This window comes from Papio anubis, chromosome 12, assembly GCF_008728515.1.
Source record: "Papio anubis isolate 15944 chromosome 12, Panubis1.0, whole genome shotgun sequence".
In the NCBI taxonomy this organism is placed as follows: Eukaryota; Metazoa; Chordata; class Mammalia; order Primates; family Cercopithecidae; genus Papio; species Papio anubis.
Genome location: NC_044987.1, coordinates 121712809 through 121851238, shown reverse-complemented (window position 1 = coordinate 121851238; position 138430 = coordinate 121712809). Strand labels below are relative to the sequence as shown.

At 58.7% G+C, this 138430-nt stretch overlaps 4 protein-coding genes and 1 long non-coding RNA gene across 37 annotated transcripts; 4 read left to right on the top strand and 1 right to left on the bottom strand.

The window, feature by feature from the left end:
* The first annotated feature begins 756 nt into the window (after positions 1-756).
* Positions 757-19507, top strand: TNNT3 (troponin T3, fast skeletal type). Of its 27 annotated transcripts, none has more exons than XM_009185297.3 (17): positions 803-879; positions 3969-4003; positions 4158-4171; positions 4670-4687; positions 6246-6263; positions 6426-6440; positions 7583-7603; positions 7820-7834; positions 10851-10869; positions 13502-13547; positions 14590-14706; positions 14800-14877; positions 15204-15317; positions 15418-15527; positions 15671-15761; positions 17763-17803; positions 19239-19507. In XM_009185297.3, exons 2-17 carry the CDS (start codon positions 3987-3989, stop codon positions 19291-19293), a joined length of 789 nt encoding a protein of 262 aa, XP_009183561.1. In that variant the 5' UTR covers positions 803-879; positions 3969-3986; the 3' UTR covers positions 19294-19507. The 27 variants fall into 27 exon arrangements, with proteins under 27 accessions (XP_009183565.1, XP_009183578.1, XP_009183580.1 ...); XM_009185296.1 differs by lacking the exon at positions 17763-17803 and adding an exon at positions 17032-17072 and having other exon boundaries at positions 6420-6440; XM_009185295.2 differs by having other exon boundaries at positions 804-879; positions 6420-6440.
* A 30697-nt stretch (positions 19508-50204) lies between these two features.
* Positions 50205-88055, top strand: MRPL23 (mitochondrial ribosomal protein L23). Of its 7 annotated transcripts, none has more exons than XM_031652738.1 (6): positions 50205-50307; positions 53740-53862; positions 54953-55035; positions 55570-55643; positions 74718-74916; positions 86241-88055. In XM_031652738.1, exons 2-6 carry the CDS (start codon positions 53858-53860, stop codon positions 86423-86425), a joined length of 546 nt encoding a protein of 181 aa, XP_031508598.1. In that variant the 5' UTR covers positions 50205-50307; positions 53740-53857; the 3' UTR covers positions 86426-88055. The 7 variants fall into 7 exon arrangements, with proteins under 7 accessions (XP_031508598.1, XP_009183598.2, XP_031508596.1 ...); XM_031652736.1 differs by lacking the exon at positions 50205-50307 and adding an exon at positions 50622-51009 and having other exon boundaries at positions 86241-88054; XM_021925311.2 differs by lacking the exon at positions 50205-50307 and adding an exon at positions 50625-51009 and having other exon boundaries at positions 87814-88042.
* Positions 88056-96905: 8850 nt separating this feature from the next.
* Positions 96906-97910, top strand: LOC108581861 (H19 opposite tumor suppressor). The gene is given in 3 exon segments (XM_017948137.3): positions 96906-97039; positions 97042-97287; positions 97290-97910. Coding segments are annotated over 3 exon segments (447 nt in total). The 5' UTR covers positions 96906-96948; the 3' UTR covers positions 97400-97910.
* LOC103877374 (uncharacterized PE-PGRS family protein PE_PGRS54) lies at positions 97619-102869 on the bottom strand. Its single transcript, XM_009185368.3, is given in 8 exon segments — positions 97619-97743; positions 97824-97936; positions 98032-98166; positions 98248-98401; positions 98404-98638; positions 98640-98895; positions 98898-99069; positions 102753-102869. Coding segments are annotated over 7 exon segments (1179 nt in total). The 3' UTR covers positions 97619-97743; positions 97824-97826.
* A 2805-nt stretch (positions 102870-105674) lies between these two features.
* On the top strand, positions 105675-116625 carry LOC116269789. Its single transcript, XR_004177607.1, has 3 exons — positions 105675-109318; positions 109602-111597; positions 113351-116625. It is a non-coding gene; the product is annotated as an uncharacterized LOC116269789 (long non-coding RNA).
* Positions 116626-138430: the final 21805 nt, after the last annotated feature.

Here is a 138430-nt window from a genome sequence, read left to right as displayed (position 1 = left end):
GTAACAGCCACTGCGAGTGCCCAGGGTCCCGGGGCCCCGGGGTGAGAGAGGGCCTAGAGGGAGGACCCAGACCCTCACCCAGCAAACTCCAGATATAGCTCCCTCCGATGGCACCAGCCCCAGGCGAGGTATGGCAGACTCGGACTGCAGCCAGCCTGGCCATGTCCCTCGCCCGCTTATTGTGTGGGCCCCAGTGGCGTCCACCTGGGGAAGCACAGCTGACCTCTAAGGGGGTCTCAGATGGGATGGGGGCCTGGCCTCAGTTTCATGGGGGGTCTCCCAGGCCTCAGGCTGCTTCCTCCCCTAGGCGAGACAGCAAAGGGCCTGGGGCATTGGGCTGGGTAGCGGGAGGGAACCCTGGCTGTGCAGACCATTTTCCTGGACAAAGGTTTACTCCCACAGAACATCTTAGAAAGAAGGGGCAAGGAGATGGGAAACTTGGCAGCCCGGCTCTGGTGACCCCCAAATCAATTTGGCCCAAAGAGAGCCTCGGCTTTGTGCCCCAGGGCCACCCAACACCTTCCTCCTCCCCTCCTCGGCCCATCCAGAATGTACCCGCTGCTGGAAGTAAAAATAGCAGCTGACACCTCCTGGAGGCGGAGGGAGGACCTTGCCTCCTTCTCCAAGCACGTCCTCTGCATCCTGGCCTCCTTCATCCTCCTCCTCTGGCTATTCCTATACTTGGTAAGGGGCCTGCACGGGCACAGCCCCCCCCCCCCCCCCGCTGACTCCACACACACCCCGGCCACCCAGCCACTGGCCAATGGGCTGCTGGGAAGATCAAATGTCACTATAACACGAGGGTGTGAGCCGGGCGCCAGTGCCTGCAGCCAGTCCTGTCCACAGGGAGCTCCAGCCCTTCTCACCCTCGACCCGCAGGTGGGTATGGGCAGGAACGGCCACCCAGGGCTGGGGCCGATGGGGCCTCCTACGTGCGGGTGGACAGCCCCTTGTTCCAGGGACACTCTGGGGTCCTGGGGCACCGAGGTCCCAGGCCCGTGTGGTGCCGAGCATCTCAACTTGAAGCATGGTGGCTCCAAGCCCCAGGTGGCTGCTCCAGGGTCCGGAGAGTGTGGGATGCGGACACAGTGGTGCGATGGTCTCTGCACCGGGAGGACACAGGAGAAGGCAGAGTGTGGGAGGCCGGGAGGGGAGAAGTCGGGGCTTAGGGACGCCCAGTGCTAGGGAGTGGCCTGAAGGCAGGAGGCAGAGAGGCGCGGGGTGTGAGTGGCAGGGAAGAGGCCATGCAGGGGCGCTGCCAGGGCTTAGGTTGCCGGCTTGCAGCCGCCATGCAGACATTTGCCCGGGCCCATCCTGGCCTTGCCATGCTGCCCTCGCACCTGGGCCTCCAACACCGCCATTTTGTAGAGACGAAAACAAGGACAGGAGGGCAGGGGCTCATGTATGGCCAGCCCAGGATTGCATTGGGGCAGGGGCATCTAAAGCCCTTGCAGTCTTGGGGGCCAGTGTCTGGAGGTGCAGGACAGAAGTGAACAGGGGCTGGACTGGGGCAGGACAGGGCATGAATGAGGGGCTGGGCTTCACAGCGTCCCCCTGGCTGGAGGCTGGAGGAGCTGGTGCTCTTAAGAGCCCCCACCCACTCTCCCTGCCCTGGACATGGTCCCCCTGACTTGTGCCGTCTGATCAGGCCTTGGGCACCCTTCCTGAAGTCCATGGGGAACATGGGGCAAGGCATAGGTTGGTTGGCTGGACAGCAGGTCTGGGGGCATGGTCAGGACCACAGCAAGCAAGGGGCAGTGGTTCCCACCTCCCTACCCCACCCTGGCCCCGTCACCTCCGAAGGAGGGAAGGGTGACGTGTGTGCCTAAGGAACCTGACCGCATAGGTTATTTTCACGCAGCCCCTCTGAGGCAGGCACTAACTGGACACCTGCTTTGCTTCTCAGCTGTTGAAATGCCGTCCCTTGCCCCCAGCACACCCCTGCCACCAGCCCCTTCCCCAAAGAGGGGCGATGACACAGGCCATACTGTGGGGAACAGAACAGCCTTGTGTTGCTTCCAGGCGCTCAGCAGAAAACCAGACGCCTCAGTCTCCCCACTTCAAGAGTGGGCCTTTCCCACCTCACGTCGGTGGGCCTCGAGGTCACCCTGCCTGGGGGTGTCGGGGCACCCATGTGACTCTGGCCTGGGGGCACAGGAGGGAAATATGAGGAGCTGGGGAGGGCCTGGGTGCCCGAGGGTGAGGGGGCCACTGCGGGCCAAGGAGGGCTGGGCTGTCACACCTGCCTCACCCACGTCTTGGGTTTCTGGGCAGAAATGTCTTGCCTATTTCTGGACACCTCAGCTGCCACTGGCTCCTTATAAATAACCCACTCCAGGCGAGGGCCACGCCGCCCCCATCTTGCGGCAGTCGACAGGTGTCAGCCCGGCCAGGGTCAGGGGTGGGCACAGCAGGGTGGGGCCGGGCTCCGCTCCCTCCTTTCACTGACCCTCCTCCATACAGAGGGTGGCCCTAGAGGAGGCTGTGGGGTTTGGGGCCTGAAGCAGCGAGGAGGACAGCACGAGGGGTCGGTGGGCAGCCCAGGACTGGGTCATGCCGGGGGCCTGGGCAACACTGGCTGGTGGGGTTGAGGACGGAGGAGAGCCTGGCCCAGCCGTGGCAGTTACAAGAGGCTTAACTTGAGGGGCAGCAGAGTTCAGGAAGAGGTTCTGGGATAGGGAAAAGCGGCCCCCGTTTTCTGGAAGACAGCTATCTGCTGGATAATTTTGCATGGAGCTTAAGTTGCTCTGGGAAAATTAACATTCTTGACAAAGGGTTTGGAAAACGGTTCCCACCTCAGCAATGCAACGTAGATGCATTTTTAGCTGATGAACGTGTGTTTTTCTTATACAACACTCCCAGTGGGGACCATAACTATTGTCTTCCAGTGATCTGTACTGTGTTGTAATGAACTTTGTTTTCTAAAACCCTAGCCAGCATGCCGGTGCAGCTGCTTGGAGCCTCCCCAGGCCTGGCCGCCCGGTGTGCATCGTGGCCAGCTCACAGAGAGATGGTCCCCAGCATGCTGGCCTGGAGCCACCACCGCACATGGACAGGGCAGCCAGTCCCGGGCATGGAGGGACAGATCGAGAGCATCCCCGGGGCTGGGGAAAGCGGCCACTGGGAGGGAAATGGGGGGGCTTCTCAGTGGGCTCCTGCAGTCCAAGTATGCCTTGCACAGAGCCCGGCTCGGGGGGGTGCACGGGAAGCAGCCCAGACCCAACCCAATGTGCTCCGGAGCTCAGCCTCAGTGTCTTCAGGAGACAGGGGTGACAAGACGGAGCAGCTTCCCTACTCTGTGATCTTGGAGGAGGGGTCCTCAGAGGGATGTGGTGGGCACACCAGGGACTCCAAGCACCCCATAGGAAAACGGGCACAGAAGGGAGCTTTGGGCTCAAACAGGGAGGAGGGGTTCTCATGGGGAACGGTAGGCTGAGCAGATTACCCATCTTGGGGAGCCAGCCTCGGTCATCCAGGGGCTCGCAGGGAGACCCCGCCTACACCCACTGGGCAGAGAATACCCAGAGACAGGTTTCAGCTCCATCAGCAGGACTTTTCCAGTGTCCAGAGCGGGCTGGACGGCACACGCCCTGCATTCTGGATGACCCTCCTCAGGGGACGCTGCGGAGAGGATGTCTGCCCTGGGTGGGGGTGGATGCCACGACCTTCCAACATCCCGTCCAACTCCAAGATTCCAAGCTCCAGGCTGCAGCCAAGGCAGGAAGAGGGGACAGAGTCCGGGGCGCCAAGGGCTGGGAGGGGCCAGGAGCCCTGGAGGAAGGGGGGGCCCAAAGAGGTGGACTCGTCCAAGGCCAGAGCTGGCCCCCAAACCCTGCACGCAGTCTCCCCACAGCACTGCTCCAAGAGTCCATCCCCCACCCTACGCTCAGGCAGCTCCGGACTCTCTTTCCATCCTCTCTCTTTCTCTCTCTCTCTCTCTCTCTCTGTCTCTCAATCTCTCTCTGCAGAAACCACCCACCTTCACCATGTCTGACGAGGAAGTGTGAGTACCTAGCTGGTGGCTACCCCCCGCCCGGCTCGGGACCCCGGCCCCTTGGCTTCTGTGGGCCTGGAGCACACCCTAACTTGCACAAGTCCAAGCAGAGCCCAGCCTCACCACCTCTCTCTTTCTTTCTCTCTCTTTCCCTGCCCCACAGTGAACAGGTGGAGGGTAAGTATAACCCATTTTCCTTCTACTTCCTGCTCTAGAACGAAGGGTCACACCTGGGCAGGGGGCTGGACTGTGCATACCACGTGTCCCCTTAGCAGCCCTACATCGGCTACATGCCATGGGTGCCTTCTGAGTGACCCCCAGAAAACAGCTGTCCAACTGGGGGCCTCGAGGGTCTTTTCCCCGACGGGTGGCCACACAGTCCTGAGGGGCCTGCGGGTCAGGCTCTGGGTCCTGTCTCTCTGCCTCTCTCATGCCCACTGTGGGACGTGGGCATCCAGGACCCCCGAGCCCACCAAAAGCCACCATCATCACCAGAGCCTCTGCCTTCCTCAACACCTCCTCTGGGCTCGAGGACACCCAATTCCACACCCTTGGCCAGGGGGAGTCACTGGCCTGTCTAGGGCCGGGACACACCAGCCTCTCCTCCTCTTCCTCCTCCCTTCACGGGCGGCCCCTTCTAACGTGGTTCCCCTCTTTTGTTCTGTCCCAATGCAGAGCAGTACGAAGAAGAAGGTAATTCCGGCAACCGCTGGAAGCCCCCCAGCCCCTCCTTAGAACTTAACCCCCTCCCCGTGTGGCACTCACAGAACCCCTCCCCCGGCTGCTCCAGGCCGCCTTGAGCTTATCAATCAACCATCCATCTCTCTTATCATTAGTCATTAACAATCACCATTCATCATTAATTAATGATGAATGAGGCTGTCACTTAATGAATGATGAATGAGCCAGTAAATCATCACTAACCCCTGTCTCTTTAATTGATTAATATGCACTCATGATCCTTCATTTATCCTTCATCCTCCGTGTGCCGTGGTGTGTGGGGTTCACTGGGGCTGGTCATGAGGGCCTCACTCTCGTTAACACCAGGTGCCCCACCGTGCCCAGTGCTGCTGTCTTTCAGCCTCTCTCTCTCTGTCTGCCCTCCCGGCATCTCAGTCTCTCCATCTCTCTCTCCAGTTCCTTTCCACATCTCTCTTGGCACCCTGGGCTCTCTGTGTGCCTGTTTCTCTCTCAGCTTCTCTCTGTCTCTGTATCTTTCAGCCTCTTGGTCTCTGTCTCTCCCTGCCTCTCTCTCTCAGTCTCTGTCTCTCTTGGCCTCTCTGTCCCCATTTCTCCACCTCCATCTCCATCTCTGTCTCCCTGTGTCTCCATCCCTCCGTACCACCCATTACCCTGTGCTGTAACCCTGGGTGGAGCCTGGAGCCCCCTCCCTGTGCTGGCCAGGTGTGGTCTGTGGGCGTCTCCATCGTGCCCGGGCAGGCGTGGGCGGGCGTGGGCGCACCTGGGAACCGTGCGGGGCGGCAGTTCTCAGGCCGACGACGCTGCCCTGGAATCCCTGGCACCCACTCAACTGGGGAGCGCGTTCACGAAACCTTAACAGACAGGGCTGTCCTGTGAGGAGTCCTAAGTGCTATGTTTTGAAAATATTTTGAAAACACTTGGCTACCCTAACAACGTCAGCAAAACATTTCTTTTTCTCCCGAAAAGGTGGAAAGACTCATTTCTGGGAGGGAACTGTGGCCCTGGGGAGCCACCTTTTCTCTTGGGGCAGCCACGGGGTAGGCTGGGAGGCCACAGAAGGCCAGGGAAGGCCACGGAAGGCCACGGAAGGGTCTTCATGCGACATGTCTCCGAAGACCCCTCGGTGCCAGCCTTGTTTCCGGGCGCACTCAGAGTCGGGGCTTCCCACAGGCCCTGTGGGTTTTGTCCCCATCCCCACTTGTGTCACCTGCAAAGCGGGACTTAGCAAGGGCCTCTGTGCACAAATGCCTCCAGGCATGGGAATACCCGGCCCCCGGGAGGGTAGGAGGGACCTCAGAACCCCTCTCAGGGACTGGGCCCAGCCCAACTGACAGTGACCAGCTCTGCTGGTGGGAGTCTGTGCTCCCCAGGCTGGCCAGAGATGCAGGACTGACCCCCATCTTTTACCCCAGCCAAGCGAGCCCCAGGCCCTCTTCTCCCGGCCAGCTGGCCTCCTGTCCTTGCGGCCTGAGTACACTCTAATCACTGTCTCTGTTCCCTCTCTCCCCCAACCCCGCCTTCTTCTGCTCCTGGCTTCTCCGGCTCTCAGAGGAAGCCCAGGAGGAAGGTAAGTAGGGTCCAAGGCCCCGGCCCCCATGCCCACTCCCCAGCCTTCCTGCCCCACCCGACATTGACCTCCACCCTGCCTCTAAGGATTGCCGTGTGCCCCTGTCTAACCCTCTCCTCTCTCCCCCTGCCACCTGCAACCCCTGGCTCTCCTCAGCTACAGAAGTCCATGAGGAAGGTATGAGGACACAGGACTTCTGGTCCCCATGTGGGGCCCGGGGCCTGGCTGGAGCCCACGTGGGGGTGGGGGAGAGGGTGGGGAAGCCACGAGGTACCAGCCAGCCAAGGGGCCTCCACATGTGGCCCTAATGTAACCGACTAACCATGGCCAATGCTTGACCAGAGAGGGCGTGGGGTTTCGAGGGTGGGCCCCCTTCCCCATAGCCTCCCAGGCAGCAGGGCCAGGGACTCCCCAGGCTGGGCTGCTGGTCAGCAGGGCGCCCCCAAGCATGGGGCAGAGGGGACACATAGGCCCACCCTAGTCCTCCACCCCAGGGTGAGCAGCCAAGAGCCCATGGTAGCGTTGAGCCCTGGGCCTGGCCAGGACCCCCCGCCACATCTTGGGACACCACAGAGTGAGGGGAGAGAAAGCAGCTGCGGGCAGAACCCTGCAGCCTGGCACAGTCAGCTCCCTCGTGCGCGTGCCCTCGCCAGCCCCCCAAGCCTTCTGCCTGTGAGACCCTTGAGGTGCACCCAGGCTGGGGGCGGATGGGAGGGCTGGGGTTCTATGCCCAGATCAGCAGGCAGAGCCATCATTGGTGCCTAGGGCTGCCAGCACCCTAGGAGGGTGGAAAGAATCCCATCAGGGAAAGAAAGAGTGGGCCTCCAGCTGTTGGGATGGCAGGAATGGGGGTCCTGGGGATGCCTTCCATGGCCCATCTGTGGCTCTGCCTCCCAGGGCTACCAGCACTGCCTTTTGGGCCCCTGGGGCCGCCTGGCCAGGCTACAACCTTGCCCATGGGCCTTGGTGCCCCGGCCAGAGGCACAGACACCCTTCCAGGGGCACCCCAGGACAGACGGGATGGGGACAAACAAAGGAAGGCCCAGCCCCAGTACCGAGTCTTCTCTACCAAGGGCTAGAGCCACAGCTCACCTCAGTTTCCCCACCTGGGGTGCTCCCAGATGCTGACAGCAGGGTTTGGGGACATGGGACTGCGGTGGTGGCCGTGCCTGGGCTAACTCTGACCGTGTCTTGCTCGATCCCCGCACGCGCCCCACCCTCGGCCTCGAGTGGCGACGGGCCGCTTTTCCATTAACCTCGGACCCTTCTCCTTTGACCTCTGACCCGCGGTTTTGCCTCTTGTTCCGTGGCCTCCTTAGCCCATGAAGTTCATGAACCAGGTACGTGCATGACTTCAATGCCACATGGGCACATGTGGCCATGTGGGGGGTGCAGGAACCAAGAAGGAACAAGAGGGGCCGCGTAACCCTGCACAGCCTGGCCTGCTCGCCCCACTGCCTCAGCCCTGCCAACCCCCCTTTCTCTGCGCTGCCATCGCTCACACTGGTTCTCTCTCCCTCCCGCCCTCTCTGCCCACCACGATGCTGCTTCTGCAGAGGAAGTTCAAGAAGGTACGCTGGTGCTCCCCAGCCTCCAGGCCAGAGCCCCGTCCTCCCTTCTGTCCTCTCTCACTTCCTCCCTCTTGCCCACCGCTTGTGACATTTGCCACCAACAACGTAACCGGTTCTGGCCTCTGGGCTGGGGACAGAGTGAGGACCCCGGCTTAGGAAGGGCTGGTGTCAGTGGGGTGCAGGTTTTCCTGGGTCTCCCAGGCAGAGAGCATTGATTCCATAGCCTGGGGACAACGAGGCTCTTCCCGGGCTGCCAACAGGAAGGTGGGAGGTGGGGGTGGCCAGCCTTGAGGCCGAGGCAGAGCAGGCCTTGGGAGGACTGTGCTGGGGTCCACTAGGACCCTCTGGATCCACCAGGGTGGGGTGGGAAGAGCGCGGGAGAGGCCTCCACCCTGCTCCAGTTAGCAAGCCAGAAGTGGGAAGGTAGGGAGGGGTGAGGTGGAAGGGAGGGTGGAGGGGCAAGTGGAGTGAAGCAGAAAGGCAGGCTGAGGCCCAAGGTGGGGACGCTGGGGACCCGGAACAGCCGGGGGCCATGCGTGCAAAGGCGCAGCCAGGTCACAGCATCCCACCCATTGCCTGGGCCCGAGCCAGACACACCCGGAGTGAGGAGGCCCCCTGGGTGGGCCTGGCCTTCCTGGCAGTGGGGCTGGCCGTACCCCTGGGCGGAGGTCAGAGAGCTGCACGTTCAAGTCAGGGGGCCCAGCTGGGGAGCGTTCCTCAGCTCCCCCCACTCACGGGCCGTGGAGCTGAGGGGCTCCTCCCTGCTGGGCCTGAGCTCTTGCATGACTCGAGCCTCAGAGAGGCCCCTGGACAAGAAGGGACACGCTAGGAGGGGGATGGGACTCCAGCCGTGCAGGGAGGGGTCCAGGAGATGGCCTATGGGGGTGACAGGGTCGCTGGGTCCCTCTGGAACCAGCACTGAGGCCAGTGGACGGACAGACAGACAGCAGGGGAGGGTGGAGCAGGAGCAGAGGAGGCAGGGCCGCGGGACAGCTTTGCTGCTTGTGGGTCGCTTGTGGGTCGCTCCCCACAAGCACTCAGCCTCCCACCCAACCTCACCCTCGCCCCTGGCTGGCCTTCCCACCCGGGGGGGCTCCTCAGCCACGCACTGCGTCCAGCAAAATCCCTAAGTCAGGGAGGCCGGGGCCAGCAGCCCATTCATCATCCTCACCACGCCGTTCCTTCAGGGCCCTTGGCCAGGCTGTGGCACTCAGGATGCTCCACCGCTCACTCCCGGTGCACACGTCCCCCAAGGCATCTGGAACGGGTGACCTCAGGCCCACTTGCAAAATCAAGAGCGCTGGCGGGCTCTCTGGTGGGGGCTCCCAGGCAACCGAAGTATCTGCCAGCAAGGAGGACTCAAGGACCAGTGCACCCCGGGCCAGGCACTGGCAAGGCAGGACCCCCACCCCTGGGCCCAGGACTGCTGGCCTTAGCCAAGTGCAGGGGACAGCTCTGGGCCAGACTCGGAGGGCCGAGGGCATTGCGTGTCAATGGCCTTGCTGCTACCTAAGGCCCAGAGCAGGGACTGAAGGAACAGGACAGGCAGGTGCCACTACGCCAGCAGCAGACCCCCCTCCTGGGCCCCAGCCAGGCCAGGCCAGCCAGGTCCACCCCAGGTCCAGGAGCCGAGTGTATCCTAAAAGAAGCCGCCCATTACTAGGGTGGCCAGGTCAGGCCAGGCAGGCCCCAGAGAAGCCAGGGAGAGATAGCAGGGGGGTCCCAAAGGGGCCCAGTCTCAGGACAGCAGCCATGTGGCAGTCAGACGGCAGGTCCCAGGGAGGTCAGGGGTGAGCACGCCTGGGCTCCTGGCCTGTGGATGGGGGCTGCGGTGGACATTCTGGGCTCAGGCGGGGGCTCCTGGGGCTGAGACCAGCAAGGAGTTAGACATCACGTTGCCGGCGGAGGCTCCTGAGGCCTGAGGGCTGTAGTCATTCCATGGCCTGATGGGTTCCACCCAGCAACACTGCCTTTACAGGCAGGGGTCAGGCTCCAGGAAGCACCAAGCGAAGGGGCTGCACCCACCCCGGCTGCAATTCCCTCTTGGTGGGGAGGGTCTCAGATTCCAAGGTTGGCCCTGCCAGACCCAAGAGGACAGACCAGGGGGACAGATGAGACCCAGTGCTCTTAGCCCCCCACGTTGCCCCTTGACACTTGTAGGGCCCCACAGGCGCACCCTGGGGAAGAGAGGGTCTGAGTGAGAGGGGTGGGCCCCTTGCCCGCCACAGGCCCCTTGCCCGCCGCTCCCGCAGCTGCGCTGGCTTTTCTCTTGCATGTGTGCTTGTGCCTTTTGCCACCTGGAAGACACCACAGAGGAGGACGCGGAAGGTAAGGGCCCGTCCCCGCCGCTGGAGGTGCAGGAGGACCCTGGCTGTAGCCGACGCGAGGGAAAGAGGACAGGCTGGGGGTCTCTCGCTGCCCTGCCTCCCTCTCCCTCTGTCCTCTTTCTCTTCCCCCGGCACGGGGGCCTCAGAGGGCCAGGCCTTGCTGCTCTGCACCGTGCTGCTGGGGTCGGGCTGCCAGGGCCTTGCAGGTGCCACCACTCCAAGCTTCTGCCACACAGTGGAGGGGGAGTAAGCGGGACCAGCCAGCAGTGCCAGAGCCCAGGCAGAGCGCCCCCCTCCCCTTTCTCCTGAGCCCCTTTCCTCCCCATCTTCTTTCTGGGCCCCTGTCCTCTTTCCTCCGTCTCCTCCCTTCCCAGCCTTCAAGGATGCTGCCTGTCTCACTCCTATTTCCTCCCTACCTCTTCCTCACCCTTCCTCCCGGCCCCAGGCCCTGAGTTCTTCCCCTCTGACCCTGCCAGGGACTTCTGCAGGCCTAGAGCAGAAACAGGACCCTCTTGTTTCTGGGGGTTGGGGGTACACCCAGCTGAAAAGGACGGCGGCTTTCAGCGAGGGGGACCCCAGGGCCCCAGGCGACCCAGTCTCACCCAGGCTGTCTCTCTCCCTCTCCCCATGCTGGTGTCCCTCTCCCCACACTGGTGTCCCTCTTCCCACGCTGGTGCTGTGCGGACCAGAGGAGAAACCAAGACCCAAGTGAGTGTGGGGTGGGGGCGGCCAAGTGAGTGTGGGGTCCCGGCAGGCCCAGGCGCCCGGCGTGTTCACAGGGAGGGGCGGCCAAGTGAAGTGAATATGAGGTCAACAGGCCAGCATGCAGCGTGTTCACAGAAAGGAGGCGGCCAAGTGAGTGTGGCCCAGTGAGTGTGTTCCATGGTGGGGTGGGAGGAAGCGAAGACCCAGGGCCAGATGCCTGGAGCCACCAAAGTTGGGAGAGTGCTCAGAGCACAAGTGGGAGGGATGAGAATCACTACAGGAGATGGGCTTGGAGGCCCAGCAGGTGTAGGTTGTGGGGGTCGGTGCAGGCGAGGGGGGCTTCCTGCAGGGGGAGGCTCCTGACGCAGAAGAAGGGAGGAGAGGTGGGAGGGAGAGAGTCTAAGAAGGAAGGCAGGGTGACAGGTGCAGGGAGTCGGGCCACCGCGACACCTCATGGCCTTCGGGGGGCCACATCATGCCCCGCCATACTTCGAGGACTCCCAGAGCCCTAGATGTGAAAATCGACAAGAAAGTGAGTCCAGAAGTGGAGAAAGGTGGGGGACTCACCCCAGAAACCCACTTCAGAATGACACCTTGACCGTGTCCGAAATAGCTCACCGTGCAGGGGCCCCTGTCCCTCTTTGGGGCAGAATTCGGAGCATCTTGTCCTCATGGCACCTGCTTGTGAGCACTTCATGGGTTTTTTTACTGCAGCTCTTCTGACTTTTCTGCTTTTGATCAGTGCTCACAAGCTGCAGCACTCGCTACGTGATTCACCCTTTTATCTCTCGAGTGCTCTTGCCTGCGTTCTGCTCTGTGCGAGGTGGAATCTCATAGTGTCTTAACATATACTCACTTTTGGTTCCCACTTGGGGAGCATTGCAGATCCTCAGAAGAGTGAGAACATCTGAAGGGTACAGCCGGCATATTCCCATCCTTTGCACTGTATTTTTCAGTGATTTTAAGTACAGTAATGCCAGATCACGAGATATTTTCTCATTTTAGAAAAATTGTTTGTGTTTTCATTATGAAAATAAAACACCTCATGAAAGAAAATTTGGAAAATATATAAAAGTCAAATGAAGAAAAAACGTCATCTATAACTCTCCCACCCAGCCAGCCAGACTGTGGAAAAGAGCAGAAAGAACTAAAAAGCCTTATTTCTTCCTTTTTTCCATGCATAGCGCTTGGAAAAAAAGATTTAAAGTCGGCCCTGTTTTTCAAACATCATACCGTCTCTGCAGCCTTGAATTCTGCTTTTTTAAAATTTAGCACTATTCATAAGTATTTTTCCATGTTTTTACACAGTCTTCTTAAATATTTTGAATGGCCACATAATATTCCATCAATTGGACAAACCGTAATTTTCCTAACCATTCCCCTATTGCAGGCTTTCCCCAATATTTTACTATCATAAATAACGCCGGTTGGAAAGCGTTTTCTGTCTTTAGGGTTATTTCCGTAGGCCACATTCCCAGAACTGGAATTACTGGGTCAAAGAGTATGAATGTTCTTAAGGCTTTGACATCCACTGCCAAATTGCTTTCCACAAGGGCCTGGCCAACGCCGTCTCCTACGTGGGATGTGAGCGGGTCTGTGTCCCACACCCTCCTCACCCAGGGACAGGAACGTGCTTTTACATTGCAGCCTCTGATGGATGAGAAACGGCACCTCATGGCTGCTTGGCTTTGCGCCCTAACAGTCACTCGGGGCCAACATTTCCCTGACTTTGGGATGGGTCGTCTTTTCTCTGAGAACTCATAGCCATGACCATTGCTCATTTGTCTCCTGGTGGAAGAATCTCTGTGTTTTCTTAGTCATCAGTTTGCATAAGGATATAAGTCTTCTCTGTATTTGCTGAAAATATTTTTTTAGTCTTTTTTTTTTTTTTTTTTTTTTCACATACATAAGTTTTTCATTTGCGTGGCGTCATCTGGCCTTCTTTCCCTTAGAGGCACCTTCTGGTGCTTCTGAGCTTAGGAAACCTTTTCCTGCTCCAGTTTTTGATTGATATTTAGCTCCACTTTCTTCTATGGTTTGTTGGGAAAAAAATGGTTGTTGTTTTAACTCTTTGCTGCATCTGGAATGTATTGGTGAGAGGAGGGGACTGCACACCCAGCCAGAGAGGGGCCTCGCTTCCCCTTCAGATTGCTTTCTTCCCAGCCCCCTCTCCTCCTTCCTTTGGGCCGCCAGAGAGAAAGATGAAAGGGGGCTGGGGAAAGGCACAGGCTCGCAGTGGCCATTCCTGCCCAGGGAGGCCACCGCCACCCACAGTGGCTGTAGCTTCTCACCCGAACCTGGCTGCGTCTGTTTATCTGTTTGAGAAGGAAACGGAGGTGCCCTCCTGGTAGCTGGGGTGCAGTGACACTGGCAACGGCCGGAAGCCGAAAGGCAGATGGCAGCGCTGAAAGCTAAAGCATTCTTGAGGGTCTCAAGCCACTCTCGGGACGGTGGGCTACAAACCCCATAAGAATAAAGCTGGGGCAAACGTGCCGCTGGGCGGGGCATCCTCAGCTAGGGGCCAGAGCAGGAGGGCACCAGGGTCAGCAGGGGCCAGTGGGGAAAGCGCCAGGCTGACCCTCTGGGGGGGGTTCCCGGGGGTCTCTGCTCATGGGCCTCTCTGTCTCCTCTTCAGACTCACTGCTCCTAAGATCCCAGAAGGGGAGAAAGTGGACTTCGATGTAAGTTTACAGGACTCCGGTCAACACAGCCACGATTTCCCCACACCCCAGCTTTTGGGCTCCAGGCCAGGCCTCAGATGGTCACTTCCTCCCAAGCAGCCAGAGCTGGGGCCTCCTGGGTCTGGACAATTCTACCATAACTTATTCCTGGACCAGAGGAAATCCCTCTAAAACTAAACTTCTCTCTTCCCTTCTCCTCTATCTATCCTTCTATCCATCCATCCACCCACCCACATAAGCTCTACCCATTCACCTATCCATCCATCCACTCACCCACACACCCACTCATCCACCCAACCATTTATCCATCCATCCACCCACTCACCCACCCACCCACCCATCCACCCAACCATCCATCCATCCATCCATTCATACCACTCATTCATCTACTCATCCATCCATTGATCCATGTATCATCCACTCACTCATGCAACCATCCACTCATCCACCCTCCCACCCACCCACCCATTCACCCATTCATCCTCCCATCCACCCGCCCATCTATCCACCCACCCAGCCACTCACCCACCATCCACACATCCTCTACCATTAATCCACATATCCATCCCTCTGCCCATCTACCTATCCATCCATTCATCCATCCACCCAATCATGTATCTCCATCCTCTCTCACTCATCCACCCATCCATCAGTTCATCTGTTCACATGCCTCTCTATTTATCCAATAATTTCTCTCACTCAGAAGTCTTCTCTCTGCCAGGTCCATGCAGGGCATCTCTGAGGATGATGACAGAGCCAAGTCAGGGCCAGTTCATCCTAAGGATGCTGAGGACCTTATGGCTGGGCACCATCCCTGCTCTGTGGCTCAGAAATCAGGCCACCCTTGGCCTCTATGAGGATAGCAGCCGTGGCAATGTGGAGAAGGCAAAACATTCCTTGCCACTCGCCATTTTCATGGTGGCCAAGGGATTCAGGGCTTATCTGCTGGGGCAAGGGAAGGGACCTCTTGCTGCAAGGCAGGCCAGGCAGGGCAGCGGTTGGAGAGAGGGGTGGGGCTGACGCCCACTGCCCCTGCCCACAGGACATCCAGAAGAAGCGTCAGAACAAAGACCTAATGGAGCTCCAGGCCCTCATCGACAGCCACTTTGAAGCCCGGAAGAAGGAGGAGGAGGAGCTGGTCGCCCTCAAGGAGAGAATTGTGAGTGGGGCAGTTCAGGTTGCAGCAGGGGCTGGTGGACACCCTCGGAGGACCTAGGGACAGGGCTAAGCAGATGCACTTCTCTGGCCGCAGGAGAAGCGCCGTGCGGAGAGAGCGGAGCAGCAGAGGATTCGTGCAGAGAAGGAGAGGGAGCGCCAGAACAGACTGGCGGTGAGGAGGGCATCATCCCTACCGCTGTCTCATCAGCGAATGAACCCCAGGCCCAGAGAAATGCAGGGGACTGAGGCCTTCCTCCTCCTGGGGTTCCCATTGTCATTGGCCAATGATCAGAGCCACTGGCTAAGTCCCCCACGCCCTGCAGAACCCCTTGCAAGACAACAAATCCTGGCCAAGACCTGGAGCTTCCTTCCAGATAGTTCTAAGCCCAGGGTGGGTCCTTCCAGAGAGTTCTAAGCCCAGGGTGGGTCCCTAAAGCCTGCCCAGAAAGCACAGCCCTCTCTCCATCCTTGAGCATGTTGGGGATGGGGTCTCCACAGGAGGAAAAGGCCAGAAGAGAGGAGGAGGATGCCAAGAGGAGGGCAGAGGACGACCTGAAGAAGAAGAAAGCTCTGTCTTCCATGGGAGCCAACTACAGCAGCTACCTGGCCAAGGTGAGTGCCGCTGCTGGGAGCATGGTGGCAGCCTTCAGTGTGGGCTGCGCCCTGCGCCCTCCTGAAACCAGGCCCCTCTCTTTGGACTTGTCCCCTCCAGGCTGACCAGAAGAGAGGCAAAAAGCAGACGGCCCGCGAAATGAAGAAGAAGATTCTTGCTGAGAGACGCAAGCCGCTCAACATCGACCACCTCAGTGAAGACAAACTGAGGTGAGGGGTGGCTGCTGCGGGGCTGCCGACTGCTCCCCAAGCCGCCAATAACTGTGCTCCTCAGTGGCTGGAGGAGGACTCCAGGGCCCCGGCCCTGCCTTTGGGGCTTATTCAACAAAGCCTCACCCCTTCCTCTGCCCCAGGGACAAAGCTAAGGAGCTCTGGGAGACCCTGCACCAGCTAGAGACCGACAAGTTCGAGTTTGGGGAGAAGTTGAAACGCCAGAAATATGATGTGAGTCCTGGCACCTCCGGCCCTGGGGCCCTAGCAGCTTTCACCCACCAGCCAGAGCAGCCACTCCCTGTGTCCCGAGCAAACTCTGGACCTGCCTATCGCAGGGCCCTGGGCCCTGAGAGGCCCACACAGCCTGTCGCCACTGACCCCTGGCTGAGGCTGCTCTCCTGATGGGGACTGTGGCCAGAGCCCGTCCTCCTGGCTGGCCACGCAGCACCCTGAGCGATGAACCTGACCCCTGTGGGCGGCCTTGGTCACCCCTGCCATGAGGACTGTCATGGCAGAGCAGCCATGGCCGAGTGGACTCAGGGTTCATTTTCTAAACCTCTTTAAGCTTAAAGAAAGTCCCCATCATCACCGAGCTCAGCCCTGGGGCACTGAGGCCGTCCGGTGTGGGGCGTCCTTTCCACAGAGCCTCCTCCGCAAACCCAGGCTCTGGCTTCCACCAGGGCCCCCGACATCTGCTTCCTCAGGGCAGGCAGAGAGGGGTGACACGCTGCACCCTGCGGCTGGAAAAGGGGGCCTGAGACTGTGCCGCTCTGGGACGGAGCAGAGCCTCCATCCCTTGCAGGCGTTATCGCTGCAGGCAAAGCTGGGGCTGGGGAAGGCAGCCTGCCTGGGTGGCCTCAGGGACTGGGGTGCAGTGTGGGAGCTAGGATGGAGGCCGAGCTGCTTCCCACCCTCCCAAACACCCATGTGGGCTCCAGGGGCGAGGGGCGCAGCCGTGGATGACCTGTGTGCTTGGGGCAAATGCAGACACTCCAGCATCACCATCAAGGACACGATGCCCACCCTCCAGCACCGCCAGAGGCCCCAGGGGAGAGCAGCTTGCCCACGGGGCCTGTGCTCCACTCGGGTGCAGGGGTGCAGGACGACCCATCCAAGCCAGCCAGGCAAATCCGAGCACCTTCTCAGGGGCTCTGCGCACGCCACCTGTTCCACCCGAGCTTCCGTGAGCTCCCCTCCCACAGAAGCAGGATGATTACACTCCCTCCCAGAGCTGTCCCCAGGGGTCTAGGCATGGGGGACAGCCCTGACTTCACCCTCGGGGCTCTCCCAGAGGGGCTGGCCCTGAGATGGGCTTCACTGCACAGGACCCAGGCTGTGTTCCCAGAGCTGAGTCAGGGACCCACACTGGCTCTGGATAGATGCGGCCACAGCGGGTCCCTAGGGACTGCAGAGCCTGGAGGGCCATCACCAGGCCAAGCTAGCCCACAGCTTTGATGCTTCAGCTGCCCATCCAGTCTTGTAACCATCTTGGTCTTTCTAGATCATGAATGTTCGGGCCAGAGTGCAGATGCTGGCCAAGTTGTAAGTAGCCGGGTCCGCCCTGGGCCAGGCCCGTGGGTGTGCGCTGCACGGTGAGGTGAACCTCTCGCATGGCAAAAACCTGGGTCGCTCAGGATGTCGGTGGCAGGGGGCCTGGAGCCTTCCTCCTGCCCTCGCTCTCCCCTTGTGCCTGCAGCTGGGGGCTTCCCGGTGGCCGCTGCCCTGTTGGCAAGCGAGGAAGGGCCCCCACCTTCCCAGGAGCTCCGCCTCAAGCCAGCAGCGGCCACGGAGTGCCCCCGGGTGCAGGCAGGAGGGCAGGAGCGGCTGGCCCAGGAGCTCAGAGCTCAGCAGTTGAAGGGAGCTGGAGCTGGGAAGGAGGGGTCTGCAGGCCTCACCTGCACCCTCCCCACCCCCTCATCCATGCTCCGTGCCCCCTGCCCCACATCCTGCCGCAGGCTGAAGGTAAGTGGCCAGCTACGGGCTGCTGTGTGTGGCAGTCCAGGCCAGTACAGGTTGGCGAGAGTAAGTCCAGGCACGAGCCCGAGGGCCCAGGGACAGTGTCCCCCTGCACAAGGAGCCAGGAGACAGTAAGGGAGCCGAGGAGCCCTCGTGGGGGCCCAGCAGCCCTGGGTCGCTCAGCCCAGCCCACCCTGCGGTGGAGACGGGCCTTCACCCAGTACACGCAGGCCTGGCTCTTGGGTCGTCGCAGTGAGTCACTCATGTTGTTCACAGATCACCACGCTCAGAAGCCGCATCGACCAGGCCCAGAAGCAGTGAGTAGCCCTGTTGTCCTCACTCCGCGCTGGGCACAGGGGCCCTCCCGGTCGGCCGCTGTCGCCAGTCCCTAACAAGGGCCGGTGGTGGCTGGCCTGGGCGGGCAGTAACGAGACTAACCCGGTCAGGCCACCCAGGCCAGCATGCACAGGCCTGTGGCCAGGGACCCGGAGCCTCCTCCCTCTCCTGCATGCAGGGGAGCCCTGGGGGATGGCAGAGTCAGGAGGAAGGAACCCAATGGGGCTTGCTTGTCACGCCCTCGCCCCGAGTCTGGCACTGGCTGCAGGGAGAGGGCAGCCAGGGGACCCCTAGAAGGGGCTGCTTTGGTGGCCTTTGGTGTAGCCAACCCGGGCCCTGGGGTATCTGCCAGTGTCCCACCCTCCAAGAGGACCTAGGACAGGAAGTTAAGCAGCCAGGGCTTCGTCACCAGCCCCTCTGTGACGCTGGGCAAAATCATGGACTCCTCAGGATGGTGACGCCTCGTCCATAAAATCGTGTCCCGGAGGGCTGTGGGATCCCTTGGCACAGCCACTTGACCACCCGCACAGGGCTGCACCCAGGGTGCCCCCGGCAACGCCACACCGGGGATCCTGTCACCGAGCCCAGCTGCGCAGCCAGTTCCATTTCTCCAAGGATCGCGGTGTTTGGGGGCTACTTGGAGTTTCAATGTTTTCTGGGATTCTTCTCCCTCCTCCTGTAGCCCTGGCTTCCCTGCGGCGCCCAGGGCAGGCTCCTCCCTGGTGCACGCGACCTCACCGTCTCCCTGTTGTGCCATCAGGGGTCGTTGCAGGCCCCTCTGAGGGCGGGCAGTCGGCGTGGTGTGCATGTGCCTGCGTGTGTGCACGTGTGCATGTGCTGAGGATGCTCAGGAACGTGTGTGAGGGCACGGCCTTTGCCAGCCAGGCGTCCTGCTGAGCAGCCGCGTCTGAAAGGGGCTGGCCTCGCGGGCCGGAGCACTCCTGTCCTCCTCCTGCCTCCATCCCTCACCTGAACCCAGCTCCTCCTGGCTCTCGGCCACGTGAAGGCCTCAGACAAACGGGGCAGGTTCCTGGGACCGCCACCCCTCAGAGGCCACCGTCTGGAGGGCCAAGGGCTCTTTCGAGGCCAAGTGAAAGGATTATCATTATCTGCCAAGACAGTCTTCCCAAGCTCGGGGTCTGTCTGCAGTGGTACCTCAGACAAGGAAGGAAGGACAAAGGGAGGGTGCCCTGGGCTCACGTGCCAGCCCCCTAACCACACTAATGACCTAGGCCCGCCAGGCACAGGTGAGTGGGCACTGCCTGGACTGAAGCTGGGTGTGCACCGAGAGCTTGGGCCGGGCCTGTGCCCGGAGAGCAGCGTGGGGTCAGGCTGAGCGTCCACCCAGAGTGGAGGACCAGGAGGGGCACGGCCAGAGGTCCTGACCCTCAAGGATCGCTTGCTTCCCATTTGCAGCAGCAAGAAGGCTGGGACCCCAGCCAAGGGCAAAGTCGGCGGGCGCTGGAAGTAGAGAGGACAGAAAGGCCCCTCGAGGCAGAGACCCTCCGCCCTCGTGCCCACCAGGGCCGCCCGTGGGACTCCACATCCTCCAGCCCCCACAGTCCTGTCAGGGGCTCCCTGACAATCCTGGGGGTGAAGAGGCCATCCCAGGGCATCCCCCACATCTCTGTCCTTGCTGCCTCTATCCCCTGGGGCCTGTGAATAAAGCCGCAGACCCCCTTCCACAATGTGTACTTGCTTCTGCATGGGGGGCCCTGGGGGACACGGGGGGGATGTGGGTAGGGGCTAGCCAAGGGCACAGCGTCCTGGCCATCCGCGGGGCCAGCTCAGGAGCGCACTGGCCAGCATGTACCACCTGTTACTATGGCCAGGGTGGTGCCTGGATGCCCATCAGATGCTGCCCACGGCTTTTCCCTCTAAAACGCGGGCCCCATCCCCGCCCGAGCCTGTAGGACCCTCCGCTCTCCACTTCCCTGGGGTCTTTGTGCAGCAGGGATCTGCAGGCCACACCCCCAGCCCCAGATCCCGTCCCTCTGTGCCAGCTGTCAATCCACTGGGGACACAGGAACTTTGCCTCAGGAGGGGATGAGGGAGGAGGGCAGAGCTGCAAGGAAGACTTTGCCACCCCCCAGAAAGGTGGAGGCAGGCAGGAGCGGCTCCCGTGTGAGGGGCACCCCAGGCCCTGGTGGGGGCAGTGCAGGAGAGCACACTTCCAGCTCACAGCAGGCGGGGAAGACACACACGGCCTTCTCCAGAATGCAGGACGGCAGAGCGCATGCGGGTCGTAAATCTGAAAATCCTGACCAGAGAGAATTATGGAAAATATAAATCACAGAAATTGGATCAAGACGCAGAGACTTGTACAGCAAAATATTCACAGAGGAAGGTTTGGAGTCCAGAACGGGCCCCAGAAAGACTCGGGGGCGGGCGGCCACATCTGGGAGTTCTGCTGCTGGGGAAGGGGCCAAGAGGGAAGGGGGAGCAGCACAGCACGGCCTCCTCAGCCTGCGATGGGGATGGGGACGAGGCCAGGACCTGGAGGACAAAACAGAACCTCCAGATACCATTACACGTGTGCAGACCCCGCAAGCAACACACACACATCACCCCCCAACACACACACATCACCCCCACAACACACACACACACACATCACCCCCAACACACACACACACATCACCCCTCCACAACACACACACACACATCACCCCACAACACACACACACACACAGAAATATCAATCTCCACAACACACATACATACATCAATTTCTACAACACACACACACACACACCCACTTCTAACATTAATACACATAGAAGACAATTCTCCACAATACACACATCAATTTCACAACACACACATCACTTCTAACACACACACATACATAAGACAATTTAAACATATTACACATATCAATTTCTTTACAATACATATTATATTACCTCTACAATATATATATTTTCATTTTACATATTACTTTTATAATATATATATTACATTACTTTTAATACATATATATTATATTTACTTTTAATATTATTATTACTTTTATAATATATATTACATTACTTTTATATATATATTACTTTTACATATATATTCATTTTAATATATATATTTTAATATATATAAGACATTTTATATATTTTTATTTTTATATATATATATACATTTTTACATACATTACTTTAACATATTACATTACTTCTAATACATATACATATATTACATTTCACTTTCATAACATAATATATACTACTTTTACACATACACATTACATTACTTTTACAACATACATATTATTAATACTTTAATATTATATTACATACATTACCTTTATAATATATTATTATTATTTCTCATTTCCTTTAACATACATATATACATACTTTCATAATATACATTACTTTTAATATTACATATACATTAATTTTATATATATATATTTATATATAAATATTACTTTTATAACATACATATTATTAGAAATATTCTAGGTGGACTCTACACATTAACATGACATAGACATATTACACAGTAACAATCATCTCCCAGGTGTGTGACCCCACAACACCCACCAATGTGCACCGTCAGCCTGCACCCGCACAGCAGGCCTGCACGCGGGAGTCTCAGCCACACCGTGCCTGACGAGGCGTGTTCACTGGGTAATGCAAAGGTGGGAACCGGGGTACCCCCAGGCGAAATCTGCTGGTTGGATGTCGCCAGTCTTGCTGTGCTGCCTGGTTCTGAAAGGCTCCCAAGGAGCACCAAATGAACAGGAGGCAAAGCAGCTATGCGGGGGACAGAGGTGGTCGCCACCCATGGGCAGTGGCTCCGTCCCCAACGTGTTCCACAATTGGGACTGGGAGTGCAGTGGGAGCCCGTGGCAGCATCACAAGGGAAAAGGAGTCCGCGATCCCAGTGCGCAACGCAGCTCATGCTCACCACAGAGCACAGGGTGAGGCGTCTGGGACTGGAACAAAATGACTTGGCTTGGTGGAACAGACAGGGACAGAAGCAGAGCCTCTAAACCAGAGGACGCGTGGGAGACAGTGACCAAAGCTGGCCACGGACACAAGCCAACTGTCTGCCCTCTGCAGCCAAGTCAGAACCCAACTAAGCGGAAGGCGGCCCTTTCAGCAAGGGTGAGGAAGTAAAAACACACCTGAATGGCGCAGGGATCAGGGAGGACGTGGTCAGGGAGAGTGGGCGAGGCTGGAATTGAAGGAGAATGGGAGAACTCTCTGGGTGCAGCTAAAACAAGACAGAGGGACACGGGGGGCCTGGATGCTTACATCAGAAAGGGGGAAGACTAAAAAACAAAGAAAACAAAGTATGGATTACCCTCGAACAAAAAAATAGAGAGGGGAAAGTATTAATAAGTATGCATCTAATTTATGAAATTAGGAGATGAACAAAACACTAAAACCAAGGGAAAGAGAAGAATGGAAATAATTAAGAAATGTAAGAGGTTAACAGAATGAAAAATAAAAATTGATGAAGATCAACCAAATTAAACATCGCTGCTGTGTGGGCCGGGTGCAGTGGCTCACGCCTGCAATCCCAGCACTTTGGGAGGCCGAGGAGGGCAGATCACTTGAGCCCAGGAGTTCCAGATCAGCCTGGGCAACATGGCGAAAACCTGTCTCTACAAAAAATAAAAACAAATTAGCCAGGTGCGGTGGTGGGTGCCTGTAATCCCAGCTCCTTGGGAAGCTGAGGTGAGAGCATCGCTTGAACCCAGGAGGCGGAGGTTGCGGTGAGCCGTGATCTCGCCGCTGCACTCCAGCCTGGGCGACAGAGTGAGACTCTGGCTCGAAAATAAATAAATAATTTTAAAATTGTTTCTGTGAAAAAACTAATAAATAGTCTAACATCTGGCAACAAAATTAGCAGAAAGAGGAAGAGACACAAATAAGCAACGTCGACGAAAAGAGGAACGCCATGACAAAGGCTGCAGAGATGACATTGTGGTGAAAGAATTCCATAAACAACTTTATGACAATTTAAAAACTGAGCAAAACAGCCCACTCCCAGGAGAAATATAACATGGAATGGACTCCAAGTGAAGTTCAAACCCTGCATAGACTAATTCATTTTAAAGACATTGGATCTTGCATTCCGAATCAGGGATGCAAAGACAAAAAAAGACACTGAACCCGTAGTTAAATCTCCTACCAAGCAAAAAACAGTATGAATTTTTTAAATTACATTATGACCAAGGGGGTCCTTTATTATTATTTTTTTAGTTTTACCTTTTTAAAGAGATGAAGTCTCACTTCGTCACCCAGGCCAGAGTGCAGTGGTGAGATCCTGGCTCACTGCAGCCTCAAACTCCTGGGCTCAAGCGATTTCCCACACCTCACCCTCTCACATAGCTGGGACCACAGCTACGTACCAGCACACCTGGTTTTTTTTTTTTTTTAGAGATGGGGTCTCACTATGTTGCCCAGGCTGGTCTCAAACTCCTGGCCTCAAGTGATCCTCCCAGCTCAGCCTCCCAAAGTGCTGGGATTATAGGTGAGAACCACCATTCCCGGCCTTGAGAGTTCTTTTAATGTGATAATAGTTTTACATCAGAAAACTGAATGACGTAGTGATTCATGTTTACAACACATAAAGAATGTAAAGACTAAAAAATAATTTGGATGAAATATACCATCACTCATAGACATTCTTGTCAACTAAGAACAGAAGAGAGGTCCGGGCACAGTGGCTCACGCCTGTAATCCCAGCATGTTGGGAGGCCGAGGCAGGCGAATCACTTGAGGTCAGGAGTTCGTGACCAGCCTGGCCAACGTGGTGAAATCCCATCTCTACCAAAAAATACAAAAAAATTAGCCAGGCATGGTGGCGGGTGCCTGTGATCCCAGCTACTCGGGAAGCTGAAGTAGGAGAATCAACTGAACCTGGGAGGCGGAGGCTACAGTGAGCTGAGATCGCGCCACTTATTATTTTATTTTATTTTATTTTTTGATACAGAGTCTCACTCTGTCACCCAGACTGGGGTGAAGTGGCACAATCTCGGCTCACTGCAACCTCTGTCCCCCAGGTTCAAGCGATTCTCCTGCCTCAGCCTCCTTAGTAGCTGGGATTACAAGCTCCTGCCAGCACACCTGGCTAATCTTTGTATTTTCTGTAGAGACAGGGTTTCACCACATCAGCCAGGTTGGTCTTGAACTCCTGACCTCAGGTGATCCACCCTCTTCAGCCTCCCAAAGTGCTGGGATTACAGGCGTGAGCCACCACACCCAGCTAGTAGCAAGGAACATATGTTCGACAAGATATAAAAACCACAAACCAAAGAATAAAGAGATTGGTAAATTCAACAAGAAAAAACTAAGGTCTTTAATAAGTGAACGTCTCTTCATCAAAAGACACCATAAACCAAGCCAAAAACAAACCAAGCCATCTCTTGGGAGGTGTTTGTAACACGTATCACTGATCAAGGATTAGTTTTCACTATCTAAAAAGAAAGTAGGACACCATTAGAAAAAAGGCAAGCAATTGAATAGAAAAATGGGCGAGAGGTGGTAACAGGTAGCTGGCAGAGAAGCGAAGCTGAATCATCAGCACACGCATGAAAGGGGAAACTAAATTAAAACTGCAAAGTGGATGAACAAAATATAAACATCAGTCTGGAGAAGGAAAAGTTCATTTTTGCAGAACACCAGCTCAACGGAGGTGAAACGACAGCATTAAGAATGCACTGTTTTTCAACCACTGATGGGATCACTGATTGAGACAAGGATTATCACTGGATGCCCACGTCAAACGTGAAAGTTAACGGGGGCCAGTATGTTCAGTTTCAAAGAACCACCTGACTGATTACTTTTTTTTTTTTTTTTTTTTTTGAGACAGAGTCTCGCTCTGTAGCCCAGGCTGGAGTGCAGTGGCCGGATCTCAGCTCACTGCAAGCTCCGCCTCCCGGGTTCATGCCATTCTCCGGCCTCAGCCTCCCGAGTAGCTGGGACTACAGGCGCCCGCCATCTCGCCCGGCTATTTTTTGTATTTCTTAGTAGAGATGGGGTTTCACTGTGTTCGCCAGGATGGTCTCGATCTCCTGACCTCGTGATCCGCCCATCTCGGCCTCCCAAAGTGCTGGGATTACAGGCTTGAGCCACCGCGCCCGGCCCTGACTGATTACTTATAAAGTTAAAAGGGTGTCTTGAAAATAGAGAACAACAGCCAGGCATGGTGGCTCACTCCTGTAATCCCAACACTTTGGAAGGCCAAGGTGGGTGGATCATGTGGTCAGGAATTTGAGACCAGCCTGGCCAACATGGTGAAACCCTGTCTCTACTAAAACTACAAAACTTAGCTGGACGTGGTGGTGGGCGCCTATAATCCCAGCTACTTGGGAAGCTGTGGCAGGAGAATCCCTTGAACCTGGGAGGCAGAGGTTGCAGTGAGCCAAAATCGCACCACTGCACTCCAGCCCGGGCAACAGAGCGAGACTCCGTCTCAAAACAAAAAACACCACAATGGCACCCAATGACATCTCGGCCAGCGCACAGGGTGCATCCCTCAGTCCGGCATTTGCATTGCTGGGTACAGATCGCTGTTGGTCACTGCAAAGAATCAGAAAACCTCCACACATTCACCAAGAAGAGAATAGACAGGTACACTGTGGTGTATTCATAGACGGGTTCTACACGATTAAAACTGACCTGCAGCTGTGAGCCACCAATGGCGAAGTCCTGGACACAGCAACCACACTGGGGTGGCGGTGAAACAGTTGCAAAAGGAAAACTCACGCTACTTACATGACATTTAAACAATATTTTTATATTTTAAAATATCACATGCACCTGGATATAGAGAATACACACTTATGATGAAAGGTCCCGGCCAGCAGAGGGGATTCCACCACAAAGGAGCTGCACAGAGCACTCATCTCAGATGAAGTCATCATGTTGTATTTCTCCTTCTCCTTCTCCTTCTCCTTCTTCTTCTCCTTCTCCTCCTTCTTTTTTTAGATAGGGTCTCACTGTGTTGCCCAGGCTGGAGTGCAGTCACTCACACCCTCACGGCTGACTGCAGCCTCAACCTCCCAGGCTCAGGTGATCCTCCCATTTCAGCCTCCTGACTAGCTGGAACTACAGGTACACACCACCATGCCTGGCTAACTTTTTTGTTTTCGTTTTTGTTTTTGAGATGGAGTCTCATTCTGTTGCCAGGCTGGAGTGCAGCGGCGATCTTGGCTCACTGCAACCTCTGACTCCTGGGTTCAAGCGATTCTCCTGCCTCAGTCTCCCGAGTAGCTGGGATTACAGGCGCCCGCCACCACACCCGGCTAATTTTTGTATTTTTAGTAGAGACGGGGTTTCACCGTGTTGGCCAGGATGGTCTCGATCTCCTGACCTCGTGATCCACCCGCCTCGGCCTCCCAAAGTGCTGGGATTACAGGCGTGAGCCACCGTGCCCGGTCCCAACTTCTGTAGTTTTTGTAGAGACTCCCTGTGTTGCCCAGGCTAGTATCAAACTCCTGGACTCAAGCCTCCCAAAGTGCTGGGATTACAGGCTTGAGCTACCATGCCCGGCCATGTTGTTTTTCTTAAGCTAAGTGGGGGCTGGGTAGATGGGGGCTCTTCCTAACTTTATTTACGCCTCCTGGCATAGTTTAAATAGTTCCTGATTGTTAACTATAGGGGGAAAGGCATTTGCTGAAAGTCAATTCTTGTCTCTGAAAGCAAAACAACACGAAAGCTCAAGAAACTATAGAAAACTATAAATAAGCACTTCCTTTATCTCCTGTTGCTGCTGGAACACGAAGGCGTTCCAGTCCAAGACAGGAACCCAAGAAGGATGCCTGCTTTTACCATTACTGTTCGACCCTGGTCTGGAAACGAAGGACAATGCCAGCGATGTGAGGCGGAAATGAGACGTATAACTTCTGGAAAGGAGGAGCCAAAACAGCACATTCCTAGGAGCCCCCAGAGAGTCGGCGGAAGAGTTTTCAGAAAGAATGAGAGAATTCAGGAACGCGGCCAGATGCAAAATACATATTTTAAATCCGTTTTTAAAATTATTTTCCAACCACCACCAGCTAGAAGATAAGGTAGAATTTGAACACTTTTTACTCTAAAAAAACCCGAACAAGAGTATAAAGTACTTAGCGATGGTCCTCTTGAAAAGTGTTTAGAGTCTGTAGCAAGAAAATGACAAACTTGAATGACAAATGTAAGAAAAAACTTTTGCAAAAAAAAAAAAAAGAAAAAAATGGGTAGGGAGTTTGACTCTTACAAAAAATCATTTCTTTCCAAATCAATGTGTAGGCTTATCAGATTTTCAACCAACATTCTAGTGAGTTTATTTGGGGGTGGGGGTGGGCGGGGGTGGGGAGATACTTGGCAAAAAGAAGCTGAAATTCATACAGGAGAAACACGGAGGAACGGCCAAGAACATTTGGAACATCAGAGCAGATTTCAGAAGTGAAGGTGATGTAGCAGATTCATATTTAGAGCTCCCTGCAGACCAGCAGTCGGACAAAGCGTCTTTGGCCCAGGCCCCGTAACTCTCACAGCAGGCTGAGGAGGTAGATGCTCTTATCCTTGGAGTCTTCCCAGAGAGCAAATCGAAGCTCAGAGGGGGTTGAACAAAATCCCAAAGGTCACACAGCTACAAGGCAGTGCAGTCAACTCTGAGACTGTGACTCCTGACTTCACGACCACACCTTCTGTAGGTTGTAACACTGATCCTCATTCCACAATACCTATCCCGCAATATTATGTGTGCACGGGAACCTCGGGGTGGCACGGTCGAGGAAGGCTGGGGGGATATTTCATAAAAGAGGTCGAGAAAATTAGGTATGCACTGGGGCAGTGTGATTTGCTCTCCACATCAAATGCCAAAATAGAGTCCAGGTGAATTACAGAGGCCATGACATGTGAAAAAAAAAAAAAAGGTTAAAAATAAAGCCAGAGGCCGGGCGCGGTGGCTCACGCCTGTTATCCAGGCACTTTGGGAGGCCGAGGCGGTTGGATCACCTGAGGTTAGGAGTTCGAGACGTGCCTGGCCAACATGGCAAAACCCTGTCTCTACTAAAAATATAAAAAAATAACCTGGGCATGGTGGCGGGCGTCTGTAATCCCAATTACTGGGGAGGCTGAGGCAGGAGAATCGCTTGAACCCCAGAGGCGGAGGTTGCAGTGAGCCAAGATCACACCACTGCACTGCAGCCTGGACAACAGAGCGAGACTCCATCTTGAATACATAAATACATAAGCTAGAGAGATGTGTGGTGCACACTCATCTGCTTTCACGCTGGGGAACAATGTTTCGGGCTTTAGAACAGTGGAAACATGACGGAAGAAAAGGGCAGCTCGGCCCATTTCACTACTTCACCATGTCAAGTTTCTGTCTACCCAAACATGTCCACCAACATTAAAAGGCAGATTTCCACTCCTGGCTGAGATGGGGTAGCAGGGACTGGATTTATCTTCCTGCCTGAAACAACCAAACAGCAACACAGAACAGACAAAATACACAAGACAATGAAACAACCAACACAGAACTGACAAAACACACAACACAATGGCTCTCAAGACCCCACACGTGGGCGGTGCACAAATGTGCTTCCCGGGCTGGGAACTGGCCTTGGGGGCCTCTCGCTGCCTGTGCAGTTTCTGGTGGGTTTCCAAGCTTCAGTGCAGGAAGTGGGAGTTGAGATGGAGGCCACAGAGTCCCTGAGCGGATGAGGCAGAGCTGGGGGTCTCCAGGCAGCTGAAGTTCATGAAGCTCACAGAGCTGCCCAGAGAGAGAAGCTGAGACTGGAGAGTCCCCCTGGAGTATTAGGGACGGAGCCATCAGCACATGCCAGGGGAAAGGTCCCAAGGCAGGAAAGCACTATCAGAAAGGACTACAGAGACCAGTGCTGGGCAGTGCCGGGCGCTCGCATGGATCTAGGAGTTGTGTCTGCTCCCACCAGCCACAGCAGAAAACCCTATCACGCACAGCGGTGGGGTGCTCAGAAACAGCTTGCCCCCATGGTGGGGAAGAGTTAGCCCACACGATTCCAGACCTCCCTTACAAACGGTAAAAGTAATACTTGAAAGGATCAAACTGCTTGCAGATAAACAGCTACATTCCAGAACAAAGCTCAGGAATATTTGTGGAAATATAAAAGGATCCAGCTCCCACCCGAGTTAAAGTTTACAATGTCTGCATTCCGATAAAAAATTATCAAAAAGACACAGAAGCAGGAAAGGGTGACCCATAAAAAAGAGGAAATATCAGTCACTCAAAGTCAACTGCGGGACGCTAAAGCTCACCACTAATACCCTACGGCCGCCCCTAAAACAACAACACAAAGAGTTACTGCGAAAACGCCAACGACCAAGATGACGTGATGAATCAAACTTCTCACGAACGCAATGGGAGGCAGAAAAAAGAGTAAAGGGGAGAAAAGAACAGATGCGACAAATAGAAAGCAAGTAACAAGGTGACGGACTCTAACTTAACCATACCAGTAAGCACGTTAAATATCAATGGGCTCAACTCCCCGATTAAGAAGCAGAGGGGCCATGCATGGTGGCTCACGCCTGTAATTCCAGTAGTTTTAGAGGCTGGTAGAGGAGGATCCCCTGAGTCCAAGAGTTTAAGACCAGCCTGGGCAACAGAGGGAGAATGCATCTCTCCAAAAAAAAAATTTAGCTGGGTGTGGTGGCATGTGCCTGTAGTCACAGCTACTTGTGAGGCTGAAGCAGGAGGATCCCTTGAGCACTGGAGGTCGAAGCTGCCATGAGCTGTGATTGCACCAACACACTCGAGCCTGGGCAACAGTGAGACCCTGTCCGCACACCCCCAACCAGAGGTTGTCTAATTGATAAAATAGCAAAGCCCAACTATGTACTGCCAATAAGAAATATGGTTTCACTGGCCAGGTGTGGTGGCTCACACCTGTAATCCCAGCAATTTGGGAGCCCGCAGTGGTAGGATTGCTTGAGCCCAGGAGGACAAGAACGCCCTGGGCAACATTTCTACCAGGATTTGGTAGAAACCCCATCTCTACAAAAAATACAAAAATTAGTGAGGCGTGGTGGCACACGCCTATAATCCCAGCTACTAGGGAAGCTGAGGCACAAGAATCGTTTGAACCCAGAAGGCAGAGGTTGCAGTGAGCTGAGATCGCGCCACTGCACTCCAGCCTGGGCGACAGAGCAAGACTCGGTCTCAAAAAGAAAAACAAAAGAAGAAAAGTCTCAAATCAACGACCTCGCTCTCAGCTTAAGGAAAATAGAAAAAGAAAAGCAAATTCAATCCAAAGTGGGCAGAAGAAAGGAAATGGTAAACATCAAGTGGAAGCTGATAAAACAGAAAACAATAAATAATAGAACAAAATTGAGAAAACCAAAACTTGGTTCTTTAAGAATATCAATAATCCTGATAAGAATATCAATAAACCTTTCACCAACTTGATGGGGGAGGGCCCAGGGAAAGGAGGAGAAGGACAGAAATTACCAATATCAGGAACAAGAGAGGTGGCATGAGTACAGATTCTGCAGAAATTCAAAGAACAAAGATGCCGGGCACAGTGGCTCACGCCTGTAACCCCAGCACTTTGGGAGGCCGAGGTGGGTGGATCACCTGAGATCAGGAGTTGGAGACTAGCCTGCCCAACATAGTGAGACCCCATCTGTAATAAAAATACAAAAATTAGCCGGGGGTGGTGGTGGGCGCCTGTAATCCCAGCTACTCAGGAGGCTGAGGCAGGAGAACCACTTGAACACAGGAGGCAGAGGCTGCAGTGAGCCAAGATTGCACCACTGCACTCCAGCCTGGGCGACAAGAGCGAAACTCCGTCTAAAAAAATAAAAATAAAAATAAAAAAAAGAAGAAAATATTGGTGAACAGCTTTATGCCAATTAATTTGACAAGTTAGATGAAACAGATACATCTCTTGAAAAACTGAAAATGCCAAAGCTCACACAAGAAGAAACAACTGACCTAAATAACTCTCTCTTAAAAACTGAGAGAGCAGCAAAAACCCTCCCACAAAGAAAATTCAAGCCCCACATGGCTGCCTGATGTGTGAATGAGTCTTTACTCAATTAAACTCTGTTGAATTATCTAAGGCTTCTCTTTATTTTTATTTACTTATTTATTTATTTTTGAGACAGGGTCTCCCACTGTGGCCCAGGCGGGGTGCAGGGGCACGATCTCGGCTCACTGTAGCCCCCACCTCCTGGGTTCAAGTGATTCTCCCACCTCAGCCTCCCGAGTAGCTGGGATTACAGGCATGTGCCACTACGCATGGCTAATTTTTGTTTGTTTATTTATTTATTTGTTTAGAGATGGAATCTCGCTCTGTTGCCCAGGCTGGAGTAAAGGGGTGTTATCTCCGCTCACTACAACCTCCGCCTCCGGGGCTGAAGTGATTCTCCTGCCTCAGCCTACCGAGCAGCTGGGATTACAGATGCCTGCCACCATGCCTGGCTAATTTTTGTATTTTTAGTAGAGACAGAATTTCACCATGTTGGCCAGGCTGGTTTCGAACTCCTGAGCTCAGGCGATCCTCCTGCCTCAGCCTCCCAAAGTGCTGAGATTACAGGCGTGAGCCACTGTGCCCGGCCAAGTTTTCTCTTTAAACGGATGGCATCAGAAGTGGGTCTGGCGTAGAGCTTCCAGAGGCCCCCAGGAGCTCTGACTGACCAAAGGAGGACCCACAGGGCCCACTGTGCCCTCTGCTCTCTCAGAGCAGCTGGAGTTCGTGGGAAGTTCTCTCTTGGATTCCAAAGCTTCATGGATGTATGTTTTGAGCTCTCTGAGTTTGCTTGAGCAAATTTTTTATCTAAACTGGGTTCAGAAGTCGTGACAGAAACTGGACTGGGTCCAGGATGGAATCTGATTTGATCATCCACTGGCTTGGATCCAGTAAGAGGCCCTTGCATGTCTGACTGGGTCAGGCAGAAACTAGCTGTAAATGGCAGGACTGCAGGAGGTACACACTCCAGCTTTTGGACACTCACAAGGATTTTCGTGTTCTACTCTCTTGGTTTCTTTTTCGTGCACACTAAGGTAGGGAAAAATCATTGCTAAGTTAATCGAGGGGATCTAAGAGCCAAAGCCAAGGTTTAATGTAAAATGGGATCCTTCGTCTCTGAGAAACCGAGCACCGTCTGGCTTGTAGGTCCATCCGTGTTAGGTCCTGGACGCAGCAAATGTTTACAGAAATGGTGGCATCTTACTAACGGTGAATGGAAATTATGGTGGGATGTTCCAGGTGAACACCACTGCACTTTAAGAAGTGCACCTAACTACAAGGCCTCCTCATTAGTCCCATCGGGTATGCTCATTGATATGAAGAAGCTTCTAACATGATTTCAATATTTTTATTCCCTATTTTAAAAGTGTCTGCACAAAAGGCAAATAAGTCCTGGCAAGGTGGCCCACGCCTGTAATTCCAGCACTTTGAGAGGCCAAGGTGGGAAGATCACTGGAGCCCAGGCGTTTGAGACCAGCCTGGGCAACACAGTGAGGCACCCGCCCCCCCAGCCCCTGCCCCGTCGCCCTGCCATCTCTACAGAAATTAAAAAAAAAAAAAAATTAGCCGGGCATGGTAGCACGCACCTGTAGTCCCAGCTGCTTAGGAGGCTGAAGCAGGAGGCAGAGGCTGTGTCAGAGGTGTGTGAACCTGAGCGACACCATCTTGAACAGGAGCTGGGAACAATGAGGCTGAGACCTACTGGGCTGCATTCCCAGATGGTCAGGCGTTTTCAGTCACTGGATGAGACAGGAGGTCGGCACAAGATACGGGTCATAAAAACCTTGCTGATAAAACAGGTTGCAGTAAAGAAGCCGGCTAAAATCTACCAAAACCAAGATGGTGACCAGAGTGACCTCTGGTCGTCCTCACTGCTACACTCCCACCAGTGCCATGACAGTTTACCAATGCCATGGCAATGTCAGGAAGTTACCCTATATGGCCTAAAAGGGGGGGCATGAGTAATCCACCCCTTGTTTGGCATATCATCAAGAAATAACCATAAAAATGGGCAACCAGCTGCTCTCGGGGCTGCTTGGTCCGTGGAGTAGCCATTCTTTATTCCTCTACTTTCTTAATAAACTTGTATTTGCTTTGCGCTGTGGACTCACCCTGAATTCTTTCTTGCACAGGATCCGAGAAGCCTCTCTTGGGGTCTGGATCAGGACCTTATGGCAGTGAGCTGTGATGGCACCACTGCACTCCAGCCTGGGTGACAGAGCAACACCATGCCAAATAAGATAAAGACAAAATAAGATAATAAATGTAAATTAATTAATTAAGACAAATAAAAAGCTTAAGTGACCAGTTGACAAGAAAAAAATGAATCTTCTGGGCTTTTGGCCTGGTCACTATCGGACAGAAAGCTATCTAGACGAAGAGTTTCTTTTTTAAGTTGTTGTAAACTATTATACTGTGAATTTATTACAGAGATTTTTATGTGCATAACGTGCGGGACGTTACGCTTATGCTTGCGCTTGTTGGTGGCACCCATCAACTCGTCATTTCGCCGTCAGGTAGCTCCCAATGCAATCCCTCCCCCTCCCACACTCCCAGGCCAGTTCTAAAGGTCTCTCTCCAGATCAACGAAACACTTCAGATCCCATCCCACGCTGAGCCGAGCGGAGGCTTTCTCCGCCGTATTCCTTAATGGGCCCCACCCTGTACTCCGTAATTTTGCACAGGGGCGTGATTTTATTGGAAGGACCATTTAACCTATCCAGGTTGGTGGTGTGAAATGGTATGGTTTTGCAGTACTTTTCAGCCAACTCACTCAAATGCACCTTTCTGACATTCAACTACTATCTTGAAACCATTTTGTGAAAGAAATTTACATCTCCACAAGACATTTCCATTTGCAATGTCTGGGAGGGACGTACCTTGGTTTTAAATTTACATAACAAGTCTTACGTTTGTTTAACGTGTTTTTCCTGGCCATCTTGTCTTAACTGGGCCTTGTTTTTTTCTTGATTTGAGCAAATGATGGTACAGTATTTAAGCTGAAAGTCTCAGCTCTGTACTTTTCAGATACACATTTTCTGCCTTGTTTCACCTAAGAGTTATATTTTTTGAAGGCAAATTGTTCCCTAGCTAACAATTGCTTAGTATGATAAAACAAGTAATCAGAAGACTGATTGTCTAAAGGGGGAAAAGAAAAACTATCTGAAAGCTGGCAAATGAAAATTCTTTGTGAAATCTGTAAGATCTGTTTCTATCTGTGTCTGTTATGACTATATGTCTCTCTGCATTACATGTATCTGATAATATTTAGGAAATAAAGCTGAAACCACCTTTGCACTGTCTCTTTGAGATGGTGAAAGACATCCAACTTAATTGACTCCATCTTGCCTTTTTTTTTTTTTTGAGATGGAGTTTTGCTCTTGTCGCCCAGGGTGATGTGTAATGGCACAAACTTGGCTCACCACAACCTCCACCTCCTGGGCTCAAGGGGGAGGCAGTTCCTGCCTCAGCCTCCCAAGTAGCTGGGATTACAGGCATGTGCCACCATGCCTGGCTAATTTTGTATTTTTTTTACAATTTTGTTTTGTTTTGTTTTGTTTTTTTACAAAAAGTACAGGCGAGGTTTCACCATATTGGCCAGGCTGGTCTTGAACTCCTGACCTTCTGATCTATCCACCTCGGCCTCCCAAACTGCTGGGATTTCAGGTGTGAGATTCATGAGCTCAGATTTAAATACTTTGGCATCTTATTTTATATGTATAGAAAATCTAAATGTAGGCTGGGTGCAGTGGCTTACGCCTGTAATCTCAGCACTTTGGGAGGCCGAGGGGGATGGATTACCTGAGGTCAGGAGTTCCAGACCAGCCTGGCCAATATGGTGAAACCCCGGCTTTACTAAAAACTACAAGAATTAGCCAGGGCATGGTGGCCTGCGCCTGTAATCCCAGCAACTTGGGAGGCTGAGGCAGGAGAATCGCTTGAACCCAGGAGGCAGAGGTTGCAGTGAGCTGAGATCGCACCACTGCACTCCAGCTTAGGTGACAGAGTGAAACTCCATCTCAAAAAAAAAAAAAAAGTAATCCCTGCACTTTGGGAGGCCGAAGCAGGCAGATTACCTGAGGTCAGGAGTTTGAGACGAGCCTGGGCAAAACATAGTGAAACCCCATCTCTACCAAAAATACAAAAATTACACCTGCACCCCAGCATGGTGGCACGTGCCTGTAATCCCAGCTACTCGGGAGGCTGAGGCAGAAGAATCACTTGAACCCAGGAGGCAGAGATAGAAGTGAGCTGAGATCAGGTCACTGCACTCCAGCCTGAGTGACAGAACGAGATGCCATCTTAAACAACAAACAAAACTAAATGTATTAGATCTGTAAACAAATATTTGAAGAAACATCTTTCTAAAAAAATTATGAAGTGGTTCTCCTCTACAAATACTGATATAAAATAGTTCACAATTATTTCTTAGGGTTTTCACTGGGATTTGGGTTACTGATGTAAGTGTAGTTAACATTTGCAATTAAGACTACGATAGATATAAGAAAAACAATGCTGTATACAGAAAATATAAAAAATCAAGATATGCTTTTGGTGAGAGAAGGTATAAAGGCATGAAAAATGTGTGTTTAAAAATCATGTTTTCTAGTTTGAAGCTACTTAAAGCTCATTTCAAACTGAGAGAATAGGCTGGGCGTGGTGGCTCATGCCTGTAATCCCAGCACTTTGGGAGGCCGAGGCAGGTTGGATCACCTGAGGTCAGGAGCTCGAGACCAGCCTGGCCAACATGGGGAAACCCCGTCTCTACTGAAAATACAAAAATTAGCCAGGTGTGGTAGTGTTTGCCTGTTTTCTCAGCTACTCGGGAGACTGAGGCAGGAGAATTACTTGAATCTGGGAGGCAGACGTTGCGGTGAGCCAGGATTGTGCCACTGCACTCCAGCCTGGGTGACAGAGTAAGACTCTGTCTCAAAAAAAAAAAATCAAAGGAATAAAAAGATGCAGGTAAAACAAAAATATAGAAAGTTAAGAAGAAAAATTTTAAAATTATATGTAAGATTCTAAAAGGCTTAGGAAAACCTTGTTTAGTCACGAGATGAGTGAAATTGGATGGACTTTTTTTTTTTTTGGAAACCAAGTCTTGCTCTGTTGCCCGGACTGGAGTACAAAGGCACATCTCAGCTCACTGCAACCTCCGCCTCCCGGGCTCAAGCAATTCTCCTGCCTCAGCCTCCCGAGTGCCTGGGATGACAGGCACCCGCCACCATGCCCAGCTAATTTTTTGTATTTTTAGTAGAGACAGGGTTTCACCATGTTGGCCAGGCTGGTCTCGAACTCCTGACCTCATGATCCACCCGCCTCAGCCTCCTAAAGTACTGGGATTACAGGCGTGAGCCACCACCCCCGGCCAGATTGATTTGTTTGTAAGGTTTTATGAAAATTAGTTTTAGTATTGATAAATATACTAGTCTAAAAGTAAAATTTGCTTCTCTCTTTTGAACAAGAATTTTTATGTGTATTAATAAGAGATAGTAATAATGATTGTTAATCTTTTGAGTAAACTGCGAGAGACAGACAGAGAGAAAAGAGATTCTGTCTCATGCTGTCTTTCTCAGTGTAAAAAACTGAATCCCTTCTCTAACAAAGAATACAGGTTTTTCCTTTTTAAAATCTTAGAAATATCACTTTGGCTAAAAGAATGACAATTCTACAGTCACCTGTAAACCTATTTTGCTTGAGTGTTTTAGATCTTTGACATTTTTGACAGGCTTCCCAAAATCACATTTAAATTGTAAAATCAGGTATCTTTTCAGCTTCAAACTAATTTAGGGATGCTACTAAGGGCCCCTATAGTATCCAAAAAAGAGAGTGACAGAAGTATTTGATAAACTAAATTACATGGGAAGCACTGCTAAATAAGAAATGATGTTTAACCTTATTTGAGATATTGTTTATGAATACATTATTAATACATGCTCCAAAATTGTATGGGATTCCTAAAATTCTGATGCATCTTGGCACATGCTGTCACTCATAATTACAGTTATGTTAAGTTATTGTTGGCCACAGAAATAACCAAAATTCCTTGTCAATTCTGTCTTTAACCATGGCCATTTTAAGTCATTTCCATAGTTAATTGCTTTTTTCTGACGTTTCTGAAAACTCTTCACAAGCATGCACAACCCTACAATACTAAGTCTTCTAGGAGGTTCTTGAAAGGATAGAAAGGACCCTGGTAAGCCCTCTCGAATAGGCTTCTGATAACTTTAGTGTAATATAATTTGGACTGGGTAAAAATTCCTGGAACTCTAACAAAAACATTGACTGGTTTATAAAATGGCTAACCTGGACATATAAAACATTGACTGGTTTATAAAATGGCTAACCATGGACAAAAATTAATTGAATACCAAGAAAATACTTTGCCAGCTTTTCATGCTAAATCAGCCAGTACCCAATTTGAATAAAATCCATAGTCCAAGTCAAATTACCTACAATAACCCTTCTAATAAACAGCGCTATACACCTGAATTGGAGAAACAAAATTGGTATTCAAGAAGATATAAGTCCAGTGTCAAGCACGGACACACGGACAGCCCAGATGGTCACCTGGTTCTTCCTGTGTCCTTAAATCTTCTATTATTAAATGCTCTGCACGCCATGACTCATCATGGAAGAGACAAAATAATCCAAATTTTATATATATTATATATATTTTTTGTATATACATATTATATATACATCAGATAGACATGTGTTTGGCATGGTGACTGTTGTAAGTTGTTAAAATGGTTTACGACCAATGTTTAGTTTGCCAACCCCATAATCCTGGGAGGACAATCAAAACTTCAATTATACTTCTGCTACTTGATGGGCCATTTAAACATTACTGGAGGGATTTCCTTCCATTGTCATTTTCAGTGCCTGTTTTCTGATTATATAGAAGCTTTCCCAGGCAAGAGCACTGATGTTATAGCAGTAGCTAAAAGATTATTAGAAAATTGTTTTTCTCGTGGGACGTTCCTTGAGAAATCTCCAGTGACAGAGGTACTTGTTCCACTGCTCAAGTGGAAAAACTGTTAAATAAGTTGTTGCAGATACAATAATATTAAAAGCAAGGGAACTGAATGAAGTGGGCTGCCTTGGTCAAGGGTGTTGCAGGTAGATGGGCCATCGGGTCCATTTCCAGTGGAAAACATAGGTTGGCACCTTATGAAATAGTCCCTGGAAGGCCTATATAGAACCTCATGTATCTTCCACTCCTCATCTCCGATATGACTAAAGGCTCCAAGGCCTTAATGCATTACGCCTGAGTATATTTTACCAGGTACAGAAAGCTTTCCATGGTACACTGAGGACTCTACTAAGCCCTTCACCATCTAAAACTCAGACATTTGGTTTTCTGAGAGTATCACAGAAAGACTGTCCTTGCCACCCACACTGCAGTGAAACTTCAGGACTTTGAACCCTGGGTTCATTATCTCACAGCTCAAGAGGGCACCACCAGACTCTAGGAACTGCAGCCCCATCCGAGATTTTAAGGTAAAGCTAATCAGGGAAGTCTCTCCCCAGAAGCAGACGGCATCCCAGACGTGAACAGCTTTTCCCCAAGAACCTATCTTGAGACCGTTATGCCTCTGAACAACAGAACCAAAAAGGGATCTCTTATGTGCGCTCATGGGGTTGTACTTTTATTTTTGGAGGGTTTTGCAGCCAATCCTACACGTGGTCAACCTTTTGCCTTGACAGTTGGAAGATGAAGGGTCAATGTAGGTGGAAAAAAAAATTTTTTTTTTGAGACAGAGTCTCTCTGTTGCCCAAACTAGAGTGCGGTGGTGTGATCTCAGCTCACAGCAACCTCTGCCTCCCGGACTGAAGCAATTTTCTTGCCTCAGCCTCCCAAGTAGCCGGGATTATAGGCACCCACCATCATGCCCAGCTAATTTTTGTATTTTTAGTAGAGACAGGGTTTCACCATGTTGGCCAGGCTGGTCTCGAACTCCTGACCTCAAGTGTCCACCTTGGCCTCCCAAAGTGCTGGGATTCCAGGTGTGAGCTCCTGTGCCCAGCCTGGGTGAAAAATGTGAATGGTGCCTTTGTTGCTTTATAATCAGTCACAAACATCGGTCCATTCCTCTACATCACAGCTTAAAGAGAACTCTGGCAAGAGCTTCACTCTTCTAGATGGGCATCATTTCTGAGGCCTCTTTTTCCACAGTTTGGAGTAAACGAGGCAAAGATTTAAAATGTATCCCTCTGCCGGGCGTGGTGGCTCACGCCTGTAATCCCAGCACTTTGGGAGGCCGAGGCGGGCACATCACGAGGTCAAGAGATCAAGACCATCCTGGCTAACATGGCAAAACCCTATCTCTACTAAAAATATAAAAAATAAACTGGGTGTGATGGTGGGCGCCTGTAATCCCAACTACTCGGGAGGCTGAGGCAGGAGAATCACTTGAACGCAGGAGGTGGATGTTGCAGTGAGCCGAGATCACGCCACTGCACTCCAGCCGACGGAGCGAGACTTCGTCTCATAAAAAATAAAAATAAATAAAAAGTATCCCTCGTAATTGGCTCTAGAACAGATTCTACTCCAAAGGCTATGGTTACACAACAGTCCTTAAATTCTCTTGCTAAAGGTGTGTGAGATGACAGACTTGCTCTGGATTCCTTACTAGCTAAACAGAGGAGTATCTGTACCATTGCTGACGCTTCGTGTTGCACATGGAGGAATGTATCGGGTATTAGAAAGGTTCGGTTGTAGGGGATTAACAAACAGGCTGCTTGTTTGAAATGAGTAGACTCTTTATCTAGCTCACTCTCTGATCTGTTTGATTTTCGTTGGTTTGGTTCACGGGACCCCACCTAAGGAGCATGCTCCAAATTCTTGGTATTAAATATGATCTTCCTAATAGTCATAATACTCGTCTCCCTGGTGCTCTGTATTCTCTCAGAAGTTTTACATGTTTGCACGCAGCCATCTGTAGGATGTTAAATGGTGCCTCTTTGACGGAGCAACAAGAACTCAAAGAAACACACGGCCATGAGGACATCGTAACCCACGAATGACATGCTGTGACCAGGAGCCCGAAGTGGCAGTGACTGAGGGGGGGTGCTAAGGCCCTAAGGCTTGGCTACACTTTCCACTAAATGAGAACCTGACCAAAGGCAGGGAATTTTTACACAACATTATAAGAGGCCATTGTTTTGAACTGAGCTCCTGCAAGAGGCCCCAACAGATCAGACCACACGCAGATGGAGTCACGCAAGCTAAATGTGACACCATCAAACTGAAGCTTTAGGGAAGCGGATAGGTCCTAAGGCAGACCAGGGTTTGTTTTTCTGAGCACATGAAATTCCAATACAAGGGGGTTCCTCTCTATTCCTTACAAAAAATAGAACCCTAGGTCCTCGTTCCCACTTACGAAACCCATTGTTCTGCTATTTCCCAGCGGGACTTGGGACCAAATACGTACATTTACGATGGCGACAGGGACGTCGACGTCTAAAGGGGGAAATCGTTAAATTAATCTTGGCGTAAAGCTGCCTCCTGACATAGTTTATGTTCCGCCCTCTCCATCCGCCATGAACTGAAACCTAACTGGAGATGTAAACAGACTGAAACCTGCCCTTGTGTCACTCACCGGGTTTCCGCTCATCAAGGGTGCCGGCCATTCCAACCGTGTTCAGATAAGGCAAGCGTCGAGCTGCAGCCCCTCTGGTGGTTTCTGGGCTTTGCTTCCATTTTCTGTACCTCCTTTCCTTTTTCTGTCCACCAATCTTCAGCCATGCAGCAGTACCGGAGCCTCTCGGAACCTATTTGGGTCTGGGGGCTGCCCAATTAGCGAGTGGTTCTTTGCTTCATTAAACTCTGTTAAGTTTAATTTGTCCAAAGTTTTTCTTTTAACGGTACAGAAAAGCATTTGAAAAATCCAACATTGGTTCCTGATTTTTTTAAAAAACACCACTCAGTAAATTAGGAATAGAGGGGACTTTCCCAACCTAATACAGGATATCTATGAAAACCCCACAACCAATGGTGGAAGACTGAACATCTTCTCACCAAGAACAGAAAGGAGGCTGGGATGTCTGCCTTCATCACCTCCATCCAACATTGACCTGGAGGTTCCTGCTCGTGCAATTAGGCCCCTAAAAAGAAATAAAAGCCATACAGACGAGAAAGGAAAAAGAAAACAATCTTACCTACAGATAATGTGACCATCTAACCCGATGGAATAAAAAACAAAAAAAAAGCTACAAGAATTACTAAGTGAGATGAATAGGGTTAATAGAATAACAAGACTGATCTACAAAGTCCATTGTGTTTCTATAAAATGGTAATCAACTATCAGATATTGACATTAGAAAATACCACTTCCTAACTGTATAAAAATAGACAATACGCAGAGGTCCATCTGACAAAAGATGTGAAAGACCTCCAAATTGAAAAAGTAAAACATTCTTGAAAGAAGTTGAAGAAGACCTGAATAAATAGGGACATCCAAGGTTTGTGGATTAGTAAGTTCAATACTGTTAAGATGTCAACTCTCCCTACATTTGTATAAATTAACAGGTCCATTCTAAAATCCACATGGAAAAGCAGAGGAGGTAGAAGAGCTCAAACAATCTGGAAAAATAACACAACTGAAGAGCTAACATTCTAAGAATTCATATTAAGACCAGAGTAATCAAAACTGAATGATACTGGTGTAAAAATACTCAAATAGATCCAAAAGAAAATGGTCCAGAAATAAGCTTACACATACATACTGATGACTTTTTTTCAGGCAGGGTCTCGCTCTGTTGCCCAGGCTGGAGTGCAGTGGTGCAATCTCTGCTCACTGCAGCCTCAAATTCCCAGGCTCTAGGGATCCTCCCACCTCAGCCTCCCAAGTAGCTGGGACCACAGGCAGCCACCACCACGCGCAGTTCAGACTTTTGACAAAGGTACAAAGGCGACTTGGTGCCCACTTGTAGCTTCTTCAAGAAAGCATGCTGCAGCAATTTCATATTCAGGAACAACTGGATCTCCACATGCAAAAAGAAAAGGAGAATTTGCATTCATACCTCACACTGTACACAAACATGGACTCAAAAAGGGTCATGGGTCTCAATGCAAAGCTGGAACCATAAAAACTCAGGAGAAAATGTTTATGACTCTGGATAAGGCAAAGATTTCTCAGACATGATACCAAAAGCACAATTCCTAAAAGAACAAATTGACAAACTGAAATTCATCAAAAATGTGTAAAATTTGCTCTTCAGATGGTTAACGGTGAGAAGACAAGCCACCAACTAGGAGAAAAATCTTTGCAAATCTATTTCATCAAGGACCAATTCAGAATATATATAAAGAACTCTCATGGTGGCTCACGCCTGTAATCCCAACACTCTGGGAGGCCCAGGCAGGTGGATTACTTGAGGTTAGGAGTTTGAGACCAGCCGGACCAACATGGTGAAACTCCATCTCCACTAAAAATACAAAAATTAGCCAGGTGTGTTGGTAAATGCCTGTAATCCCAACTACTCGGGAGTCTGAGGCAGGAGAATTGCTTGAACCCGGGAGGCAGATGTTGCAGTGAGCCAAGATGGTGCCACTGCACTCCAGCCTGGGCAACGAGAGCAAAACTAAAAAAAAAAAAAAAAAAAAGAAAGAAGAAAGAAAGAACTCTCAGACTTAACAATAGGAAAACAAATAACCCAATTTTACAGCAACAGGCAAAAGATCTGCACAGATGCTTCCCCCAACAAGATGCATCAGTGGCGAAGTAGCACGTGCAAAGCTGCACAGCGCCGTTGGTCCTTGGAGACACGCAAGCCAAAATCACAGACCGCACCCTACACGTCTAAGAAGGGCCAAAGTCAGCGAGATGAACCACTCCAACTGCAACATGAAATGAGAGCTAGGCCGTTTCTGAACAAGTTTCACACACACTTCCCACGGCATCTAGTCATTTTATTTCTAGGTCTCTCCCCAAGAGCAAAGGAAATGTATGTCCTTCTGAAAACCAGAGTGTGAATGCAAATGGCCACATTACTTTCCATCGTTCAAAACTGGAAACCACCCTGATGTCCACCAAGAGATGAACAGATGAGCGGGGTGGGGTGTACCCATGCTGTGGCAATAAAAATGAGTGTTTACAACAGACACAGCAGCAAACATGGATCTCAGAATAGTTACGCTACGTGACAGACGTCAGACAAGGAGTGCATGCGTGCTGCAGGATGTCATTTATGTAACTCTGTAAAAAAGCACAAACACTTGGGTGCAGGGCTCATGCCTGTAATCCCAGCCTTGGGTGCAGGGCTTATGCTTATAATCCCAGCACTCTGGGAGGTGGAGGCAGGAGGGTCACTTGAGCCCAAGAGTTTGAAGCCAGCCTGGGCAACATAGCAATACTTCGTCTCTACAAAACAAAATAAAAAACTTAGCCAGGTGTGGCGGTGTGCACCTGCGGTCCCAGCTACTCGGGGAGCTGAGGCAGGAGGATCCGTCGAGCCCAGGAGGTTGAGGCTGCAAGGAGCTCTCATTGTACCACTGCACTTCCACATTCCAGCCTGGGAAACAGAGACCCTACCTCAAACAAACACACACACACACACACACCCCAGCCTGGGAAACAGAGACCCTGTCTCAAACACACACACACACACACACACACTCCCACACTCCAGCCTGGGAAACAGAGACCCTGTCTCAAACACACACACACACACACACACACCTCCCGATGGAGCAGGCCTGTCATCAGGCCGCCGCGCGCTCTGCGGCTTCAGTACCAAGACGGGATACATAATCAGACACGCACCTGCCGCACGCATCCCGCTGACCTGGAACAGGACCATAATCATCAGACGCCGCACGCCTGAGCCCACGCATCGCGGCCATTACTGGAACGGGGACCCTCGAAAAGCCGCACGCACGCATCCCATTACTGAACCGGGATATAATCTCAGGCACGCACCCACATCATTGGGGAACCGGGACCACAATCTCAGAGCCTGAGCCGCACGCATCCCGCATCGCGCTCGGCCTGGAATGGGATACTATCAGAACCTGCACACACACACAAGCAGAAACCAACCAGGACACCAGTTGCTCGGGACTGGGAGGTCCAGGGTGGGAAGGAGAGTCACACAGGGCACCAGGACAATTTTGGGGCAATGGGTGCGTTTGTCTCCTGATGGGGTTGGCTTCATGGCTCTCTCTGTAGATTAAGACCGATGGAATCGTACAGTTTAAACATGGCAATGACTGCATGTCAATGACACTCCCAACGAAGGTGTTTTTAAAGAGTAAAAGGCAAATGACAAAACTGGGAATATACTTGGAATCAAGTATGACAGAGAAGGAGTAATGTCATTCATACATTAAAGGCACTTGGAAAAACACGTAAGGAAAACATTCCCACCCTAACTAGTTTGCTCAGGCTGCCGTAACAAAGCACCAAGTCCAGGGAGCTTAAATGACAGACATTTGTGCTCTCACAGTCCTGGAGGCTGGAGTCTGAGATCAAGGTAGAGCTGGTCCTCTTGAGGCCTCTCTCCTGGGCTTGCAGATACCACCATCTCCCTGTGTCCCCAACAGGGCTATCCCTCTGTGCATGTCTGTGTCCTCATCTCCTCTTCTTATAAGGACACCAGTCCTGTTGGATTAAGACCCACCCATATGACCCCATTTAATTTAATTATGTCTTTAAAGACTCCATCTGCAAAAACAGTCACATCCTGAAGCACTGGGGACTAAGGCTTCAACATACGAGATAGATATATATGTGTGTGTATATATATATACACACATACATATATATATTTTGAGATGGATTTTGCTCTGTCGCCCAGGCTGGAGTGCAGTGGCACGATCTTGGCTCACTACATTATATCCTCTACCTCCCAGGTTCAAGTGATTCTCCTGCCTCAGCCTCCCTCGTAGCTGGGACTACAGATGCCCGCCACCACGCCTGGCTAATTTTTGTATTTTTAGTAGAGACAGGGTTTCACCCTGTTGGCCAGGCTGATCAACCCCTGACCTCAGGTGATCCGTCTGCCTCAGCCTCTCGAAGTGCTGGGATTATAGGCATGAGCCACAGGGACTGGCCTCAAGGTAAGAATTTTAAGGGGGACACAATTCAGCCTGTAGAAAAAATGAGCAACAGACAGAAGCAGCCAAGCCCTGGGATCCGAAATATGAGCAACCGACATGCACACGCCACTACACCTGGCTCACTTGTCTATTTTTTGTAGAGACGGGGTCTTACCATGTTGCCCAGACTGGGCTTAAACTCCTGGGCTCAATGATCCACGCGCCTCGGCCTCCCGAGGTGTCGGGATTACAGGTGTGAGCCACCGTGCCAGGCCGAGGCTGCAGTTTTCAATGAGGTGGTGAACGAGGCCTCCCTGGGAAGAGGGCGTGGCAAGTGTCGGGGTCAGGAGGAGAGGGTCAGCATATGCCCAGGCCCTGAGGCCTGGGAATCCCAAGCACTACAGGGGCACAAAAAAGCCATGTGGCCCCTCAGAGGCCCCCGACCACGCCATGTGAGGGGTTGACTATCTCTGTCACCCCCTCTTCGTGGCACCCGAGAGCAGGGTTCCTAGGAGGGCAAGAATGGTGGGGGAACTGGGATTAAGAAGGGGCTCCTAGAATGGGGGCACTGTTGAGCCCTAGGCCACCAGGAGCAGGTGCTGGGCAGGGGCTCTGCTGCTGCAGCAAAGGGCCAGGTTGCCTGGGATGGTGGGAGGGAGCTGGGGAGGGGGGAAGGAGGGGGAAGGAGCAGGAGGGGTCGATGGGGAGACAAGAAGTCTCTAATGGCAGCTGATTCTGAAGGGCTTCGTGAGGGAAGCACCAGCACACCCCCACCTGCTGTCCTGGTCCTGCCCAAACACAGGCCTCCCACATGGGTGGGGGGCCTTCTCTTCTGGTTGGGGGAAATGCCAGGTGGCCACATGTGTGGCTGGTGATCGCAGGCTGGTGCTGTAAGGAGCTTTGAGGCTGCAAGGAGCTCTCGCTGTGTCACTGCACTTCCATACTCCAGCCTGGGAAACAGAGTGAGACCCTGTCTCAAAACACACACACACACACAGACACACACACACAGACACACAGACACACACACACACACACACACACAGCAGAAACAGGCTGGGCGCGGTGGCTCACGCCTGTAATCCCAGCACTTTGGAAGGCCGAGGCGGGCAGATCACAAGGTCAGGAGATCGAGACCATCCTGGCTAACACAGTGAAAACCCGTCTCTATTAAAAACACAAAAAAATTAGCCGGGCGTGGTGGCGGGCGCCTGTAGTCTCAGGTACTCGGGAGGCTGAGGCAGGAGAATGGCATGAACCCAGGAGGCAGAGCTTACGGTGAGCCAAGATCGCGCCACTGCACTCCAGCCTGGGCAACAAGAGCGAAACTGCGTCTGAAAACAAAACCTAACAAAAACAAAACCAAAAAAAACCAAGGGGGTTGCCATTCTTCCTAACCTTTGAAAACCTGCATTTGAACATGGTGGCTCATCGGTTTGTGCTTATACTGATTTCATTACAAGCGTTTGCACTTTTTTTGTGCGTTTATTGGCTGGATGAATGAATGAGTCTATGAATGAATGAATGGGTGTATGTGTGAACAGCCCCTCCCCCACCCTCTGTATGAATGAATGAATGAGTGTATGTGTGAACGGACCCTCCCCCACCTTCTGACCTGATTCTCATCTGCAGGCTGAAGGTGCTTTCCCAGCTGAACTTGTCCGTCCATTCCCTTAAAATCCTTCAGGGCCCCTCACTGTAAAAATGCCCCATCTTCCCCAGCCTGACTCACAAAGCTCAGCCTAGGGGCTGCCCTTGCAGCGGGGCTCCCGGCTCAGGTCTAGCAGGTGGACACAGAAGAGCGTGTCCCGACACACCTATGAGAACGGTCCAGACCCAGAACACTGACAACATCGAACACGAGTGACGTGGAGGAGCAGGAAGCGCCACCACTGCAGTGGGAACGCCAAACGGTGTGGCCACTTTGGAAAGCCGCGGGGCAGTTTCTTACAAAACCAAACGTCCTCCTACCATACAACCAGCAATGGCCCTCCTGGGTGTTTCTGCAAATGAATTGAAAACTTGTGTCCACCCTAAAACCTGCACACACGTGTTTACAGAGGCTTTATTCATCACCGCCGAGACTTGGGAGTAAACAAGAAGTCCTTCCACAGGCAAGTGGATCAATCGAGGTACATCCAGACAATGGAACAGTATCCGGCCCGAAAAGAATGCCTATGAAACCACGAAAAGACCCAGAGGAGCCCTAGCTGCATCTCACTCGTGGAAAGAAGCCAATCTCAAAAGGCTACGTGCTGTATGACTCCAACGATGCCACAGCCTGGAAAGGGCAAAGCCAAGGCGGCAGTGGAAAGACCCAGGGCTGCCAGGGGCAGGGGGAGAAAGGAACGCACAGGCGGGGCAGAGGCGGCTTTTCAGGCAGTGACGCTTCTGTCTGACACCATAATGGTGGCTAAAAGACATTTTGCAAGGATGAACCCTGGGGTAAACTCTGGACTTAATAGTAATGTATCAGTATTGGTTTATCAATTGGAACAGATCGCACCACATGATGCAAGATGTTAATAACGGAAGGGGACTCAGGGAGAGGGGTCTGTGGGAACTCTGTATACTCCCTGAACAATTTTCCTGTAAGCCCAAAGTTGCTCTAAAAGATAAGGTCTACTTACAAAGGACCAATTATTGGGCCAGGCGCAGTGGCTCATGCCTGTAATCCCAGCACTTTGGGAGGCCGAGGCAGGCGGATCACCTGAGGTCAGGAGTTTGAGAACAGCCTGGCCAACATGGTGAAACCCCATCCTTACTAAAAATACAAAATTAATTGGGCTTGGGGGCCCGCACCTGTAATCCCACCTACTCGGGAGGCCGAGGCAGAGGAATTGCTTGAACTTGGGATGTGGAGGCTGCAGTGAGCCGAGACTGTGCCATTGCACTCCAGCCTGGGCAACACAGTGACTCTGTCTCAAAAAATAAAAAATAAAAAAATAAAATAAAATAAAATAAGGGCCGGGCGTGGTGGCTCACGCCTATAATCCCAGCACTTTGGGAGGCCGGAGCAGGCGGATCATGAGGTCAGGAGATCAAGACCATCCTGGCCAACATGGTGAAACTCCGTCTCTACTAAAAATACAAAAATTAGCTGGGTGTGCTGGTGCGTGCCTGTAGTCCCAGCTACTCAGGAGGCTGAGGCAGGAGAATCGCTTGAACCCTGGAGGCAAAGGTTGCAGTGAGCTGAGATTGCGCCACTGTACTCCAGCCTGGCCACGGAGCGAGACTCCGTCTCGAGTAAATAAATAAATAAATAATGACAATTTATTAGTTGTTCAGATAAACATCGGAACTTCAGATTTAACTGGGCCTGTATTTATCTGGCAGCCTCAACCCCGTGCAGACCACTGATCTCAGGAGGGGCAGGCAGAGTGGAAGCCACCCTGGCATTTGTGTTCAACGGCAGGTGGGAAGGAGGAAGAGGAGGTCCCCACTGGCTCCCCAGGCATCTCAGAGAACCCCCATACTTAGCATGCCTTCCAGAGGATCCCATTAGCAGATTATCAGAGAAGCAGGGTTGGAAGGAGTGGCGAAAGGATGGAAGGAGTGGCGAAAGGATGGAAGGAGTGGAGCGGTGCTCCATTGAGACCCTATCCCTGCCCCTCCCTGAGGAAGGACCTCAGCTCCCAGCTCGACTCCCGCCCTCCAGGAGCCCCAGTGATCTGAGCAGCACCCACCCCCGACACGCAGCTTGGCCTCCCATCACTCTTCTCTCCACATCAGCCACCCACAACTTTGAACCCAATTTCCAGCAGCCACATATCTCTAAGCACACTGCACAATGTGACTGCCGAAAAACGCAGCATTGCATGAAAATAAAAGGAAGCCTGAGGACCCCCAGCCCCAGGACCTCCCTTCTCCAGCTCCATTCCTGTCCCTTCTCCCCTGCGGTCTGCTCCTTGGGCCTGGCCAAGGGCACCTGCTGCTGTGCAAAGGCCTGTCTGGTCACCAGCCTCCTGGGACCCTACCACTGGCAGCCTGGAGCTTCTCCACCCCACGCAGGCCTGGACAACAGTGGAGACAGCTGCCACCACCTTCCCTGCCCACTCTGTCCCACTTCTCACTCCATCCTGCTTCAATGCCTTCATGCTGGATAGACCCCCTGGAGTCATTTCCACTCAAACCTACCCATCAGCCCTACCCGGCTCAGGCCCTCGGAGGGGCACAGCACCCTCTCCTCCTCCTGAGTTTCCATCAACCCCAGTGCCCTCCCGCAGCCCTGTCCTCACCTGCAGGCCTGGGCCCTCTGCCCCCAGCAGCAGCCAGGACCCATGGCCCCGCTTCTCGGGGTCCCCCGACACCCCTGCCTCTTGCACTTAGGGTGCTGTTGGGTGTGGGAACAAGCCAGGCTTGGGGGTGGGGGGACACGGGCAGTTAAACAGACTGAGAAGTGGCCTGAGAAAGAGATCAAGTGGCCTGAATCCAGCCACCAGGCAGAGGAAACCACGGGAGGAGGGAGAGGCCTGGGGACAGGGGAGGGAGCCTGCCGCCCTACCCCGAAAGGTCCCAGCAGCCCTCCTGGCCAGCGCCACCCAAGGAGAGGAGTGAGGACTGGGCCCTGGACGGGGGTCCCTGTAGAGAGGGCCTTGCCAGAGGCTGGAGGGGGCTGGCCAGAAGGGTGGAGAGGGGGTGGGCAAATGGCAAAGCCTGGAGAGACCCGTGGCCCTCTTGGAGGAGGCGTGGTGGGAGCACCGGAGATGGAGAGTGTGGCCGGTGTGGGGGTTGCCAACCGGGCTCGCCAGAAGGGCGAGGGGAGGGGCCCTGGGGTTCCGGACGCGGGGGGGGGGGGGGGGGGGGCGGGGGGGGGGGGGGGGCGGCGGCGGGGGGGGGGGGGGGGGAAACAGCCAGGAGAGAGGGGCTTCAGACCCCAGACCCGGGGACCCGCCCTCCCCGGCACTACAGCCCCAGGTCTCCACTTCCAGCCCCCAGCAGCTGCAAGGGCAGCGGTGCGGGCCAGGCTGTGGCCTGGAGCTGCCAAAGGGCAGGGGCACGGGTGTGGAGGGCGTGCAGGCCCGGGTTCTGGGAGGCAGGGCAGACAGGCCCGAAAGAGTGCGACGGCGGCGAGAGGCCTCTGGGGCTGGCGAGGGTGCGGGCGTGGGCGGGGCGCGAGCAGCAGGGGCTCGGGCCCCGGCTTCAGGCTGTGGGGGCGGAAGTGGGGCAGGACACTGCAGTCCTGCGTCCTGTGGAGCCTGCGGCGCGGGGAGTGGGGGTCGGGGCGAGGTGGAACGTGGGGTGCAGGGCCGAGGCGCAGGGGGAGGAGAGGTGGAAGAAGCCGGCGCGCGGCGGGAGGCGGGGCGGGCGGGCGCGGGGCTGCGGACTGCGCGGGCAGGCGGCGCGGGCGCGGGCGTGTGCGGGGCGGGCGGCGCGGCCTCCGGAAGCGAGGGGGCGCTGTGCCAGGCGGCGGCCGTGCGGGGTGGGCGTGTTGCTCCTTCCGCCTCGCGGGCTGGAAGCCTTGCCTGACCCGCCGTAGCGCGGAACGTGGTGTGAGTAGGGGTCGTCGCCCCCCCCGCGGGGCGCCCCTTAGTGTCACAAGCAGACGGACCCCACAGGGCGCGCGGACTCCGGGGCGTGGGGTGGGCGTCCCTGGGTCCCCTCCTGGCCGGAGAGGCGGGGTCCTCCGGAACCCCCATGGTGGCATGGGGCACGTGAGGCGGGTGGCGGAAGAGGCCCCCCGCCAGGTTTGCAGGAGCAACCCCTCGGGGCCGGGTGTGGCCGAGGGTGGCGACAGGGTACAGGCCGACCCACTTGGAGGCCGATGTCCCCCGCGGGGGCACTGGGAGGGCGGCCCGGGGGTGGTCCCGCTGCCAGGGCCGAGGGCGTTGTCTGGAGACGTTTCTGGTCGTCACGGGACGGGCCACGGTGGCTGCTGGGTCCAGGCGGGGAGGCACGGGCGGCCCCCACCGCAGCTCGGGCGGGGCCTGAGGCAAAGGAGCTGGGAGTCCAGATTGGGTTTGAGTGGGAAAGGGCAGCTGACCACAGCCCTCGGCTTTGGGGCAGGCAGGGCCGGAGACCCGGTTCTGCACAGCCCAGACCCCCCACGCCCACTCTGCATCTTCTCTGGATTCCCAGGGACCATCAGGGCGTTGTCCTGCCCCACTTCGCCTTCCCCAAATTGAAGCAAGAAACCCTGCATATTTCTTGGTGAACGAGTGACTCAGGCGTAATCAGTAGATGTGGGCTCCCGGGTGGGTTTTGGAGAACAGTAATCAGTATTTCTGGAGAGAGACCGTCAAGAGGCCAGGGCGTGGCTTTGGAGGCCCCTGCACATAGCTGGGGAGAGAGGGGAGGGTGGCAGGTGGGACCCTCAGTGGACGAGGCTTCCTTCAGCAGACATCTGGGACCGGTGCTGCACGTGACCCTGACCTTGGGGAGCACCCAGCACCAAGGAAGAAAGGATCTTAGGCCTACACTGCCCTGAGCCTCACGTGAATTCCACGCTGGCCCTTCGCCTGTCCCTGGAGAATGAGGAGGAAGTGAGGGTCAGAGGACCCGGGTGGGGTGTTCCTGAAAGGCCAAGGGCGGTGGGCCCCTGGAAACATCAGGTGTGGCTGCCCTGGAGGCAGCGGGGCCCGCACGGCCAGCAGTGCACACACTCCTGTTGCTGGGGAGCCTTTGCAGGGAGTGCTGAGTGGATTTGCTGTGGACTGGATGCAGCTGGGGCGGGGGTGCTGACAGGGTGGGATCCTGGGTGAGTCACTCGTGGGGCTGTGGGGAGGTAGGCTGGTGGCAGTGAGCCAGGTTTTTGTGTTTTGAGGAAGAAGTTAGGTCAGAGTTCTACTTGAGATAGGTTACGGTGGAGGTGCTTGTGAAATACCATGGGGAGTGCTTGGGGTGCTCCCTGGGGAGAGTGGGATTGAGGGAACTGAGGGCTGGTGGGCCCATAAGGGTTCGAGTCCTGCAGAGAGGCCTTAGAGCCCTGTCCTGCGGCCCTGGGTGTGGACAATGCAGCTTGTTCCAGATCTGCGGGCTCCATGCGCAGACAGCCCGCGCTGCCTCCTGGAGAGGCTCTGCCTATGAGAACAAGGACAGTGAATAGTCCTGGCCCAACCCCTGCCAGCCTCTCACCTCAAGCCCGCACATGGCCCTTCAGACCCTTAGCAAAGTGTGCCCTTCAGGCCCCAAGCCTGGAGACTCGACAATTAATGGCCTGGGAGCTGTTGTACCCTCTTTTCTACTGTTTTCTGGGAGTCCCCAAACTTTGTCTCCCCTCCTGCAATCTCATAGCTGGTCACCAGAGGGAATGTGTGAACCCCTTGGGTAGCCATGGCTAGCCTGAACCTGTGGGTAAAACAAGTCAGGCCCCTCCACACCCAGAGCCCACCCTTCCTTCTCGGCCTCTCATTGGCGCCCACCCCTGAAGGCTGCACTCTGAGGCTTGGAAGGGCCAAGGCCATGCCCAAGAGGAGGCTCTGCTGGGGTTGGGGGAGTGAAGACTCAGCCCCACTGGCCCAGCCACCAGGCTGCCATGTGTCAGTGTGGTCATCAGGAGGCCTGGGGTGGACATTATTAGTGATTTGGCTTTGCTACAGGCGCCTTGCCTCTGAGAGCTCCCGGCAGCTCCTGGCCCCTGCCAGGCCCCCAGGCCCAGAGGCTCAGCCCTGCCCATCACTCTTGGCCCTTCAGGAACACCCCACCCAAGGCCTCTGACCCTCACTTCCTCCTTATCTTCCCTAGACAGGCAGAGACCAGTGTGAAATTCATGTGAGGCTTGGGGCAGCGTTAGCCTTATGGAGCCTCTCTCTAACTTGCTGCTGGGTGCTCCCCAAGTTCAGCGCCGTGTGCAGTGCCTCAGATAGGTCACCAGAGACTCCTGAAGAGCCCCTGTGCTCCTCCTCCACCAAGACCTGCACCATCCCCTGAGACCCTGCAGACCTGAGTTTCTCCTGTGTCCCTCCTCCCGGCTCTGAGGCCCAAATAGAGCCAGGATGTGTGGGCAGTGGCAGGGGATGGAACGGGGGTGGGGGGCAGTAGGAAGGCGCCGCCTGTCCACCCAGCTGGACATGGGAGAATGCACAAAACCAACTGACTAGAGATTCTGCACGATTGTCACATGGCCCGCCAGCCCAGGCTGAGTGCTGGTCTAGTTTGCGGTGGCCACTTGGCACTTCTCCAGCTGCCTCCGCTGGCTTCTAGCGGGGTGGTGGGGTACGGCGATCAGCTCGTATTTAGTGTACCAAATCAGAGTCTGCCTCCGCTGGCTTCTAGCGGGGTGGTGGGGTGTGGCAGTCAGCTCGTATTTAGTGTACTGAACCAGAGTCTGCTGGCAGCACCATCTTCCAGGAGCCTGAGCCTGGTTTGCCTGTGTTCTCCATCCCGAGGAGCTAGGCCCTGCTGCCACCAGGAGAGTGCAGAGCTGGCCTTTCTGTCCCATGGCGTGTGGTCCTCTCCAGCTCCACTTCACCTGAGCAACAGGAGAGTGGGCCGGCCGCAGAGGGTCTGCTCTCCCAGGGGTATCAGTGCCCCGACGCACGTCTTTGAGCGTTGCCACCAGCTTATTGGGGGAATGCTCTCTGCGGGGTTCTGATTTTTGTTCATTGGCCCTTTCTAAAGTCTGACCTTGGGGGTCAACAGCCCGTGCTCCCTGAGTCAATGCTAGGGACTGGCTGTCCTCCTTGGCAGGCCCATGTAAGAAAGGGGCTGTGGGGACCTCTGTGTCCTTGGGTGGTGACCTGTTGATAGCTACCCCGTTTCCTGCCCACCACTGTTGTGTGTGGACACCTGGGGGTCTGCAGGGTTAGCTACCCCCTTTCCTGACCGCCCCTGTTGTGAGTGGACATGCAGGGTAGGGGGGGTCTGCAGGGTTAGCTACCCCCTTTCCTGCCAGCCCTGTTAGTGGACACTCAGAGGTCTGCAGGGTTGGCATGTCGGACTGCCGTGGCTAAGTGTGTGACGTGGACCCAATCTCTTCTGTACAGGTACCCCCTGTACCAGTTGGGTGGCCCACAACTTCGGGTGTTCCGAACCAACTTCTTCATTCAGCTGGTGCGGCCCGGTGTGGCCCAACCCGAGGACACCGTGCAGTTCCGGATCCCCATGGAGTGAGTCCGGGAGGATTCCGGCTGGGGTGGGGGAGCGCCCTCGGGGGGATCCCCATGGAGTGAACCCAGAAGGAGTCTGGCTGGGTTGGGAGAGCGCCCTTGAGGGGCCTGGGTCCTGAGTTAAACAACTCAGCTCACGTGCTAGCTCTTCCTGCTGGGAAGGCACCTCAGGCAGCCCTGCCCAGCAAGTGTTAATGGAGTGCCGGTAGGTGGGGAGCCCAGCAGGCATGCTGCACGCCACCCTCCCGCTGGGGAGGGCTTCACTGGAAGCCTTAAAATTTGGACCTCTGTGCTCATGTCTTCTGTTGAGTTCTTGCAACTTCTTTTTAGGAGAGGTGCCCTGGGAGGCTGGGTTGGGAGCAGGCCATGATGTGCAGAACCGCTCAGAAGAGCCTCCTTGACCTTCAGAGAAATGCACAGTCCCTGCGAACAAAACTGGGGTGCCGCTCTGCAGTGTTTAAGATCACAGGTCCACAGCTCGGGGCTGGCGCGAGCCAGGCGAGACAGCAGCGTGAGCTCGCCTGGGGGCAGAGGTCAGGACTGTACCACCTGCAGAGGCTCAGAAGCTGAGTTGACAGTGACCGTGAGGTTCTACAGTAGAGGGAACATGCAGTTAACGCACCGAATCCCAGGCAGGCCTTTCCAGAAGGCACTTCCTAGAACCGTAGAGCACCGTCAGCCGGAGAGCAGGCCTAACCCTGGTGCTGCCGACGGGCCCCAGGGCAGACGAGGTGGGGTACCTGCCAGCCAGGAGTGTGCGGAGACTGTCACCTCGCACAGGCACTTGCCCGGAGTAGGGAGCCATGTGGGGCTGTGGAGCAGGCCAGGGGTTGGTTGGGCAGTGTTCCCACTCCCTGGGGTCTGTGCCACTGCCACCCCATGCTGGTGTGTCCAGAGTAGGGAGCCTTGTGACCAGTAGCACTAGTGTTGCTGGGGCTGCCTGACCCCACTGGTGCCGGGCACCAGCACCCAGCCTTCCTCCCTGCCACCTGTGGGCCTTGGTCTGTCGGCCTCTCACCCTTGTTTGTCTGGGACAATATTTTTGGCCTAGCCTGGTTAAGATGCCCTTTTCTCTCTCCTTCGCCTCCAGAATGACAAGGGTAGACCTCAGGAATTACCTCGAGAGCATCTATAACGTGCCCGTGGCTGCCGTGCGGACACGGGTGCAGTATGGTGAGTGCCCACAGGAGGGTCTCCTGTTGGTGTTGTGCCCATCTGTACCACACGCCCACCTCGCCGAGCCACAGCCTCAGCCACTGCTTGGGGGTCTTGGTCTGACTTGGTTCATGGAAACTGAGGCACAGGGTGACTTGTCAGGGTCACACGGTGCTTACATGCCAGAGCAGGGATTGGAATTCAACTGGGCTGGCCTGGGGTCCACTCTGAGCCCTGACTCCGAGGTGGGACTGCAGTGGCTGAGTCTGGGCAGCAAAGCACTCTCTATTCCATAAGCCCCTGTTGTGTGTTCTGGCTGGTGCTGTTTCTGCTCCTTTATTGAGAGCCTGCTGGCCTCTGTTCGGAGATGGGACGAGCCTGCTGTGCCAGCTCATTTGATTTCCGTGCCCATTTCCCTGAGAAATTGCCTTTTTGAGTTTTTAAAAACATCTTTGCATTTTTAAGAGAGCAGAGATTCGTTTTAGTGGTATTGGCCTCTAAGGATGTAAGTTTTTAAAGTTCTAATTTTGTTTTTTCGCTCCCTTCCGGAAGGCTCTAACAAGAGAAGAGATCACAGAAACGTGAGGATCAAGAAGCCGGACTACAAGGTCGCCTACGTGCAGCTGGTACGTGTGAGCTGGCCAGCCCCGGCGGGGCCTCCGAGGGGCTCCTTGCAACTATGTCCTTGGGGATGTTTGTGCCAGAGACGCTGCGCTGGGGCCCAGGGAGCCCCCATGAGGCCGGATCTCAGGGCCGCAGTGCAGAGGCAGGCTCCACATAAGGTCGCGCTCCGTCATGGCCTTGGGGGTGTCAGTGGTGGCGCTGGGAGCACGTGAGCGCTGAGGCGCATGGGGCACATCTCAGCGTCCAGCCATTTTGTGATTTTGAAGTTTGAATTCTCTCTGGGCAAAAGCAGCCATCACAGGCCTAGTGGGTTTCAGCTCCAACACACACTAGGGTGTCTGAGCATGGGAGGCCCCGGCCTCTGGAGAGCCTGTCCTTGGCCAGGTTTCAGACTCGGAAGCAGAGTCTGAGGCCCCTGAGGGCAAAGGTCTTTGGTGCCCAGGCAGATCTGGCTGGCTGGGGTCTTGGCCGAGGCCCGTGCCTTGCGTTGCAGGGTAGCAGTCCCACAGAGTTGTGAGTGCTCAACAGGCTGGTTCTGAGCAGGTGCTTTCTTATGTGTCCTGGAGGGGCTCTGGGGAAGAAGGACCCTCACCCCACATTGCCTGGGCCTTAGTTTCTGAAACCCAGACTTGTCAGGAGTGAGACCCACAGTTTCAAAGCCTTTCTTCGGGCTCTTTGTTTTGAGTCCCAGGCAAACCCAGAGGCACTTTCTCTCTGGGCCAAGATGTCTACAGACCGCCCCAGCCGCCTCCTGGGCCTCCCCACTCTGCCCCTGGGGCTGGCCTTACTGGGTGGGGATGGGGCTGTCTTCCGGTGTAAACGGTCCCTGGAGGCTGAGCCAGTGGCCCCTGCCACTAGATGGCAGTAACACTATTGTGAAAACCGCCTCCTGGGCCAGCCGGCTTACTTTGGGGCTAAGGAGGCAGTTTGTTCAAAAGGCCAAGTTAACATGGCAGCTTTTCTGAAAACCAGTCACATTTGTTGTTCTAAACAGGGGCCCCCGGAATAACTTGGCCTAATATTTGCTGTGCATGAAATCAGCCAATCCAGGTGGGGAGAGCAGCCGTTGGCCTCATAAAGGCCTCTGTGTGCTCAGTGTCAATTGGGCCCATCTGTCTTTGTCATGGCATGTGGGTGGACATCCCGTGTGCCGGCACCGCCACGGGCACTTCAGAGGCAGCTACGGTTACAAGTGGCATTCGAGTCATCCGAACCCTTGCGTTTTTCCTCTGGTCCCCACCTCCCATGAAAACTGAACCCAGCAGCGCCGGGATCCGGTGTCTGCAGCTGCTGCCCGTGTGTCGTTCTCCCTCTGTGAAGTCCAGGCAGCCAGAGACAGGGCAGGGCAACTGGGAGCCTGGAGGGTCCCTGTTGGGCATGGTTCCTCCGGTTCCAGAATTAAAATTTGTAACGGGTCCTCACCCCCTTCCTGAACTCCGGCAGATCTTTGCACAGCCTAGAAATGGGCCACAGCCGTTGGTCCCTGTTCCCCGCAAAGGGGACTCTCAAGGCCCTTTCCTGTCTCGTGTCTGCTGAGACCTTGCTCAGCGTGTCCCCCTGGGCCCTGCGCCAGGGCTTAGAATCACTGCTAATTGCAAAGCCCAGGGAGGGAGCATTAGAAAGATAAATTTATCCACTTTATTTGGAGTTGGCCGCTGTGGAAAGACCCTGTCCCACATGGTGGGAGTCCCACATTTTTTTCTCCTTCAACCTGATAAGCATCTCCTTGGCCCAAAGTCCTGGGAGCTGTAACCAGCGCCTCAGTGACCCACACAACAAAAAGACCATTGACCGCCCGCTGCCCCGAGGCCTGTGTGGACGCTGAGCAGCGCAGGAATGAAGGGCGCAGGACATGAGAGGCAACTCCAGAACAAGCCGCTGCTGCCAGCTGAGCTGAGCTCCGGGCTCGGGGCTCCAGGCTGCATGCGGGTAGCAGCCCCCAGGGCGCCCTGGGATTCCTGAAGGCAGGGCTGCCGTGTTTACTTGTCATTAGGACATTTTTCTCTTCCTGTTGTTTACTCCGATCAACTGTCTCTGTCCTTTCTGGAAGGATCAAGGGCGTTTTTGTTTTTAGGTACAAGGTGAACGCTTCTAGAAAGGGGAACCCCCTGGGAAACCATGCTTGGCATCCACAAACGGTGTTTGTCTTCTGTAAGAAACAGATTTTCTCTCACCAGCTTCCCCCATTTCTTCCCGAAACTATGACAAATGGCCATGTTTGTGTTTTAAACTGTCATTTCTGACTGCCTCAGAAAACTAGCAGAGTCACCTCCATATAGTAAAGGTAAACCTCCCGTTCAGGGCAGTCAGCCTCACATGTAAACCATTGTCCCTCGGTATTTTAAAAGACGCAAAGTTTAGAGCTGTGTAAGCCAATCCTCCTGCAGGTCGGCTGTAGCGCACGCAGTGCCACCTTCCCCACCAGCCCCTGCCAGGGATCGGGGTGCATCCACCTCCCTCGCAGGGTGGAATCTGGGCCTGTTTCCGATCATACTTGGCTGCTTGCCCACATCCAAATTTATTTACACAACAAGGGTCTGCAAGAGCCAAATGTACTTGACTGATTTTCCTCACTAAAGGTTTCCAGATTCGGGTGCCATCCTCACTCCTCCTCCACCTGTCAGGAAACAGAAGGGAGGCTGGCCGCCCCGACATGTGCCGACCCGCTCCTCCCCCTTCTCTTCCCTCTCCTCTGATCTGCTCGTTCTTTCTGCTCTTGCCCCTTATCTTTGGAGCTACTTAGTAATCAGCAAGTTAAAATGGCTCCTCATATTTGCTCAGGTCCCCAAAGAGCAGTATCCCCTCCTTCTCGTGAACCCGAGCCACATGCCGTGGCCTGGGCTGGGGCTTGGCCAACACAGACATATTCTGAACTCTCAGCAAAAGATGTAAGACCAGTTAATTGGCAGAGCCGGTCCTGATTTATCAGCTGCTGCACGTGCATGTTTCTTCGTACGTGATGTTCATTTTAATTGCCAGGCTCTGGGCTGGGAGGAGGGGGAGCTTTAATGTGAGTACAGCCTGAGGCATTTTGGATGGATAGGTTCAGCGTGGTACCAGACGTGATTTGTGTCATGTTTTTCCATGCCTTGTCCCTGCCCCCCCAGTCCAGCCAGGTGGCCCTGTGCTAGTAAATTGGGTGCACCCAGGGTGGGGGCAGACACCAGGCCCTAAAGAGACAATGGTGGGGAAAGCAGCCCTGTCCTGGAGCTGTGGCCTCGGCTGCGGCATGACACTGGGGGCCATGGCTGTAGGGCTGCTTACATTCCAGGCAGGGACGCTGCCTCAGGAGGCCCAGGGAGGTGCCTCTGAGCAGTTGAATCCGGCGCCGGCAGAAAGGGGCTGCCAGAAAGCATGAGGCTCCCCACGGACCCCTCTGCTGAGGAGTCTTTGCAGCTCTGGCTGGAGCCTTTGTTCTCCCCCTTAGGCCCATGGACAGACCTTCACGTTCCCAGATCTGTTTCCCGAGAAAGACCAGAGCCCCGAAGGCAGCACTGCCGACGGACTCCACGACATGCTCACGGAGGAGAGGCGGCAGAGGCAGAGCAGTGACCCTCGGCGGGGCGGCGTCCCCAACTGGTTCGGGCTGTGACGGGGCGGCCATCAGGGATGTGCCCCAGGTGGGCACTGTGGCAGAGCAGCCCTGACACCTCAATAAAAGTCCTGCTGCAGAAGAAAGAGCAGGAAACTCTGTTTCCTTCTTCTCTTGGGTCTCTGGGTGCCAGACACGCAGCAGCCACCCCCCAACTCTGAGCGCCACGTGGCCTGGCTCTGCTTTCCAGGGTCTGGGCAGTGGGCGCGGCCGGGGTCGGGTCTCTGAGTTGACAAGGAACTGAGGGTGGGCAGACTGGAGACGAGGTGGCCCCACGCTGGGGAGGCGGGTTGGCCAGAGAGAGGGCCACACACAGCCTCGGAGCTGCATGCCAGGTGGGGAATGAGACACGCAGGTGAAATGACCCAGAAGATAGTTCTGAGCGCTAACATTCAAAGCCTGAGCCCGGAGGCGTCGGGAGGAGTGGAGGGGTCCGCAAGAGCACGGCACGGCGCTGGGTGAGAGAACGGCCTGGCCTGGACAGAAGTTCTGGGGAGGGGCTGCCAGGTCAGCAGCCCTCAGGGGGCCTGGTGAGGGAACTCTGGCCCGCCTGTGGGTTTCAGTTTGGCACAGTTGGCAGCAAGGACCCAAGAAGGGCCAGGAAGGGATCCAAGGGCAGCAGCATCTCAGGAAAGCCATGGCGGAGAGGTGCCGTCGGGAATGGGCCCAGGGCTGGGCCTAGGGGACAGGGAGGACGCAGCTTGGAAAGGTGACTAGGGCAGGGGGCAAGGTGTGGGCAGCAGCCACTGCAAAACAGTTCTGTGGGCTTTGAGAGAGGAGAGGGTGGGCTTGAGGGTCCTGTTGGAGGTGCCCGGTGGCCTCGCAGTGTCTGGGTGGATGCCTGGGTCTAGACCCTCGTTCTGTCGGCCCAGGGCAGGTCAGGACGCGCAGCTGCTGCCTCTGATTCTTGTCTAAAGGGTTCTGTATGGAAGCCTGTGGCCCTGCCAGAGGCGCTGTGCTGCCTCTCCTAGCCTGGCCTGGCCTGTGGGAGCAAGGGGGTTGCCCGGCCGCCATTTACGGGGCCTGAACCTGGCAGACTGGCCTGGGTTCCTGTTCCAGCAAAGCTGGACGGGCCGGCCGGGGCAGCCTCCAGGGGGCCCTGAGCTGGATACAGAATTGATTTTTAGTTTTAATGATGTATTATTCAGGACCTTCCAAGGAGCCCGGATGGTTTCCAGCCCCTCTTCCCAGAACCCCTGCATCTGGTGAGGCCCATGGCCTCCAGAGCCCCTTCTGGCCCCGTCTCCGTGCAGCAGCTGGTGCGTTCTCAGAAAGAGTTCCAGAGGCCTGGGGGGTCCTCTGTTTTTCTTAACCTGCCCTTGGTTCCAGTGCTTCCCCAGAAAACCCAACATGGAGGCCAGAGCAAGGCCCCCTCCCTGCTGTGTGGAGGCAGCTCCGGCTTGGGAATCAAAGCCAGGGCCCACGTGTACGTTGGGAACCATCTAACCTGACCAGGACGGAACTGCACTCGGGCGTCTGGGGGAAAGCCCACGGCACGGCTTTGTTGCACAAAGTTGGGTTTGCCGTGTGAGCCTCCCCATCCGAATGCTCGGGAGGACACAGGTATCACGTGGCCTCAGGACCAACCCCGATCCGCAGCGTGGGCCTGTTGTGGTCTGAGTGAGGGTCCTGGCCTTTGCTTCTGCGTGGGCAGCCTACAAGGGTCTTGCAAGAGGAGATGGCGTGGCAGCTGGCTCAGCCTCCCCTCCCCCAGCCCAGAGTGCAGGCAGGATGAGATGCAGCGGGGGAAGCGCTCGGCTAGGGGGTGAAGGCCCGGGCAAGCTCACCCTTCAGTGTTGATTTAAAGGGATGGGGAAGGTCAGGAAGTGGAGCCGGAGAAATGGAGTCAACTGTATTTTCCTTAGAGAAATAATTCATGGGGCCTAGAGCTCTGAGGACCCTAACTCACGGCAGGGGAAGAAGAATCCCATCTTTCATCCACGGCATGTCCAGCCCTGCACACAGGGGCCAGGCTGTTAGCAGCCCTGCTGGCGGCCAGCGCACCAGGCACACTCCATCACGGCCGCCACCCCCAGACGCAGCCCTGACTCTGGCTCCAGCCGCCTGGGCCTCCAGACCCTCCTCCCGCCCCATCTCACCCTGGCCTGTGCTGTCCTGTTGCAGCCCCCATGTCTCCCACAGGCCTCCCTGCCAGGAAGGAGAAAGGGGCTGGGGAGCTACTGCACAGCACGCTGGGGGCTCCCCCACTCCCCAGTTGCCACTGGGCATCCTTCTGCATGGCAGCCCACTGACCCTGGAAAGGGGCTGGCTAAGGGCAGAGCCTTAGGGGAGATCATGGCCTTAAGGGCCTGCCAAGTGCCTGGCCTGGGCCCAGTCCTAGGGAGTGCCTAGATGAAGGCAAGACCAAAACGCGGGGATGAGCGCGGGGGTGAGACTGAGTGCATTTCTCGAAGAATGGAGGATAGGGACGGGCATGTGGCTGTCCAGTGTGAGAAACGGGGCTGCCGGTCCTCGGCTGGGGCGGGTAATTCACGCGAGACCCCACTTTCTGGGTCATTACTTGACCAGTGGTTTCTGGTCTGAGCCAGGTGTCTGAACTGAAGCCCCCAGGTCTCCGTCCCAGCCACGTGTGCGTGACCCAGCCATGTCACTGGATAGTCTCCCCGAAGCATCCACACCCACCTCACATGCCTGCTGCCGAGGAGCGCGGAACAGGCTGGGGTGGGCAGGCAGCCCCACTCGGGGTCTGGAAGGCTCAGCCTCTCTCCCGGAGGCCTGCATGCCGCACCCGTGGAGCTGAGCTTGAGATAGCCAACCAGGGCCGTACGGGGAGGGCCCACGGGAAGGGCCCCGGGTGGGGTGGGATGCTCAGGGCTGCAGCCGGGAGTCTGCTCCCACCACCCCAGGCACACTCAGAGCCCAGAGAAGGGACTGGCTGGACGTGCCAGCTCCCATGACCCGCTCCTGCCTGGAGGCTTGGGGAGGGAGGGACCAGCACCTGGGCAGGTCTGTCTTTTCCCCAGTACAAGGGCCCCACTGTAGTGGCTCATGTGCTAACACAGGCTCTTTCATGCATGGGGACCAGAGAGGGTCTCACAGGGCCCCTCTGGCCTGGGCGTCAGCCTCACCACCCCCACACCTGGGCAAGACCCCCGTCCAACCCAAACAGGCTCTTCCTGCAGAAGGAACTCGCCCGGAAAGATTAATCTCCCAAGGCTGACAAGACCACTCCCACCTGTGTCTGGACATCCTCAGCGTGGCAGGAGTGGGAGAGGAACCCTGACCCCAGAGATGGCAAGCGGGCCTGCGGCCTTGCCTCAGTCGCCCCAACATGACAGCCCTACCCCTTGTGGATATCTCCAACTGGGAGCAGGGTCGGGGGCAGCCAGAGACAAAGGCAACAGGACGAGGGAGAGCTGGCAGCACTGCCGCGTGTCCCCATTGATGTTCCTTTATTGCCATGCCGGAGTGATGCAAGGTCCAGGCAGTGCCCCACTGCGTGCATGGGAAGGGGTGGAGGGGCCCTCAGGACCGCACCAGGCTGTGCTCAGAGCTGGATGGCCCCGCTTGTCTGTGCTGATGAGTTATAGCCACGATGGGCCCAGCTCTCCAGCCCACAGGAGCCCATGCCCTGGCAGCTCCAGGTAAGCCAAGCTGCCGGAATGGAGCAGAAACCCCTGGCCACCCTCCCTCCTGTGGGCATCTGGTTCTCTGCGGGAGCTGGCGGTGTTCCTGGGGTGGCTTGATAGCGTCCCGTCTCGAAACGGCATCACTTCTGTACCTGGTGGCAGATGGGCAGCCGGGCGCTGGGGCAGGAGCGGGCTCTTCCTGGCCCTGGCTCCCCGGGCTCCTCCTCTGCCCCGTCCTGCCCCCTCCCACCTCCTTGGGCCCCCCTGTCTCAAGCTAGCCAACACACACCTCTGCAGTCTAGAGCCTGAAGTCACGTTCCTGGTCATCCATCTGCATTGGGGTTCCCAACTTAATGGCCTCCAGCAGGGACTGAAGGCCAGGGACACAGCGGTTCCTCCTGGTCCACTCCAGGGCTTAAAGTGAGGACAGGCTGGAGCAGGCCAGCCCCTTGAAGGTAGCTGTAGTGGCTGCCATCTCGGGGCTGCCCTCCCACCTCCCACCTTTCATGCAACCGTCAGTCGTATTAACTAAGTGAATGAGTGAGTGAGTGACCGCCCGATTGAGGAAGTCAGCTTGGCCAGGTGGGAAAGCCGGGCTGTCATCCTCTTCCTTGGGGTTTGATGGGTGCTCCTGGCCAGGGTCTGGCTGAGTGGGCCGGTGGCATGAGCCAAGCACCGCCCGGCATCCCTGCCTGCCCATGGTGGGTCCCCCAGAGCAGGAGGCCTGTGGCTGCAGTGATCTGAGAGAGCACTGGCCTTGGGATGCTCTTTTCTATTTTTGAAGAACAGCTTTAGTGAGATGTTCACGTACCCTGCAGTGCACCCACTCAGTGGCTTCTAGTATATTCCCAGAGTTGTGTAGCCTACTAGAACATTGTCATCACTCAGAAAGCAGCATGCGCCCCTTAGCTGGAACTCCCAGCTCCCTGCTCCCCTCTGCCCCTGGCTATGACTGGTCTGGTTTGGATTGGCCTGTTCTGGATGTTTCATGAGTGAACCACCCAAGGTCTGTGTGGCTTTTCGTGTCTGGCTTATTTCACTTGGTGTGGCATCTTCAGGGCGCACCCATGTCCCAGCCTGCGCCAGGATCTCCTTCCCTCTGTGGCTGAGTCGTGCTGCACTGTGTGAACGGTCCTTGTGTTCATCCGCTGTCCATCAGCAGACACGTGGCGGCTTCAGCCTTTTGGCTGTCATGAGCGAAGCTGTGGCGCACACGCGTGTGCACACTTTGACGTGGATGTGAGCTTGCCATTCCTCTTGGAGGGGTGGAGCACTTTCTTGCCCATGGCGTGCATGTGAGGCTGCTGTAGCCTCACCGAGGAAGTGACTGTCCCAGGCTCTAAAGGTGCCTGAGGATGGCTGAGGGATGGGGCCGGCTCCACAGACGTCCCTACTGTGGAGCTCCAGATGGGGTGCTCATGAAGGCGACGTCTTCCTGGGCTGCTTCTCACGAGGGGCGCAGGTGGGCTCCTGAGTGGCCTGGAAGCTGGGGAGAGGCATGGATGCGGATGGCGTGTTTGCTCTTGGGCTGGACCCCAGGGGGTTCCTGCAGGGCCCTGGGAGCTTGGCCTGGGCTGGGGCTCGGGTTGGGGCTCAGGAGTTGGACCGAGGGGCCCAGCCCCAGGGCTGTGGCCACCTGTGCTTGCTCCCTTCCCTGTCATTCTCTCTCATCTTAGCGTCTCCTCCCCAGGTGCTGCACCCTCAGTCCCCTCCTCTCTATCTCCAGCACCACTCACAGCTCCACACCCCCGGAATTCCCTGCGTTGTTGCCTCTGTGTCTTGGGGCCCTGGGAGCAAGCACAATGTCCGCAGTGCCCTGTACGTGGCAGCCGGGGCCTGGGCTGCGCTGCACGTGGATGCCCGTCTCATCTCCATAGCCCGCTAAGAGTTCTTTCAAGGCCAAGAATTCTCTTTGACCATATTTCCACCCCTCCGCCTGCCCTAGGACACTCTCCATAGTGGATGCTGCTCTTTGCCATGGCACACTGGGAGGACAGGACTGTTGGGGCCCCCGTGTTCTGGCCTCTCCTGATCCTCCAGACACTGCTGCTTCCTGGGCCTGGGTTTCTGAGGGGATGTCCCTCAAGGTTCCCACCCAGCTCAGCCTGACAGGAGCCGCACCCTGCGAGGCCTCAGACCACACCATGCCGGGTGGGGACACGCAGGCCCTGAGTGACCTGTTCGGCGTCTGTGTTCCCCACCCCACCCCGTCTGAGATCATCCCCAGCACCAGTCCCCCCAAATCGATTCATTATTTCTTTGTAACTAGGGCTTTTTCTAGTCAAAATAGTCAGCTTTTCTTGTTTCTCCAACATCTGGCTTTGATTGGCCCTGGCCTCCGTGGACGCTGGGGCCCTGATGCTGTGTCCAATGGGGAGGGCCAGCCGGGCCTGCATTCTCCGTGCACAAGGCCAGCTCTGCGAGAGGGTGGGAGACCCCCCACCCATCCTCCCCCTACACATCCGCACTCCTTGCCTTGGCCTGAGCCCAGCTCTGCAAAGCTGAGACCCTAGGGGACTCGCCCCATGGTTAGAGTGACCCCTGCTCTGGAGCCCTCATGGAGGGAGGCTGGGGCCGCTGGCCTTCAGAGACGTCCCTCAGGCCCCGGACAGAGCCACTACCCCATCCTCCCTCACTGAGAGACGTGAGACAGAAGATTCCAGAAATCCTGTGGCCCTTCTACATGGAATTCACCGAAGCTCAGACGTGCAGGGTCCCCAGCCTGTCCCTGGAGGGTGCAGCCCTGGGGCCTGCAGCAAACACTTCCCGCAGAGACAGGGATCCACAAGTCCGGGCCCTGTCACCCCCGGGAAGTTGGGGGCTGGGAAGGGATGGGCCCATCGGATCCGACAATAACGCCCCTTCCTGGTTCTCCACTCCTTCCCACCCAACATCCGCATGGCAGGAGTGCTCCACGCAGCGCCAGGGACTCAAAGCCCACCTTTACACGGTCCTCTGAGCTCCCCTGAGGGCACCCACTCCAGTGGGTGGAGAGGCCAGGCAATGAGTGAGCAGCTTCCCCTCCAGATTGGGGAGCCCATGGCCCTGCTCCCGCAGAACCCCCTCAGCCGGGCCAGCCCCAGTCACGTGATGCTGCTCGCCTCCTTCCCACAGGTTCACTGGGAGAGCTTCGTGTCCCTGTGTCCCGTATTCTCAGCGCGGTTACTCAGCCCTCGGTGTGATGACAGTGTCATGGATTTTAGCGATGATCGCAGAAGGAAGGGTGTCCTTGTCTGACAGTATGAGACGACACCGGTATTTGGATAATTATGGAAGTGCTCAAATATCCCAGGATAGAAGCCTGGATGCATCCCTGAGGTTGGTGGATTGGCATGTGCCTCCCCCTGCACCCTCCTTGCCAACGGGCACCCATGAGCAGCTTCCTGGGGTGTGCCTGGGGTGCCCCGGGCCACCCACATGGCCGTCCCTCCTCCGGCAGTGGTGACATTGTGCACATCTGTGCTCTCTGCTGTGGCCTGGGCCCACTGAAGGGAAGGAGCAGGGAAGTAGCCAGAGGGCAGCCTGAGCCCGTGACCGGGCCCAGTTAGCAGCAGGCTCGGCTGGCAGAACTGACCAGTCACAGATGCCGAGTGAGGCCCACTCGAGGCCGGGGCACTGTTGTGCTCCCAGCGTGTGGGAGCTGGGCAAGGTCCCGGCCTGCAGCAGTTTGCCACAGACGCCAGGAGGAACGAGCCGGGCCCAGGATGGAGCACGGGAGACCACCAGGAGCGGCTTGGGCCCGGTGTCTGGGGTTGACAGCAGGACCCTGGGTAGATCTTTGGGGTTGGGAGAAGATGCTTAGTGGGACCAACCCTTCAACTCACTCCCTCTCAGCTTCTCAGCCTGGAGCCAGGGCCGCCCAGGCAGGCCCCAGCTTTCACAGCTGCGGGCAGCCCCCCCGCCCCCCGGCCTGGGGGAGGTGTTCCCAGCAGCCTGCGCGGCCCGGGGCAGGGGTGAAGCAGCCTGTTAAACAGAACGAGGTGCTCCGGCTAGTACCTTAGCTTTACGAAGTGCTTGGAATTCCGACGGCCCGCAGCTGGGCGCGCCCATTCTCCCGGGGACTTCACCGGCGGCCAGGGCCTTAAATAATTCTTACAAAAACCATGTCAGCCCCAAACTGTGTGATATCTGATTTGTAGCACTCATAAAACCCCATGCCTGCTGCCAGAGAGGGGGAGGGCCGAGCCCAGCCTCACACGTCTCATTTCCCGCCTGCGCGTGCGTGGCCTGAGTGAGGGGTGCCCTGGGGGAAGGGTGGCCCCAAAGAACTGGACCCCTGCAGTCCCCCCTGGGGCTCCCGCCTTGCCCTGTGGCCCCTGCCTCCCCATCAGCGGGACGGCGTGGGTCCCCCCATCGCCACATTGGAGACACAGCCTGTTGCGCCCCCACTTTGTTAACTACGGGAGGAGAGCCAGCCTTGGAAGTCAGGGTGTCCCCCGTTGCAGGGACAGCAGCAGCGGCCTCCTCAGGGCCAGCGGAGGGCACAGCTTCTGCCAGCAGGACAGTATGGACGGCACACCCGCCGGACTCTGTGGGCCAAGTGTTGGGGCTTGGAGACCCCACGGGGAGAGGGCCCTGGCCCACCCAGGATGGAGCTCGGGAGGAGGCCCCCAGGCAGAGTGGGGGACCGACCTTGTGAAGCGCAGGCTGCTCCCATGCCCTGAGTCAGAGCTGAGGCCATGTCTCGTCCTCTTTCAGTGTTCCGAGCAGACCCCCGGTGCCCAAAGGTGGCAGCCAGCACTGCTCGGCCACTCCCTCCCCCATCACGGGCCAGGAGGTGCCCAGATGACCCCTGGGCAGCTGGGCCTGACCGTGGGCATGGAGGCATTGAGGAGGAGCTAGGCTTGTCCCACCTGGAATGCCACTGAGGACATCCTGGTGACCCCGGGTGGGAGCAGGAGCCCTCAGCCTCAGGGCTGCCGGTCAGGGGGCCTGGATAAGCCCTGCTTTGGTTGTGGGCACACTGGGGAGGGGGCGGCCCATTGATTGGTGGCTCCTCGGTAGGGGATGGTCATTAAAGCCCTAGATCAAAGGGCTCTGGAAACACACGCTCATTAGGAAGGCCAGTGAGCCGCAGGCCAGGGGCGTAGACAGGGGTCTGCTATTCATTCCCCACCGCCGGGGTCAGAAATCCCAGGTCCCCACCCCCACCTGAGCCACAGGCTGGAGCCACAGAATGCCCATGGGCCTGGGCCATGGTGGGCGAGATTCTCGGGTGGTCCCCAAGGCCTCCACCGTTCTGGCCTTCAGTGGCCATCCTGCAGTTAGTGAGAAGACCGATGGCTGGCCACTGGGACCTGGGACTCGAGGGCCCTGCCCACGGGTGTAGGAGGGACACATGGGCAGCCCAGGGGCTGGGGCATGGCACTCCCCCCAGCTGGCTCCTAGTGGCTGGCAGACAATGGCCACCACCTGGACCGGGAGCACAGGAGGCTGGGGCCAAGAGCAGGCCTGGTAGCAGCTTCTGGGAGGGAGGCCTGGCTGCAGGTATGCGGCCTGGGTGAGGGGTCAGGAGTCCAGGTTTCCACTTGGAGCTGCCGCCTTGCAACCCTGAGGCCCTTGGCTGCCACCTTGTCTTGCTTTGTCTAAAATGTGGAGATGAGGCCAGACGCAGTGGCTCATGCCTGTAATTCCAGCACTCTGGGAGGCCGAGGCGGCTGGATCACTTGAGTCCAAGAGTTCGAGACCAGCCTGGCCAACGTGGAGAAACCCCATCTCTACTAAAAACACAAAAATTAGCCAGGTGTGGTGGCGGGTGCCTGTAATCCCAGCTAGTCGGGAGGCTGAGGTAGGAGAATCACTTGAACCTAGAAGGTGGAGGTTGCAGTGAGCCGAGATTGCACCACTGCACTCCACCCTGGGTGACAGAGCAAGACTCGGTCTCAGTAAATAGATAATAATATAATAAAATAAAATGTGGAGATGATAACACTTGCCCAGGAGACACGGGCCTGCAGAAGAAGCCCGCCTCACATCACGCTGCGCACCCCGGGGTCCCCGCCACCGATACCCAGCCCCTCCTCCCCTGGTACCTGCTGGCACATGGCAAGCCCGTCACCTCCCTGCCAGATGGGGCTCTGTCCCTCACTGTCTGTCCCTCACGCGGCCACGGTGTGGCAGAGCATGCCAGGCAAGGGCACCGGAGGCTCAGGCCTCATGGCATGGGCCGTTTTTCGGAGATGGCATTGCCACTGCTGGCCTGGGATGGGACCTCCCTCTGTGCTGCCCCTAGACAGCCAGCCACGCACCAACTGGAGTCAGCTTAGCTCCTCTGCAGCCCCCACCCTGGTCAGGACCTAGCTTTGCCCCCCAGGGGTGTCTCACTCCCTTAAGGAGCATTCCAGGTCCTAGTGTTCCTCAGCACTGTGTCCCCGACCCCCAGGGCTGCCTCCTGCCGCCAGGCTGGTCCCCAGTGAGGAGGTACTGGGGGCTTCGGGGCTGCTGGGTCGTGTGTCCTGGTCACCCTCTGTCGGGGTGCCTGACCCTCCTCCCCAGAGGGCTGACTGGGGCTCCTCTGTGGTTTTGGGGCCCTGCCCAGGCACCCTGCCTGGCTTCAGGAGGTCAACTGCCTCGGGGCTCTGTGCTGCTGCTGCTGTTTTTCTTTCTGTTTAACAAAATAAACCCCACCAGCCGGCAATGGACTCTGCTCCTAACACTCATCCCTCCTCACCCTCAGAGGCCCTGCTGCTGGGCCCAGAGGTCTTCAGAATCTGGGATCGTGGACCCTCCCCTCCCAACAGCTCTGCAGGGCAGCCCGTGGGGTGCTCGTGGCTTGAGTGAACGGTTGGCTCCCGTCCTGCTGGAGGAGGGGGCGCCTGCCAGGCCCAGGCCTCAGCTCTGAAGTCTGGGAAAGGCCCTCTGGCATCCTGCTAGGGTGCAGACCTGGCTGAGAACACTGTGGGGCAAACAAGCTCAGAACATCAGCCCCTGAGGGTTCCCCGGAACCCAGAGTCCCAGAGCTGGACAGCCGGCTGGAGGATCCCCTAGGCCCTGGGCGACCCCACGCCTGCCCACGGGATGAGGCAGCTTACGCTCTAGAAGGTGCCTCCCAAAATAAAACCCAGGCTCGGGGCCCTGAAGGGGGCCTGTGGGGCTTAGGACCAGCTGCTCTTCCCATCTCAGCCATGTCCTCCCCACCAGAACATCCCCTGCTCGCCTGGGCCCCTGGGCCTCACCCCAGCTAAATCCACCCGGGCCCCTCAGCTGGTACATAACAGGGAAGCTATGTGTTCCGAGCCTCCCTCGGGGCTCAGGGAGGACGTGCCCACTTGTGCAGGGTGAGGGGCCAGCAGCTGCCTGGGGAGCGTGATGAAGGCCTCCAGGAATGCCCTTTATCTGAGGGTATCTGGTTGCCCGCCGGGATGCCGGGAAGCCGGAGTTCCAGCCCTCCCCTGACTCCTGCGAAAACAGAAATAGCTCAGGGAGATGGGACACAGTTGTCCACATCAGTCAAGAGGACCCAGCCAGCACGGCCGTTTCTGAACTCTTCTGACCTCAGGCTTTTCCAAGAGTCGCCGCCCTGAGGCCCCTCAGCCCCCAGCCAGGGAAGCTGCTAGGCCCTCTGGACCCCCCAGGAAGGGGCTGAGAAGGGGCCGCACTGATCATGCCGAGACCATTTCTGCCACCCCCAAGTTGTTGAGGTCCGAGCCTCTCCCGGCAGCATGGGGTGGGGGCACACGGGCAGCAGCTTCTGCAGGGGCGCCTTCTCCCCAGGCTTCCTCACATTTGCCGGGGGTCCCCCGCCGCAGGCTCAGCTGCAGGCAGCAGACAGGGCCCTGGGTTGGCTGGGGGACCCTGGGGTGTGGAGGGGCTGTGAGGGGCTGCGGGTGTAGGAAGAGAAGCGCTCCTCGTCAGGGTTCAGGGACACAGCAGAAACCCAGGGCGCTTCTCACATCGGGCAACCTGGATCTGAGACGGCTGGGGGGCCCCCCGAGGACAGACAGGGTGGCCGGGTGGGGTGCTGTGGCGATGCAGGGGCAGGCGCCAGAGCAGCGGGCTGGGCCTCACACGCTGGACCTCGTGCCTATCCATCAGGCTCATGGAACATTCTCGAAAAGGCCTGGGGGCCAGGGGCCGGGGCGTGGGTGTCCTGAGGAGGTGCCGTCTGTGGTGGACACGTAGGATTCTTGGTCTGCTTGAGGTGTGACCCCTCCCAGTCATGCCTGGTGTCATCACCATGGCAACACACCAGGGCAACACCGGGAGAAGCAGGAAACACAGGACAACAGACCCGTCTGGCTCCCCATGTGCCCTGGAGGGGCAGGACGGTTGGGGAGAAGCCCTCTCGGAGGCCTCAAGCCAGCCCTGCCCCGCCCGCCGGGCTCGGACCACGCAAAGCACATGTGGGGGGCAATAGGGGGTTTGGGCAGACGTGGCCAGGTCCCCAGGCCCGGGTTCAGGGTCACCCAGGATCTTGGGATCTGGGGAGAAAGCAGTTTGGCCTCTCCCACACCCACATTCTGGGAGCTTCCAGGCGATTAGCGCCCTGGGCAAGCGTCCAGCCCCTTTAGGAGGCCTCTGTCTCCTTCCGCTACAAAGGAGCCCCCTGCCTCTCAGGACGTGGGGGTCTCAGGCTCATTTAGGAGTGCTGGGCTCGGCCACCAGGTCCCAGTCTCCAGGGACGCCGGCCTCAGCCTGCCTGGTGGGGGCAGCAGAGCAGTGCGGTCGGTCGGTCGGACGCCTCCCTCTCCCCGCTTGGGGGGCCTCCTGCCCCCAGCCCAGCCGGTTTGCTCCACATGGCGCCTTCCCACCACCCCCTCCCCCGGAATGCAGTCCCAGAACACAGGTCTGGAGCACACCCAGCCCCCGGGCAGCCCCACCCTCCTTCCGGGCAGCCTGCCCTCCCGGCCCTGGGCAGGGGGGGCTCGGGGCGTTGTCTGATGTCTGAGGTGGAGGCCGTCTTCAGGGTGGGGACTGTTGGGAACAGCTTAGAGAAGTTATGTCTGTCACCCACAGAGAAATCGAGTCAAGAGCCGGGTGTGTGGCGGCTCTGTTCTCCTCTCCCTGAGGCCAGGACCCGGCGGGCCTGGCAGCTCAGAGTCCGAGACCCCCACACCCAGGCTTGACCTCAGGAACTGTGTGTGCAGGACGCCCCCACCACCCAACCCAGGGCAGTGCTGCCGGTCAGAAAGGCCAGGGGCGGTGGTGGCCATGTTGTCCTTCCCCAGCTTAGCTGTCCACAGCCTGAGCCCTCCGTGAGGCCTAAATTCGGGTCTGAGTGAGAGGGCCAGGGGCCTCAGGCGTCATGGAAACCCGAGCCTTGGCAGCCGCGGCACCCACTCCAAGTTCCAGGGAGCGGGGTGCACGCGGGAGAGCGGCAGGAAGTGCTTCCCAAAGGCCCGAGTGTGCCCGAAGCCTGCAGACTGCACTAGAACGGCCCCTCCTGCCGGACCCCTCACCCCAGCCCTGCAGCTCCATCCCTGCAGGGCCTCTTTCAGTCACCCCCTCCCAGCCCCGGGTGGGAGGGAGGGAGCGCGAGCCTGAGCCTCCCCCAGCGAGGCCGCCAGGCCCCTGCTTTCCCGGCCTGGCGTCTGCTTTCTGTGTTAGAGGGATCGAGTTCGCCCCTCCTCGAGGGGCTGGGTCTTATCTCTGGGAAAGAGATTACAGAGTTTCTGACATTAAATTTTCATGCTGAACTTTTCAGCATGTAGTCTGAAAAGTGTTTTTTTCAAATAACACCTGGAGAGGAGGGACGCGGGAGGAAGTCAAGCCTGCTCGCCATAAAACTTTGAACTTGGGGGTGGAGGGACACCCTGTCCGGCGCCCCCTCCCCGCCCCGCCACAAATGTCTCCCACCCTCCCCCAGCATGAGTTATTGATTCCGGCCGTGAGAGCCTCCTCCAGCCCCCACCCCCTCCCCGGGTCTGCTCCAGCCCAGCCCCCTGCAGCTGCCCTTGGCCTGGCAGTGGGCGCCATGCCGCTGCGTCCCCTCCACCCACCCGCCCGTGGTCCACTCAGCCCAGGCCCTGCTCTCCCCATTTTGTTCTTTGTTCTGTGCGGGGCTCTGGAAAGCCCTGCACGTGTTTGCTGGAGCCCCGCAGGCCAGCCATGGAATCTCCGGCCGTCTGCGGGCCACAGACTCTGAAGGGCCTGCTCTTTGTGTCCTTTGGTACTTGAAGGGGCTCTCTTGGAAAATCCAGCCTTGAGCTTGTCTTTTGGGTCATTTTGGGGATTTGCAAACATGGAGGCATGAAAGGCCACCTTGCTGACCCTGTCCTCCCTTGTTACGTCGTGGCCAGGGTGCTGCGGCACCCGATGGAGCCCAGGAGTCCTGGCGGGCAGAGGGAGCTGAGGGTGGCAGGGGTGGGGCAGCCAGCCGGACTTCCCCAGGGCCTTCCTCCAAGTGCCTCAGCCTCCTGAGCGTCCCGATCCAGGCCAGGTCCTGGTGACTTTGCTCCTCTGCACCCTCACATCTGCCACTTGTCCCTGTCCTCCCCGGGCCCTGGCTTGGCCACAGCCCTGCTTGCTGTCCAGCTTTTCCATCTGTCTCTCCCCAGTGCTGTGGCCACTCCAGCCCATACTTCTCGCTGTGCATGGGTTCAGGAGCCAGCCCCTGCAAGGCTGCCTTAGCCCAAGCCACCAGCCCGATGCCAGCCCTTCTACCCAGCGCCCCTCCACCTTCCAGCCACATAGGGGGCCCCCAGTGTGCTCCTGGAACTCGTCTCTCTTCCACACCATCCACCTCCTGACACTGCCTGGGCTCTGGTCCGGCCCGCAAGAACACAGTGCCACTTTCCGGCCACCCCAGGCCCTGGCTCGGCTGCCCTTCGCCCTCCGGCGTCCTGCTCTGCAGCTGGGGCCTCTCCGGCCCTGCCCTCCGCCGCCTCACAACACACTTTCCTTGGGGGATATTGCACTGCATCCGCCCGCCACCCCTGTGATCTCCGGGGCCCGCTGCACAAGGGATGCTCACGAACTGGGTGAGGGGACAGGGGAGCCGGGACAGAATGCCCCCGGGGCCCAGCCCTCTGCCTTGCACCAGCCACCCAGCCTGCCTCGGGCCCAAGTCCACTCCCAATTCCTTCCTCTCACCTGGGATCCCCAACAGACCCCACACCCAGCCTGGCCATCCCAACTGTGTGGTTCCCGGACATTGCCGGGTCCCTCCTTGGCCCGTGACCCTTAGCGAGTGACACGTCAGGACAGAGAGGGCAGCTGAGGGCACAATCCCGGATCTTCCTGCTGCTCACCAGCCCTCCACTTTCAGGGAAGACCCTCGGGGTCTGCCTCTGGGTTCCTCCCCACCTCCTCAAGGCCCCTTCTCTGCAGTCTTGGACCAAGGCTGGCAGGCACATGGGGCCACCCCAGGTGAGCGCTCTTGTCCTCCTTCGCAGTGAGAACTAGGGGCAGAGGAAAGGGGAACAGAGCGGGGACCGCACTCAGGTCAGAGGGTCAGGTCCATCCACTTTCTTTCTTCCCCTGCTCAGGGTCTTGGAGGAGGTAAGGGAGGTAACAGCCACCTGGGCAGGGCACCGGGTGAGGGAGGATGCTAACCTCCAGTGGCAGGGCAGTGAGTGTCTGGGGCGTGCCCGTCCCCGGATGCCCTGGAAATGGGAGATGGGCCGGCCGTGCCCCAGGCTGGGCAGTGAGTGAAGGCCCCATGCTCCTTCCTGTCCCCCGGGCCTGGCTTGGCCTGTGGGGCTTGGCGGGTCAGCACTTTCTGCAGACTCCACACACAGCATGCTCAGCTGGCTGGCTAGTGCCGGACCCGCTGTAGGGAGAGGCAGCCAGGGCTCCAGGGCCGCCCCGCACCCCACCTCGTGCCGGGCACCGCCATGTTCCCCTCCTACACGCTGCGCCACGCGGCTGGCCCGCCCTCCCTCCCCTCCTTTGAGACTGCTTTCCCCGTCTCTCGGGTCTCTCACCTCTCCCTGCCCTTTATTCTCCCCTCACAGCCTTCCCAGACACCCAGCAAGGAGCAAAATGGCCAGGGCAGCACCCCCTGTTTCCGGAGAACTGCAGCAAGGGGTGGACGACCTGGGGGACCAGGGACCCCAGACTCGCCTGGAGCCCTGGGGGTGGCCACAGCCCCGGGAGGGCTGGATCCGGAGGACTGGCCAGCAGGATCGCTCAGGATGGAAGTCTTCTACTCAAGTAAGACCTTGGCATCCTTGGTGTCGGCTCCCCAGTCCCCCTACGCTGCCTTGTGGGAAGATTCTCATGCGCCAGCTGCAGACCCAAAGTCCAGGCCAGATGGGGCTTTGAGGGGCACAGAGGGAACCCCCGGTCATACAGTGAAGAGAGCAGCAATGCACGGCCACTCAGTACTGCAACATGGTGGGCTCCAGGGCAGACATCAGGAGCCCAGGCCCCGGGATGGGGCCACTGGCTTGGCTTGGCCACGCGGCAGCCCCGCCCGGCTCTAAAAGCAAGACCTTCAGGGCCTCCAGGCGAACTCTGACCATCCCTGGATACAATGTTTCCTCCAGCCCTTCCCATGGCAGGACACCTTGCTCCCCACCTGGCCCACCTGTCCTTCCACCTCCCACACCTCCCCTGGCCACCATCTCCATGGCCCAGAGCTCCTCCCAGCCTGGTCTCACCTTCTGACCAGCTTGCTGCAGTTTGAGATGGGACCAGGAAGGAAAGAGAAGGTTCTGGGAGGAGGAGGAGGCTGCCAAGTGGCTGGGGCCAGGGCCAGCCTGGCAGGCGGGAGACTGGGAGAATGGAGACGGGTGGGGAACCAGGTAGACATGTAGAGAAATAGAATGAGTTTTGGGAGAGGGCAGAGACCAGGAGACAGAGAGGGGCCTGGAGGAAAGGGCCTGACCCTGAGGGAGGAAGGGAGGGCTTAGGGAAAACAGTGCACCCCGGAGGCCCAGGAAGGGTGATCCTGATGGAGAGAGGGGGCCGCCCTCGGGAAGAGGCATGCGGGGAGAGGAAAGGAGAGCTGCACTTGCAGAGGGGGCTGTGGGGAGAGGGGCTCTGCCATCCCCTCAGCCGAATGGGTGTCATCTTCCTGAACATAGAACAGAACCAGGATGCCATGTTCTAATGCCCGTGTGTCCCCTGGCCAGGAGTTTGGGCAGGGCTGGGCTGTGAGCAGGCAGGGCTGCCCTCCTGAAGCAGGTGCGGAAGGAGCATTTGGGGATGTAAAAGACTCGTGTCCGCACCCTGCAGCTGGTGGGGTGGGAGGGTGAGCTGCCTGCAAGGTGGTGGGGGGCAGTCTGGGGCGGCTCTTGAGGACACACAGCTACTTCTCAAGGCCAGGGCTCTGGGCACTGGGGTCCAGGAGAGAGTTTTGCTCTGCCCATGGCCAGGAGGTAGGTGCCCAGATGCTACTCTGTGGTGGAGTGAGGGGACCTTATCCCCCGAGGGTCCAGAGGATGCCCAGCCCTGCCAAGGGGCCTTGAATAACTCCATCAGAAGAGGTCTGGAGCCCCAGGGCCATTCCCTGATTCCTATCATTTTCCCAGGACGTCCTCCCTCACCGGGTCGGCTCCCAGCTCCCCTTGGAGTGAGGAGGGCCGGACCTCACTGAGTCCATCGCAGACCCCAGCTGTCTGGGCCAATGGCTCCCCGTCTCCTCTCTGGGCTTGGTCCTCTTGTGTGAGGGGTCACGGCCCAGGCACCCATCTCCTCTGGGTTGAGGCTGGAGGGCATCTGAGGGAAGCTCTCACGACTGCAAAGCCTTGCTGTTGATCTCAAGTGCCCAGGTGGAGGTGGCAGGAGGAGGGTGGAGGAACCAAGACCGGATCCGTAGCGGGCGATTCTGTTGAGCCTTCAATTCCCTGGACGGATTATTTGCTTAAGTCAGAACTCCCAGCCAGATGGGGTTGGGGCTGGGAGATCAGGGGGTCCTTTCCTGGACAGGTCTGCTTATCCCAAGGGCCAATTAGCAGTAGCAGAGCCTCGGCAGGGGCTTGCTCGTCCTGGGAGCAGGGGCGAGCTTGTCTGCTCGGAGGGGCGCCCTCCTGGGCTCCGGGGCCTTGGGCAGGGGCCGGCTCTGTTCTCCATCTCCGAAAGCCAAGGTGGGAGGCAGCGTCTGGAATTAGATGGGGTTGAGGATGCTTCCTGATTGGGAGGGGGTTTGCTCCTCCCTGGGACCACAGCAGGACTCTTGGAGCACCAGGATCCCAGCCGGGGCCAGTGGGGAGGGATGGCCATTTCTAAATGAGGCTCCGGGTACTTGGTGGCCCACGGAGCGGGGCTCTGGGATTGCCTCCTGCGAGCGGCCATTGAAGGGGGAGGCATCACCCCCACCGGTGTCCTCAGCTGGTCCCTCCTGGAGTCCTCAGAGCCCTCGGTGGGCTCTCACCTGTCCCTCCACGGCCAGGGCTGGACAAGTGACTCTTCAGGAGCTATGCTGTTCCACCCCCAGAGCTCCAGCCTGGACGCCTTGGAACTGACCTGTCCTGAGCTGGACAGCCAAGACGTGGTGGTGGCGGCTGTGCTGGGCTCCAGCTCATGGTGGCCTCCAGGTGGGCACTGGGGCCTTAGGGGACAGGGTTGCTTTTCATGGTTAGGCTGAGGGGATGGCAGAGCTGTCCTGTATTCCACCTCCTCTGCCCATGGATGCGGCCGCATGTGGGTCTCCATCTTTGTCCCATCCTTGACCATCTCACTAAGACTCAGGGAGCCACAGTGGCCGCTCCCCCACTAGCTGGCTGGGAAAAGGCCCACAGTGCTGGGCACACACCAGGGCGGCCGGGGATTGATCACTGCCTGAATGTCCCCAGACGGATGCCCGTGTGCCCTTGGGCAGCCTTCCCCTCAGACAGGCTGTCCAGGCTGGGAAACCCTAAGCCAGAGGGATTAAGAAGAAAGGACAGAGTTGACTGTCCCCTTGGCGAATTTGTGCTTCATTTAGGGTATATTTGCTCGGTGGTCAAAACACAGAGGTGATGATGCTAAGGGTCCAGACACGTCCCATCTGCCTGGCCAGCCTCCTACAGATCCCCAGCCCCGTCCAGCCCTGCCCGCCGCGCCCCGGGCCTGCCTCTCCCCTCACAGCCATCCTGCACATTCCGGTGTCCCAGTGGCGATGGGGGGTGGGGTGGGGGAAGGGTCCCCAATACACCAGGGGGTGCACGGACCCTCAGTATGGGTGCTGAGGCAGCTCTCTGTGGAAATGCAGGATTGGGTCAGGACCCCAGAACCATGCAGGGCCCTCTGCCCCCAGCCAGGACTCTTGAGTCCCTCTTGCCAGCCTCTGCTGCTCTGCGAGAGGTAGGAGCTACCAGCCTGGGGTCCAGGCGAGGCACTCTTAGGATGCCTGCCTGGGGTCTGAGCATGTCCTCCCCATGGGGTCTGAGCAAATCCTATCCATGGGGTCTGAGCACGTCCTCCCCATGCTGAGACCAAGTGTCCCTCTTGCAGGTCGAGGATGTTGCTAGGATGCACCTTGAAGGCACCCCAGCCTCCCCGGAGCTCCCCCTCTTCATAGCCTGGGGTGTGGCTGGATGGTCTGGGGTCCTGGGTGCCTTGAGATGCTGGCCCCAGAGTCTACTCAGTGTTGTCATCAGCTGGAGGCTTCCCGGGGCCTGTGCCGGAGGTGGAGAGCAGGGAGAGGCAGCAGGGTTCTCCCCAAGGTGGGGTTGCTGGGAAGCACCATCCCACCTGTCAGACTGGCCCTGACTGTAGACACCCCAGGTGACCTTCTGGAAGGACAGAGGGACCCCACCTGATGAGAAAGGACCAGAGTCTGACCTCTCACCCCTCCTAAGCTCTGAACTCCCTTTGACTTGCCTGACCTCCAAGTCCTTCTGGGGCCGAACCCTCTGCAGATGCCCCTCCTGGGCCCTGGGGTGGGCCCGGTTCAGCTCTCCATTGTGGCTGAAGCCCCCGGGGCTTCAGTGATGGCTGGAAGAGGGGGTGGGGCTCTCCAGACCTGGGGATTGGCAGTTTTTTTCTCCCCTCTTCTCAAACTTTCAGACTGGACCACTTAAGAATAATGAGGTCCAGGTGGTCCCACGTGAGCCTGGATCCTCACTGGCTGCGGGGACGAGTCTCCCCTGCCCGTCCCACCTCCCGTCGGGAGCAGCTAATGACAGCCAGAGGCTGGAAGGTGAAGCTCCCCTCGGCTGTCAGGCGGGCTGCAGGGCAGGGGCTGGGCAGGCCAAGGGCGCCACTCTCTTGCCCAGGCCAGGGCACGCGATCACTACACCACACCCCTCGTGGCCGTCTGTCCAGCCAGGGCCCTGCTGCAGGTGCTCCCCGTGGGACCACAGGGAGAACAGTCAAGACTTCTGCCTCCTTGCTTGAGCAGGGCTGCCTCCCCATCTCGTCTACTGGCAAGGAGGCTGGCAAGTCGGCTGGGCACCTTCAGGGAGCTTCAGTTTGGGAGAGGGAGGAGTTCCGAGGTGGACGGTGGCGATGGCTGCGCGGCAGTGAGAAAGCACTGAGTGCCACTGATGTGTGCGCCCAGTGGCTCAGTGGCTAAAATGGCTGAATGGCTCAAATGTCTCAGTGGCTCAATGGCTAAAATGGCTCAATGGTTAAAGTGGCTAGTTTTGTTACGTATTTTCACCATGATAAAACAAAACATGTCCAAGGTGCTATAGGGAGGGAGGAGCCCCCAGAGCACCCGTCTGCCATCTCCCATCCACCAGGCAACATCCTTCCACTGGCTCTCTGGGAGGGGTTCAAGGCCTGCAGCCTCCCTGTGGTCCTCATCTGCCTCCAGGAGACTCGCTCCCTCTCTCCTGCCCCGAAGCCCTCGAGGCAGCCCTGCCCTTGGTCCCTGCAGAGCAAGCGGCCCAGCTTTGGCCCAGGGCAGCTGTGGCCTCCAGGAGCAAGATGTGGGGACTCACAGTGTTGGAAGGCCACCCGCCCCGAGCACATGAGCTCCAGTGCCTCTGAGGCACAGAGCAGGCAGCACGTGTGGACAGCAGTGGGAGACACAGTGCAGCCCCCAGGGCAGCCCCCAGGCAGACGGCGGGCCTGGAGAGGGCGGGAAGGCACAAGAAAGGGTCTCCTTTGGAGATGGAGAGGTCAGTCAGGCAGGAGAGGGGTCACGGTGCTTGAGGTGCAGAGAGAGGATGATGGAATGGAAAACGGAGGGTGGCTTGTCGGGGACAGGCGCAGGGCCGCAGCTCAGGCAGGCCCACTGGCTACGTGGTTTTGGGTTCCATCCTGGCAGGCAGGGGAGAGAATTCTGAATTCTTTAATGAAAAGGATAGTTGAGGGCAGGAAAAAAGAAAAGAAGGCCGGGTGCGGTGACTCACGCTTGTAATTCCAGCATTTTGGGAGGCCGAGGCGGGCAGATCACCTGAGGTCAGGAGTTCAAGACCAGTCTGACCAATATGGTGAAACCCTGTCCCTGCAAAAAATACAAAATTAGCTGAGCGTGGTGGTGCATGCCTCTAATCCCAGCTACTCAGGAGACTGAGGCAGGAGAACCGCTTGAACCTGGGAGGCAGAGGTCGCAGTGAGCCGAAATCGTGCCGTTGCACTCCAGCCTGGGCAACAAGAGTGAAACTCAAAAGAAAGAAAAGAGTAGTTGAAAATGGGTGCCAGACAGCCGCATGTCAGGGCCCCGAGGAGGAAGGGGTCAGAGTGGAGGGAGAAAGAGCAGGCTGGCCAGGCTGTGGGAGACCGCCAGCGGATGTTGCCTGGCAGGTGGAGGAACAAAGGCAGGGCCTGGTGAGGATGGCCTGAGGGCTAATTGCACAGCTCACCGCTCACCCATGCGGGAAGGCTGTGGCCTCAGGGCCCCGCCTGGCCTCCAGATCTTCACATCCAGCGATAAGGGCTGGTTGCGTAATCATGGACGTATTGAGACGTGCACAGGCGAGGAGAGCTGGCCGTCCCAGGAGAGGGGAGGCCTGGGGCCCGCCATCCGGTCTTGCCTCATCACTCCCCACCAGGTGGAGAAGGCCCGGTTATCAGCAGCGAGGCTGCCGGCTGTTTCTAGTTGTCTGGAGCCTGGAGATCATCACTCCTGGACCCAGAGCGACAGCCGTGGGAGAAGGCATCATAGCCACCACTGTGTGCACCTGGCCAGGCTGCCCTCGGGCTCTATCCATCTGTCCTCTCCTGCATCAGAGCCACCACCTGACAATCAGCCCCACTGTAGCCCCTTCCGGGAGGGCACAGAGCCCTGGGCAGCACCCCTCCCTCCTGGTTTGTGGTACGTGCAGGACATGTCCGTGCAGCCCGGAGGCTCTGTGGCACTGGCTCGGCCCTATGCTGGTGCCCTGATAGGTAGGAATCTGGGCCGATACCTTGGTGCCCACATTCCAAGCCAGGTGGCCACAGCATGGCCCAGTGGGCATCCTCAGCAGAGCCAGTGGCAGGGGGGCTCAAGTGACTGCTGCTGGGGGTCCCATCTGATTCTCTCCAGGGCCAGAGATCCAGGGAGGGCGTGGAGCGGGGCTGTGGTGGGGGCTCTGGGTGGCCTCCCCTCGCCGCTTTCCCATGACGCCTCTGTAATCGGGGCTCTTACCCCTGGGTCCCAGCACCTCACAGCTGCCTGGACGCAGCCCCGCCCGTTCATGGGCCTGTGGGGAGGCCGCAGCAGTCCTTTCCCATGGCTGGGAGGGGGCCGCGGGTGGGGGGCAAGGAATTTGAGGAGGAAACAGCAGTGGCCTGAGAATTTAGAAAATGCATCCAACTGCTTGGACTCTTGGGAAGAAGCTGGCAGGAGGATTAGGAGAAGTGGGGGATGATTGCACGGTCCTGGGTGGGCCGTGACTGATGGGGCAGCCGGGGTCTGCAGCATGAGGAGGGGAGCCTTGTCTGTGCCGAGAAAGCAGCTGTCCCCATCCCTCAGCCTGTGTCCCGCTGGCCTCGGCTGCCAACCGGAGACCTCTGACCCCTGGCTGGAGCGGGAAGCCAGATTCTGGCCCTAGATCCCCCCGACCTTGCCTGGTGACAGAGACATGGGCCCCTGTGCTGGGCCTCTCATCCTCATCTGTAAAATGGGGTTTGGAAACGTGTGTTGAGTGGGTGGGGGACCTCGGAAGTCGCCGGTTGCTCCTAGAATCCATGGGCCACCTCTTGCATCTCAGACCAGCTCCACCTCCTCTGCCCGCCACCCACCTCTGGGGGTCCTGAGTCTCTCCATCCAGTGAAGGAGAGGGCTGAGAGCAGGAGTGTACGTGCCACGAGGGTGTCCACCTGGGAGGAACAGCGTGGCCGTGGGAGCCCTCTGGAGCACAACTGCCCAGCCTCAGGGCTGGAGCTGTTAGGTCTGCATGGTCCCTGGGCCGAGCCTCCCGACCACTGCGCAGGCCCCCAGGCCGAGCCTCCCGACCACTGCGCAGGCCCCCGGGCCGAGCCTCCTGACCGCTGCACTTGGGCCCCGGGCGAGCCTCCCGACAGCTCATGAGCCCCGGGCCGAACCTCGGCACCGCTCATGAGCCCCGAGCCTCCTGACCATCTGCCCAGGCCCGGGCGAGCCTCCTGACGCTCAGGCTTTTGGGCCAAGCCTCCCGATGATGCAGGTAGTCACACAGCTCATCACGGGCATGGGCCTGGGTGAATGGCGCTTCTTTCGGGCCGGCTGGGGCTCGGCGCCTCCCTCTGTTCCCCACACAGCCCCTCAGTCATGCCCTGGCCACTGGTGGACAGCTTTGCTCCACTTGGCCGGACTGGCCCCTTCTGGCCTTAACTCTTTAATTCTCCTGTGCTTTTCTACCCCTGTCCTGGGGTCCCTGGGCCTAAAGAGATGGCCACCCCTCCCCATGAACCTAGGAGAGCCCCCAGGGCTCCACTGGCGATAGGTAAATGGAGTCGTATCCTGCAGCCCTGTCCCCATACCAGTGCCCGGTGGAGGCATAATGGGATAATGCGATTACAGCTGCTCCCACCAGGCCCGGGATGGTCTGCAGCAGAAGCAGAAAATCACTCCGGCCATGCTCCAGTGAGGACAGGAAGGCTCACCCAGCCCCTGTCGCCCTGGGAAGCTGGGCACTGTGGGTGCAGCTGTTCCAGTGGGCAGGGCTGCTGGGCCCCCGGGGGCAGACTGTGAGTTGGATTTCAACCAAGAAAGCAGGTCTTGGTGGGGCCGGCAGAGGGGGTGTGGAGTGGCCCCACGGATGGCGTTGCCTCGACCCTTGGCTCCTGGCGTTTGCTCAGCTAACTTTGCAGACGAGACGCTGTGTGCAGAGAGACACAGGCGATAAGGATGGGGTCGTTGGCTTCTGGGCACCGCCCCCCCGACCCGTGGCCTTCACTGGCCTCATCCCTGCGCCCCCACCAGCCTGGGCCCTGCTCCCTCCATGCCATTGTCTCCTTCTGGAACCTTCTGAGCAGTGCCTGTGAAAGGCGGCCATGCCTTGCTTTTCCACCATTTAAGAGCTTTCTGCACCCACCGAGGAGAGGGGCAGGCGTGCCTGTTTGGTGGCCCTGGGGCTCCCGCAGCTGCCTCTACCCCTCAGCCTCCTCCGTGGGGTGTAGAAGAGTTCTCTGCGAAGGTCCTCAGCCCAGGCAGCCCTCGAAGTGCTGGGCCTTCAGGCACAGGGGAGGGTGGCTCAGGGACCAGTGGCAGATGTTGGTGCCTGCCCCTGCAGCGGGGTGCCCCGTGCTGAGACAGCATGCACAGGGGACACTCCAGGCCTCAGTCCACCCTCCCTGTGGCAAATGAGGTGCTCTGCGGGGCTTCTAAACTCTTCACCCTGGCCTTCCCACGGGTCCCTCTGGACAAGGGATGACCGGGGTGCAGGGGAAGCCGATTCCCAGCCCGTAGCAGAGCAGCTGTAAATGTGGGAAATGCCAGCTACATGCGTCTGCCCCACTACGCTTAACTCAGCACAAGGAGCTTCCTGGGCCTTTGATGTCCCAGGACCTAGGGACTTTAGTGCTTTGTGGGCTGGGAGACGGGAAGCTGGAGCTCTGGGGCCGAGTCGCAGCCCCTTTCCCTCTGCAGCGCATCCTTGCTCTGAGGGTGGCAGAGGCAGGTCCAGGCCTTGGGGACCTGGGGCCAGGGCCCCCAAGGAGAAGGGAAGGGACCCATGGGGAGGCCAGGGTGAAGAGTTTAGAAGCCCCGCAGAGCACCTCATTTGCCACATGGACAGTGGACCGAGGCCCGGAGTGTCCCCCGTGCGCACTGTCTCAGCATGGGGCACCCCTCTGCAGGGGCAGGCACCGATATCTGCCGCTGGTCCCTGAGCCGCTCTCCCCCGTGCCTGAAGGGGCGGAGGACCTGCGCAGAGAACTCTTCTGATATCCTGCCCACGGGGAACTGGCGATGGGACCCCCAGGAGAGGGAATGGGGGGATGTCCCCGCACCTTCAGGTGGTCGGTGCTGGTGAGGTCCGGCACCCAGTAGTAAGCAAAGGAGGGGCTGTTTCCAGGAAGCCCCAGGGGCATTCCAGGGTCAGGGGAAGGGGCCAAGGGGGTCTGGCGAAAGCATGAGGCAAGATTTGGAAACCAGGCTCCAGGGCAGGGTCAGGGCCAGGGTCAGGGGCAGCCCTCGGACGGCTCTGCTGTCGTCCATTCAGAGTCTCCTGTCCAGTTCCTGGGCTGGGGGTGGGGGTCGCACAGAGGACCACGGGCAGCCAGGCAGGAGCAAGGGTCACCAGGCACGTGGCAGGGGACGGGCCTCCCGGAAATCATCCAGGCCAGGGACCTTGGAGCCGGCTTTCCCCCAGCCCCAGGGACCCAGCCTGGAGGGTCTGGGGGATCAGGGGACTGAGGACCCTTCACACAGGCCGGGTGGGGCAGGGGCTCGGGCTGGCCCTGCTGAGCTTGGGTGGCTGGAGTCCTCCAGGGGGACTCCCTGGAGGCAAGGGCGCGGAGAGAGCTGGGGCAGGCCAAGGCAGACAGCAGCCCACCGCAGGCAGGGGTCTGACAGGGGCAGTGGCGTGAGGGCTGGCCTGGGGCGCGGCGTGCGCACGGGAGCGTGTGTCTGCTGGACTCCAGCGAGGTGCTGTAGCCAGCTAGCCAAGACAAGCTGTCCCTGCGGGTGTCTGACCGGCGGGGCCCAGGCTCGGGGGGAGGTGGCGGCACCCCACCGGGGACACAGTGAGGCCCGGAACAGAGCCCAGAGCCTGGCTGCCGCGCCCTGACCACGATGGCCAGTGCCTCCCCAGGCTGCACCTCCGGGCCCTGCCCCCACCAGGGCCCTGCCCCCACCAGGGGCTGTGCAGGGTCTGGGAAGGGTACAGCTGTTTGCCTCCCCACATTCCAGACACCGGGTCAAGCAGAGTGGGAGGGCTGTTTTTCTTTACAAATGTCATCTGAAAACAAACACTTACTGGCTCTGCCCGGCTGCCCCGACCCCTGGGAGAGTGGGGGCAGGGACCAGGCCTGGCCACCCCCGTCCAGGTGGCTAGAGACTCTTCCAGGCCAGAGTGGCCTCTGACCCTCCTTTGCTGCCCGTGCCACACCAGTCAGGCCAGTGTCTTCCCTGGCCAGAAGGCTCTGGCCTCACCCCATTTGCCACCCAGAACTGGGGAAGGACCCGCCTGGCCCGGCCAGTGGCCCCTGAAGCCGTCTTTCTCCCACGGGCCGTCCCTGGCTCAACCCTGTGCCCAGGGCAGGGTCAGGCCCAGTGGGTCTCTCTGTGGAGGGAAGGGCTGCCTGGGATATCTGGGCGCGGTGAGGGGGCGTCCCAGCCGCAACCCTTCCCTGGGCCTCATGTGGGCACCACCCCTCCCTTACACGCTGGGCTCTGGGAGCGGGTGGGGCCCTCGTCCGCCGGAGCCGTGAGGTTTTTCTTCCAGAGGGCTCGCACAGGGGTTCCCGCCCACAGCCTCGGCTTGGAACCTGAGGGCTCTGAGGCTTCCTGGGGGGTTGTGCGGCCTTGCACTGTGGGTCCTCCCAGCTCGGCAGCCCTCTGCGGAGGCAATGTGGCACTTTGTCCTCTTGGAGCAAAAAGCAGCCCCTGCACCGTCCCTCCCAGGGTCCATCCCAGGACCCCAGGGACCACCCGGGGGTCCAAGGGTGGTGGGGACCGCCCTCCCGACGAAGCTTCTTTGCACTCCTGCTCACTGTGCTTTGCCCCCAGGTGCACCAAGGGATCCTGCAGGAAGCCTGTGGGCTGAGACTGGGGGGTGTGTCTGGGGCAGCAGTGTCTAGACCCTGGCCTGCCTGAGGGCTGGGAGCTTGGACCACAGGCCTCAGGAGTCAGGAGAGGGCCACCACTCTCCCTTCCCCTCGCCACGGTGGTCCCAGGCAGGAGGGAGCAGGCAAAGCAGCAAAGCAGGCACGGGCTTTGTGGCACACACTGGCCCTGGGTCTTTGGCTGGGCTAGGGTCACCTGAAGCTGGTGCCTGTGGGCGCCATTTTCTGGATGCTCCCCTGGTTTCTCAGTGCTGTGGGGAGGGAGAATGCCCCATGCTTCCTGCCCTGTCTTCGCCTGCCCCCACCCCAAGCTCCACTGGGTGGGGAGGAGAGGGGCACCTCCGTGGGACTCAGCTATCCCCCGATCTCCCACAGGAGCTCCAGGCCCAGAGTCCCCAGGAGGGAGCAGCCGGCAGCGCCGTTTCCGCCGTGGAGATGGGGCGTCCTGGCTTGAGTTCACTCCTTTCCAGGTGGAGCTGACGCCTTGAGACCAAGGCCAGGCCCCCCAGGCCCCAGGGCTCTGAGGCACTTTCTTGGGTCGGTGTGCTGGATGGAAGTAGGGCTGTATTTCCTAAGTCCTGCGGGGCAGACCTGGCCTCTGGAGGTGAGAATTTGCTGGGGCCTGTCCTGGGTGAAAGAGGAAAACCAGCCTTGAGAATCATCTCACAGTCCCCTCTGTCCCTCAGGTAGGATGCGTGGAACGTGGTGGAGCCACAGAGTAGGGGAACGGGGACCTCCTCAGGTGCATGGGGGTTGGGAGGTGGGTGCAAGACCCCCCGTCTCACTGAGAAGGGACTTAGAGAGTTAGATGGTGTTTCTGAGTCAGGACGGCAGGCTCAGCTGACCTCGTCCCAGAGGCGCCCAGTGAGGGCCAGGACACGGCATCCTCGCGGGGCACACGGCAGGACACGGCATCCCCGCGGGGCACACGGCAGTTCATCCTCAGAGACACTGTGTGTAGGAGGGAGGAGAAGCCCACACCTCTCTGAGGCAACCTTCGGGACCGCCAGGGGCCCCTGAGCACCCCGCCCACCTTTCCCCCGGCGCCCAGGCGGGGCGGTGCTCTCTGCCCTCCTTTGAGCTCTGCAGTATCCTGGGACTTTGAACTCTCTGTCCTGCTCGCTCTGTCTGTGCTGGGGAGTGGGCAGGAGTGGACAGACAGAGATCTGACCTTCTCCAAGAGTCCCAGCCATGGGAGCCTTCACCTTCTAGAAAGTTCCTCCTGTTTCTCTGTGCCTACCACGAGGCTCATCCTCACACCTGAGGACTGTCTCCCTGCTGGTAGGCTCACCGCGTGGAGGAAAGGGGGCCTCTGGTCGCCTTCCCCACAAGCACAGACACACACAGTGTCACAGGGCAGTTGAGACTATGTGACTGAGCCCAGCGGGCAGCCTGGGAGCATATCCTGGTGTGTCACCTTCCTGGCTGCAGGAGCTCAGGGACAGCCATAATCACCCTGTGCCTCAGTTTCCTCATCTGTAGAATGGGACCCGTTTGCATGAGGCACCGGGGCAGAGCCTGGAACCCACGAACCCGAGAGCAGTTGCCATCAGGCAAATATGCACTTGAGCAGAGACGTCTCCCCTAGTCCGGCTTGCTGTCATAGCCCTGCAGTTCTGGTGGTCAGAGCACACCTGTCTCCTGGCAGCTGGAGGCCACAGTGCCCCCGAGTTTGGGACATGCCCTTCTCTGCATATCCGTACCACTTCCTCAAGGCTATCGGCCAGCCCCTCCCGCCTAAGGCACCCCATGGCACCTCCTGGGAGATCTTCAGACCCAGGGCAGGTGGGGGCTGGGTCTGCCCTTCCTTGGGTGCTCCATATCTGTTATGGGCACGGACTGTGAGCTGGTGCCAAGAAGGACAGTGGCATCAGGCCAGGCCAAACTGCCACACACAGCTGGCAGCAGGGCCATTGATCGCAGACGATCAGGCTTCAGGCTGTCTGACACGGGCTCTCTGCTCCTCCTTGGACAATTGTAGCATTCAAGTGTTAAATCGATTTTTAAAAATAAATTTTTCTACTTCTTTTTTTTTTGAGACAGGGTGTCACTCTCTTGCCCAGGCTGGAGTGCAGTGGTGCGATCATGGCTTGCTACAGCCTCAACACCCTGGGCTCACACGATCCTCTCGCCTCAGCCTCCCACAGAACTGGGGATGCAGGTGCCTGCCGCTGCGCCTGACTGGTTTTTGGTAGAGATGGGGTCTCACTGTGTTGCTCAGGCTGGTCTCCAACTCTTGGACTCAAGCTGTCTGCCCACCTTGGCCTCCCAAAATACTGAGATTACAGGTGTGAGCCACCTCACCTGGCCCCAAATAAAACAATTTAAAAAGGAAAAAAGTGTATGTGTGGCGGGAAGAGGAGGGCGAGGGCCGGAAAGGAGCTGAAGGAAACAGACCCACGCAGAACAGCTGGCACCCACGCCCGCCTCGACGCTCCTATCCCTTCACCTCAGAGCCGAGCAGGCGCTGGGGGGCGCGGGGAGCTTCTGGCCTTTCTGGTGAAGTGACTCTTTTCTGGAACTTTCCAAACATCCTCCCCCACCTGCAACGCCTCCCACCGCCTTTCCTTCCTTCTTTCTCACTCCCTTCCTTATTCCTTATTGTTCGTCACAGACAAAGTTCCTGGGTAGGAGTGTGGGCAGCTGCCATTTGGGACCCATGGGGGCCTCCTGCCATTGGGCAGCCCCTCTCCCTGGCTTGTGGGGAGGCTGAGGTGAGCCCGGGTCTGCCTCTCCCACCACATGGGAGTGCAGGATCCTGGTCGGTGGCAGACACCCACTGGGAAGGTGGCAGGCCGACGGTCGTTTGCAAAAGGATGGGGACATTCGGGCACAGCACAGGGGCATTTACTCAGTCGACAGCACCCTGACTGGCAAGATTGCAGAGGTTCCCTTCCTTGCTGAGACACCCATGAAACACACAGCGGGCTGCTCAAGGGGGTGCAGGAGGCAGGAGTGGGGACAGCTCAGAGGTGGGTGTGGCACAGGGTTCATGGCATAAGAGGGGTGGCCTCGGGAGCTGGGGCGGGGGCAGCCTGGAGCCAGCAGCCCTGAGGCCACGTATATCCACAGCATGTTGGCAGTGATAGCTCTGACGGGTGGCAGGGGAGCAGGCTCTGAGCTTGTCTGACCTGTGAGCATGCAGTGGCCTGGTGGCCTCGGCCCTCCTTGCCAGCCTCTTTCTAAGGCCAAGCCTGTGCTCTCCAGCCAGAGAAGTCATGTTGGGCTGGGCTGGGCAGACCTGGGCAGGGCAGGGCAGGGCAGGGCTGGGCTGGGCAGGGCAGGGTTGGGCTGAGCTGGGCAGAACTGGGCAGGGCAGGGCAGGGCTGGGCTTAGCTGGGCAGAGCTGGGCAGGGCAGGGCTGGGCAGGGCAGGGCTGGGCTGTGCATGGCCGGGCAGGGCTGTACTGGGCAGGGCTGGGCAGAGTTGGACTGAGCAGGGCAGGGCAGAGCTGGGCATGGCTGGGCAGGGCTGGACTGGGCAGGGCAGGGTTGGACTGGACAGGGCTGGACTGGGCAGGGCAGGGCAGGGCTGGGCAGGGCTGGGCAGGGCTGGGCAGAGCAAGGCTAGGCTGGGCAGGGCTGTGCTGGGCAGGGCTGGGTAGAGTGGGCGATGGTGTCCATCCTGCTTAGTGGCTTCATCCCACAGGAAGTCTGGGTAGCTTTTTCTGACCACCCCTCAATGCCGGGGGCCTAGGCTGGGCAGGTGGAGGTGGGGGTCCATTCTAGGCTCTAGACCCAAGGCCTTCCTGCTGCTCAGAGGTTCCTAGGCTCAGCAGAGAGTGCGGGGGCAGAAGGTCTGAAATTCTATGTCCTTGGGATCCCATCTGCCTGTCCTTCCCGCCCAGCCCAGCCCAGTCTATCTGCTCCCCAGCCTCCTATGCCCCCCATTGGTGTGCACGAGTGACATGAGTGTCCTGCACACCCTCGGTCCTGTTGTCTGTCTCCCCCATCGCCCGCCACCCACGTTGTCCCCACTGTCTTAGGCTGGCAACCCCTTCGGGCAGGGGCTGTGTCTGCCCAAGTCACAGAACACTTGAAATTCAGTCTTAAGTTGTTGGGTGATGGAGTCCCAGATGTGGGAGGCTCAGCCAGACCCTCTTGGGCTGCCCACCCGGAGAGCGACTGGGGCTGAGAGCCTCGCCTGGGGCCGCTGTACAGCTGCCACCTCCCGCCTCCCACCTCCCGCAAAGGCCTGGGAGTGGGGCCCAAGGCAGCTGCAGCCCCACAGCCTGGCCTTGACCCTGGGCTGCCCCACAGCCCCCCTGCTGGCTCCATGCCCACTGGGAAAACAAGCTCCTTATCTCGAATGCTTCCTGTGAACTGCAAACAGCCACGTGTCCCTTGGGAGCCTCTCTTGGTGAACGTGCCCTCTGTCCCACGACCCAGGGTGAGGCTGTTCACCCTCGGGCAGGGGGCCACCGGGACTGGAGGCTCTAGGCCTGGGATGAGGGGAGGGGACCCGCGGCAGGGCAGAGCCAGGCTGCAGCTCTGACCCATGGAGACCACGGCATGGGGAGGGTGAGCAGAGGAGGGGACAGGATGGTTTGGGTCCAAGGCCTGGTTGCACAGGAGGGCTGGGGATGGGGGAGGGGAGCACAGGCCAGAAAGGCTGGGGCCGTGGGAGCTAGCTAAGAAGAGGGTTCCGGGTGGCAGCAGCAGGCAGGGACCCTCCTGGCGGCCCCAGGGGCTCCCTCCCTCCCAGACCCCTTTCTCCTTCCTGGGGCCTAGAGCTTCCTCCACGTCCTTTTCCCCGCCCCCGCCTTTCCCCTCTCTCTCACCCCGCTCAAACATGCTGTGACCTTTCCAGGGCCCCTGGACATCACTCACTGGGTGACAGAGGTTGACAGGCATGGAGCTAAGGAATGGGAGGCAGGGCGGGGGCAGCCAAGCCTCTCCAGCAGCTCCCTTCCCGCTTGCCCCACAGACGGGCCTCCCTGGACGGTCCCGGGTCAGCACACATGCTCCCAGGCACTTCCTTCCCCCAGGGGGCCCAGATCCTCCTGCTCAGGCCGACACATCCCACCTGGGCCTCAGAAACCTCTTTGGAAAGGGACAGTCACCTCAGAGTGGCAAGCACTTAAGAGACCCCACCAGGCCGATGTGCCATGGTGGCAGGCAGGGTGTGTCTGGAGAGAAGGGGGACGTGTCCCCAGCTGGGCCTGGGGACGGCTCTGTGGGAAAGTGCCATCTGGTCCCAGCCCCGGGTCTCCAACCTTCAGACTCCTCGGGGTCTCTGTGGCCTGGCAGAGGTTGGTGGCCCCTCAGTGGAGGTGAGGCCCCTCCTGGGTCACCACTGCACACTGGCCTGCTGGGAAGCTGGGGTTCTGGGCCACTGCCTGCCCTGGACGTGGAGGGGGGCATCAGGCCAGACCCCCGAGGGGCTCGCAGGGCTCCGGGAGGCCCTGGCAACCCCAGGGTGCCCCCAAGCCCTCAGAAGGGTTGTCCCTACTTGGAGAGGCCCACACAGCCAGGTGGACAGAAACAGCCATCACGGTGGCCCTTCCCTGTCCGCCCTCTCGCCAGTGGCCCACGGTGCAGTCCAGGCAGCACCAGACAGAGCTCAGGGCAGGGAGGGGAGACCTGTACTGGCTTCACAGAGGTCTGAGAGGGGCTAGCCCCTGTGCAGACAGACCCCTGAAGCACCTCCAGAGCCGCTGGCCCACCTGAGGTCCTTCCCAGAGGCCATTCTGGACCCCCTGACCCCATGTACCTGTGCCACAGGGCTGTGAGTGCCCCAGCCCCAGGACCTCCAAGTTTCTCGCTAGAGGGACAAGGAGGAGGAGGGCAGGCCTGCAGGCTCCACACTCTCTGGTTGGGGACGCCCAAAGGGGGCAGCCACCATGCCGGGAAGTTGGGGTGGGCAGAGGAGCAGTGGTGCCAGGACCCCCAGGCTGTGCCACCACCCCAGACCCTGAACAGTGGGCTAGTGTGTGGGCCTGGGGAGTGAAGGCCCAGGCCGGGCTGAGTCTCGCTCCATAAACCCTGGCTGGCCGGAGGTACAGACATCACAGTGTTGACACAGGGGTGATGTCACTACCGGCCAATGGGGAGCCCCTCGGGGGCCCTGCATGTGCCTCTCTGTGCTCCCAGGGCCGCCACCATGCACGCTACATGCTCTAAATGCCGCCTGCGTAATAAACCGGTTTTTCTAAATGTCCTTTGGGGCCCTGCTTCCCCCCGGGCCCCATCTCCTACTCATCCCACCCCACCCTTGGGCCCAGCCTGTGAGCCAAGTGGGAGTGGGGAGTGGCAGAGAGCCCTGGGCCTGCCCGCTCCCACAGGCATGTGGGCCCCAGAGCCTTCACCTCGCCAGCCTCTCTTCCATCTGCCACAACCCCAGCTGCCACCATGGCTCTCCACAGTCACCCCTGGGCCGTCTCTTCCTCCTGTTGGGAGAATGTACCTCCTGGGAGAGCCCGAGGCCCCCTCTCTGCTCCTTGCTCCCCTGTCTGTCTCCCCTGCCCTGCCCTGCCCTGCCCTGCCCATGGGTCCGTGTGCTCAGAGCTGGCTACATATCCTGTGGCTGCCTATGATACGCGGCTCCCCCAGGCAGGGCTGGACCCTGGGCACCTCTTTGCCCCCGGGGCTGACCCCTCTCTCTGTTGGAGGTCAGCCGATTCTGAAGCCTCCAAGCCACCTTTCTACTCCTCGATTCCGTGGCCTGGTCTCCACTCCCCCCGGGCTTCAGGGTACATGCTGCTCTGCGGCCTCCCCGCACGCCAGCCTTCATGCACCCTGCTCCTGCGGCCTCAGAGCCTTGGCATCTCCCCCGACTTCCAGCCAGGCAGTCAGGTTTCTGCAATGTGGGGCCCATGGTCAGTGTCCCCTACAGCCCTGCCAACCCTTCTCCCTGGGGGTCCGCCCTGCATCCCCTTCCCAGGAGCTTGCTGTGCACCCACTGCTGGGCCTCCCAGCCTAGGGGCTTGGCACGTGCCTGTTAGCAGAGGCACCGGGCAGGAGGAGGAGGAGGAGCCTTCAGCGCCTGGCGCCCGTGTGTGTTTACTGGTCCGGCCCCAGCCCCGCGCCGCTCCCCGCGGACCCGGCCTCCCGCCTGTGTCCAGCCAGGTGTTGGGTGATGGAGCAGGGCTCCCTAAGGACAAGGAGCACAGTGTCTGCTTTCTTTGCAAGCACAGTGCTGACAAGGAACAGAATACCCACAGCGACTGCTTCCAGGAAACGGCTGCAGGGCGGGCGGGAGCCTCCGCCTCGCAGCCCCTTCCCAGCAAGCCTCCTGCAGGTGGTCTTCCAGGAAGGGGCCCCCGCTGGCTTCCCTCAGCCCTGGAAAGGGGCCAACGGTGTCACCAGGAGCAGGCTGGGGAGCGGGGCAGAGCGGGGAGAAGGAGAAAGGAGAGGCGCGGAGGAGGGAAGGCGGGATGGGGCGCAGGCCTGGGCTACGCCTAGTGTGGTTACCGCAGCCTCAGGGGAGAGCAAGGCCGACCACAGCTCCTTCTTCAACCTTCCAGTCCCCCTTTTGGGAAGTCACAAGATCTCCACTCAGGTCTTTGGCTCTCTGGGGCTTGTCAGGCATCACACACACACACACACACACACACACACACGGGCACACCCGCCTGAAAACACGAGCAAGCTGGGCCGCTGTGGGACGCCATTCCCTGAGACCCAGCTGGGGTCCGGTTGAGGGGCTGACCTCCTGGCCCCCATGCTGGGAGGGCCGAGGAGGGCCCCCGCCCGGACCCACTGCACCCTTAGCTCTGAGTGCTCAGATCCCACACCATGTCTAGAGAGAAGGAAATCATTTATCTTCCCGGGAGCTCAGGGTCGGGGAGAGGGGGCTGCCCTCCTTGGAGCCCCAACTGTTTTCTTTGAGACTTCCCAGGGCGCATCATAGTCAGACCCCAAACGTCGCTTCATCCCTGTTTAAAGAACTTTACTTCCTTCTTAGAGTTGGGCTTTTCTGTCTTCATTCAATGGTATACCAAGTGCCCTGCCTCCATCCCATCCCCAGCTGCTCCTAATCCCTGCCTCAAAACGTGCTCCTGGGTCACAGAATTCATGCCAAGACACGAACCCACACAAAGGCACAAGACACACACAGCCAGGCTCAGGGGTCCACCCTCCAGGGAACACCACCCCACTTTGGGGCCACGATCACACACACGCCCCGCGGAGCATCTCCGGGCCGGACAGGACCCACACCGTCCGCAGCCCGGACGGGCAGGTTAACTGGTCAGCATGCAGAGACCTGCCAAGTGGAGACCCCACTCCCAGGCACAGACGCACAGCTGTGGATGCACACACTTGGTGACAAGATAGCTGAGGTCCCGTGCCCTGGGAGTGCATGGCTGCACAGGCCATCCGGCGGCCCTCAGGGCCACAGGGATTCGCCTGGAGATGTGTGCACCGAGGGCCCAGCGTGGCCTCAGCAGCAGCACACGCCTCGAATCCTCTTCTCTAACTGGGTGACTTGATCTTCACTCAACCTAAACGTGCCACAGAAACTTGGGTGGGTGGAGGGTCCAGGTGTGAAGACCCCAGCGCCTGACAGGGTCAGGGACGTGGCCAGAAGCCTGGGCACCTCGGGGTCTCCCCGAATGGTGGAAGTTCCTCCCTCCCCAGATTTCCCAGCACCTTCGCAGGCAGCCACAACCCCCGCCCCGGCCCCGCCACCCCCATGTTGGGGTTCAGGAGTGAAATTCCAGCCCCTGTTTGCTTCTCCACACTGAAGTCAGTGCAGGGGCATTTTGAAAGTGCCTTTGGGTGTCGGGGCACCCAGAGCCTGTCTAACAACCCTCTCTAAGCCCCTTTTCTAAAAAGCAGGAAATCGGGTTGGGCCAAAGATAAACACACATTCCAACCTGGCAGGTCGTTCAGAGCTGGGGGCTTGGGCGGGCTCCCAGCCCCCGCCCCGGGGCGCGGCAGGAGGCTCCGAGGCTGACCACCTGCTGCAGGGGCCCCCAGGCCTGTGGCTCCCCACCTGCCTGCCTCACTCTGAGGTTCAGCCCCCAGAATGCTGCCCTCACTACTTCCCTGTCTCAGGGCCGGTGGCCCAGATCCTCTCTGGCACTCAGGGGCTGCCGTGGGGACACCACCCCGGGAACTGCCCTAGGAAGCCCGTTCTGCTGCAGGGAGCAGAGGAACATGGGCTGCCCAGAGGTAGGCACTGCGCCTGTGTACATGTTCTGCTCTCAGGGGGAAGCCAGCGTGGACACAGCCGTGGACAGTGCTGGGAGATGGCGGGGGCCACCAGGAGGCTTGTGTCCCTTCCCCATCCGGTGTGAGAAGGAGAAGCCCTGTCCCCATACAGCTCCCAGGTGGAAACTCCAGAGCAAACGTGTCATTCATACACTCCTGGGCCCAGAGGTGTGGATGTGACCAGCATGCCTGTTCTCTCCAAGTGACCAGGAGGAGACAGCCCCTAGGAGCTGAGGCAGGTGACGAAGGCCTGAGGCCCCATTCCCATGCGCCCTTCCCCAGGCAGGGATTTGAAGCGGGCAAAGTCTTCTGTGTTCCCCAGGTGAGGTTTTCTGGGCGCCCCCTCCCCCTCCCTACAGTTCCCCTGCCCCGCCACCCTGGGCACCCCGGGGGCTGCCTGCTGCGCCCTGCAGCCGCCACCTGGGGAAGCTGGCTCTTATCTCCTGAGCCCCGCTTTGTAAACCTCCTGCAGCGTTGGGCGTTTATAATAAAGGCCGTTTATAGACCTGACTCTTGACATGTAATGGATGGGCTACTTCATCCTGCCGGCCAAAACCCACTTGGGTAAGTCAGATTGGCCTGTAGGGTCAGGAAGATGAATGCAGCCTCACCCTGGGCTGGCCCCAGCGACCTCTGACCTCCTCCATGAGATGGCGGCCAGTCCCAGAGGCACCATCCCAGAGGCTTCAAGAAACTCCCTCACCGGATGTCTACGTGCATCCTGGGGGGTGACCATCCGCCCAGGTTTTAGCACACAAGTGTGTCCCTGGAAACCCCTCAGTCTCTGACAGACCCCAGGGCCCACAGCTGGATGGGGACGGGGCAAGAGAGGGTGCAGAGGGGAGGCCAGACCCAAGGGGCGTGGGTAACCACCCTGCTCTTCCGCCCTGGACACCAAGACCCCAAGGGCGGCTGGGCCGGTAGGGGAGGGGCGTCCCTAACCGCCTTCCTGTCTGTTCTTTGTCAGTCGGGGAGGCATTTTTCCTGACAGCTCTGTGCACTGGGAATGGGGGTGGAAGGCAGGGGGGAGGAGGGAAGGAATGGGGAGGCCGGGACCCCACCCTTATTTCCAGGGGCTGCCCCTTGTGTTCCCAGCGCCTGCAGAGTGAGGGGCTGGGGGCTGGGAGGCCTGGCTGAGGGAGCTGCCGGCCGCTGGCCTCTGTGGGGAAGCTGACCCTGAACCCGTGAGTGGGCTGCCTTGGCACCTGGGAAGCAAACCCCTGCATGCCAGGGTTCTTGGGGCTCCAGCAGCAAGACCCCAGGGAGAGATCTCGGGAGCCCCTCACCCTAGGCCCTCCTGCCCCTCCTTCACCTCCTCTCTGTGGCCACCCTCAACTCCTTCCGCCTTCCTCCTGGCCCCCTGGCCTCCTTAGGACCTCCACCCCAAGGCCACCTGCCCACTCCCACCCCCACCCCTTGGCTCCTTGTGTGGGGGCCGTCCCTCCGGCGTGGCCCCGGCTCCCACCCACAGCAACAGGGGAGCAGGAACAGGACTGGCAAGGGGTTCGTGCCCCTCTTGGGATGGGGTCTCCCAGAGCACCTTGTGGGCCTCCCAGAGTGGCATGGCCAGCCCTCTCCCAGTCACCTAGTCTGAGCCTCAGGAGTGTGGGGCCAGCACCAAGGTGTCATTCTGATGGGACTTTGGGGTGGCAGGAGGCACTCGTTTGGGGGTGCCTTGGTGGTCCCTGACCCCTGCCTCAGAACCCAGGACCCCTCCGCCAGCCCAGGCCCTCCCACTCTGGAGCCCCTGGTCCTACAGCCCCTCCACCCCCATCACTGCGTGCTGACCGCCTGCCCTGCGCCCCTGATGTCCACACACCCTCTGCTCACCCCACCCCTGGTGTGTGCTGTGCTGCACCCATCCCCGAGTCCCCCACCCTGGAACCCCCATCCCCTTTTCATGGACTCCTCCCCCTCCCCCTCCCTCCAGCCCCCCTCTGCCCAAGGCTGGCCTCCCCCATGTCAGGCCCACAGCCCCAGATTCCAGAGTCCCTGAGACAAGTTGCTGTAACAGTGTTTATTGATGATGAGTCCAGGGCTCCTGCTGAAGCCCTGGTGGGGAGGGGCACAGGGCGAGATGGGGCGTAATGGAATGCTTGAAGGCTGCCCCGTGATGTTGGAGCTTCCAGACTAGGCGAGGGCAGAGTGAGGCCTCGGGCACACAGCCGGCGCCCAGTCACCCAGCCCAGATGAAGGGCGGCCGGGCCCTGGGCGGGCACTTGCCAAGGTGGCTCACACTCACGCACACTCGCACCGAGACTCAAGGCCGTCTCCACAACTCCAACCAGTGCAAATGACTTAGTGCAAATTAAATTCAGAAGGGACGGGGGAAACAGAGTCGGGGAGGCTTTGAATCTCTCAGAGAAAGGAAAGACAGGAAAGCTCAGAAACAAAGAGACAGAAGGATGAAGAAGAAGAAGAGGGAGGTGGTGGGGACGGGGTCATCCCGCTGGAGGAGCTCAGCTCTGGGATGACGCGGTGGCTGGTGGTCAACCGTCCGCCGCAGGGGGTGGCCATGAAGATGGAGTCGCTGGTGGGGGGTGGGTGCTGCGGGCGCTGCTGGTCCAATGGCGTCTTTGGTGTTGGGTTGATGAGGTCTTGTTCCTCTAGCTTCACCTGCAAATAGCGACACGTGGGTTGGGTGGGGGCAGGGTGCTCGGGGGCCTGGAGGCTTCCGGAAGGAGCGCTGGTGCTCACCTTCCGGAGCCGATTCCTGAGTCAGGTAGTGCAGTGGTTGTAAAGTGCAGCGTGTTCGAGTCCAACTAGAGGGTTTTGTGTCCGGATTCAAAGGCCCAGGCTTGAGCTGGGTAGCACCATTCTGCGGATGGAGAAGGAGTGAGGTCCCACTCAGCTCCTCTCACGTGCCCCCCACCCCAGGTGTGGCAGGAGGCCCCGTACCTTTCATGTTGTGGGTTCTGGGAGCCCAGAGGGCAGCTGTAGTGTGCCGACTCCGTGGGAGAAGTAAAGAAACAGACCCGCTTCTTGCCGCAGCCCCACCAGCCTAGGATGTTCTGTAGGAGACAAAGGTGGGGGGAGTGAGATGGTGGCCCGGCCGGGCGGTCTGGGCAGGGCCCCGTCCCGACGCAAGGAGGGCAGACATGCTTACCAGGAAGGCCGGACGCGCCCCTTCTGTCCTCGCCGTCACACCGGACCATGTCATGTCCCACTCGGCAAGTCCGCCGGACCTGGCGTCCCGGCCTTCGGCAGCTGGTGGGCACGTCCACCCCGACTGGAGACCTGGCTGTGGGGAGAACGAGAGAGGTGTTAGTTGTGTGGGAAGGGGCGGGTGGGGGCTCAGGGTGGCAGAGGAGAAAAAACTCACCCTCGTCTCCAGCCCGAACGCTGAGGCACCGATCCCGGCTCCGTCGTCGCCCGTGAGGCCCGCCTTGGCCACGGGCTCTGGAGGCCAGTGCCTCCCGCTCGCCGCCTGCTGTGCTCCTCACCCCTGCCTGCGCCAGCCTCCCTCCTGAGAGCTCTCATTCACTCCGCCCCGCCCGCCTCGCCTAGTCTGGTCTCGCCCCATGCCCTTGACTCCCCTGGATGCTGTACTGCCTGCCAAGCCAGCCCCAGGGGCTGAGCGGTGAGGGCATACAGTGTCACCAAGTCCACTGTGGGCCCTCTCCGCACCAGACCCTGGGCCGCAGTGCCTCGTGGGAACGGCGCCCGCAGGCCGAGCCCCTGCAGCCTCCTTGCTGCGTAATGTCCCGGGGCCCCTCCCGTGGCCGCTTCGCCCTCCTGGTGACGTCCTGCTGCTACTCCCCGAGCACTGCCTGTCTTCCCGCTCTCCAGCCCTCGAGGCTCCGGCATAGGCCTGAGAAAGCCCTGCCAGAGCTGCCCCTGTGCCTGCTACTAAATGAATTGCGGTGGGTGAGGTGGCAGCTGGGGACCCCTCTGTTTTGTGTCCCCTGCCTTGTCCCTGTCTGACCCGGGCCTGGGGTATCACCCCACGTGCTGGACCCTACGCTGGCCACCCTGCGCTCCGTCCCTGCCCTCTTGCCCTTTCTGCCTGGGATGAGCCCGCAGCCCCCCAGCCGTGTGCAGTCTCGGCTCCCCCCGAGAAGATGTCACCTTTTCTAACTTTCCTGCCCCCATCCTGCCCCTCTGCCGGGAGGGTGTCTGCTTCTCCCCGCCAGCCCTCGATCCCCTAAACCTCCTTCTTTCAGAAGGCTGGGGAAGCGAGGCCTGGGGAGGGAAGGGACTCACCTGCCCGGCAGATGGGGTTCTCACCTGCCCGCTGCTGCCAGCTACACCTCCGTTGCCCAGGCCCTGGGATCAAACCCTGCCCATCAGCTCCCCTCGTCCAACCAGCTGCCACGTCCTGTAACCAAAAGTGACCGGGATGAATGTCTGGCTCCCCCTTCTCTCCAGCCCTAGCTCGGGCCCATCGCCCCCAGCTGATGTTGCTCCGTCTGCACGATGCCTGGGCGCCTACTCCACACTCCTCACTGGCCCCAGACCCCACAGCCCTGCCCCGAGCTAGCCCCTCCACCCGTCGTCACGCCTGCCAGACTCCAGATGTCCAAGGTGCTCCTTGGCTCCCACAAACTCTCCTCCAGCACCCCATCTTCCCCTGGTTGCCCCACGGTTCCCCACTTCCCCAGTTTCCCCCGTTACCCCCCACCCCTCCCACCCCCTCCCTCACCCTGCTCCTTGGCCCTAGCCCGGGCTTTTTCTAACTGGGGTGGCCCCGCCCAGAATTCCCGCCCCTGCCCTGCCGGCCAATCAGAGCAGGGCCCTCCCGAGGGCCCCCGCAGGGCCCACCTCCGCCCTGGACAGTTCCAGCACACGTCTCTCTCACCCAGCACCCATCCTGGAATTCTCCAAAGACGGCCTCCCCACACCCCTCCTTTGGCATCCGGAGACAGGGCTGGGCATTGCCCCTGTCGTCTCCCTCAGGGTCGAGGACTTCTCCCTCCCAGACTGCTGTCTTCCCTCAGGGGGCACCATGCCTGCTGCTCCCTGCCTGCCAGCGCCCTGCACGTACTTTGCACATGACTGGGGGCCGACTGCGGGTCCCTGAGGACTTGGATGGCACACAGAGCCCTTTCCTGCCAACACCACGGACGGCTCAGACCTCACGTTTGCTCCAGGGGTCCCGGAAGTCCACGGGGTGTGGTTCCTGGAGAGTGGGGGTGGGGTGCTGAGGGCAGAGGGAAGTGCCGCAAACCCCCGATGGATGCGGTGCCAGCCCCCAGGCCGATTCCCATCCAGTTGAACGAGCTTGTGCTCGTCACCACGGCTTCCGCAGGACAGAGTCCCCACAGCCGCTGGGCACCCTAGTCCCCTTCCCGTCCACTTTCCTGTCTGAAGACGGCATGCTGCCGGTCGTGCTCTCAGCTCCCGGGCGCACTCTACTGACAAATGGTGGGCGGCCTCACAGACTCTCCCAGGCCCCGCGGGGCACCACGGTTGGGAGTGGAGTGAAGACTGGAGAGCTTCGACTCCCCCAGCCACCCCGCTGTGGGTCCGCGGGTCACCACCTTGGCCTCTGGGGAGGGTTGTTGGGGCCCCGCGGTCCATAGGGTTCACCTCAAGTCTCGAGTGTTGAAGCCGTGAAGGGGGGCACCAGGGCCAAGGGACCCAGAGTTCATGGGTCCAATCACCCCACAGGCCCTCTGGGATGTGGAAGGGCTGGCTGCGCCTTCGGCAAACCCTCTGCTTCTATGGCCCGGCCAGGAACCGCTGGGTGCTTGCCTGCTGAGCACTGACCACCGGACTTTGTCGTGGGTGAACCCCAGCTTCACGGCATGAGAATTCTCAGGCTTTCCCATGAGTGGACCCCCAAGTTAGGAGACCAAGGCAGATCCCCACATTTTGCTAAAAGTGGAGTCCAGCCTTGGGTCACCTTCATACTGTCATGTGAGTCACCACTGCTGCCTCTCAGCCATTTCTGTCTCTATAGCTACAACCGATTCTGTGCCATTGCTGGGAGATGGGCTCATTGGGGACAGCACCCAAGACCCAAGGGAGGCTCCGGAAATACAAATGTGCCGGGCAAGGCGGCTCCCCAGGCCCCTCGCTCCCGCTCCAGCCGTTGTGGGAGGATCCGGTGGTGCTGCCCTGGAATTTCACTCCCAGCAATGCACGGACACAGGGAACACCTGTGGGCAAATGCACCTCTCCACACGCCAACTACCACAGCCCGGATATGATGATCTCTGAGCAAGTAGCACATCCGGGCCATCGAGCATCTTAGCCCCATCAGGGTCCCCACCCCATACCGAGTACATAAACCACAGGGTGTCTGCTGTACCCACGTTAGTGGATTATCTCTGACAACACAAAGATCCTGGACCCCAAAATAAAGCAGCAGTGGCCCTCCCAGCTCTTTAGCATCTTAAGCTCCTGAATTAGCATCTCAAACCTGCATTGAATGGGCATGTTAATGTCTGGCCACTTAGGGCTGAGGAGCTCGGAGAGTTCTCTGGGGAGGCAGAAGTCAGTTCAGTAAAGAGTTGGATTTGAGCGCTGTCCTTAGAGTCGGATCTGTGCTCTGCGATACATGTGGAAAGTGTAAGATTTTGCTGGAACACGCTGTGATCATCACATAAGTAGGCGTGACTTGAGTCCCAAACAATGACACCGAAGCCCTCAGAGTGCGAGCCGGGGCCACAGGGCTGTGGATATGGCCCCACCTGAAGACCTGGTGCAGCTCCCATGAGTGTCCTATTCCCAGATGACCCCCGTGAACCCTGCGGCACCTGGCGTGGGTGACCCGGGACATTTCCACGGGCGAACCCCAACCGGGGCGCGCTCGGACTATGATGTGTGAGCCTGCACTGCCGCCGCGCGGCCACTTCCGATTCCACAACTACAACCAATTCCGCGCCGTCCGGGCAGTGAGACCGAAGGGGAAGCCTCTAGAAATACACATGTGCTATGCAAGAGTCCCCGGGTTCTTGTGCCTGCCAGAGACCCTACGAGAAGGGTCTCATGCTGAGGCCGAGATCCCCATCATCCAAAGAATGGGGACACCTCATTGTCTCCCAGGTATCTCCTCTCATCGCCCCAACCCTCAATAGTGCACCCTGGGGTGAATCAGACACGTAGCCCGATGTGGCGCCCATGAGTGTCCTATCCCTCACGACCCCTGGGAACCCTGCGGCGCCTGGCTTGCGTGACCCGGGACATTTCCGTGGGCGAACCCCAGCCGGGGAGGGCTCGGGCTGTGATGTGTGAGCCTGTACTGCCGCCGCGCGGCCACTTCTGATTCCACAACTACAACCGATTCTGTGCAATCCGGGCAGTGAGATCGAAGGGGAAGCCTCTAGAAATACACATGTGCTATGCAAGAGCCCCCAGGTTCTTGTGTCTGCCAGAGACCCTGTGGGAGGGGTCTCACGCTGAGGCCGAGATCCCCATCATCCAAAGAATGGGGACACCTCATTGTCCCCCAAGTATCTCCTCTCATCAACCCAACCCTCAATAGTGCACCCTGGGGTGAATCAGACACGTAGCCCGATGTGGCTCCCATGAGTGTCCTATCCCTCACGACCCCCGGGAACCCTGCGGCACCTGGCTTGCGTGACCCGGGATGTTTCCACGGGCGAACCCCAGCGGGGGCGGGCTCGGGCTGTGATATGTGAGCCTGCACTGCCGCCGCGCGGCCACTTCTGATTCCACAACTACAACCGATTCTGTGCAATCCGGGCGGTGAGACCGAAGGGGAAGCCTCTAGAAATACCCATGTGCTATGCAAGAGCCCCTGGGCTTTTGTGCCTGCCAGACACCCTGTGGGAGGGGTCTCACGCTGAGGCCGAGATCCCCATCATCCAAAGAATGGGGACACTTCACTGTCCCCCAAGTATCTCCTCCAATCTCCCCAACCTTCAACAGTGCACCCTGGGGTGACTCAGGCACGTAGCCCGATGTGGCTCCCATGAGTGTCCTATCCCTGATGACCCCCGTGAACCCTGCGGCGCCTGGCCTGTTGACCTGGGACATTTCCGCAGGGGAACTGCAGGTAGCCGGGCTTGGGCTATGATGCGTGAGCCTGCCCTGCCGCCACACAGCCACCTGTATTTCCATACCTTCAACTGATTCCGTGGCATCCGGGCAGCGAGACTCCAGGAACACTTGTGCACTATGCTTGGCAGGCTCCCAGGATCCCTGTTCCTGCCGAAGGCCTTGTGGGAAACAGTTCCCTCTGGAGCATGTGCTTGAGTCCTTGGGTCCCAGTCATTACCACCTCAGAACACAGGGATCCCTCATTTCAGAAGTCTCTGCTTTCCTGTCCCAACTTCAGTCCCTGACCAAGGTGATACGGGGCCATGGTCCTCTGATGAGGTCCTTGAGTCTGATTCCAGCAGCATACAGTCTCCAGGGCAGAGCCGAGGTGGGGCTCTGGAAAATGCACCGTCAGGCTCATACGAGCACATGTTGGCCAGGTGTACAGATTCCACAGCACAAGGCAGGCGATTGGGCACAGACCGCACGGTGCACAAACACCACTGATCCCCATCCTTTGTCAATTCCACAAACCGCGGGATGTCTGCTGCACCCACATTAGCGGATTATCTCAGGCAACACAAGGATCCTAGACCCCAGAATAAAGCAGCAGTGACACTCCCAGCTCTTTAGCATCTCAAGCTCCTGAATTAGCATATCAAACCTGCACTGAATGGGAATGTTAATGTCTGGCCGTTTAGGATTGACGAGTTTAAGAGTGTTCACTGGGGAGGCAATTGTCAGTTCAGTAAAAGGCTCGGGATTTTGGGGGCTGTCCTTAGTCGGATCTATGCTCTGGGATGGATGTGGAAAGTGTAAGCTTTTGGCGGAACTCGTTGTGCTCATCACGCTGGTAGGCGTGACTTGAGTCCCAGGCCATGTCACTGAAGGCCTCAGAGTACGACCCGGGGCCACGGGTTGTGGATATGGCCCGATAAAAAGACCTGATGTGGCTTCCATGAGCATCCTATTCCCAGAAGACCTCCGAGAACCCTGGGGCACCTGGCTTGGGTGACCCGGGACGTTTCCGCGGGTGAACCCCATCCAGAGAGGGCTCGGGCTGTGATGTGTGAGCCTGCACTGCCGCCGCACGGCCACTTTTGATTCCACAACTACAACCGATTCTGTGCCATCAGGGTGGTGAGACTGAAGGGGAAGCCTCTAGAAATACACATGTGCTACGCAGGAGCCCCCGGATTCTTGTGCCTGCCAGAGACCCTGTGGGAAGGACCTCACGCTGAGGCCAAGATCCCCATCATCCAAAGAATGGGGACACCTCATTGTCCCCCAAATATCTCCTCTCATCTCCCCAACCTTCAGCAATGCACCCTGAGGTGAATCAGACACATAGCCCAACGTGGCTCCCATGAGCGTCCTATCCCTCACGACCCCCGTGAACCCTGCGGTGCCTGGCTTGCGTGACCCGGGATGTTTCCGCGGGCGAACCCCAGCCGGGGCGGGCTCGGGCTGTGATGTGTGAGCCTGCACTGCCGCCGCGCGGCCACTTCCGATTCCACAACTACAACCGATTCTGCACCATCCGGGCGGTGAGACCGAAGGGGAAGCCTCTAGAAATTACCCATGTGCTATGCAAAAGCCCCCGGGCTCTTATGCCTGCCAGAGACTCTGTGGGAGGGGTCTCACGCTGAGGCCGAGATCCCTTCATCCAAGGAACTGGGACACCTCATTGTCCCCCAAGTATCTCCTCCAATCTCCCCAACCTTCAACAGTGTACCCTGGGGTGAATGAAACATGTAGCCCAATGTTACTCGCATGAGTGTCCTATCTCAGACGACCCTCGGGAACCAATGAGGCACCTGGCCTGGGTGACGTGGGATGTTTCTGTGGGCGAACCCCAGCCAGGCGTGCTCGGGCTGTGATGTATGAGCCTGCACTGCCGCCGCGCGGCCACTTCTGATTCCACACCTACAGCCAATTCTGCGCCATCAGGGCGGTCAGATGGGCCGCCCTTGGTGAGGTTGGTGAGACGGGCCGCCCTTGGTGAGGTTGGTGAGATGGGCTGCCCTTGGTGAGGTCGGTGAGACGGGCCGCCCTTGGTGAGGTTGGTGAGATGGGCTGCCCTTGGTGAGGTCGGCATCTAAGACTGAACGGGAAGCCTCCAGAAATACTTGTGCGCTATGCTTGGCAGGCTCCCACAATCCCTGTTCCTGCTGGAGGCCCTGTGAGGAGGGTCTCCATCTGGACCTTGGGCTCAGGTTCTTTGGGGTCCAAGTCATGACCACTCCAGAACATAGAGATTTCTCTTTGCCTCTAAGTATCCACTGTCCTACTTGCTATGGGAGCTGTCATCAGTGGTGTCCCTGGGATTAGGATCCCAGCCATGCAGGAGCTCCTAGACAGCCCCAGGGTTCTCCCATTGGGGAATGCCGCTCTACTACACATTAGTCACAGCGCATTAATGCTTGGTTCTCCTGGTGAAACCGCCTTTGCAAACGTTATCACAGAAAATCGGCCAGCGGTGGTGGCTCACGCCTGTAATCCCAGCAGTTTGGGAGGCCAAGGCGGGTGGATCACCTGAGGTCAGGAGTTCGAGACCAACCTGGCCAACATGGCAAAACCCAGTCTCTACTAAAACTACAAAAATTAGCCAGGCATGGTGGTGGGCACCTGTAATCCCAGCTACTTGGGAAGCTGAGGCAGGAGAATCGCTTGAACTCGGGAGGTGGAGGTTGCAGTGAGCCAAGATCAAGCCATTGGTCTCCAGCCTGGATGACAAGAGCAAAACTCCGTCTCAAAAAAAAAAAAAAAAAAAAAAATTATAACAGAAAATTGACAGTGAAAGAGACCTGGCGTAACTAACTCTATCTTGCCTCCTTGTTCATTTTGGGGTGCAAGCTGGACTAACTTTGGGAAGAACTTAGTTTGTAGTTTAACTTTGAAACAAAGACAATAACAGCCCTTTCCCAGGACAAACCCTCTTCCTGCCGGGGGACTAGACTTTCAGGACTAACAAATTAGCCACAGATTAGAAATTATGGTTTAGGAGTCATGGAGTCACACATCTGGAGGCTGCAAGATTCTTAACCTCCTCAAATTGCTCCTAGGGTCACATCATTGTTATAGAACTTAAGATCAGTGCTCGAGATATTTTGCAGACCCCGTACTGGATGGCTCAGCTGGCACCACCCAGATTGATAAACTGGCTCATCCGGTCTTGTGGCCCCCATCCAGGAACTGACGCAGCACAAAAAGACGGCTTTGACTCCCTATGATTTCTTCTCTGACCCAACCAATCAGCACTCCTGATTGACTGGCCCCCTACCCACCAAATGTTCCTGAAAAACTTTGATCTCCACATTTTCTGGGAGACTGATTTGAGTAATAATAAAACTCGAGTCTCCTGCACGGCCGATTATGTGTGAATTAAACTTTATTGCAATTCCCCTGTCGTGATAGCAGCTCTGTCCAGATAGGTGGCAGGGAGAACCTGTTGGGCAGTTATACGGGTTCAGACACCACTTTCCTGGGGGTGACGGACATCTCTTCTGTTCACTGATTCCCGGAGGAAGATTTTGCCTGGGAGCAGGCAGACACTTGGGGCTATTTGCTTTCTAATGGGGCATTTGCATGTGTATAGGACAGACCAGGAGCTGCGGAGGTTCTGCTTCCAGGCTCACCTGCTAAGAGTGGTCTTGCCAGTGAAGCAACTGCGGGGCACAGCAGCACAGGAGACCTAGTTTTGAGGACGACTGGGGTCGTATCTGGTCTGTGCTGGCCACGGCAATGCTGAGTGCCTGGGTGCTATGATCTACACACAGGGTGACACCGACATGAAAGTGGCCAGAGCCCCGACCAAGTTGCCCAGAGCACTTGGGTGGGGATGTGGGCACAGCACTGTCACCTGGAGGCAGATGTGGGCACAGTGATGTCACTTGGACAGGGATGTGGGTATAGTGTATCACGTGGATGGAATGCGGGCATGGTGGTATCACATGGACAGGTATGTAACCACATTGATGTCACCAAGACAGGACGTGGGCACAGTGCTGTTGTCCGGATGAAGATGTGGGCACGGTGCTGTCATCTAGATAGAGACATGAGCACAGTGTGTCACCTGGATAGGGACATGGCACAGCGTTGTCACCCAGATAGGGACATGGATACATCATGTCACCTGGGTGGGACATGGGTAGAGTGCGTCACCTGGGTGGGACATGGGTAGAGTGCGTCACCTGGGTGGGACATGAGTACAGCCTGTCACCTGGACAGGGACGTGGGCACGGCGTGTCACCTGGGTGGGACGTGGGTACAGCATGTCACCTGGATAGGGACGTGGGTAGAGCCTGTCACCTGAGTGGGACATGGGTACAGCCTGTAACCTAGACAGGGATGTGGGCACGGCGTGTCACCTGGGTGGGACGTGGGTACAGCCTGTCACCTGGGTGGGACGTGGGTACAGCCTGTCACCTGGATAGGGACGTGGGTAGAGCCTGTCACCTGAGTGGGACATGGGTACAGCCTGTAACCTAGACAGGGACGTGGGCACGGCGTGTCACCTGGGTGGGACGTGGGTACGGTGTGTCACCTGGGTGGGACGTGGGTACAGCCTGTCACCTAGACAGGGACATGGGCACAGCATGTCACCTGGGTGGGACATGGGTACAGCCTGTCACCTAGACAGGGACGTGGGCACAGCGTGTCACCTGGACGGGATGTGGGTACAGCGTGTCACTTGGGTGGGACATGGCACAGCGTGTCATTAGATAGAGGGGCTTTCTCTTCTCTCTCCCCTGTGGCTGGGACCTACCCAGATGTAAGTAATGGGATAGCCCACTTGGGCTTTGAACCAGTTCCCTGAGGCTGCCATAAGGAAGTCCTAGAAGCTGGGCTGATTGGAACAATCATATGGAATGTGTCTCTCCCTGTTTCGATGCTAGAAGGCCAGAGTCAGGGGTGGTTGAGGCTGGCTCCTTCTTGGAGCTCTAAGGGAGGCTCCTAGTGTTCCCTGGCTCCCAGATCTGTCACCCCAGCCATGCCCATCTTCCAGGACGCTCCCACCCTGCGCCTTCACGCAGCACTGCTCTCTCGTGCCACTCTTCTAACAAACACCATGATGTTTGATTCAGGGCCTGCCCTACTGCAGTCTGACCTGACCGACTGTGTCTATAATGACCCTATTTCCAAATGAGCTTGTGCTCTGAGACGCTGGCAGTCAGGGCTTCAACTTGTCTTCTCTGGAGAGGCACCAAACAGACTCCATGAGGAACTGAGGCGGCCGGAGCAGTGAGATGGAAGGAGGCTGGGCCCTGACCCTGGGAGCTGGCGACCTTCACTCTCATGACTCTGGCAGAGAAAAGCCAGCTGCGGGCCCATTCAGGACCGTCCTGGGGTTTCCTGGCAGTGGCAGCTGTACCTCCCTCTCACCTGTGCCCACCACTCCAGAACCAGTGTGTGGGCTCACACTGGTGGCGGAGTCCTGACCGTGGGGTAGCCAAGGGGGAAGCACCAAGATGGGGTCCCGAGAGGAGACACAGGACCTTTCTCCTGATGTGAGCAGGGGTGAGCACAGTCTCACAGGACTGTGTCCTTATAGGAAGAGGAGAGGAGGACACAGACACACACAGAGGGATGACCCCGCGAGGACACGCAGAGAAGGCAGCGTCTATAAGCCAAGGAGAGGGGCCTCGGAGGACCCAGCCCTGCAGCAGCCTTGATCTTGGACTCCAACCTCCAGGACTGGGAGAGGATGTACCTCCCTCAGTTAAGCCTCCCGGTCCGTGGCGCTTTGTAGAGGCAGCCCTGGCAGACTTATCCGGCTGCAGCATGACCAGTGGGTGGAAACGGCCACCATGTTTGCATCTGCCGGGGGTGCTGGCTGGGTGCTGCTACTGCACACGCCTGGTGTCACCGTCCCGGGCTCAGCCTTCTGGCCCCGGGCCCCAAGCCTGCAGCTCCTCTGAGTCCTGGGCCACGGGTGTCTGCGGCCCCCTGGTGCGTGGTGCTTGCTCCTCCAGATGTCCCCTGTGTTTTCGGACTGGAGGGGTTTGATTCCTGGGGCTGCAGTGAAAAAGTGATCACAGACTGGGTGGTTTTAACCATAGGAATGACTCTCACAGCTCTGGAGCCCCGAGGTTCACCACCCAGGGGAGGGCAGGGCCGCCCTCTTTCGCAAGGCCCTAGGGTGGCCCCTGCTGGCCCCTTCTGTCTTCTGGGGGCTCCAGGCGTCCTGCGGCGTGCGGCTGCATTGCTCCAGTCTCTGCCTCTGTCTTCACGTGGCCTCCTCCACTGTGCATCTGTGTCTCTGTGTGCAAATTTCCCTCTTGTTATAAGGACAACACTCATTGAATTGATGCCTCCCCCACCTCAATTCAGCGCGACTTTGTCTTTATTTAGTGGCAGCCACAAAAGCCCTTGTCCACAGAAGGCCCCACTCACAGGTCCTGGGTGGACATGAATTTCCGGGGAACTCAATGCAGCACAAAGCGGTAAGACATAGATGTGGGCTCCGGACTGTCCACATGGGTTCATGTGTGACCTCGCGAGGTCCAGGTGGCCCTTGTCCCCTCCCACTTCCTGCCTATCTTCTTTCCTGACCACCTGTCCTGCTGGCTTCAGGCCCAGCCCCAGAGCCAAGCAGTAGCGTCTCACAGACAACCTGGAGCTCCATCTCGGCAGAAGGTCCCATCCCTTCCAGCAAAGCCCCTGCCCTTTGGCCGTGAGGAGGCTCTGCTTCTCTGATTCCATCCTGACAGAGCCACTTCTTCTCAGGGATCACAAAATGGAGCAACATAAGGTGTTCAACCCAAGAAGGAATGGAGCGAAATGTGGCGAGGCTGACGGTTTGACACGTGACTGTCTATTTCCCTTCCCCCGAGGTCGGTGCACTGACCCAGCCACAGCCTCCCCTGCAGCACCCGTGCACGCCGCTTACAGGGACGCCATACAGTCTCGTCCCCGCTCCGTGCTCCTTTTGCAAGGAAGCTTCACCCCTGCTCATGCCAGGAGGATGGATCTATTTCCCCTCCCCTGAAATCTGGGTGCTTTTTGACCAATAAAATGCAGTGGGGTGTTGCTCTGGGACTTCAAAGCTGACCGTTAAAAAGTCTTAGGGGTGCTTTTTGTGCATAAAAAGCCATGTACGACTCTCACTGTCAGGAGACTGCCATGCTGTGAGGAAGCCCAAGCTAGCCGTGTGGAAAGAGTTCCCAGAAAGGGCACCAGAGTGCCAGATTCGGAAGGCAAGGCTACTTGGACTAACCGACTGAGCCCAGCTTCTGGCAGACAGCAGCCGCATGGCGGAGCCCGGCCGGTCCCACGGGCAGAAGATGTACCCAGCTAAGAGAAGCCCAAGACCCTCCATTTCTCTGAGCCTCACTCTTCTGCACCAGGGAGTTCCCCTGGGAATCGGCCACAAAATAGCAGGGAAGCCGGCGTTCACGCAACTCCTCACCTGCCGGCTGAGGGAAAGGAGACAGAGTGGGCCTCACCTCCAGGGGAGGTAGAAGGGAGACCGTCCTGCAAGCCTTCCCCTGGGGAAATCCAGGTGTGGCGTGTTAGTGAGGCCGGTCCTGGCTGTCACCCACATTGAGGACATTGTGCATGATGTGGGCTGGGCCTGCTGTGGGGTTTTCCATCTGGCCTGAGCTCCCGGTGTGGTGTGCAGCCTGGCGAGCTCTTAGCTGCTCAGAGTTCAGAGTTAGAAAGGGGCAGGATGAGGCAGCCTGCCGTGGTGGACCCCAAAATACACACATGGGAGGCTCTGGAGGTCCCTGCAGGGCAGCTCTGGCTCATCCTGTGCCCGCTGACACCCGGCCTGTGCCTGCCTGTGCCCCTGGACCTCTGGGTGTGTCTGAGGGCCTAGGCCTGTCTTTGGAGGCCTGGAGTTTTAATGGGGCCGGTCCTGGCTGTCACCCACATTGAGGATATCATGCATGGTGTTGGTGACTTGCCCTCTTGGCAGCACACAGCTGGCTCCTGGCCTCTCTGCTGTCGACCTCGCTGCCCTCTCCCCAGCCTCTGCTGACCCCACAACCCTCCTCCCCACCCGGTCCCTGCCAGCCTCCCCAACATCTCAGCCTGGTGCCCCAGCTGCCGGCCATCCAGGGCCTGTGGCCCCAGCTATTCCTTTTGGGGTGAGGACTGTCACCATCGGCCACGAGCCCTGCATTCTCACTCAAGGACCCCGTTGGTTTGTGGGGTGTCTGTTGGGCTGGACACAGTTGGTGCCTCCAAGCTGGGGACGCAGGGTCCCTGGGCCTCTGCCCCTTCCAGCCTTGTTTTCTGCCTGCTGGTCTTCTCCAGGGTCTCTCTCCCCTCTCTCGTTCTCCGTGCTAACAGTTCTTAGAGACTCTCTTCCAGGGACTTCTCCTCCTCCTGACTCTGAAGTCCTCGTGTCTCCCCACTTTCCTGCCCCTGCTTCCTTAGGCTCACGCTGACACCAGCAAGGTGGCCCCAGGACACCCTCTCCAGGGCTCCCTTCTTGTCTCTCCCAAAACACTCACAGTCCCCCAAAGCCAGACCCTCCCCTGTCAAAGACAAGCCATGCCGTCTTCAAGTCCTCTGCCTCCCACTCGTGGACAGGCCCCAGCCAGGCTGCTCCGGGCCATCTTCTTCCCCGGGACCCCCATCCTCCACCCACAGGAGCTGCCACTGTCCTGAATCTCAGCACGCCAACGCCAGTGGGATCTGAGCCAGGAAGGCTGGAGAAGTCCGTCGGTAGGAAAGGTGACTGGCCCTCCTCTTCCTCGCCAGGCTCCTCAGGGTGGTGAGTAGAGGGGTGTGGACAGAGGGGACAAATGGCCTAGACTTTGTCTGGGGTTGACAGCTCCCAGAGAACAGGCACCACGTGGGAGGGGTGTACACGTTGGAGTGGTTTCGTGAAGGCCAGTGCGGGGGCCTGGGCAGGACATGCCCCACGGAGAAGAGCCCCTTGCTCCCTGCTTGGCGAGGAAGGGCTATCTGACCAGGTGGGGTTTTAAGCCCCTGGCCATGGGTCTGGTTTATAGAGGCAGCTTAAGGTATATTTGTTGGATGAATAAAAGCCTCAGTGGATGAGCAAGTGGACTGACTAAGGCTTAGAGAAAGGACGACGTGGCCTGGGCCTCTCAAGGCACAGAGGACGCCTTCCTGGTCCAGATTCAAGAGGGAGCGAGGGCCTCCTTCCTCCCTCCACGCCAATCGTTCCTGGCCCCTTCCAGAATCATCTGGAAGCTAATCCTTTAGAAAACAAATATTTCAGACATCTCAACAACACAGGCCTTCCAAGTGGGAGCCTGAGCAGATGGGCTGGGGCCTGGAAACTCTCCCACACCCCCAGACGCTGGAGCCCACCAAACCGCCCCGGCGATGTCCGCGGGGGACTCAGACTTCGGCCAGGAAAGTGTCAGAGCCGCCGGCCACCTGCCTGGGCCCCCGCTCCTGGGCCCTGTCCATTCCCCTTGGCAGCTTGAGCCATGGACAGGACATTCCTGAAGGCTGAGGCTGCACATTGGGGGGTTTGGGGCTGGAAAGGCCGGGGCAAGGTCCACAGTCACCCGCGGCTGGGCCGTGCGGCTGCCTTTCCTGCCTCCCTCCCTCCCCAGGCGCACCTTCCTGCGTGGGGCTGGCCGGGAAATGGGGCATTTGTCTCTGTGGCCCTTCCTGCTGTCTGTGCCGGGGTGCCCATCTGCTCTTTACCACTGGTTCCCTTTGTGCCCAGTGTCCACTGCACACGGTCCAGGCTCCCTTTGGCCCTTCCTGCTGTCTGTGCCGGGGTGCCCATCTGCTCTTTACCACTGGTTCCCTTTGTGCCCAGTGTCCACTGCACATGGCCCAGGCTCCCTTTCTACCCAGTGTCCACTGCACACGGCTCAGGCTCCCTTTGTGCCCAGTGTCCACTGCACACGGCCCAGGCTCCCTTTCTACCCAGTGTCCACTGCACACGGCTCAGGCTCCCTTTGTGCCCAGTGTCCACTGCACACGGCCCAGGCTGGCCACCGAGGCTGCCCTCGGAGTCCCAGGGACTGCGTCAACATGGCCCCCTGTGGTGGGGCTGCCTCCTGCTCACCAGGCTCTGGGGATCAGCTGCACTTGGCACCTGACTGCGCCCAGTGGAGCCCTTTCTCCCACCCAGCCCAGAAGCTCCCTGAGCACAGAGACTCTGTCTTCTCTGGACCTCTTCTGTCCCCAGCAGCAGAGCTGGGCCCTGTCCCAGAACTCAGAGCCCATAGGGGCACACGGCAATGGGCAGAGAGCGTTCATGAGCCCCAAGTCGGACCAGCCCCACCTGGAAGGGCCATCATCACGGAGACAGTAGCAGGGCTGGCAGAGAGACGAGGACAAGGGCTTGGAGGTGGGAGGTGGGTGCTGCCGCCGGGCCAGTGAGGGCCAGCGAGGACCGCTCTCTGTGCACACGTCCTCTGGCCCTGTGCACAGAGCCCAGCCCACTCACTGGGAGCAGAAGTGATAGCATTGTTCTCAGGTCTGGTCCGTAACAGTCTCCAGAAGGATCCTCTACGTTCTCTTCCCTCTACCCCCAGCAGCTTCAGGAGTGCAGAGCCACAAGGCTGCGGGAGCCTGGGTCCCCAGTCGCCTGGAGGAGACCCTACCCACACCATTCTTGGACCACCACCATCTTGGGGCAAGTACAGTGAGGGAGGACCACACGGGGGGCAGGAGGGAAGGGGGGCAGCTCTCCACACAGGAGTGCCCGTCCTGTCCTGACACACACACTGCCTTGGGGACAAATCAGTTCCTCGTTCCCAACCCTAGTGTCTTTGTCCATAAATGGGGGTAGGGGCAGAGCCACATCTAAGTGCTTTCCAATCTGCGTGCTGCAGGCACCCACAGTGTGCATTGGGGCATATTCAGATTAAGCACACAGAGGACAGATTAAACTCAGGGAGACTTCCCCTCCGTGCAGATGGGGTGTGGTGGGTGCAGACTGGCAGAGGGAGGTTGGCTGTGGGGAGGACCCTGAGGGCGGAAGGTCCCAGCCTTTGTGGCCCTGCTGGTCTGGGGAGGAACTCGTTCACAGCTCGTTCACAGGCAGAGGCCACGTCCCCACCTTGGACCATGGACCTTGACCCGGGCAGGCAGAGGCCACGTCCCCACCTTGGACCATGGACCTTGACCCGGGCAGGCCGGCAGGACCCTCCCCCTGAGGGGATGCGAGAGGGGGTGAAGGAAGGGGTTGAGGCGGCCCTGGGGAGGGGGCTCACGGCGTGTGGAGCCAGCAGTCTCCGTCTTGACGAACGTGCAGGCCCTGTCCTTTCCCTCACCCCTCAGGGTACATATTTCCAGAAAGAAATCACTTCCAATTCCAAGGGCTCCATGGAGGCGGATTTTTCCATCTGGGCTTTTCTGATGAGCTTTCTTGGAGGAAACTCCTGCGTTAACTCACTTCCCTCCTCTGTGCCTCATGCGGGGACAATTAGGGGAGGCAGGGAGACCTGAAGTCGGAGCCGGCCGCTGGGAGCCCGTCCATCCGCGTGCGCTCGGAAACCTGGAGGCAGCTCCCCAGTTCCTGTCTCTTCCCCAGGCGGGTCCCCACCTGGCCTGTGGCGTGACTGTGAGTCAGGGGTCTGGATCCCCCAAGGCCCACAGGATCCGGGTGGATGGGCCACGTCTCTGCACGTGCAGCCTCTCCTGGGTCCCCTCTCACATCCGGCTCTGGCCGGGCCGTTTCCCACGCCGTGGCTTCCAACTGCTCAGCCCGACCGCATCTGCACTGTCCCTGGCCGAGGGAAGGCCGCCTCTGCCTTCCCAGCCAGGACCCTGGGCCCCCTGTGCATTTCTGGACCTCGCTCTTGGGGGCCACCCCTCGCCCTCACCCACATCCTCCCTCCAAGTCCTCGTGGCCCAGTACACTTGGGCTCTGGGCTGCTGTTTCCAGGACCCGTGGGACAGGTGACCTGGCTGCCCAAAGCCACGCTCCCCAGGCCCTTCTCCCCTCCTGCCCTCCTTCCCAGCAGCCTGCAGACGTCTGTGTTCCCGTCGCCTGTGCCCGCCTGGCCTTCTCCTGGCCCCCATGTTCTGGGAACACAGACAGCTAAGGCCTGCATCGTGTCTCTGCCCAGTCTAGGCACCGAAGTCCTGACCCCCACAACCTCAGAATCAGTCTGTCTGGAGGTAGGTCTTTAAGGAGGTACCAAGTTAAGATGGAATCGTTAGGATGACCCTGAGCCCATCCGACTGTTGTTTTTGTAAGCGGAGATCAGAACACAGACGCTGACAGGGCAACAGCCACGTGAGGACACAGGGAGATGGCGGCATCTGCAAGCCCAGGAAAGAGGCCTCAGGAGGAACCGGCCCACGGCACCTTGACCTCAGACTCTCTCTCACGCTGTGGTACTTTGTGACAGCAGCCCAAGAAGGCTGAAATCGTCACCTCCCGCTCCGTTTCCCACCACCTCTGGCCTGCCTGCCCTGTTTCCTCCCGCCTCCCACCCCTCCTGGTCAGCCAGTTGAAAATGCCCGTCTTCCCAGGACTGGCCTCTCCGTGGGCACCCCTGACCTCCAAAGGGGGTCCCACTGAACCTCGCTTTGGGGGTAATTAAGATTGCCCCTCGGCCTCTCAGGCCCCTCCCTGCTCTTGGGTGCAGGATGCCCTGAGGACCCTTCACCAGGTCGCCTGCTGTGGCTCTAGCTGGGCGTGAGCAGGTGCTGTCTCCAGAGCCTGAGGTCCTCCGAGGGGCCAGGCCCTCTGCCGTGGGAACAAAGACCCTAAGGCCCGGGAGGGGAGCAGCACACAGGGGACAGGCTGGGGAAGCGGGCGTGAGCAGCTGGGCATGAGCCCTGCCCGCTTTGTCCCCTGGGGAGCCTGGCCTGGGGAGCATTAGCTCGGCCAGAGTCTCCCTGATGGGACTGGAAGCCCAGCCCTGCCTGGGAAGGCGACTGTGGTCCACTGACTCCAGCTGTGCAGCCCCGCAGAAGGCGCCCCAGCATCCGCCCTGCCCAACACAGGCGCGGCTTTGGGGTCCCGCGTGGGCAGGGGATCTGGCATGGACCCATCCTCTCAAGGGCCTCTAGCATGGTGGGTGGCGGGCTGGGGAGAGGGCTGCTGCCCTTCTTCTGGTCCTCCCAGCCCTACCAGGGTGGCCTGGAAGGTGGGCAGTGCCCCCTGGCCTGAGGGCCCATGGGAGCCGGCCCTCTTTAGAAGGGCCCCCTCCATCCCCACCCGTCAGCATCCACGGCCCTAGTACCAGGGAAGGAGGCCCAGGCCATGGAACTCCTGGACCAACCAACCCAGCCAGTTCTGGAGCCACCCGGAGCACCCAAAGAGTACGTCCCTCTGTTCCCAGGAGCCCCACTTCAGGGCCGTTCGCTGGGCTGACTCCCTGGCCTGCAAGCCCCCAGGTTGCTCACTCAGCCCAAACCCCCACCCATGCCACTGACCGCCCCTGCTCTCCGTTACCGAAAGCCCTCAGCTCACTATGCTCTCTGGGACACGGGGCCTCCTCCCCACAAGGAGAGCTGGGTCCCAAGGGCGACCCTGGCCTCTCCATCCTGCCCCCCTGGCCACCCACCCCCTCGCCCTGTTTCTCTGTCCTGCAGGACTTCCTCTGGCTTTATTGTTTTAAGTTGGTGGTTGGGCCAACAGCCAGCTTCAATTACACTGCTCGCCTCCTCCTCCTCCTCCTCCTCCTCCTCTGGCCCCTCCTCCACCTCTTCCAGCCCTTTTCTGCCCTAGGCCCAGGGGTGGGCCTTGGGCTAGAACTGACTGTGGTGCCCAGGCAAAACGGCCCTAGGAAAATGATAACAGAAAATAATAAAGATTATTTATCTCTCTCTCCGTCTCCTTCTCCTCCCCCACCTTCCCCTCCCATCATAAAACAAGGAATTTATTTTTCACGTTGCGCTCTGGGTCGCAGGCAACCACTCTGGTTTTCCCGCTGTGCTGAGCAGGCTGGCGGAGTTCTTGGGTTTATTTTGGGGGTGGGAGGTGGGGAGTTGGGGGGGCAGTGCAGCGTGTTTGTTTTCCGATGCCTTTGCAAAAAAAGGGGAGGGGAGAGAGGGCCTTCGTGGAGGCTGCAGCTTCGGGAAGCCACAGTGGGGCCCTCTCGCTCTCCCTCTCTGCAGAGAGCCAGGAAGAAGGATCAGAGGAGAGAGAGGGGCCGGGGATGGGGCCAGGGACAGAGCTGCTTCCCCTTCGGCTCCCTTTTCCCTTTTGGGGCTGAGGTTAAACAGAGGGCAGCCGGGGCCCGCGACCTTTGCCCTCTGACATCTTTGAACTCAAAAGTCTTTGATGTTTTAACATGCCTCCCCAAACCGCAGCCAGGACACCCTCTCCCAAAGCACCAGCGGCTGCCGAGGGGTGGGTCTGGGCAATGCCCCTCCCGCCAGGCTGGGGCCTCTGGGCTCAGGTGGGAGTGAGGCCCCCTAGAACTGCCCTTCGTCCAGCAAGGGGCCATCTCCCACAGCGGAAGCCCCCTCTCCCCCTCTTCCCTCCCTGCTGCTGGCTGTCCCTGGGGCCCACACCTTGGTCCCTGAGCCCTGTCTGTGAGCCCCGCCCGTGCAGTCTCCTGGGGGCTGCCTCCTCTCTGGACCTTCAGATGGGGAGAGGCCTGAGCTGGGAGGGCACGCCTGCCTTTCTCTCCTGCAGCTCCATAGGAGCCGCTTCTGCCCATCCCAGAGCCAGCCCTCAGGGCAGGCCTGCTGCCACCTCTGCACTGGGTGTGCGGGATGCCCGTGGGCCGCTGGCTCCCCTCTGTGCTAGTGCCACTCTCCAAAGCCATGGCTTCCTCTCGAGCCTTGGGTGTCCAGCAGACTCACCAGCCAGAGGCCTCCTTGGCCCCACACAGGAGGACGGAGGGCCTGTGCCGGCTCCTCTCTGTTGCCCGTGCTGGCCGACCCCCCACTGTAGGATGCGGGGACAGATCCGGCTCAGCTGTCCACAGGTTCTGGCGGTGGCGGGGGTCTCTCAAGGGGCCTGGGTGACAATGGAGACCCATCTCCCTCTGCTTCTGTGTCTGTGCCTTGGCCCTGGACCTTGCAGGGGTCCCCATCTGCTCACTCAACCTCATCCCAGAAGCAGGGCCGGGCCAGTGCCCACGGGGGCCCCCCGCAGTTACACAGACTGCGTGGACCTCCAGGGCAGGTCCCCATGAGATGAGCACTGTTTCCATGCTGGCTGTCAGCGCTGTGGGAGGAGGGGTCCTGGAGAAGTCAGGGGGCCGAACCTGCGCCCAGACCCTCGTCCCCTACTCCTCCCGCCCTGCACCCCCTCTTTCTCTCCACACTCTATTCTCTTCTGTTCTCCCTGTGCTGTCTACCCTGCCCCTGCCCTTGCCCCACAGCCTCTTCCTGTCCACTCTGGTCAGGGTATCTCTGGGGGTCCTCCGGGCCTCCCCAGCCTCCCCTGCATGCATGCTGGTGTGGGGTGGGCTCTAGGTCCCGGCACAGCCCTACCATGGCCAGGGGGCCCTGGGTAGGAGACGTCCGGGACGCTCTGAGACAGGAGACAGGGCCAGGCTGTGGCCCAGGTGGCGGGGCCCTGGTGGGTGGGCAGGGGGCTGGGGGTAGGCCTAGGGACGCCAGCATGGCCCCTGCACCCGCTCCCTCCCCACTTGAGACTCCAGCCTTGGCCGGGTTTCTGAGGGGCATTGTTATTAATATTATTATTGCAGCCGCTGCAAAAACACAGCTCTAAGCCCCTCGAGTGATTTATTTAGCGCACGGTCTAATTGATCAGGGCCAACTTTCCACGTGGTGGGGGAGGCAGTGCCTCAGAATCCAGGAATCTTTGGTCTAGGGGGTCAGCTGCCCGCTGGATGCCTCTGGGCGGACAGTAAAGACTTGGCGGCACCCACCCCCACCTGAGGCTCCCTTGTGAGGCAGCACCCACCCCAAGGGAGGCCCAGGTCTGTGAGGAGAGGCAGCCCCTGCCCCAGGGAGACTGACCAGAGGCCAGGACAGCCACTGCGCCTCTGAAGCTGAGCCTGCCACCCCCGTGGCCCAAGGGCTGGTGCTGTGAGTCTGACTGGGGAGGGAAGATGGAGGGCCCTGGGCCTGGGGGGCCTGGACTCCCACTCCCAGGCCCACGCTCTGTGTGTAAGGAGTCAGGACTCGGGACCTGTAAAGACCCTGGAGGGACAGTCCTGGAGACCTGGTGGCCTCTGTGCTGCCTGGGGTTTGGGGAGTGGCCCACACCAGCAGCCCCCATCATGTGACCCCCGTTTCAGCCCTTCTCCATGCTGCGCATTCAGTGACCTGGGCATCCCTGGACAGTGCCATGGCGGGTGACGAGGCCTGGGCACCCCGTTCTATCCGGTGCCTGTTTGCTGCCCCTGGCAGGGCAGTCCTCTCTCCTGCTTCCTGGGTTACAAGGCAGTCTCCGCGGAGAGCCGCCTCCCTTCCCTGCCCATAACCCCGTGGGGCCCGGGGGGTCTCCTGCCCTCTTGTCCTGGACCAGGTGAAGGGCTGAGGAGGAAGGGGAGCCAGGCCTGGGCAGCATGGAGCATCCATGTGCCGGGAAGGAGGCTTGGAAGAGAGGACCCGTCAGGGAGACAGCCCAGACTCACTGTCCCAGCCCCTCAGCACCCTCCCCTTACCTCTGCTCCAGAAAACCCAAGCACATCGGGCTCTTTGGGGCCCCTGGTCATCCTGCACCCAGGCCTCCAGAGGGGCCCTGCCACAGTCCATCCCCTGTGCCCAGGTCCCCTCAGAGCAGGGCCTACCAGGGTCACGTGGCAAAGGGGCCTGCACCGAGCCAGCCTCTCGCTGCTCTCCAGCGGATGCAGCCAGGCCCTGGCCCCCACACGCTGGGGCTTTGCTCCCTTCCCGTTTTATGAGGAATAAAAGGGGCTGTAAACCCTGCGCGTGGACAAAGTGCACCCTATAAACGGCTCCTGGTAATAATGACATTTGCAGCGGTGCCCCTCGGCCAGGCATGTTTAGGGGGAGGGGGAGCCTACCTGGGACACGCAGCATCTGGCCCCATCCCCGAGGGAGGGGCAGTCACCCCACACCACACACCACAGACACCACAGGCTCCACAGACACCACAGGCACCACAGGCACCACAGGCACCACAGGCACGACCCTCCGAAGGACCAGTGGAAGCTGCACCAGGGGAGGCTGGGGGAGAGGCAAGAACAGGAACCCTCTAAGAAAAGGCCAGGCTCCCTCTGCCCCCGTGTCCTCACCCCCATAGATACACACCTTCCAGCACATGGCACTTTGTTAGGGATGTCAGTGGCTTCTGTTGCCACCTTCTGAGGATAAGCAAGGCTGGGCGGTGGCTCTTTTGCCATTTCCCTCCACGTAGCATGCCCTTGAGCCCTGGGACTCAGTTTCCCCATCTGACTTTTGGGTGTCTCACGGAGCCTTCCAGAGATTACAATAGGGCCGAGGGAAGCTTGTGGCGAAGACTGTGCCCCTTCCCTTCCTCTCACAGCTCCACAGGTGCAGATGACCATGGCCCTGTGTCACCCCTCTGTAAACCACCAAGCCAGAGCAGGGTGGGGGTGCCAGGCCCTGAGGCTGAGGGCATGGGAGGTGAGAGTTGCAGGCTGGGTCATGAGCTGTGACCATCTCCTCTGCAAAACCCCACGAGAAGGCTTGGGGATTAGACGTGTTTCCCTTCCCTCGACATGCTTTGTCTCGTAGAAGCTGGCCCGGGAGGACACCTGTCACCTTTTAAGGTGAATTTCCTATTAAGATGCTTCTGTTCAGAGAATGCCCAGTGGAATGTGCTTTCCTTAGTCCCACCCAAGGGAGCCAGCGGGCGCCGCCTTGAGCAGTGAGAGTGACAGGTAGTGGGGACCTGCCTGCGGCTGGGGGCCTCGTGGGAGACTTTTATGGAGTGCCTGGTCTACTGAACCATCCGCAGAGGGGCAGAAAGCTCCTGGCATGTCAGATCTCTTGTCCTTGCTTAAACAAAATGGAATATTTTCCCCTTAATAAAACTCTTGGGAATTGCCCGTTTCTGTTTTTCAGAAACTCACCTTTCATAGAATGGCCTTGATCCCGAGTCATTCTGTAAACATGGAACTTACAGCTGGGTGCGGTGGCTCACGCCTGTCATCCTAGCATTCTGGGAGGCCAAGGCAGGCGGATCACCTGAGGTCGGGAGTTCGAGACCAGCCTGACCAACATGGAGAAACCCCATCTCTACTAAAAACACAAAAATTAGCCGGGCGTGGTGGCACCTGCCTGTAGTCTGAGCTACTCGGGAGGCTGAGGCAGGAGAATCACTTGAACCCGGAAGGCGGAGGGTGCAGTGAGCGGAGATCACGCCATTGCACTCCAGCCTGGGCAACAAGAGCAAAACTCTGTCTCAATACATAAATAAATAAGTAAATAAAAATAAAAGGGAATTTACTGCCGGGGCAGGGTATGCTGGGATGCATTAACAATGGGCTCAGGGAGAAAAGACATGCTTTGCTTTGGAGCGTCTTCCGGTGACGGGTATAAATATTCCCTCCCAGGCTGATTATGAGGCCACCCGAAATGCTGAACTCAGCAGGGAGAGGATTGGCCATTTTGAGGTGGGGTGTGAGCGCCGGCTCCAGTGCCCCACAAGTGTGACTTTGACCATGGAAAGTTCTCAGTAGGACCTCAGGGGTGCCCTGCCTCTCCAGGGGGTCCAGGCCCTCCGAGCAGCAATCTGCATCTCTCACTGCCCTCTTCACTCCCACCCCCACCCCCAGGGCCCACCTGGCTCACTCCCTTCCTCTCCTCCCACCGGCTGCCTGTCCTGAGTGAGCCTCCTCCCCAGGCCCTCGGAGGAGAAGGGAGCCGCTTGGGCGGCTCGGGTGAGTCCAAATAAGGACAGGGATCACGGTGGGGTTTGCATTCGCACGCCCTCTTTGCTTCACTGAACTTCTGTGGAGCAGACGCCAGACCCTCAGGTGCAGGGCTGTGGTGGAGCTGGAGGGGCCACAGGTGGGGCTGGGCTCCCCATGCGTCTCCTGGGAGGGTGCAAGACTCTGCCCGCAGCCCATCTTGCTGCAGTTACCATTGGCTCCCGTGTCCGGGGTACCCACGTCACACCCCTCATCTGCTCAGTCAGCCCGAGGCAGCTCCCAGCCTCAGGAAAGCCCAGAAGCAATTGGAAGAGTCTGGGGGTGGGAGGCTCGAGGACATCAGGCAAACCTGGGGCCCCGGGCAGTGCAGGCCTGCCTCAGCCTTCTTTGGCCTGGGCTTGAAGGCGGACCCGCGCCTGAGGGGTCTGGGGTGGCCTGGAGTGGTCTGGGATGGTCTGGGATGGTCTGGGGTGCTCTGTGGAGGTTTAGGGTGGTCTGCAATCATCTGAGGTGGCCAGAGGGGTCTGGGGGAGGTCTGCAGTGGTGTGGGGTGGTCTGAAGTGGTCGGGGGTGGTCTGCAGTGGTCTGGGGTGGCCTGAGGGGTTTGGGGTGGCCTGAGGGGTTTGGGGTGGTCTGGGGTGGTCTGGGGTGGTCTGGGGTCGGCTGGGCCTTTGCCTGCTGCTTGGTGCCCAGTGCATGCCCACAGGTTAATGGTCAGTCTGGTCAGCCTGTGTCCTAGGGGATGGAGGTGTCAGGTCTGGATGAAGAGCTGGGTAGGGGGGCTCAGCGCTGCTCTGAGTTGGGGGTGACTAGAAGGAACCTGGGCTGCCCCCACACTGGCAGTGCTCCAACTCAGCTCTGAGCCCCTCCTTCCTTCCTGCCGCCACCCCCACACCTGGCTCTCATCTCACCACCTCACACCTGGGTTCTTGCAAAAGCCTGGCCTCCTACTGGGTTCTGCGCTCTGCACACAGTAGGTACCCTCTACACACACCAGGCCCTTGACTTGGGAGTGGACAGGGAGGCCCCCAGACAGCACCCCCTTGATGACTCCATTGATGAACCTGGCTGGTGCCCACTCCTAGGGGAGAGCATGCAGGCCCAGTAGCCTCCCCTTCTCTCCCCGTGGTGAGAGAGAATCTGGGGGAACAGGGCCTGGGGAGCAGTGACTGGACAGCCCTGGAGAGCTCTGCCGACCAACCCTTGGGCGCAAACTGTGCCCCTGCTGAGCCCCGCCTTGCTGGGACTCAACCGTGAGGCCTGTGGCTCGGAGGCTGGTGGGGACCATCTGGCTGTGCTAGGTGAGTAACTCCACTGTGGGGTAGGCCCGGGAGGAGGGCAGGGAGGGGAGCCGAGGGCTCTGCTGGTGATGGGACCGCATCAGGCCCCTGGCTGCAGCACGTTCCCCCAACAAGGGTGAGACGAGCGTGTCGGGCCCAGGGCTGAGCAGGATGGCGTCCGGACTCGGGGGGAGGCACTCTGCCAGGCATGTCCTCGAGCGCCGCTTGGAGGGGAATGCCCCTCTGCCACAGTTGTGGGTCAGGCCCTGGGCACGGGTAGCTCCCGGTTGAAAGGTCAGACCCGCTGGTCGGTGCGGGCCAGGCAACAGGAGGAAGTTTCGGAAACCCGGAGGGCCCAGCAAAGCTTCCCCCAGTGATGGGAGCGTTCTGGGTCTTCCCAGTCCAGCCAGGAGCCCCAGCCACACGTGGCTCCAGAGGCCCTGGAATGTGGCTGATGGAGTCTTCACGACTGCAGTGTAAACAGCTGTGGTGGCTGGAGATGGCCACGCTGGACGGTGCGGAGCTGAGACAGGCCCTCGAAGTGCAGCGGGAGGCGCGGTCTGCACAGTTGTGGCTCCGTTCTGCGGTTTAGGGCCACCAGGTAGAGTGCAGGATGCCCAGCTGAATCCGAATTGCACGTAGACCATGACTGTTCTTAGCGTGAGTGTGTGCCATGTAATATTTGGGACACTGTTGAAGACAAATACTAAACAAGCCTCTGTTCTTTATCTGAAATTCGAGGCTTAACAGGTGCCCCGTATTTCCATCGGTGGATCTGGCTGCCCTGTTCACACACCGGCCCAGGACAGCCTGTGTCTGGACGAGGCCTGCGGTCGGCGGTCGACTGGTCAGTGGGAGGCTGCTATTGGGCCTCTGGTGGTCTCGAGGACAAGTGGAGTCTTGGCTAAGGACACAGAGGCTGTGGACTTGCCTGCTCTGGCTGCCCTCAGGACCCCCCACGCCCTGGCTGCCCAGAAAACAGACTGGAGGCTAGAAACTGGCCCCTCTGAGCATGGGCCACAGGCGAGGCTGCCTGCCGGGTCCTGCCCTCCCACAGGCCCTGTCTCTATCCCGCCTGCCTTCCTTCCCGCCATCGCTGAGCATAGGAGCATCCCGGGGGTCCGTGTCCAGGCAGCCAGCTGATGCAGGAGGGCACCCCAACCGCGTGGAAGCTGCCTACAAGTCCGGGCCCGTTGTGCTGCGCTGGCCCAGGGTCAAGGCCGAGATGCAGCGGGGTCTCTGCGGGGGCCACCAGCACCTCACTTGGCCCCCCTGGCTTCTCAGTTTTCCTGAGGGTCTCCAAGAGGGGCAGGTGCGGTGTGGGATGCCAAGGCCCCCATCCAATCGCGGCCCCATTGACATCCTCACCTGGGCTCCTTTGGGGCCTCCTCTGGCCAGCCGGCTGGTGGGCAGCCCCTGGCTACAGGCGCCCGCCTCCACTCTCATTTGGACACCTCCTGACACTGGGGCCCTGAGGAGCCCCCACCTCCCTCCTGCCCACAGCCTCTGCGCGGCTGTCTGGCCAGGGGGTGAGAGGTGCGTCTGTTCTCGCCTGGCTGGGCGGAGGGCGGGGAGGATTCCCAAGCTTTGCTGCCTGAAGGTTCCCGTGTGATCTGCAAATGTCGATCGTGTTTGGTTACATTTAATAGAGGAGAGGAGAATTTTTTCTGAAACCACCTCGCTGGCTCCAAACCAAGTGTGGGAAAGCAAGAACATCAATCTTTCCCCTTTTAGAACAAGTTTTCTTTTTTCGAAGGGAAAAATTCCAGGCTCCATCTTTCTTTATGTGCCTTCCAGGCAGAGACCCCCTGACCCGCAGCTCCAGGGCTGGGTTGCCAATGTGACCAAGCAGACGGGCCCCCCTGCCAGCACCTACCTGAGGCCTGCTGCTCGTTCCTACAAGGCGCTCTGGGGTGTGAGTCGGAGCTGCACCCCAGAAACGGCTCCTGAGGAACAGTGTCTGTGAGGCTGGGTGCTGGGACTGCCTGCACCCCCCTTCCCCTCCCAGGGCCCTGCAGGAGGCTGCAGGTGGGCACAGACTCACAGCAGCCTCTGGAAAGGGCTGCAGAGGGACTTGCTGGCCGACTGGCGAGGGACCAGGCTGGGCAGAGACCCCCAGGCAGGAGGGTTAGGGCTCACCAAGATGCTCAACTCAGATGAGAGGCCACCTGCCCACACCCTGGCAGGCCAGCTCTCAAGACCAGGGCCTTCCGTCCTCTTCTACCCCTCCTCTCCCTCTCCCTGCCCACAAGGGTCTTCTTATACCCAGGCACCGGCCCCCATTCCTGTGCCCTCTCTCCTCACCCTGGCCCCACTCCAGGAGCTGCCTGTGGTCCTGAGGCCTGGAGCTGAAGCACCTTCATGGCACCAGTAATTGTAATGGCCACATGTTCACCTGCGAAGAAAGGGAATAAAAGACCTTTTCTAGCTGACATCCAGGCCGGTGGAACCAGAGCATTTGAGAGGCGCGGGTGCAGGGATCCCAGCCATGCCCAGCCCTGTCACCAGGCAGGGCTCCCAGGTGTGCTCGGTGACTGCAGGCCCCTGGCTGCTCCCTTTGCCCAGGGAGCTCAGTCTTCCCAGCCTCTGTGTGGACCATTGCCGAGTGTCTAGGCCTGAGCAGGTACAGGCGATGCTTCGGGTGCTGGCCCACCGCCCTGTGCTGTGTGCCTCCAGATCTTCCCAAATTCCACCCCTGTCTGGTCCTGAGCCAGGGATGGACCATGGCCTGAGGGTGGGCACAACTTTGACCCCTCTCCTTGTGTCTCATTCACTCGCTCTTGCCACCTGGATGGGCACAAATAACCCGATGGCTCTGGAGATCCCAGGAGAACCCTCAGAGGAGCCTCAGGCACCCCCACCCACGACGGCTGTGGAGGGCCAGGAGAACCCCCAGAGGAACCTTAGGCACCTCCTCCCCACAATGGCCGTGGAGGTCCAGGAGAACCCTGAGGAGCCTCGGGCACCCCCCACCCGCAGCGATGCCCTGATCCCTGGCTTCTTGAGGACCACCTTCCCATCCCCTGGTGGATGCTAAAAGAGAGGACGTTGGCTGATGGAGCCCCTGACGCCTCCTTCCTGACCGGGTGGCCGTCCTGGGACGTGTGGGCTGAGGGGCCAGCAGCACAGCCTGTGCCCTGGCCCCGAGTGCGGCTGGCAGGTGGCCTTGGGAGCGTCTCCCTGCCAGGTGTGAATGGTGGCCGCTGCTGCTGCCACTGCCACCTCACTGGGCCCAACAGCCAAGGGCCAAGTGCATGTTTGCTCAGCACAGGCGGGCAGTGAAGGGCAGCCCATGTTCATGGCACAGTCCCTGCCACGTGCCCACTGTGTGCCCACCCCAGGAGACGGTCCAGGAGGGGCTGGCAGGAAGAGAACAGGGTGTGGCTGAGCTCCAGCCTTGCGTGTGGCCTGTCAGTCTCAGAGGGACGGCCAGTGGCAGAGAACAGAGACCTGGCTGAGGGCAGGTTTCTACGCTGTCACTGGTGAATGGGTACTGGGTCCCCAGGCTCGAGGGGGCTTCAAAGGGAAGAATGCCCTGAGCAGGGACGGGGGATGAGAGAAGGAAGGCCTGCACCCTGGAGCCAAGAGCCAGTGCTACAGCCAGGTGGGGCCAGTCCCACTCCCTTACTTGACACATGGAGAAACTGAGGCTGAGAGTGGGAGCTGGGTTTGCCTGAGGGCTGGGCCTTGCAACCGTGTGCTTTCCTTGTGTTTATTTATTCCTGATGCCCCTGCCTGGGGGTCTCTGGGCAGATGAGCAGGTGCTGGAGCCCAAGCCTCTGCCCCCCGCCCCACTCACTGTCAACCTGGACAGTCCAAGCCCCTTGAACTGCCGTCCCCGTAGGTAGGAGTATAAAGGGTGGGAGGGCAGCCGGGGCAGGGGACCGGCAGCGCCCGGGCAAGAAGCTTCCCAGAGGCGGATCTCGGAAGAAAAGTCGCACGGAACAGTCTCCCTGGCCACCCGTCTGCCTGGACCCCGGAAAGCAAACTTGGGAAGCAGGAAGCAGTGGAAAGTGAGAAACTTTAGCAAGGGAGGTGTGCCAGGCCAAGGTCTCCAGGAGAGACACATCACGTGCGAGACGTGGCTGGGCCGCTGCCCGCACCGTGTCGCCCGCTGCCCTGTTTTTCCCATGGGCTGCAGCTTTCCTCATCCCTAGCCAGGGGGCACGGGGCTCCCCTCCCCCTGCCCACCCACCTTGCTCCGCACCTAAAACTCCCTGCCCAGCCCACTCAGCTGTGGCTACTGGCTGAGAAACCGAGGCCCACAGACCCTGGGCAGAGGGAGATGGGGGAGAGACAGGCAGGGCCAGGGTGGGGACTGCACAGAGACCCACACAGGGTGATCCTGGGCCATCCTGGCCTCGAGGGGGCCCACAGGCTTCACCCTCCACCCCGGTCTCTGGCTTTCAGGCCTGTGAGGGACAAGGGTTCTTGGACACCAAGCATGTGGTCTGACGGGGCTGCACCGTTGCCCACTGGGCCCACGGCAGGCACCTGGGGCTTCTCACTCTGAGAACGCACAGGCTTGCTCAGCCGGGGGCCGGGCTTACAGGGGCCACCAGCACACATCCCATGGCTCAGGGCCGGATGGGGACTGGCCGGGGAGACGGAACTCGGGGCAGCATGGACTTGGTGACATCTCGTCGCTGCCCAGGCCAGCACCCCTCTTTGCCACTCCAAGGCCTGACCTCTCCAGGTCGGCCCTGCTGGCTCAGCTGCCCCTCCCATCCCACTGGTCTCCAGTGGCTGTGAATGGCAGTCCCAGCTGCTATGCCAGCCTGGCCCGGGCCCCCCTGCAGGGGCAGACATCACTGCCAGCCTCATCCCCAGCTCCCAGGCACCAGCCGTGTGGGGCACAAGAGCGCCCAGGGAGGCTGTTGGCCTTTTTTGGGCCTGTCCACTGCAGGGCCACCTGTGCCCACCAAGGGGGACCAATCAGCACAGCCGTCTGCACAGGCGCACAGGCCGAAGGACAGTGGCTATTTCAGGGCCTGGCGTCAGTTTCCCTGTCCTCTTCCCAAAGAGGAAGGGAATGTAGACGCCTGGCCCGGACAGGCGCCAGCCAGGCACTTGGAGACCCCAGAAAGGGCAGCAAGGAAGGGAGCAGAGAGGCCAGCTCAGGCCCGTCCAGCTCAGGCCCGCCCAGCTCAGGCCCGTCCAGCTCAGGCCCGTCCAGCTCAGGCCCGCCCAGCTCAGGCCCGTCCAGCTCACCTTTCTGCCCATGAGCTCACGGGTTCTGGCCCTCGGGCAGTTTCGAGGTCCCCATGTCACCGCCTCCCCACACCCTGGTTCCAGGAGAGGGTAGGGGAAGAGGCCGTTTTTCAGCTTCTCCCTGCCCCAGGGTTGGAGAGAACTTCAGTCCCCTCTGACGACAGCTTGGGGGCCCCAGACCCTTTGAGAGCCCACTCTGGTGCCTCCATTGTGAAGCCTTGGCTTTGGGGCTGGGCTCAGCAGCTCTTGGAGGACAAACGAGGTCCCTCCTCACTTGCCAGCTAGTAAGGCCGCCGGGCTGGCACAGGATGAGAGTGAGCTACAGAGTGTTCTAGAGGGAGGCTGGGCCCTCCTTAAGCTGGCTCAGGATGGTAGGGAGGGGCAGTCTTCATCACAAATGGGTGGCAGGCGGCTCAGCACACAAGGCACTTCCCAAGTCTCTGCAGGCACGAGAGGCAGTGGGCCGTGTTCCCTCTGCCCTGCCCTGTGCCCCTGCCCCATGCCCCTGCGCTGTCTCCTCCACTCCAGGAGAGCCCAAGGGAGCCAGCGCTGCCCTGGTGGGGGTTTTCTCTCTCCAGCAGGTCCCCTGGCAAGGAGAGTTCCAAGCTTCAGAGTGAATACTCAGACCCCCGCTACCGCACCGTGGAGAGCGAGCGGGTGGGGGAAGACGCAGGGGGCTGGGAGAGCTGTGGCACAAGCAGGGCGAGTAAGATGGAGCAGAAGGGAGGCCAATCAACCCAGCCAGCTCTGGAGCCACCTGGAACACTCAAAGGGGACGTCTTTCTGTCCCCAGGAGCCCCACTTTAGGACCGTGGTCTGGGCTGACTCCCTGGCCCGCAAGACCCCAGGTTGCTCACTCAGCCCAAACTCCCACCCATGCCACTCACCGCCCTCTCAGCCAGCCTACTTGGCTGGCTTCCGAAAAGGTCTGGGGCTTGCTCTGTGTCCTCCGGGGGAGACACCCTGGTCAGTGCTTCCCGGGCCTGAAAACGCCCAAACGTGCCTGGCTTGTTTTCTTCCTGGGACGGTGAGAAATGGGCGCAGGGTTTGGAGAGGCTGCCAAACTGCTCCAGCCCCAGGGTTTGGGGGTCAGCACCAGTGCCTGGATGCCCAGGTGCTCTGGAGACAGGTTACCCAGGCTGACTTGAGCTCCCAAAAGCAGAGCTGGCACTACCCAACCGCCTCGGGGCAGAGCCCCTGCCAAGCCCCAGAACTGTCCCCAGTCCACACCTGGTGAGGTGTGGACAGAGACCAGAAGGCCTCCCTGAGCTAGTGGCTACCAGCTCTGCCTGCTTGGAGTTGGGGCTGGGAGAGACGGGCCGGCGAGCACAGAAAAGCTAAAGTCTGGCTAAATCCTGTCGGCTCAGGCGAGTTCTGTTTGACCACAGGCCTTTGACCTGGGGTCAGCAGTCTTCCCCTCCAACCTGGAGCTCAAGGGTAAGCTTCAGCCTGGATGGGGGTATTGGGGGCTCGGAGGGTCCTGAACGCTCAAAGCTGGGTGCCAGACGGGAGTGCTGGCCAGCCCTTGGGAGCAGTGGTCCAGAGGCAGCGGGCTCTGCCTGCAGAGAGCTTGCAGTCTCCCTGGGCAAACACCAGGCAGGCCCGAAAAGCATGTGTCACTGAGCTGTGCCAGGACGGCAAGCCGGGAGTGTGTGCTCCTTGGGGAGCGGGGCCCAGGTTTGGGCTCCAGCGCTGCCTCTTGGCTGGATACCCAGCTTCATATTTGGCTCAGCACAGCAAGGAGGGGCTGGGGGTCTCAGGCAGTCAGGGTTCCAGTCTCAGCCCTGGCACCACTGCCCCCGGGCGCAGGCCCAGCACAAGGACAGGCACAGGCCACAGCACTGGTGGTGCCCGGAGGAGGGTGTATATGTGGCTAGCGGCTGTAGGCATCCTGGGGGCTACCAGGTCTCTTGCCTCACCCTCCCCTTCAAGGCAGCATGGAGGTTTGGGATTCGACCTTCACCCATTTCCGAATCCTTCTGGGGCTCCCCTGGCAGCCCCTGTTGCTCCACACTGTGCCAGGCCCCAGGTAGGGAGAGCTCCCACCTGTCCAGGGCTGTGGTGTGGGGCTGTGGGGGGTGGCGCTGGGTGGGGCATAGCCTGCTGCTTTGAGGGACGCTGACCTTTGAACTGAGGAGGTTCCTGAGCCTTCAGCAGGGGAGGGGCACAAGGCCACAGCCCCCTTGGCCTGCCCGAGCAGGTGACAGCCAGGTCTGGAGGGGCAGGCAGGAGAGGAGGATGGTGCAGGGTTCAGCCCAGCATCTCATCTGAAGGCCTCAGGGTCAGAGGCAGGGCCCCTGGGGCCGCACCAGCTCCCTTGAGCGCCAGAAGCCCAGGAACACGCAGTGCCCAGACGCTTCACCAGGAATACACGGTGCCCAGACACTTCGCCAGGAAGCAGGGGCCTTGCCCAAAGGTGTCCGGGCCGGGGTTCCCCTGGTGGCTGCTGAAATGGCCCACTATGTCCGCATCTGTGCCCCAACAGGGCATCCACACCCGTGTCTGCCTGCGTCCGCTCCTGAAAAGCTGTGTCAATAAAAGCTCATTTGCAATGCACCAGGATGCCAGGAGGCTCTCCAGGTGGCCAAGGGGCTCTCCGGGTGTCCAGGGGGCTCTCCAGGTGGCCAGGGGGCCCTCCAGGTGGCCAGGGGGCTCTCCAGGTGGCCAAGGGGCTCTCCGGGTGTCCAGGGGGCTCTCCAGGTGGCCAGGGGGCCCTCCAGGTGGCCAGGGGTTTTTTCAGGGGTCTCTCCAGGTGGCCTCAGGGGACCCTTTTGTGAAATGGCTCATGATCTACAAGGATTTCTTCAAGTGGGACCCCTTTGCCTTTGACCGAGGCCCACAGACCCTGGGCAAGTGGACAGCTGGGGGGAATGTGGGTGGGTTTGGGAAGCTTTGGTTTGAGCAGAGGGGCTGGGGACCCTTCTGAAGCTAGGAAGGCCAGCTCAGCAGAAAGCGCTGGCTGAGGTGGTGAAGGGAGCCCTGGCCAAGGGGCTCTTGGCAGAGTGGTGGGCGGGCACTGTGAGGCCTGCTGGCCGCAGCCACAGAGCAGGCGGCGGGCCGGGGCCTGGGAGTGATAAATGGCTTCCCCAGGAGCCAGGCGGCTCTGCCAGGGTCTTCTCAGTCCTCTGAATTCAGTCTTGTTGACCCTGAGGCCCAGTAGGGCCCCTTCGAACAGGGCTGCTTTGTGGCTGAGGTGGGGGTGTTGCTCGCAGTGGGGTTTGTACGTGCAGGGCTGGCATGGGGGGCACAGGGAGTGTCGAGGAGGCCCTGCCAGCCCAGGGGGAAGTTCAGCTGTTGGAACTAACGGCAGCAGCTGGACCCTGGTGCCCACAGGCCCTGGGCTGGGAGTTTGGAGGGTACAGCAAGCCCCCCGTGTTGAGGTTCAGCTCAAAAACTGGACTTGGCCAGCTCAGCGTTCACCGCCCTGTGTGCTCATCAGGGAGCATTCCCTGGGCTTCTGGGTGCCTGCACAGTGAGGTACCCACAGGCAGCCCTGCCTCTTCTGGCTGTGGCTCCTCTGTGTCATGGGGGCAACACCATCCCAGTCGCTGAGGCTCAAGCCCAGGAGATGGTATTGAGAGAAGAACATGGCCCAACACCTCCAATGCGTCCTGCCTGCCATGGGTGCTCTGCCTACGCACCTCCAGGGAACCCCACAAGGAGGAGGCTTGAGGTGAGAGGCCTCTCAGCCACCAGAACGTCACTGGTCCTTGCCCCCAGTCTACCCAGCCCATCCCTGCTCCTCCACCTGCCCGGCCCACCACACTGTCCTAGGAAACCCTCATGCAGCACCTAAGAGAGGCTTTGGGCAGGCTGGCTTCCCCCACACACTTCGGGGTCGTCTTGCCCTTCTCCTGCCTCCTTAGAAAGCCCTCCTGGTCCCTTTGGCCCTGGGATATGTCCCATACCGGTCTCTGCTGCCCAAAGGCCCCATGTCTTGGTTCTCAGGGCTAAAGCCAGTGTCCCTGGTGGCCTGTCCCAAGGAGGACCCATCTGCTGACAAGGCCAGGTGGGGACCCAGAGCCGTGGGTTGTAAACCGCTGATAGCATGGCTGCCCCAAAGCCCTTCTCCTCCGGGCTTGCTGGTGGACCAGGGCCTCGGGGCCCCCCACACAGTGCCCTCACACCAGAGTGGAAGGAGGCTCCCAGCTCCCGGCGTGGCTGGCATTCGGGCAGGCTGGCTGCCTGCGTCTTTGGCTCCCCAGGGCCCTTTGGCACCTGCAGGCCTGGGAAGAAGCGGGCTGGACCTGCTGCACAGACTCTTGGATTTCGCAGGCCCCGCACCTCTTTCTAAGAACCCCTCAGAACCTGCGGGAAGAGAAGGCCCGGGGAGGAGTGGACGGGGCCTCGATGGCTCAACAGGTCGGGCTTGGGGAAGGCAGAGAGGCCTCTCGCTCTGTGCCAAACTCAGCCTCGGCTGCCTAGAAATGAGTTTCCAGGGACCCCAAGCTCTGGTTCTGGGCGCAGGGTCTCCAAACCGTGCCTCAGTGTGGTGCCCGCAGACACTACCTCTGCAGGGAGCGCTTCTTCCTGTGCCCCCTTGCTGGGCCCTGCAGCCCGAGTGGGCCCTCTGAGCTGGGGCAGCCCGGCTGGGATTAGTGGAAGAGGAAAAAGTGACGATGGCGGTGGGAGGCAGAGTGGCTTCACACACACCTCCACCGTGCCTCAACACGTGTTTATCTGCCAGAGCCACGGACTGGCCTTGGGGACCGGTAGGAACCATGCGTAGATCTCAGTGTAGCTGCCCCCACCCCAGCCTGACTTAGACCTGGGTGCCTTGGAGCTCCCTGGAGCCTGCCTGCCGGGTTAGGAGGCCTGCGAGGACTCGGGGAAATCGGGGCTCAGGCTCACAGCCCTGGGCAGGGGAGCTGGGCCCTTCAGGGAGCCCCAGCAGGCCAAGAGACACCGAAGGGGACACTCAGGGATGCAAGAGGGCCCACAGCCTCTGCCCACTGGGGGTTCTGCCGACTAAGATGTGGGCTGCTGTCCCGACAGCCTGATGGCCCAGGTGGACACAGGAGGGGTGAGTGTGGCCCACCAGGGTGCCACCACCACTTTCCCCGGCCAAAGTACGTGGACCATGCCAGGAAGACCTCTGTGCTGTCTCTCCTCTCACCTTGTGGCCACCAGGACAGGTGAACAGAGCCCATCCATCAGGGGCCCTGCACTCGCACAAGACATCCCACAGACCAGGAGCACCTCGGAAAGCGGGTTTGAGAGGGGCCCAGAAGGTGGAGGAGAGAAGAACAGCTGTAGCCCACAGCCAGCAGACTAGGGTGGGCCATGCCCGAGTTCGGTGGGGATTGTCACGCATGTGTGGCTGGGAGTAGCTGGGGTCTTGGGTAGCCCTGTGCGTCCAAAGTACTTCCACGCCTCTGAGGTCAGTGAGCAGGGTTTCCACCACCCCGGGGCCCAGGGGGAAACTGAGGCCCATCGGGCTTGAGGATGGACCTTGCTCCAGGCCCATGGGGGCAAGATTTCTGTGTGCAAAGCCCAGCCACTACCTTCACAGACAATGTCGTGGGCTCCCTGGGGGCAGCACCAGCAGGGTGGGTGTGGGATTTGCTCCACATCCCCTGGGGCCCTCATGGGGCAGAGGATGGGGTGGTGAGTGGGCGCACGTGCACTTTGCAATGAGGCCTGCCCTGTTCACAGCCTGGTGCTGGGGTGGGGCCTGAGGTGGGAAAGCACATGAGGGTTTTCCCACCTATGCACTGTCCTCTCCTGAGTGGCAACAAGGTGGAAAGAAAAGCCCAGAGCCGTGCTCCCTTGGGCAGCAGGTCCTCCGGACGGCACTCGGGTGCTGCTTGCGCAGTGATGAGGTGGGGACAGCATGGCCCCAGTGGCCTGCGCAGGGAGGGCCAGCACCGGCACGGGAATCTGTTGACCTCAGGAGGTGCCAGGGCTGGAGCAGCACTGGGGAGTGCCATGTGCCGTGTGTGCTGAGCCATTTGGACTTGTGAGGCTCTGGCCTTGGAGTCTGGGGGCCGACACTGGCCCTGGTGAGTCTCAGAGTCCGTCTTGCTGGGACAGTCTGTGATTCGCTGCCTCACTCGTCTGTGGCTGGGCCCTCTCCACACCTACCCCGCTGCCAAAGCCCCATCAAGCGCCGCCTTCTCCAGGAAGCCAGTTCATCGGCGCCAGCAACATCTTCCTTGTCCAAGGCTGGGCACTGACGTGTGACCCTCGCTGTGGGGTCTAGAGCCCCCCTCTCATTTTGTGGGTGAGGGGCACAGCTGGGCTTCCAGCTCCCTGATGAGGGGAACCTGGGCAGGGTCTCCTGAGGGGCTGTGGAGGGTCCTCTATGGGACAGCAGTGCATGGGCAGCCGTGAAGGGCCCCTCTCGTCTTGGGGCAGCTGTAGGGGAGAGGCCAGCCATGTCATGAAAACACAGGGAAGCATCGTGTGGGGCTTTGCAACCAGGCCGGGAGCTGCTGTCTACGGGGCCACTGGTGGGGCCCTCGCCTGTGTCTGGGGCCTTGCTTCGGTGGCAGTCCGGGAATGGTGCTGTCTCTGGTCGCCAGCCTGGCACCCCAGGCCTCCCTTCCTTCCTGCCTGAAGCCTCTGGGAGCCCCCCAGCTCCTGCCTCCCTCCAGCTGGCTCTGGCCCTAGTGTTCCAGGACCCGGCCCTGCCCTGCCCTGCTGAAGCCTCTGCTTTCTGTCTGTGCCTTCCTCCTCCAGCTGAAGCACAGGCTCCAGCACCCCCTCCCACCCTCTGCCGCAGGCGGGGATGTGTCTACGTTGCCTGGCACCCCCCCCATACTTCCTACAGCCCTTAGTCCCCTGGCTTCTCAGAGAACATGGCCATGGCCTGTACCAGGGTTCTACACACAGTCAGGCCTCATCGAAGCAGCGGGGTCCCCAGCCAGCTCAGAGGCATCCCAGCATCCTCTCTGTCCCAGTCTCCCACCCCATCCCGCCTGCATTCCCTCAGTGCACTCCCCCCCAAGCCCAGTCCCTCTGTCCTGCTGCAAGCTGCTCACAGCAGGACACGCAAACCTCAGCCTAACCCCGGATTCCAGGCTGTAGGCTGTCCGCTGGCTGCAGAGATAAATCGAGGAAGCCTCCCCCGGCCCTGGCCCAGGCCAGCCCCCTGCAGTGGGCAGGCAAGGGAAAGGAGAGACCCCAGAGGCCTGTTTGCTGTCCCAGCTGGGCTCACTGCACGCCCCTTCCTCTGCCCCAGCCCTGGCCCCGGCAGATCTGAGGACACAGCTCTCTCTGCTCAGAGGCTGTTCCATGGGAGCCTGTCCGCTCAGTCCGGGGGGAGGGAGGATGCCGACGGGGAGCTGCTCTTCTGGGAAGGGGAGGCGGCTTCCAACGCCCAGCTGCTCAGGGTGGGACCCAGGGGACCCCTGGGGAGGCTCCAGGATATGCCCCCAGCCCCACCAAAGCCGTCTGCACGCTCCATGCTCCAGCATCCCAACCCCCATCAGCCTGGCCTGGGGGCTCGTCCTGACTCGAACCGTCCCATCATCAGCTTCTCTAGAAGGGTCCTTGGTGACAGGACGATTGAACCCCCTCCTTTTCTGAAGGGCAACCAAAGACCCCTTAGGGGAGAAGGGGGTTGTACAACCCCAGCCAGGAGGTGGGCAGCTTCGCCGTGCTCCCCCTGCCTTCAAGGCCGCCTCCACACTTCCCCATCGGAATTCCTCCTGTTCCTCATGGCACCTTGCTGGTGGGGGGCCCTCACTGCAGTCCGACCCCTCGCCGCAGGTGGGTGAGTTGGGGATGGCCTCTGCAGCCTGTACCTCCACCAGACCAGATGCCTGCAGTGCCCAGCAGCCCTGGTCCCTGTGTGCCCCTACTTCAATCTGCTGTTCTGTGAGGCCTGCCTCTGGCCTCAGGTTGCTCATAAAGCCTTCCTTACCCATTGGGCCTGACAGCCAGCTGCAGGTGGGAGGTCAGGAGTCTGGGAACCCTCCTAGGGCGTCCTTGTGACAGAGGCCTGGAGTGCTGGGAGCCTCGGGGCCAGGCCAGGCTGCAGGGAGGCAGGTGGCTGGGCAGGACTCCTTCCCAGCAGCTTCTGTCAGTGGCACAAGGCTTCCGGCTGCCCAGGCTCCAAAGGGAGGGCCTCAGCTCATTGCAAAGGGTGCTGCAGCCTAGGGGGCCTTGGAGACCCCTTCTCTCCGGGGTTCTGGCCTTGGGGACTCATGCGCTAAGGGCTGAGGCCCCAGGCTCTGTCTCCAGTTGGGCCAGGGGTGGCACCCTGTGGCCCCCAATACCCGTAGCAAGTGTGGGAGCCAGGGCCAGGGCTGGGGGCTATCGGGTCCCAGGCTGCAGCTGGAGTTGGAGGCCTCTGTGACCAGGCTGGGAGCTCAGCACAAGCCCAGACTTGGGACTCCCTTTGAAGCCCAGACAGCCGGTGCCTCTCTCCACCAAGTGACGGGTCTCGGGGGGTCTCGGATTCGAAGGACCCCGTCATCTGGGATGAGGGTCTCCATGCGTTAGAAAGGAGGCAGGGGTGAGGAGCTCGGCAGCCCCTCCCTGCTGCCAGGGAGATGAAATCAGTTCTGGAAAGATCCACCCCCTCCTCAGGCCCTGGGAATACGCAGACAATGGCTGGAAGGAAGGGCCCAGCTTTGCAGGTGGTAAGAGGGGGCTGGGGGCGCTTCCCACCTTCGCCCCCCACCCCAGAAGCCCCATCTCAGTGGTCAAATGGGTGTCATGCTATCCACTGACCTCACGGGGGCGCAGGAGACAACAAAATTTCAGCCAGTTCAAGGGAAGGTCCCTTTGTGGTTGGATCCTCTGGACTGAGTGGCTTAGTGGGGGCTGAGCGGGGACTCCCCAGTTGTCTCTCAAAGACAAGCCATGCTGCCTGACCCCACTCACCTGCCACCCTGAACAATGTCCCCTGACCTTGCAGCCCCTCTTGCCTCTGTCCTCCCTAGGCCGCTCTCCCTTCTCTCCTCTTCCTCCCTCCCTCTCCTCCAGCCAGGCAGGAGGGGATGAGCCCAGGCCCACCCCAGACCAGGCTGGGGCCTGAGGCTCCCTGGGGGCTGTGGGGGCGGGAGGAAGGAGCCTGCAGCGGGTGCTGAGGGGCCACAGGTCCCAGGCAGCCGAGGAGAGTGAGCAGCTCTGGGAAGGGCCTGGGAGCCAGGTGTGGTCCCTGCCCAGGAGCTTGGGAGAGGTGGCTGAGGGCTCCAAAACCGGGCAGAGGCCCTGGATGGGAGTGGGCTGGGGAGAGGAGATGAAGAATTGCGGCACCGAGGGGCCAGGGACAGGCAGAGGGCAGCCCAGGGGCTTGGGTGGGGGATTCCAGGGACATTGAGGAGGTGGGAGGGGGAGGGAGAGGGGAAGAGACCCAGCTTCAGGCAGGAGCAGTGAGGGATGTGCTGAGGGCCCCACTGCCAGAGCCAGACTTCTGAGGGTCAGCAGGGGTACTCTTCACAGGGGACCAAGGGGAGCTATCCAGGAGTAGCCAGAAAGATAGACTCAGGGTCGGCTGCAGGAGGCGCTCTCCTGGGTCTGAAGCTGATAGTGCAAGGAGAAGAGACATAACCGTCCCCTCCAGTACTAGGGAGCCATGGAAGGTTGCTGAGCAAGGGCAAGCCTGCCAGAAGCTGGATGGGAAAGTGGACGGTCCCTCCTGACCCCCACCCCCACCCCCCAGCTCCACCAAGGAGGCCCACGCCCAGGCCTGGCCAGCTCCCAGAGTCCTGGGCTGTTGGGGTGGGGGCCGCTCACTCCCCTCCTGGGCTTGTCAGACACAGCTGAGCCGCGTGCATCTTTCAGCAGACAGTTTCCAAGTTTATAAGCAAATGTTCTTCCTCCTGGCACTGGTTTGGTTCTGGGCCCAGAGGAGACATTCCTACGGGGGTCTTCCCAGCATACCCTGGAGGCTACAGGGCTGGCCTGTGTTGGGTGGGGCAGCACGGGATGGAGGGCTTCTTCTCCCCTCCAGCCTGGATGTTGGGACTCTGGGCAGAGAGAAACTCTGGCAGGGGGTGGCAGCTGTGGGGAGAAGGAGGGAGGCTCAGCTGCCAGCATTCCAAACAAGCTGGGAAAGAGTTGAGCGGATGCCCCCCAGCATCTGAGAAGGGTGAGCGGCTGGTCCTTCTCTGGGCACTGGGGAGCCATGGAAGGCTGCACAGCAGGAGGTGGGAGTCCCAGGTCGAGGAGCTTTAAGGGCCTGGGCCAGAGAGGGTTCCCCGAGGGCTTGGCCCACCCCAGCCCTACCACCGTATCTGAGATCCCCCAGCGGCCCATCTTAATAGCTTCCTCCCTTCTCAAAAGGCCAGTCCTGAAGCAGATGTACACCTGTAACTCAATAAACCCCGGCTGGTGGCAGCCCCTTGACATGGGAGTGGCGTTCCTCGGCCTCTGCCATCGCGCACCCCCACCCTGCAGGGAGGGCACAGCAGAGAGAAACTGAGACCCA

Coding starts and splice junctions, on each gene's coding strand:
- TNNT3 (XM_009185296.1), top strand. Junction 6,441..7,582: donor TACAGAAGTCCATGAGGAAG/GTATGAGGACAC, acceptor TGGCCTCCTTAG/CCCATGAAGTTCATGAACCA. Junction 14,707..14,799: donor TCGCCCTCAAGGAGAGAATT/GTGAGTGGGGCA, acceptor CTCTGGCCGCAG/GAGAAGCGCCGTGCGGAGAG.
- MRPL23 (XM_031652736.1), top strand. Junction 53,863..54,952: donor CAGTTCCGGATCCCCATGGA/GTGAGTCCGGGA, acceptor CTTCGCCTCCAG/AATGACAAGGGTAGACCTCA. Junction 55,036..55,569: donor GCGGACACGGGTGCAGTATG/GTGAGTGCCCAC, acceptor CCCTTCCGGAAG/GCTCTAACAAGAGAAGAGAT.